This window comes from Micromys minutus, assembly GCF_963924665.1.
Source record: "Micromys minutus genome assembly, chromosome: 26".
Lineage (NCBI taxonomy): Eukaryota > Metazoa > Chordata > Mammalia > Rodentia > Muridae > Micromys > Micromys minutus.
The window spans coordinates 36,132,104-36,243,323 of NC_137961.1; the positions used below are offsets into that span (position 1 = coordinate 36,132,104).

At 41.7% G+C, this 111,220-nt stretch overlaps 4 protein-coding genes across 4 annotated transcripts; all 4 read right to left on the reverse strand.

Moving 5' to 3' along the window:
* Positions 1–212: 212 nt before the first annotated feature.
* Positions 213–20,993, reverse strand: SLC35A1 (solute carrier family 35 member A1). The gene is made up of 8 exons (XM_080938544.1): positions 20,842–20,993; positions 16,890–17,067; positions 11,605–11,764; positions 11,151–11,303; positions 8,046–8,112; positions 5,859–6,035; positions 5,307–5,441; positions 213–1,498 (listed from the first exon to the last, which is right to left on the reverse strand). The coding sequence occupies exons 1-8, from the start codon at positions 20,855–20,857 to the stop codon at positions 1,374–1,376; spliced, it is 1,011 nt and encodes a 336-aa protein (XP_080794670.1). The 5' UTR covers positions 20,858–20,993; the 3' UTR covers positions 213–1,373.
* Positions 20,994–27,054: 6,061 nt separating this feature from the next.
* CFAP206 (cilia and flagella associated protein 206) lies at positions 27,055–64,702 on the reverse strand (the record flags this gene model as incomplete). The annotated part of the gene is made up of 12 exons (XM_080938771.1): positions 27,055–27,285; positions 30,889–31,032; positions 50,161–50,354; positions 52,180–52,320; positions 54,725–54,923; positions 56,678–56,797; positions 57,158–57,366; positions 58,924–59,082; positions 61,226–61,414; positions 63,153–63,243; positions 63,973–64,056; positions 64,595–64,702. 12 exons carry the CDS (start codon positions 64,700–64,702, stop codon positions 27,055–27,057), a joined length of 1,869 nt encoding a protein of 622 aa, XP_080794897.1.
* A 3,707-nt stretch (positions 64,703–68,409) lies between these two features.
* On the reverse strand, positions 68,410–78,558 carry LOC308437559 (uncharacterized protein C6orf163 homolog; the record flags this gene model as incomplete). Its single annotated transcript, XM_080938645.1, has 5 exons — positions 68,410–68,842; positions 70,934–71,136; positions 72,651–72,758; positions 75,084–75,178; positions 78,411–78,558. 5 exons carry the CDS (start codon positions 78,556–78,558, stop codon positions 68,410–68,412), a joined length of 987 nt encoding a protein of 328 aa, XP_080794771.1.
* Positions 78,559–87,732: 9,174 nt separating this feature from the next.
* Positions 87,733–94,357, reverse strand: SMIM8 (small integral membrane protein 8). Its single transcript, XM_080938694.1, has 3 exons — positions 94,083–94,357; positions 89,927–90,083; positions 87,733–88,125 (listed from the first exon to the last, which is right to left on the reverse strand). The coding sequence occupies exons 2-3, from the start codon at positions 90,059–90,061 to the stop codon at positions 87,967–87,969; spliced, it is 294 nt and encodes a 97-aa protein (XP_080794820.1). The 5' UTR covers positions 90,062–90,083; positions 94,083–94,357; the 3' UTR covers positions 87,733–87,966.
* Between the last annotated feature and the right edge of the window lie 16,863 nt (positions 94,358–111,220).

Here is a 111,220-nt window from a genome sequence, read left to right on the forward strand (position 1 = left end):
TCCCAGAAAGGACTTGTTATGCTGTAACTCTTCCCAAAAAGTTATTTTTTTTTTCCTCAAGGCTTTTAAAAAATGAGATTTTAGTTTACTTGCAAATAAAATCCTTATCTGATATAATTCTGTACAGAAAAGGCCATGTTAATGCTTCTGCATTGCCATAATGATCATGACCATAAACCAAAGTAACTACACAAAAGTGGTATAAATAAGTTTATTGCTGGATTTCCCCATTAACATTATAGAAATATTTTAAAATCACTGAAAGTCACAAATTGAGAGCCCAACAGGTAACCATACTTTATAAAAAAGAAAGTATAAAAGCAGCTTATAAAATTTTCTGAAAAGTTATCAGCTGACAGTAAAGAAATAGGAACCAGACAGTCAATGGCACAGGTGCATCACTGAAGGTCTCAGTCGTCACCCAGAAGCAGTGTCTGAGCCGTGAAGCACATCCTGCTGCATACGTTACAGTTGTGTCCCCAGCTGTCTTACTCCTTCCTCGCTTTGACAAGAGAACTTCCTCTCCCAGTCCTCAACAATAGAACAGTGTGTACAGAAATGGCTTTGGCACTTCAACCCTCAGACCCTCTTTTAAACCTTGTTGCTTGAATATTGTAGTTTCACCTGATGCTCTCTGGTCCTGCATTGTTGCCTCCATGCTCTGTGTACATCACACACACACACACACACACACACACACACACACACTGATACCATGTCACCTCTGCTGTGTACATCTTACACACACACACACACACAGAAGATACCATGTCACCTCTGTACTCTGTGTACATCACACACACACACACACACACACACACACACACACACACACAGAAGATACCATGTCACCTCTGTACTCTGTGTACATCACACACACACACACACACACACACACACACAGAAGATACCATGTCACCTCTGTACTCTGTGTACATCACACACACACACACACACACACACACACACACACACACTGATACCATGTCACCTCTGTGCTCTGTGTACATCACACACACACACACACACACACACACACACACACACACTGATACCATGTCACCTCTGTGCTCTGTGTACATCACACACACACACACACACACACACACACACACTGATACCATGTCACCTCTGTGCTCTGTGTACAAGATCTCTCTCTTTCTTTCATATGAAGTCCTTCATTCTGAAATAATATAACTTGACACCAAACACACCCAAATTAAATGTGTTGTAGCATTTCATTCAGTTTTCTTCTTGATTCTTATGCCATACAGTTAATTTGTTGACATTGTTTAAGCTACCATCCGGGGTTGACTTAAGGCTCTAATTTATTATCAACAGTTTAGTCCTGTAGGAATCTCTTGAGATTCAAATCACACACCAATGATTCTCTCTTTTGAAGTTGCTTCTTGCTGAATGGATGTAGTGTCTTGTCTGGGTAACCCATAGAGATATATGGAAACACATACAAGAAGAGCTCCCAGTGCAAATGAAAGTGCTGAAAAGAGAAGAAGAAAAACATAAAAAATGGTGGATTTGTGTAGGGCGCGCGCACACACACACACACACACACACACACACACACACATACACACAAAACCCTGGCTATCATCCTTAAGAATGCTACCTCTCTCGTTTTAGGCAGGGTCTCAGTAGCCTGTGGCCCACCAATTAGGTCAGACTGGGTAGCCAACAAACCCCAGGGACCCGAGTTTCCATCTCCCCAGAACCAGCACTGCAAGCATGAACCACCACATGGGGCATCTATCTGTATGGAAGTTTTAGAGACCCTCAGGTCCTCATCCCTGCCCTGCAAGCACTTGACTGATAAGGTGTCTCCCCGGTCTGAACATCTTTGTCACTGTGGGTTGGTACTACCCAGTTGCATGAGTGCTGTTTTATGAAAGATTATCTGTTTTAGGGCAAACAATAAATATCAAGGGAATGGTAACATACTTTTCAAAAATATAATTAAGCCTGTCTTGGACTGATACAACAAAGGGGTATATTAGTTCCTCATACAATTTACAACTAAAGGAAATAGGTAAATGTAATATAAATATATATGAATAGAAAAATAAAATACCATATAATGTGGTTTAGTTATGATCCCAGAAAACTTAGTATAAAGGACTGTCACACAAATCAGCTTTCAAAAACCAGTGATTCAAACGACTGAAACTTTCTGGATAGGTGATAAGGTGACCATTACATTTCCTGCTACACTTGACTCTTTTCCATGTTACTCCTCAAAATTAGGACACACAAAATGTGTGTGAAGACTAGTGTCTGCTGCACAAAATTGAGTCCCAGCACTCGTATAAAAGAGGCCAGTGATACACAGCTGCAGGGAGCAAGGACAGCTAGTCTAGCCATCAGTGTGGGCCTGCTTAGAAAAGAAGGGAGTGACTGACCAGGACACCCAGCATTAACCCACGAGTACCCACACACCAAAAAGAAACAAAAACAAAAGACTAATAATCTTTGACCCTTCTATGAACTAAACATGTCAGCAGGGTGTAAATGACTCCTAATGCCTCAGCTCTACCTTTGACTTAGACCAGACCACATTCTATGTATGTGAAGTGCTGACAATGGCCGAGCATCAACAGCTTTAAACACAGACAGCAAGGCACAGTGCAGCACGCCTGCAGTCCCCAGGCAGGCGGTTCAGGGGTTCAAGGTAACTAGCTACACAGTGTGAGACCAGTCTGAGCTACATGAGATCGCTAGCCCCCACCCCTAAAGAGATGTAAGGAAACAGCATCGAGCTACTGTTTTAGTCCACCTATTAAAAAAGACCCGCTTTCACTTCAGGTCCCTTGAAGTCAAGGGTAGGAGTTGAGGGGATGGAAATGCTACTTGAAAAAACTCATCCCAGTACTCACTGTAACTGTGACCACCATAATAAACCCCTCCCTATTTCCAACTGCAATCCTGATCCAAAAACAAGTTGAAAAAATAGCCATGATAATACAAAGGCTGGAGAGACAGGAGACATAGAAAGCAGAAGAATAGGAAGTGCTGGGGTTTGAACATATGGTGCCGAGTGAAACTGAGGATCAAGACAGACAGCCCATTGACTCTGGGTAAGAAGCCTAGTTTTCAGGCTTGGAGCTGGGCATGGAGTTGGAATGCCTAAATGTCTAGTTTATGTGTGTTTCTGTAAAGATCTAACTGTACCTTGATAAACAGAAAGGGGAATTAGACTAGCCAAAAGACATGGGATTGTAGAAAAGAACTGCTGAATTAGATTAACCTGTGTATTTTAAAGATGTTTTAACATCAGCATGGAAGTCAGGGAATGTATTAAAACTCCAAGTACACGGAAAGACAGCAGTGAGACCATGCCGAAAGCTGATCCTCCATGCATGAGGACAGTTAAACTGTCTGAAGGACAGACTGCTGCTCAAGACTGGCAGACCGAAAAACCTTAATGCTGAAACGGACTGTTGCTAGGGAGATCATCGAATCAACAGATGCTCATAGGGACGTTCGGACTTTCAGGTTTGTGTGATTGATAATGGTTTCTGTTGTAACAGTTGTACTGTCTGATTAAAGTTTTTCCTTCTTATTTAGACATTTGATCACACTGTGAACCCCAAGTTGTATTGTTTACTGGAAAAACCTGTTTCAGTTGTGGTGCGGTTTAACTTCTATACACACCTTTAATATCAAACAATGAAGGTAAAGTTAGTTTGTAGAAGGAAGCACCCATGTTTGAAAGTGATATCTAATTGAGTGGTAGACAAAGTGATGGATCAGAAAGACTTGATAGAACAGGATCAGTCCAGCTCTCCCAAGAAGACAGAGGAAAAGGAAGCTACTTAAGTGGCCGCACGGAGGTGGGAGAAGTTTTACCAGGAGAGTTTTACAGAGACAGGTTGAAGAGAGAAAAGGCTAGAAACAACTGAAGAGAGAATAAGAAGCCAGAAGATTAGAACAGATTGACAGAGTTAGTTTGAGGCCAAGCACAGAAAAAGTCAGAGGCTATCCAGAGAGAATCCAGATTGAGTCAGTCAGCTTGGGGAGGAGTTTGAGCCAGAACAGCTGAGTTGAACCAGCCAGCCAGAGTTCAGAAAGAGCAAGAAAGGGTGAGCTTCTTCAGCAGTAAGTCTCAGAGGCTGAAAATATTCTAGCCTAGCTTCCAGGACTAGGCCTAAGTTAGCAGTAAGCCTCAGAGACAACAATTACATCAGGTGAATAAACGATACTTTTACAAAAGAGGAGAGGAAAGGAAGCTTCAAAATAGGCCTACATAACATTAGCGCTAGTACTAGAAGAATTATTTCTGAGTACCTAATCATCCACAGTGCTCCCTGAGGGTCCACAGGGATTGCTTCTAGCACTCCCCTCTGACACTGAAATCTTCACAAGTGAGACTTCAACATGGAAGTCCACAAAGACCAGCTAGATCCAGGTGGGATCGATTGGCATTAAATAGCTATAAACATTAAGGATTTTATAGGTCTAATATATAGAAAGGCAGTTTGTATCTTTGTCTATTTGATACAATCTTGTTGTGTAGAGGGTTTGTGGATTGAGAATCGAACACATAAACCTGTATGAAAAGCTATTGGGCTGTAGATTATGTTTGTATGTGTTTTGGGGTGAACCCAGGACGGAGGCAGAAAACAGGCGGTGGAAAACCGCCAAGGGAGGGGAGTTGAGCAGACAAAGTTAGGCCTCGGGGATGGCTCGGACCAGGCATCAGAGATGTGTGCAGCTCCATACTAAAACCCGGCCTGAGGAGTGAGACCTCGGGACCGATAGAGAGATAAACCCTTTTTTATTTTTTAATATTTACTGCAACAAATACATATAACCTACTCATGCATACCTTCCCCTATAAGTCATTCACAGGTCACTTAAAATAGCTACTATAATGTATATACTATATAATTATTTATATACCTAAGGAATTATGACAAGTATACCTGTACTCAGGCATATAGTTTCTACCTAATATTTTCTAATCATGATTGTATCCACAGATGCAGAAGCCATAGTTATATGGAAGCAAATGTACAACCTGATCCACCCAGGGCATCCTGTATCTTAATACTTAAGGGGAAGATGGCCATAGCTGTTAAACAGCAACAGAGTGGCCCTCTAAACAATGCTTAGAACCAGCAGCATTCAGAGTTAAACTCTAGGGCACTGAAGTGCTGGCTAATCACCTTCCCACAGCTGCCAACTCGGGAGTAAACTGTAACAAACTTAAGGTTACTTTTAATGAGAACTGAAAGAGACCATGAAGTGAGAGGTTCTTCCATGCTAACAACTTAATCCAGACGGTGACATACTTATCTGTAATCCAAACAGTATGACCGAAGCAACGGTGGAGAGAACAATGGCCGCGGCTGCAGAGAAGCCTTTCATGATGTTGTCTGTGTACTTCACCACAACAGACGTGTAGAGGCCTCCCACGCTAGCAAGGACTTAGGACACAGAAAACATAGACTTAGCACTGAAATCACTAAAGCATTCTACAGTGTTGAGACAGTTTTCCTTCCCAGAGAGGACACACTCATTTCCCTTCAGACACCTAAGAAGCTGTACTAAAGCTGAGTAGTTCCTATACAACACTATTTCTCAGAGGCTGAGGAGACTGTGTGCACACCACTAAATTACTTAATAACATTGCTAATGCATTAATTAGACTCTTCACTGTGAAGGTAAAAATTTTGGGGGGAGGATAGCATGTCAATAAAACAAAGTTACATATTCTAAACTGGTATTTAGGTATCTGAGGTATAATTCCAAAATGCTGTAAATGCTTAGGGTAGATCCCTAACTTAAAAATTAAAATAAAAACCAAAACAATATACTGAGACCTTTCATTCCTGGATACTTACAGATAACAAACCAGACATAACATGTGTAGCCATAGAAAAATCCTTTTTCTTTAATTTCAGCTCCATCTGACAAGTAGGTCCCTACTAATGTCACAGCGATCCCTGACAGGTACATCTGAATGTTTCTCACCCAGAGGGAAGTGTCTGAACTCTTTAAAACTTTTTCAAAATAAACTCCTGGAAAAAAAAGAAGAAATAGACAAGGAAATATTAAATGAACTAATAATCTTCTGTTTAGAACGTGCCCTAGTGATGATTGGGGGAATCTTAATATTAGTTAAATACACATTCATTATATAGTTTATGACAGGATGTATTGAAAATGACGTTTGCTTTTAGGAAGCATAGAGATTAATAACTGAGAGGAGAGTCCATGCGCTACATCTGACAAAGGTTGGAGACAGTAAAGAACAGTTGCTTCCCTGTACCAAATCTCTCCTCCTTAATGCCACTAAAAGGGTGGCTGTGACCATCTGTGAGTGACACTAGTCCAGCGAATGGTCCTACACACACCCCTTTAATGTAGCGATGGGTGTGCAAACTGCACAGTGGCTGTGTGATCACTCAGACGGTGTCTGAGTAAAGCTGTTGTCCGCTGAAGCATGTGCATAGACAACATCACATGTGTGCACGTGTGTATTTTTTCCTGGGGCTGGGAGGGGCACAAATTGTTTTTTCTTGGAGAAAAAGGATAAAAGCCTTTTTTGACCCTAAAAAGTCACATACCACTATTTCAGGTTTTAAGTCTGATGAAGGCATGTTACACAGGTACACTGGAGAGTTTATTTGAAGACATTTTATCAGCTAGAGGCGTGGGAGCTGTTATTGGCCAACTAAGAGGTATAATTAAAAGTAAGATTTCTATATTAATCCTAATTTTGAGACATGACCTCACTGTGTGGCCCTGGCTGGCCCTGAATCTGCCTGCCTGTACCTCCCAGGCCTGCGTCCGTCAATGTTAGTGAGACTACGTTGGAAACGGTAGGAACAGACATAATTTCCACTTAGACCTTCTGTCTGGAAACAGCATGTAACTCACCTGTTACTTACGTACAGAACTATTAAACCACCTGTTGTTTCCTCTGTTGTAAACTGAGACCAGACTGAACAGAATGTTGGGTATAAGCAATTAACTGCTCAAAAGTATTTCTGAACATCAAAAGATTGTTTTTTTCAGTAATTAGAACTTTTGTTTCTAATCTGTTCATTTCTAAGAATAAAAGTTATCCTTATACTATGGTTAATTAAGTGTATTTCTAAAGTTAGCATTTTCTTTTCTCCTATAAAACATCTTATTTCAAACAGTATTTTATTTCTATAGCCTTCCTACTTTCCTAGTGGAAAAGAAAAAGTCACTCTTAAAATAGGTAGAAATAAAGAGATACACAAATGTCACTAATATAGTCTTTACTAAAAAAAGCTCTTGAGTTTCATACCTGCTGGAGCTATTTCTGCAACACATTATATTCTTCCATAAAGATTCATAGATTCCTTATCTTTTCTTAACTCATTAGAGGAATGACTGTCCCTAAATGACTCCATACTTGGCTGTTCTTCTGGATATTGTGCTGGCTAAGGTACACCTCACCCACCTCCTCTACTCCACAGTCCTAGTCTGTTGCAGCAAAGGAAGAACTTGAGGTAAAAGACACTGAGCTGGTGTAGTAAGAAGCAGACAAGCTTGAAGCAGTGAACTCTGGGAAGTACGTGTGACCTTCCTGAAGGTCAATTTCCTTCAAAGTCAGAATCTATTAACTTAGTTCTTGCCTAAACTAAGATGATCAAGAATGCCAGGGCTGTATTAAATAATTGCAGTTCTGAGGTCTGTGAACTAAGTTAAATAAGGTCACATATTTACTGGGGGAAAACGGCTGACACCAAACAAAATAAGAAAGACGTTAAAACCTTAGTGGGATTAACTGTTGGGATAAAGCAGCTGGGTGGTAATGGAGCACACCTTTAACCTCAGCACTCAGGAAGATCTCCATGAGTTCAAGGCCATCCTAGTCTACAGAGTGAGTTCCAGGACAGCCAGAGCTACACAGAGAAATCCTGTCTTGAAAAAAAGAAACCAAAAACAAAACCAAATAAAAAAGTATTAGGATAAACCAAGGAAATGAGATCCAGTTTTTATAGTTCAATCCTTTTTAAGAGAAGTTACATGATAAAGCATGCTCCTTAGCTTACCTGCAAATCCAGAGCACAGCACAGCAATAGCGATAGCGCCAAAGCCTAATAATGGGTTCTGCGCTACCTGCAATTGGAAGTGTTTCAAAGTTACCGTTAGTAACTGCAAACTGAATTAATCCCATAATCCACACACATGACTACAAATATGCATGATGCCTGGCTGGTGATACATACCTATAATCCCAGCACTCAGGAAGAAGGCCAGCCAGGGGTAGGTATATTAAGACTTTGTCTTAACAGCAACAAAAACCCCACATTATACTCCTACTAAAAGTCCATTCCATATCAGATGGAACTATTATATAAGAATGATACAAGAGCAAACAATGGAAAGACCAACTTTCAAATTAACCAAAGCATTTAAGTTGAAAGCATTTCTTGAACACAGTTTTTACACAGTTGACCTACTTGTTCATTTTAATCTCTGCTTCTCCCCTGAACCAAGGCGTTAGTCTGGACTGGAGAGGCCAAGACTCCAGTAGTTGCTCAATGCGACCAGCTGACTCAACAGCTTTGATGTGCTGCTGAGATCCTGGACAGAAAATCAGTTTCCTTTTCCCTTGTATCTGTGTCGTAACCAGAAGGTAGCAATCCATACTTAGTTAGGGTCATCTCAACTGAAATAATCTGATTTTTAAAATTCCATCCTAGCTAAATAGACAACTGAGCCTAACCAACAGACACCATACAGATTCTAGAGCTTAGGCACATCCGCTGACTACAGCATTAGCTCAAACTAGAACCGTCTAATGAAGAGACCCTCAATACTTGACCCATAAAAACTTAAAACCAAATGCTTCAGTGAGCAAGAGAAAGAGAAAACTAAACTAAGAGAGGTCGAAAGATGGCATAGCCCACAGACTCCATGCCCAAACACCCAACAGTCAAGACAGCTAGCTCTGGATAAGTAGTGGGAAAAAGAATCAAGGGCCGAACAGGAACCATTCTAAAGTCATGTTTTTAAGCCCCTAGACCAGTTTAGTTTGTTTTACTCTCCCACATTCAAAGAAATGTAGTCTGAAAAAAAATTTAAAAACCAACTGAACAAAACTGGATTCCAAACCCTTTACTTCCTGCAGCCTCATAAAAAGCTCCCCTTTTACCAGGGTAAGTGGTGAGTCAGCCTTGCAGATACACAAATGTTAGAGGGAGAGACAGAGAAAAAGACCCAAGAGAAGGAGTCTTCCACAATGAATAGCAAAATATCCTGGCAAAGCTAACAGTAGACAAATCAGTTACTTAATTCACCTATCACATCATTGTTGAAAATTGAACATTTCACTGTCAGGACTCTTAAGGGTTTGATGATGCTCTGTAATTCCTGATTTTTGACTATTGCTCAAGTTACAGCCTTTAATCTCAGCATAACAAGAAAAATAGAAAAGAAACTGAAATTTGGAAAAGCAGGCCTAAGAGTCTGAGCTCCAGCTTTGCAAGTCTTAAAATATTCGTAATGTAATTCTTACCCCAAAAGGTAACCCAGTGTTGCAGGGTGGCAGGGAATGAATGTGTGCCGATTCCCATCCTCTAAAGACAACTTTCTCATCTGACAAATGGCTTTAAACGCAAAGGCTGGTTTAGTATAAACTAGCTACACTACAAGTTCAAACAAGTTGAACTTACATAATCAACTGACTCTAACCACAAATGGATCTCATGCTGAGTTATCAGTTAACATACCTAATAACAGTATTAAAAACAAAGGAGTGACACTAAGTTATGTCCAATATGATCCAGACAGGATCTGGAAACAGAATCAAGTTTTAGGGCTACTGTGGAACAACGACTGAACAATACATCTGGAATAAAATACTGGGCAGTGCTAAGCCAAGGCTCAGCCTCTCCCTAGAAATCAGACCATGGAAATAAACATGTTTAATTGGGGAGAGAGGACACCTGAAGAGGACATTGTGACATTACCCTCCAACATTCACAGGTCCACCCTATGAAATTAATATTTTCACTGTTACATGAAGAACAATGAGGATTATAGCACTCAAAAAATGAATTAAGTACCTTAATTAATTAATTAATTAGAGTCAGCACTGAAACCTGTACACCCTTTTCCTGTCCGTGTAAGAACACTGCCCGCTTCCATCCCCATCACTGACAGTGGGCATCCTGCCAGACACTGCAGGTTGAAGGAGAATGAACACTGGATGGAGAAACCCGACCTAGCATTTCCAAAAGATGACTTAAAACATCTATAAACCCCCATGACATCATGAGAAACCTGCATTTTTAGTCACAGGTTACTATCTTTGGACAAGTTACCTCAGCTGATTGGACTTAATTTCTGTGGTGGTGTAAATGAACCCCCCCCCCCCCATGGGCTCAGATGTTGGAATCCTGTTAGAGGCCATACTTGGGTAGACTTAGGAAATGAGGCTTTGCCCTGGAAAGTATGTCAGTCAAGTTGAAGCTTCTCCAGCCACACAACTGTTGCCTACAGTCCCCCATCATGGACTCAAAGCCTCCAAACCATGAATCTGAACAAATGCTTCCATAAGTCGCCTTGTCATGGTGTTTTATCACAGCAAGAGAACAGCTGCTCATACAATTCTTGTTACTCTTAAAAAGCAGGAGGCATATACTGAGGGTATCTTCTGTCATTAATGTATTCTAGCACTTTCCTCTGAGAAACAGAAGGCCAATCATACCAGCTGCTTTTCTTTTGCTGTGACAAACCATCATGACCAAGGCATAATCGAAGAGTGGGTTTCCTTTAGGCTTCAGCAGTTTCAAAGGGTAGGAGTCCATAACCATCACAGTGGAGAAGGCAGTGGGGAGGCATGACAGCAGAACATCTGAGAGCTCACACCTTGAGCAAAAGCACTGAACACTACAGAGAGAACTGAGCTGGGGATGGTGCCTGGTTCTTAAAACCTCAAAGCCTGCTCCCAAGAGCATACTTCCTCCAGCCAGACCACATCTCCTAAGCCTTTCTCAACAGCTGATGGGAGGCATGCATTTAAACCGCCACATTATGATCCTTAGTAACTATGAAATGCTGAGAGGGAGAGCCCAACTATAAAGCAAAGCACATTTTAAGTCAAAAGCAATGCTCCACGTGTCCATTTCACCTGTGATTCTGTCTCTTACCACGACTTTTGTAGCTTGGGCTGGTTTCCACTGTACGAGTGTGACCCCACCACAAAGCATGAAAACTGAAAACCACTGTAACTTGCTGAGTGTTCGATTTAACATTAAGACAGTACATAACGCAGTGCAGGGAATCTTCAGTTGATAGGTGACCTACAAACAAAGCAACGGATAATAAATTCATCTCACGACAGTCCTTTACAGACATATGTCTCATGTCATTAACAGAATTAAGAGGATACTTGTGAACGTAGTAAAGAGTTAATTAAAAATTTTTTCTCCGTTTAAAACAATTTAAATCCCAGGTTCTTAGTTCTTGTATTTTTTTCTTTTGAGACAAGGTCTCGCAATGTAGTCATGGCTAGCATTAAACTCCCAGAAATATGGAGTGCTGGGACCAAAGGCATGCACTCCCATGTCCCACTAAACATTTTATATCATAAGCTCAGCTTACCTGGTACACTGCTGCATCCAGATTACTGAGCGCTAGGAAAGCCATGTTGTTCTGCACGGCATACACCAGAGATGGCACACTTAACTTCACCAGTTCCTTAGGGCTCCCCAAGACGTTTTCACTTAATGAGGCTTTAAATCTACCCAAACTGCCAGTTTCTCTTCAGAAACAAAAGGGGAGATGAAGGAATGGTGAGGCAGAAAGCTAAGCAGCCTTTCCCTACCCAGTGCCAGGTACTGAAGCCGGTCTTGTGCACGCTAAGCAAGCACTCCACTGAGCTACATCAACCTTTTGTTTTAGAGGCAGGGTCTTACTCTAAGACCCTCCACCTTCACCCACCACGTGCCAGGAGCACAAGCATTCACCAGCATGTCTGCAGTACTCTGATAATGAGAGTCCTTCACACGCAGTTAACTTTCCGATGTGATTCAGAGTGCACGCTCAAGAATTATGCCCAACTAGGTTTAGATTCATTAATAGAAATAGACCCATTTTATTATTAATAGAAATTTATTCCCATTTTAAAAAACAAATTTCTACTTAGAAAAAAAGTATAACAATTAAGTAGGATTATCACCAAAATCCTCTGGTCAGAGTTCCATGAATTTTTGTCCATTAAGTGAAGACTATCAGGAGCCAGACCTGCTGGCAAAGTATTACCTAAAGTCTAACCCTCTACCACTTCAACTGTGCTGGGTCCAGGGTACCTCACTGGCTTTCTACCTGATCAGGGAGATACCGCATCTTCTTATTTATAGATTTACTCAGTGCTGATTAAATGGGTAAAAAAAACTTTATATAAACATACTCTCAAAATATGTCAAATCTGTGTAGTTCTGTAATAGTATAAATAACCACTTAACCTCAACAAAAAGTAAGCTATATCTGTAATGTGAAAACAAGCCTATGCATGGTCTTAAGATATCTGCAGAGGGCATTCGTTCCATGCGTGCTCCCTCGTTGGAGGTTCAGTGTCTATGAGCTCCTGTGGGCAGGTTAGCTGACTCTGCATGTTTTCTTGTGATGGCCTTGACCTCTCTGGCCCCTTCTATCCTACTTCCTTCTCTTCCACAAGATTCTTCAAACTCCATCAAATGTTTCAGTCCAGAAAATCTTAATCTACTACCTATTTCAAGACTAACCAAATTGGCAGATGTCCTGAGGATAACAGAAACTAGCAGAGAAATGGGCATCTGTGAGTGTGTGTGTGTGTGTGTGTGTGTGTGTGTGTGTGTATACAGAGGTGTACCTCTTAGTTCTGTGTGCTCAAAGATCCTAGCTCAGTGGTTCTCAACTTTCCCAATGCTGCAACCCTTTAATATAGTTCCTCACGTTCTGTGACCCCAACCATAAAATTATTTCATTGTTTTTTCATAACTGTAATTTTGCTACTGTTATGAATTACTATGTAAGTATCTGATATGCAGGATATCTGATATTCTATCCCTGTGAAAGGGTCTTTGACTCCCACAGGGGTCTCAGTCCACAGGTTGAGAACCACTGACCTAGACAAACTAGTGTAGCAGCAACATCTGTAACATCCACATTCCTGTATGAACGGGGTGAGAGGAGGATGTTTACAAAGGAACAAGGGATCCTTTAGAACAGCAATTGTAAATTCAGGTTAGTCAGTCTCCTTTGTGCTACGTTTATCATATTCTAATGCTGATTCAAAATGGCCCCCAATACAGTCAGTGTTAAAATGAAAAGAGCCCGCTGTTCTAGGAGTCTGAAGGCCAATCGATATCAAGAAAATGCATACAGTAAATAGGCTTCATTCACACAAGGGCCATAGGAAGCCATGAGTTCAATAACAATTAATCAGCATTTCATAAAAGCATCAGCTTCTCCTTACTGTAACAAAGTCACCTCTAGAAAGTGAGGGTTTGTTTTGGATCAAAGTTTGGAGGCTTCAGTTAGCTCCACCGCTCTGGGCTAGACAGCTCATTAGCTGAGGATCACAGTACCCCAAGACTGTTCACCTCATGACCAAGAAGTAAGAGAGAGAAAAGTCCAGACCCATAGTTACTAGAACCAAGCTGGGATGAGACTTTTAATAGACCAAAGCATAAGCCTTTAGTGAACACTGAGGAGATAAACTTTAGCATTAAGTACTTTTTAAACTGAAACACACATAAAACAGGTTATGTACTGATCCATTCTGCAGTACCTCGTCATAAAGGGCAGACAAAAAAAAGCTATCCCTTCATATTTTTCTCATTTAAATAGTAGTTTCAAACATCTCAATAATTATCTCCAAAGATAAAATATTATTACTACTTTGAACACCAAGAAAAAGATTGCTTTTTTACATCTGAAAAAATATTTTAGCATTGTGGCAACAAAATTTTTAAAGTGAATTCAAAATGTGAATCAGCTTTGAGGTTTTTTTGTTTGTTTGTTTGTTTGTTTGTTTGTTTGTTTTTTGAGAAACTATCTGAGAAAGCTTCCAAGGAGCAAATGTTTTCTGATTTCTGATTTTACCCATCACGGTAAGGCACTGTTGTGTCGGCGTGCTGCCTGTATGATGTCTGTGCATCACTGTGCTCGGTACCATGGAGACCATCAGCTGGAGGTGTACTGACAGTGGTAAGCTGCAGTGTGGGTGTTCAGAACTGAATCTAGGGCCTCTGCAAGAGCAGTCATCACTCTAGCCCCGAGACCGGTCTAGTTTATGTCTGTGTGTGTGAACGCCACCCGTGAGTGTTCCCACAGGTGCCAGGGGAGGGCGTCAGGTACAGATCAGCAGCTGGGGCAATAGAACCGTGAGCTGCCCAACGTGGGTGCTGGGAACTGAAGCTGGCCCTGGGGAAAGCAGTCTCGTACACTGAACAACTGACACGCCTCCCCAGGCCGATTCTCCTACAGCCACGGTTGGTTCAAAGCTTGTGCTTCTTCTTGTTGTTACTTAGTTTTGGATTTTGTGCTTTTCTTTTTTGTTTTTATTGTTGTTTGTTTTGAGGAAGAGCTTCATTATGTAGTCCTAGCTATCCTAAAACTCTAGATATAGACCAGGCTAGCCTGGATCCCAAGTGCTGGGAACGGAAGAGTTGTGTGCCATTATGCCTAGCCCAGACCATGCTTTTTTAAGTACTGAAGTAACTTTTTTAAAAATTATTTTACATTTATTTATTTATTTATTTATTTATTTATTTATTTATTCATTTAGTGTGTGCATGTGTGTGTGTGTGTGTGCGCGCGCGCGCGCGCGCACGCATGCATGTGTCATCCCCTATGGGTCCCAGAGATCAAACTCAGATTGTCAGGTTTAGCAGCAACTGGACCATCTCACCAAGCACTTTAGAAAGTACTGGTTTTCATATGTATACAAAGAAATGGCAGCACTGAGAGTATCTGGAAATTTTTAATATTTTTTTCAAAATCTGGACTACTAAACCTAAATATTTTTTGGTTTCAAAATAGTTAACATAAAATAAGCTTTAGATATGGGATGTATGTGGGTAAGTTTCAGAAAACAAGACAGATCTGCTAAGTTGTAACAAAGGCTGGCTGATCTTTGGTTTCTAAAATGTGTAACACTTACAAAACAGCAGCTGCCTGTTATTTCAGCACTGGGCAGCCAGAGGCAAGAGAACTGTGAGCTGTAGAGAGTTCAAAGCCAGCCCAGGAAACACAAAAGTGGTAATAAATATAAAACAGTCTATATTCGAATCCTGAGTTAAATTTTCTTTCCCGTAAGTCAGTGAACCCTGTATTTTTCCAAAAGGAAGCCCAGTTTTAAGACTGTAGAGCTACTGTGTGGGGAGTGCTCTGGAAGCTCAGACACCAACTTTTGTCCATGAATTGTGCCAAGGCACAGGAAGAACCCCGCTGGTGGCATCAGATGAAGAACGACAATAAAAGATACACTTCCAGGAAAACAAACCTTATTACATGATGGCTTAGGACTTACTACTCTAGTGCATGAGTGCCTCTGCCGTAAGATCATCTGCAGTGCAGATATTTAAGCCCTTCTCACCATCCACATCAAGTTCTTTTTCCTGTTCTCTTCTCCCTCCCCAGACCACGGCCAGTGTATCCTTCTTCACCTGATCTTTGGAAATCATTTGTCTTATTTTATTTTACTTCTCTGTCTCTCCCACTAAATCTGTTTCAAGAAGACAGGGGCCAATCAATTTCATTCCTGTACTTCCACCACCCAGAAACTGCTAAGCAAAGGTTCATGTGATGAGTTTAGAAATGTTTAAATGTAATTTGCCTGTTTTTGCCTAAAAGCCATTACTATTGTTTCCCATTCTCACCTGCATGCATGACACTTACATGAACTCTCGCCTGCATACATGACACTTACATGAACTCTCACCTGCATACATGACACTTACATAAACTCTCACCTGCATGCATGACACTTACATGAACTCTCACCTGCATACATGACACTTACATGAACTCTCACCTGCATGTATGACACTTACATGAACTCTCACCAGCATGTATGACACTTACATGAACTCTCACCTGCATGCATGACACTTACATGAACTCTCACCTGCTCCAGTGGTTGAAATAGTTAGACCCTCACCCCATAAACCCCAAATCATTTATGAGCAGGGTTTTATGTGATTTTAACTCTCAGCACCCTGTATTACCTCCTCTAGTGAAAAGATGGGAAAAGTAAACCTCAAGGAAGAAACAAGCGCAGAAAGCGGGGTGCACCCGGCTCTGCCTGTGTGGAACCCTGTTGCCCTCCTTCTTACTGCACCTTCTGCTAAACTGATGCCTCAATGCTGTTACTGTCAAAGCACAGTGCTGTCACGTCAGCCGGCACTGTGTACGCTCCAGTGATAAAACATACTATGTAAAACTGTTTAAAAATTAAATAGTTACCGCAAAGCACCTGGCACTTAACACAGGAAAGTCCCACAAAATGGTTATGACGATCATTATAACCCTCTAAATCTTCTTCCTTGTGAGGGTCAAAAATATAGTTCCTTTTACAGAAAACAAAACAGAAACCACAGGGAACAAAGTGCATTTGGGCTACAAATCACCATCTGCCAACCCCAGTTTAAAGTTAGTACTGAAAGAGATTTCTTCAACCCCGACATCACCAGCACTGGGCCGGACAGACCTGTGTCTATCCACCAGACGCCAGTACATGCCTATTATGACAACCAAAACTATACCTCCTGCGGGGGCAAAACCCATCCCTAGTAGCAAAGTCCTGCTCCAGAACAATCTAATACGTAAAGATGTAACGTGAATTTTCAATGCTTTAGCTGGAAGAAAAAAGGTTTTAACTTTCTACAAGTAGTTTTACTTACTTGGCTAAAAGTGCAACACTTATGAGTAACTTGATAACTTCTGTGATACACACGGCTGTGGTTGAGAAATAGAGTTCTTCATCCGCTGTCCTGGTGTATCTTAAAGCTACGGTGTAAGCTGCAGCCACCAGAGTCATCACTGTCAAGCAGTACAGCTTGAAGAATAAACTGACATTTTCTGGAAAATACATGCAACAAAAATATTATTTAGTGTGCGCATAAATACATATATACATACATGAGTGTGTATAATGCTAGTTAGTCCTTAATACTTTCCAATTGCTAACACCATTTTTTAAACACGACATATAAAACTCAATTTCCAAATAATACTTTTCGATTATATGAACATAAAATACTGCTGATTTTAAAACTCCATACAGATTAGGCAAAGATATTGTTTAATGTCCCCAACGACACAAAGACATGGCATACCAATCTTAGTTTGTTATTTTTAAACAACTGTATGTATACATATATATGCACATATAGAACTATGATTACAAACCTATGAAAACAAAGTCTCAAAGCAACTATAATACATTCTAAATCTCAAGACATTAGAAATCGGACTTGAGACCTGTCTGGCTACATTCCAATGACCGACTAGGTTGATTTGGTATCTGTTTGTCTAGGTTGTTCCGGCCTGCCTTCCTCACCACCTCACACACTTAATTCCTCTTAACACACTGGCTCTAGTCTCAGTTAGAAAGGACACACTTCCCAGGTGGAAGAGGGCCACTCCTCATGTGCACAAGGGCTCCTGGACGGTAAGAATGGAAAAGTATTGCTCTCTGACAGTCTAATCCATAAAGATGCCACTTGATAACCAGGCTTGAACCATATCCTAAGAACCTGTCTCACCAAACACACATACACACACACACCACAGGTATGTGATATTTAACATAGAATTAAATTAAAATACAGAACAAATTTATTCCAACCTCTTGTTTTATGCATTGCCTGAAAGTGAGTTGGTTAACACAGAGTACTTAGAAAAACCTCTATAAAACTTGAAATGGAGGATATAGCAGCAGCCCTCACTCAGGACAAAGACAGCCCAACACCTTTGGTAAATTTACAATCATTGGGGAATCCGGTTTCCCCTTCCTGCTTCCTGCTCTGAAACTGCCAACACCCAAGGTGCAAACTATTTCTGCTTTCTTTTGATGACAAGATTTAGAGTATCATATAAGACTTATCTGAGAAATCCAATTCCCACAATTGTGTTTTTACTAATTATGAATGAGCCTAATCCTTGTTGCTGAGATCTACTGAGAACGGAGTTATATTTCATCTACTTCTGTTCAGAGTTAGTGTTTGGTCACATTAGTAACAAGTGTCGTCTGCGAACACTGTTCTTAGCTTGGGTTATACATAAATAAGCAGGGTTAAGTTGGATCCTACTGTGCCAGTCACAGTTGAAGAAGCCTAAGGGTGACTCCAGGAAGCCGTTTTTTTAACTGACGTCTTATGTGCTAAACATGCGTTTGTTCACTCCTTTGGAAGCCTAATCATAGGTGATCATACCTAATCACAGGTAAATAAAATAGGTGTTTCAAACAGATACTTTAAAACATGATTATACAAGAACTTAAGGAAGTGTCTTCATGTAAATATTTCCTCCTTGGTAAATTAAAGCATATTGTAAGTTGTAGGCAAATTCTTCAAATTAAGCCAAAGAAGTAGTGCAATAAAGAAGAAGAAATATGTCGTATAACTATCGATCTTTCCTTCTATGTGAAGGGCAGTGAAGGAAGCCCTATAATACTTCCATTGTTCTGAAACGTTCCTAGGAAACAGCTCATGACTCCACAAACATGGAGCAATTACATTTAATCAGTCAGTACAGAGAAAGCATGTTTTTATAAGACAGTTCAGAATGGCTTTATGTTTTCAAGTGAATGGTTGGAAAAATGTTTAAGTCCCATCTCAAGACACATGAAAATCATAAGTTTAAAACTGTGGTGCGCATAAATACAGCAGTATCAGAAGATAGCTATGCTCATCTGCCTAAATTACCCTGCCTACAGTTGTAGGGTGCCGCAGCTATGACGGAGCGTAACAGCTCTCTACACAAAGACTGCCCATCCAGGACTTAAAGTTATCAATATTCTCATAACTAAGAAATGAAAACTCAAATCACTTTGGGAGGGGGGAAGCTATGTTATAGGTTCCTGGTTCAAAAATAGCATGATAGTTTAAATACTGAATACGTTTAACTCCAGAAAACATATATTTTTAAACTATTTATTTATTTTATGTATGAGTGCTCTATCTGCATGTACACCTGCATGCCAGAAAAGGATATCAGACCCCGTTACAGATGGTTGTGAGCCACCATGAGGTTGCTGGGACTTGAACTCAGGACTTGAACTTTGGAAGCACAGCCAGTGCTCCTAACCACTGAGCCATCTCTCCAACCCATATTATCTTTTTTCTTTCTTTCTTTGAATCGCTCTGGCTGGCCTGGAACTTGCTATGAAGAACAAGGTGGCATCAAACTCCTATAGTTCTGCAAGTCTCTGCCTCCTACGTGCTGGGATTAATAGGCATAAGCCATATTGAATAGGCAACACCCATAATGAAAAAGTCTGCGAATGTAATTCTTAAAAATAATCAGTAATCAAAGTAAAAGAGTGTAAGGTTAGATACGATAAAACATACAGGGCTTTGGTATGTAATACCACTTTAAAAGCATATTTCAAAGCCTTGTAACCATGATTTTCACTTACATTTCAGTTTACCATTAGATCAAAACATTTCTTCTACAATCCCTCCTTTTCTGGTATGAAATGTAATAAGAATTTTAACGTTTTCAGGGTAATATAAAAATTCATGGTACGTAACTAGTTTAAGAATTCAAATCATACCATGCCATTAACCAGAAACCTGGCCCATTAATCATCCAACACCCTCCTTGCCAAGAACCTGTTACCTCTGAGGTATTTGTTCCCAGGTAGGAAATATCCCCCAAGAGTTAGTCTGGGGTCAGACTTTTGTTCTCCAGTTACATTTTATGGGGACCATTATTGTCATCCCTGAAAGCTTAAACATTTCAGGAAGCAGCAGGTAAATAATCTTTAAGATGACTCTAAGGAGGTCCAGAAACTGTATTTCATTAGGATAAAAAGTTTAACACACCCAAATGCAACAAAGAATGTACTGGCAAGAAGTCTAAATCTGTAAACTGTTAACAACACTTGATTTGCCTCCTTCATCTTTTAAGTGTTCATTTGTCAGTTGCCCTACTTTTCCTATTACTCCCTTCCTGGATGCTACAGGCCTTATCTGAAATGGGATAATCCACCACCACTCAAAACGTATGTGGTGCCGGATGTTAAATGTCAATTCCCTCCAAAGAAATAATTTCACATCCACACAAAAGGATATTATTTAAATGCTTGTCCAACATTTATTTAGACTTAAAGCCAGTGCTCACTGGGGAAATGGTGGGGGAAAAAAATAGTGATGTCGTCGCTGGGCATGAGGTCACAGACCACTAATCCCAGCGCTTGGAAAACTGAGGCAGGAAGATCTCCCCTAGACTGGAGCCAACGCGGGCTACAGAATGAGACCATGTCGTGTTGGTTTCTGCTTTAAAGATAAATACAAAAATGCTACCGCCTCTTGACCCGTCCTAGCCACAGCGCTGCAGAACAGAACGTCAGCCTTGGGGCCAGCTTACATAAAACTTGAAAGGGCAGTCACCACAGCACCGGCGAGGGGGCCGGCACCGGCGGGAGCAGCGCGCGCCCCTCCAACCCAGAGCTGCGAACCACAGCCTCGCTCCAGACAGGGACCTGGCCGGCGCCCGGGCGGCTCACTGCACCGGTGTGCGGATGCAGCCCGCAGCCGCTTCCCGCAGGGAGGACGCGGCCCCTTAGCCGGCCCGGCCCGCAAACCCCGGGCCGCCGTTCCCTAGCGACCGCCCGCAGCCCGGCCTCACCTCTCGCCGGAGCCATGGTGCCGAGAGAGCCTGCGGAACTGACGCCCCTGCGGCCATAGAGACGCGCCGGCCTAGAGAGCCCGCCACACCAGACCCGCGAGGAGGAAGCGGGGGCTACGGCGGAAGCCGCGCGGCGTGCGGAGCGACAAGTCTGGGAAACTCGGTCCCGCCGGGGCTCCGAAAACCGCAGCTTCCGGTCGGCTGAGGGGGCGGAGTCAAGGTGGCCGAGCGTTTCCTTCTGGGGATTGCTGACCGTCCCAAGAGAAAGAGGCCCCCAAAAGGATTTTGAAATGCTCTTGGTTATTTGTTTGTGTGAAAGCCGTTTACAGAGGTTCCGAGAACTCGAGCTTTTGTAACTTTCATCTCCATCACGGCCTTCCATGGTTACCTCTTGGATAAATTCAGTATATATTACATACTGCTCGGAAGTTTTGTGTCCGTCTTCATCATCCTTACTGTCTAACCCGTCTTGGTAACTACATGATCTTCGGAAAGCAAAGGCACTCCAACCACTTTTAACGGGCACTGTGACTAGAGGATGTTAATTATTAGAAAATAATCGGGATGAAATAGCTCATGTTCAAAATATCCATAATGATGGGGGTGGGTGATACATGCACGTAATCCCCACATGTGAGAGGCTCAGACTGAAAAACGTTGTGATTGGGCAGTCTGGGCCACTTAGTGAGACGCTGTCAAGCACACAGCAAAAGATACTGATTTTTAAACCTACACACATAGCATCAGCCCTGAGAGTAACAGGGTTCTGAAATAACCTAATAGCTTCCACCTTTAGTAGCATTGTCTTTTTGGAAAAAAAAATAGTCTCTTTGGAGAATTTTGGGGTGCATGTTATAAACTATTCTATAGATATTGGATGTATATACAAATACATCTCCCCTCTTAACATGACTGGAAAACTTCCTTATCATCATATATTAATATGATGTAGAAGATGCCTCCAGCTTGATTTTTTTAAGGAGTTAGACCTCTCACATACTAGGCATACAGGCTGGAACTAAGCTACAATCTCTGCCCCAGAGTTAACTCTGAAGAGTTTGACATTGATTTATTTCATCTGGGAATAGTATTATTTCCAATAATGTTTGTCTGTATGTGAGCTCACTAATGCTAATCAATTTTTCCTGTGGTTGGTATAGTTCATGCATGTGGAATTATTCAGTTTCTTATTCAGCGTGTGTTTGAGCACACAAATAGAAAACTCAAGATTTGAACTTTGAAGATTAAAATATTCTTATATACTAATTGTTTTACAACTACTGCTTCGAATAGATTTTATCTTCCCACTTTCGAGTATCATTGTGTTCTTAGTATGTTTAAGAGACAACTGGCTTTAATAAGATCACATTGCTATTTGGTTGTGTAGATCTCAAAGCAAAGCAGACTGGTTTATGTAAAATTCTAAACAAGCTTGTATTGGTTTACCACAAACTTTTGATGTATTTGCACTAATCACTAGCATTCCTTTAAAAATCTGTTTCAGGAGCCTGAAGGTGGCCTGTATGTGTGTCTTCTCCTCCAGTTAGCTTCACGGTCTGGGATTTCAGTGTTTGCTTCTGTACATTCTGAATGTTCTGAATAACCACAACAGATTTGCTGGTTTCAAAAGTATAATTGATAATCTTCTCACTTTGAGTTTTTCTCTATTTACTGACATCTTATGAAAAGTCTATCATATGGCCAGAAAGGTGTAGGAAGAAGGAACATCAAACCAGAGGCAAAAAGACTTCTGCTGTCCTCTCACCTGAAGCAACTAACAAACCAGAAGCACCCGTAACAATGATCTTCGGGATATCAGCCATTAGTGGCAATGGTGCTAAAAGTGAGGTCAGGCCACTCATCCCCTGGTGACGTTTCTGGGCTGTTATCACAGGAACCAGCCTGAGCTCAGCCTAAACTCTCTGCAAGCTAAGGGTACAGAGCTACCAGCCCCAAGTAGGGATGCCAGTGGAGCTGGAGCTTGAGAGCAAGAGCATCCCTGAGCTATAGGATGACGCGAGTGAGGAGTGAAGAGTGGCTGATGACCATAGAGCAGCAGCTGGCTTCTTCACCAGCACAGATGATGAAATCCCCGTGTTCACATACTCAAGACTTACTGATTCTCTTAACATTCCCCAGCCTCTAGCATCTCTCCAGACCAACAAGTGCAATTAGGGCAGAGAATAACTTGCATTACTTAGTCTGTCGATGATATTCAAACTGTACAATTATGCTCATTGTAAGCCTTCATCCTCTTCAAAGTCTATATAAGCTTTGTGAAGAATTTGTTTCCAACAAAAAAGTATCAAACAAATATTGAGTGTGTCTTTGGGTTTTGTTCCCTGTACTAATCAACAAATACTTAAAGGAACCTTGACATAATGTAAACAGCACTATGAACACAAATACACACAAACACGCACGCACGCACACACACTCATACTGGTCACAACATAATGAATAAAATACTATTGATCAGGCCATTTTTGTTGCACTTTTTGGTTCACAGATTATACTATTGAGTCGCATCATATTCATTGCCCAAAATATATACTACCCCATTTACATAAACCTTATATCTCTGTCCTAACTCATTTAGCCCAAGACCATTGTGGGAAAGCCTGCCAAACCGTAGTCTAACAAGTCTAGCTTATTGACCCATGCTAATGTGAAAGAAATGAACGCAAGATGTCTCTAGAAGCAAAAGGCATACTTACAGAATTTTAAGGAAGAATAAACTTAGGTGGCATTCACGGTATTCTTAATGGAGTGTGAACATGGTTGTGGGTAAAGAATGTTGTGTTAGCAGTTTCCTTTAAGTCAAAACATTGGGATGAAGGAGTGTTTTCATGACATTCGGGAGGTAAACAAAAGGTCACAAATCTGGGAGATTCTCTAGGATTCCGCCTCAGACAATAAGGAGTAAACAGGCTGGGGTAGGAGACTCTGACCAGCCCAATGGCAGGAAGAAGAAGCCCCTGTAAGCTGGGAAAATATCTCCAGAGATGCAGCTCTTGAGTAAGAGCTTTGCAGTGATGTGATGCAGCTGTTTTTGAGTTGTCTTTGTTCCTTGTGAGTCTCAGTCATGTTCTTATTAGCAACCACTCCTCCCCCACATTCACTGGTTCACCAAGTAGGAGCCTGGTGCAACTGTTTCTACAGTTTGCCATGGATTTTCTTCCTGGGGTTAGTAGACGAGGGGTGTGTATCTCCAGGACGCATCTGTCATACAAGTCCTACTAATTATTACAGATGTAGAATGCTGTGTCCAGGGGCCCCATAAATGAAGCCCTCATTACTCTGTTGGAAGTTGTTCTTCTGTACCAATGTGATTGCATCCTCATGTAAAGAATAGTGTGCCTCACACTTACTGTGTGACTTAAGCATCAACGGTAACTGTAAACAATGTTTTCAGTGCGTTAGAAGATTCTCAGACATGGTTGTTACTACACTTTCCAGTCCTATCCTATCCTTGACAACTATTTGCTAACTTTTTACCTAAAGTATTTGTGTCTTTTATACCAATCAAATTAGCACTAAAGTAGACACAGTCTATGAGTTATTTTTACTTTTTCATTCTGTATTATTCGAAGACTTAGTGGAAAATATTCATTTAGTATATTTTACATACGCGTGGCTTTGCTCACACTCCTGTAAGAAGCAGCGGTCTTTAAAATGTGAAGCACAAGGTCACATTTACTAATGTCTGTTCAAGGCGTCAAGCGCTATACTCTCACCTAAGATGCTAATGACATGCCTCATTGTACCCAGTGAACTCTTGTATTTTCCTTCCTCCTGCTTATTTCTACTTCTGTCCAAGCATGAGTCATTGTGAAGTTTACAAACGGAAGCTCAGCAGAACCAAAATATAGTGGATATTATATCTACTATGGATACATTACAATATTATTAAAAATTATATAGTTTATGTTTATTGGCAATACAAGTGTGAACTTAAAGGAAAAATAATATGTAAAAATCAAATAGCTAAAAGTTTAAGGAGCTATTAAGTTCAAATATGGCAAGTATATGATAACTTGTTAAATATTATGTTTAAAATATAGTATACAGTTGGTATAGAGAATGAATATATATATTCATTCAACAAAGGTTGGCAATATGGATCAGTGGTAAAAGGCATTTGCTATACAAAGCTGGCAACCTGAATTTGGTCCCCAGGAGGACCTACATAAAAATAGAAGGTGTAACCAACTCCACAAAACACGTCCTCTGACCTTCACTGCTGGTAAACAAACTCAGGTCACGGACTAGGGTAGTACTAGCTCTTAAATGATGAGCCTTCTCTCCACCCTAGCCCTGGGTGAGTTTTTGATACTAAGAGTTTGGTTTTTCAAGTTGTATTTGGTATTTTTATTCATTATTCTATTCTAACCCTATTTCTAAGATAACTCGGTTTCTAAGATAATGGTGGCTTGTGTTTATGGATCTGGAAGAAGACCGATTGAAAATAACAAAAATCACAATCCTGAATTTCTAAAGTTTAGTTAGTCCCATGGTTCCATCCCACCCTTCCCTCTGGGTCTCGTCTTAACAGCCAGCCTGTTATTAAGATTACTTTTCAACTTTAGATATGAAAATCATGACCTTTATGTAATACCTGTGGAAAAGAGATTTCAATGCATAACACGTTAAAATGATGTTTAACCTAACCAGAAAGGAAATTACACCAATAGACTTCTGTTGTTTTTCCTTTGAAGACTGGTCAATTCTCCGCTCACTTCCTCTGGTTCTCACCTCATCCTCCGGCATCTTCATTATAATCTGAGAGGCACAGGCAACCTGCGCTGTCTTTTCACAACCTCCCTTTAGATACACACGGTGTTCTCAGACAACTGGGTGTTGGGGAAATGTTGTCCAAAAGAAAGTAGATGTGTTGGCTTTCTTCAAGGGTAATATGTCAGGAACTTCGCCTCTGTAGGCCATAAAGGAAATGTGGTGCAAGGGAACAGAGAAATGGATCCAAACAAGTCAAAGTGGACATGACTGGCGAGTGTCACCACTGCCTTTCACACAAGAGCACGACTAAAGGCACAGTCCCAGAGACCAGCACCAAAGACAAAGACTAGGACCTTTGGGGTTTCTTGATTGTTTGGTTTTTTGGGGGGTTGTTTGTCTATTTGTTTGTTTGTTAGAGACACAGTTCCATTTTTCTAGGTTGGCCACATGTTTATTCTATTTCCAATGACAACCCTGAATTTGTGCTCTTCCTCCCTCCACTGTCCAAATGCTAAGATTATATCCGTGTACCACCATGTGTGACACGCATTCTTGGGAACTGAATCCAAGGCCTCAAGTATGCTAGACAAGTATTCTGCCAACTGAGCCACATCCCTGCCCCATCCAATACACACACACACACACACACACACACACACACACACATACTGACTAGAACTGACTGTTTGCCCTGATTCTTCTGCTGGTTCCTCTCACATGGGCACGTCCTCATCAATTAACTGGTATTAGAAGCATCTGAGTAATAAATCCATACCTTTAAAGAGTATTCACAGGAGCCCAAACCCAGCTTGTGGGCTGAATACAGCCACAGGGTGTGAAGAAGAAGAGGTCCCAGACAGACAACAGAGAGCTCAAGCGGACCAAGCTGGATGCAGCCAGTGTTAGCAGACATTCTAAATTTTTCTCAAAGAGCCTGAAATTTAGATATAAATATTAATTCTCCAGCTTTAAAAAAGCCATCATATGGATGTTGGCTTCAATTGTTTCAGACAGTAAGGTAATGATGTAGAAATCTGTGTCATCACTGAATAGCAAATGGAGCAGAAAGTGGTGTTTCCGAATCAGTGTCAGTGTCAGTTTGTAGCTTTAGAAGCAGCCTCTTCTCCAGTGATAGCATACTGCTGTCTAGCTGGCATGGTAATTCAATCTTAATGCTGTTAACTTTGTCAAAAATACAAAACAAACGGGCAGAGTTTTACTTGTCAATTTTAATAGAAGGAAAAAGATGTGCTACAGAAACTGCTTTTAGATTTGTATGACAGGCAGGCAGGATATGGGGCCCTAGTACACATTCACCGATAGCTGTGCCAGCCCCGCAAATTAATGTTACACATGTACAATACTTTCCATAAAACCAAGACTGTGCCAGCCCTGCAAATTAACGTTACACATACAGTACTTTAAACTCTTTTTCATACATCATATTAAGAAGCAGCTTCTTGTAAAAGTCCATCTCTAGGTTTCATCCACTGCTCTGGTTAAGTTTACCTTTACCCCATAGGTTGTTCTGCTCTGTCCCCCACGAAGACCAGCTATGAAAATCTGGGGCCTGGGCACTCGGGTGCTGCCTTCTCTCTTGGACTGAGTGCCAACCTCTTTCGAAGGATACACCTGTGAGCTGTTATCTCTTCTCATGTGACTAAGGTCAGTTTGGACAGAGTGAGTCATTTTCTGGCGCAAATTAGCCTAGATAGAAAGAGAAAGTAGGAAATAATATTTTTCTAAAAAATAAATAATGTAAAAATTCAGGCATTTTGTTAATAATCACCAATTGTTTTCCCATTTCACAAATAAACAATATATTTTCTATGATGGGAAGGAGGAGAATGGGGAGGAGGAAGAGGATGGAAAGGAGGAGGGTGGGAGGAGGAGGGAGAGGATGATGGTGTGGAGGAGGATGGGGAGGAGAATGATGAAGAGGAAAATGATAGGGAGGGTGAGGATGAGGAGGATGGGGAGGATGATAATGTGAAGGAAGAGGGTGAGGAGGAAGAAGGGTGAGGAGGAGGAAGGGGGAGGAGTGGGATGTGAAGGAGGAGGAAAGGGAGGCTGAGGATGGGGAGGATGATAATGTGAAAGAGGAGGATGGAGAGAAGGAAGAGGGTGGGGAGGAGGAAGAGGGGGAGGAGGAGGAAGGGGGAGGAGTGGGATGTGGAGGAGGAGGAAAGGGAGGCTGAGGATGGGGAGGATGCATATGGTATGACTGTAGGCGCGTGTATGCTGTAGTGTGCATGTAGAAGAAAGAAAGAGGAAACTCCTGGTCCTAATTCGCTCCTCCTCTGGTAGGTTCTGGGGATTAAATTTATCAGCTTGCATGGCAACTTTCTCAATTATCCAGATGGGCCAAATACCTCAGTTTTCTATAAAATGTTAAAACATTAAAATAAATCAAGAACAGAGTAGGAACTTCAGAATGCTTTACGAAGGGGGAAAACCTGTGACATGCTGACATGAGCCTACAGAGACTGAGTTGCAACGGTTGAATATGGGAAATTTCAGATTTACAGTGGGTTTTAAATGAGCTTCACTCCATGTTGCTCATATGGAAATGTGTTTTCAGCCTACCCATTTTTCATCTTGCGTACTTTAGTTATGGATAACTAGTAAACACAGTTTAGACAGATTGCACAGGCTAGTAACCATGGAGGATGAGGACTAGAACCTGTAACTCAGTGGTCTTGAGGTTGACTCGCTCATGAAAAGTCTTAATTTGATCCACAGCCCCACAAAGAAAGTAGAAGAGGATAAGAAATAAGAAGAATTTGGAAGAACTGGAGAGATGGCTCAGCGGTTAGAGCACTGGCCGCTCTTCCAGAGGTCCTGAGTTTAAATCCCAGCAACCACATGGTGGCTCACAACCATCTGTAATGGGATCTGATGCCCTCTTCTGGTGTGTCTGAAGATAGCAACTGTGTACTTATATAATAAATAAATCTTTTAAAAAATAAAAAAAATAAAGAAATTGGAAAAGGGTGAGAAAAATTATCGGTGGGAACTACAGCATATAAGTTGAGAACAACCCTAAATATTTCAGAATTTGAACCATCAAGAATCCAAATCTCTTCCTACACATGTCCTGCATGCAGTTTATATAAGTAAGATTATGTCATCTCATTATTTTTGGTTGCATGGTTTTACTATTCCAAAGAGACTTGTTACATAAATACCTTTGTGCTGGGGTTCGAACTCAGGGCCTCACAAGGCTATGTAAGTGCTTCGCCACTGACTTGTACCCCAGCCAAGACCAAGCAAGTTATTAGATTGTCCGCTATGGAGCATTCTGAAAGACGCGTTCACTTGGCAGCAGTACCAGTGAACAGCGAGAGTGCTAAGATTCCGTGTTTGCCTTCAAACCTTCAAATCACCTTGCTGTCCCCAGCAGGGCTGGCGCTTTTCTGTCCAGTCTTATTTAAATACCTGTCTTCTTTCAGTTTAACCCACTGGGATTAAAAGACCTGCCTTTACACACTTCAGATTCTTAACACATTATAAATATACCATTCCCCCTCTGAGTCAAAGGCAAAGGCTGGTTGAGGTGAAGTTCTCCATGTATGTCTTTGCTACTGCATAAACACAGCCAACTTCCAGAAAGTCTCATGGCTCCTCCCACCTCCTGTAGGCACACTGGGCTGGCAGCTCTGTGTGCCACTGAGTTCAGCCCTTATGTTTTCATGTAGGCTTGCAGCACCCAAACTCTTCGGGCTTTCGTAGCAAGAACCTTCCCCTACTAGGCAGGCCTTCACAGTTCCCCTGTGTGCAATCTTTCTGTCCTTAGTGGGCGATGTTCTTTGATTTCACACACACACACACACACACACACACACACACACACACTATAAGCCCTCCCTCCTTTGTGTTTGTTGGGTATTCTGTGGCTGCTATGAAAAAAGTAACTAACTGGGTAACTTATTTATCCCCATACCCTGTTATTCAGCAAGAGCCCATGGTATAGTGAATGATACCAATACAATAAGCACTTGTTCTCTTTGACGATAAGATGTTTTGAAGGAGGCACATCGGAAACACAAGGACAGGCTTTAGAAGTAGGAAGGGAAAGCAGGGTCTAACAGAATGTGGGCAGGCATGGGCTACATAATTGCAACCCTAACACTCAGGAGGCTGAGGTTAAGGCAGGGGCCAGCCTGGGCTATGTAATAAGCCCATCCTAAAGGGAGTGGGTACACTACAGTTTCTGTGATTTCCCGGGAGGAAGGCTGCGCTGTGGCTGTTGTGTTGTTTTCTGTTACAGTGCTTTAGTTTAACTCAGGGCTGCAAGGCTAGTAGTGCTCCACCACTCAGCTATGTTTGTATAATACACAACACACACACACACAAAACATACTCACATACATATCACACACACAACACACACATCTCACACAATACACACACAACACATATACAAAACACACATACACACCTAAACTACATACACACACATACACATACAACACATATATTCACATACCACCACTCACCACACACACATATACAACCATACCCACACCCTCCCACACATACACATACAACACACACACATACATACAACACACATCACTCGAATACACACATCACACACATACAACTCACACATACAACACACATAAACATGTGACCACCCACATGAATACACACAATTCACACACGCACACATATACACACACAATATCTTTGACATAGGTTCTTGCTAAGTTATGCAGGCTGCCCATAAACTTGCCCTTTAACCTAAGCAGGTCTCAGACTTCCAAGTAGCTGAAAGAACATGCTTGTACCTGGAGCTGGAAAAAAGGTTTTCTTTTATGTACAAGATTTATTCCAGTTTTTAGTTAGGTGTATGCATCTGTGTACTTGTGTTTGGGGGCTTGCGGTGGCCAGCTGAGAGTGTCATATTCACTGGAGCTGGAAACTCGAGCTGCCCAAGTGTACGCCTGGAATTGAACCTAGGAATCTGCAAAAGCAGCAATGCTCTTAACCACTTAGCCATCTCTCCAGCCCGGAAAATGCGTTTAAAACTGTGAAGGAAAGAGCGAGCACCGCTGTTTAGTACCTGGAGGGTGTGAGTCTAGAGAGGGTTCACTCGTCCATACTTCTATACAGGTTTATAATTAGAAGACAACCTCACTATACAGGATGCTGGCAACTTATAAATCGTGCTAATTCCTTCTGGTCAGCAGGGAACTGTGTAGAACTTATTTCTTTTATATAAACAATTAACTTACCAATTCTATGGGTAACAACATCAACCCCCACCCCCAGCTTGTGAACAATTTAGGAAACGCTGTTACAAACCAGTTTTATAGCTTTTCTTCTTAACTCCCATTCATTCCATTCATATGCCCTCATGATCGTGGGCGGCAATATGTGTGTGTCTGTCTGTGTGCCGTTTTCACACTTTGTAATTGGCTTTATATGATGCTTGTCAACATCTCTCATCTGAAGAACACAAGTTTGTAATTAGCAGGTATAAAAAGTAAACATTATGTACAGATAACTAAAATTATCCAGCTGAAACTGCCAAGAGACCGGCGAAGTACTTTTGGAACCTGGAATGTGCTTGTGAACGCCTGCAAGGAAGAGCCTATGGCCAGCAAGCCCAGTGTGACTGTGTCCTGCAGAGTCTGGTTTTGTACATGGCTTTGTGAACTTACTGTGGGAGGGTATTTTAGAAGGGAAAGCATCATCCATTATCAAACTTTCAAATGTCCTTTTCTGCTCTTAAAATTCGTAGTGTGAGCAGAAATAGAAAGTAAAACTAGTTATTACATATCAGGCATAAGTCACATATATTTAGCCCTCCTTAGGATGTGTTTTGAACTTCAACATCCATACGAGACCATCCAAAGTTTTCTGGGTTTTGTCTTTATTTGAATATACCGATTTTCTCCAAGGACACCTGATATTAAGGATTAGTCATTCTGTTGTGCTCGGTGACACGCGAGACAGTTAGGGAAAAACTGGTGGTAGTGAGGAGGAAAGGACAGTAACTTCCCATAAGAGCTAAGGTGACCAGTGTCCCTGAGTCTAGGCTGTCATCCCTCATGCTATGGTGGAGTAGATAGAAGCATAATAAAAAGACAGTTAGCACTATTGCTACAATAGACGCAAATGGTAATTAGATAAGACAGTAGGGAGTCTATGGGAGACGGAGGGAGAGATCCTACTTCCATGGGTTTCTGAAGGTCACCGAAGGTCAGCTATGGATTGAAGAGGCACAAAAGAGAGGGAGCCCAATTCCCCGGTGCTCTGAAATGACGAGGATCCCAGTCCCACAACACCCAGAGGAAGCTCAACCCCCAGGCGCTCTAATGTGCTCGGGATCACAGGGATACAGAAATCCCCGCCCAGCCGGAGGCATGGGTTCCTTCCGGTGTGAACCTGCACCTAGAGCATACCTGGGGTGCTGGCTCTGCACGCACTCCTACAACACCCAGAGGAAACCTGACTCCCAGAGGCTCTGACACACACCTAGGACCACATATGCCCCAACACCCGGAGTAACTGGGATCCCCACAGGATCCAGGAAAACACAAACCCCCACCCAACCAGAGGAACGGGTTCATTCCAGCTTGCACCTGTGCTCAGAGCAGACCCAGGGCTCTGGCTCCCCACCCACTCCTGCAACACCCATAGAAAGCCTGATTCCCAGAAGCTGTGACAGACACATCAGGATCTCAGGAGCTTGGTCACACAAGGATTTCAGGATCCCAGAGGCAGCTTGACTACCAGGAGCTCTGACACACCCAGGATCTCAGGATCACTGGATCCCAGATTCACAGAATCACAGAGACAGCTGGATTCTGAGGAGTTCTGACACAGCCAGGATCACAGGAGGGACAGGCTCCAGTCAGAGAGAGCAAGTGCAGGTATCACTAGAGATAACCAGATAGCGAGAGGCAAGTTCAAGAACATAAGAAACAGAAACCAGAAAGGCTACTTGGCTTCATCAGAACCCAGTTGTCCCACTACAGCAAGGTGGGTTGTCCAACACACCAGATTCGGGTTTAAAATCACATCTTATGACGATAATAGAGAACTTTAAGAAGGACGTTAATTTATCCCTTAAAGAAATATAGGAGAACACAGGTAAGCAGGTAGAAGCCCCTTAAGAGGAAACACAAAAGTACCTTAAAGAATTATAGGAAAACACAACCAAATAGGTGAAGGAATTCCACAAAACCATCCAGGATCTAAAAATGGGAATAAATATAATAAAGAAATCACAAAGGGAGACAAGACAACCCTGGAGGTAGAAAACATAGGAAGGAGACCAGGAGTCATAGACCCAAGCATCACCAACAGAATACAAGATACGGAAGAGAAAATCTCAGGAGCAGAAGACTCACTAGAAAACACTGACACAACAGTCAAAAAAAATGCAAACTGTAAAAAGCTCCTAACCCAAAACATTCAGGAAATCCAGGACACAATGAAAAGATCACATCTAAGGATAATAGGTATAGAAGAGAGCAAAGATTCCCAACTTAAAGAAACAATAAATATCTTTTTTTTAAAGTATAAAAGAAAACTTCCCTAATCTAAAGAAAGAGATGACCATGAACATACAAGAAGCCTACAGAACTCCTAATAGACTGGACCAGAAAAGAAATGCCTCTCATCACACAATAATCAAAACACCAATTGCACACAACAAAGAAAGAATATTAAAAGCAGTAATGGAAAAAGGTTAAGTAACATATAAAGGCAGACCTATCAGAATTACACCAGACTTCTCACTAGAGACTCTAAAAGCCAGAAGATCCTGGGCAGATGTCATACAGACCCTAAGAGAACACAAACACCAGCCCAGGTTATTATACCCAGCAAATCTCTCAGTTATCATAGAGAGATGACAAATTTACACAGTATCTGTCCATAAATCCAGTCTTACAAAGGATAATAGATGGAAAAATCCAACACAAGGAGGGAAACTACACCCTAGAAAAAGCATGAAAGTAATCTTTCAACAAACCCAAAAGAAGATAGCCACACAAACATAATTCCACCTCTAACAACAAAAATAACCTGAAGCAACAATCACTTTTCCTTAATATCTCTTAATATCAATGGACTCAATTCTCCAATAAAAAGGCATAGACTATCGGACTGAATATGTAAACAGGACCCAGCATTTTGCTGCATACAGGAAACGCACCTCAATGACAGACACTACCTCAGAGTAAAAGGCTGGAAAAAAAACCCAAGCAAATTGTCCCAAGAAACAAGCTGGATTGGCCATTCTAATATCTATTAAAATCAACTTTCAACTAAAAGTTACCTAAAAGAAATGTAAGGAAAGACACTTCATACTCATCAAAAGAAAAATCTACCAAGATGAACTCTCAATTCTGAACAAGTGCTTGCTGACAGTTGCCTGATATAGCTGTCTCCTGAGAAGCTCTACCAGAGCCTAACAAATACAGAGGCATATGCTCGCAGCCAACCATGGGACTGAGAACAGGGACCCTAATGTAGGAACTAGAAAGAACTGAAGGAGCTGTTTGTAACCTCATAGGAAGAATCACAATATCAACCAACCAGACCCCCTTAGAGCTCCCTGGATCTAAACCACCAACCAAAGAGTATACATGGATGGACCCATGGCTCCAGCCACATATGTAGCAGAGGATGGCCTTGTTGGGCATCAATGGGAGGAGACACCTTTGGTCCTGTGAAGGCTTGATGCCTTGTAAAAGAATGCCAAGGCAGGGGAGGCAGAAGTGGGTGGGCGGGTCAGGGAGCATCCTCATAGAAGCAGGAGGAGGGGGAATGAGATGGGGGGCTTCAGAGGGGAAACTGAGAAGGGGAATAACATTTTAAATGTAAATCAATATCCAATTAAAAGTATAAAATTTTTAAAAAGGACAAAGGAGAAAGACCTAGGTTCACAGAAGAAAACTGTTTTAATAGAAAACTATGCACTATTTCCAGAGCATACACCTCTGGTTACCTAAGTCTAACCTTTCACTATCCTTAGCTGTCTTTCTGGGAGTGGCAACTGATAGATAGTAAGGCCAAACAATTTTTGTCCACACACATGTAAAATCTGAAAATCTGCACCTTTTTTCCTGTGGGAAAACCAATACATTTGTATTTATTTGCCCACTGTTTTGGACATTTTTTGAATACATAAATGTATCTATTAAGACTCTTCCTCTTTTTGTTGAGGAGGGGTTTGACACAAGGTCACATCCTGTAACCAGGCTGGCTACAAATTTGCTATCCTCCAGCTTTGCCCCCTAATCCCCTGAGTTCTGGGACTCAAGGAATGCAGCACCACCTTGAGCTTCAGAAGTTCTTTTAGACTGCAGGTGACTGTTCATGACTGACTCTTTAGACTGCTAGTAAGGGTTCGTGACTGACTCAAGACTTGAATATACTCTTTCATACATGCTCATTCTTATTTCTGCACAAGAGTCATAATTTTATCCATTAAAAGTATCTTTTAAGGGCTGGAGAGATGGCTCAGTGGTTAAGAGCACTGACTGCTCTTCCAGAGGCCCTGAGTTCAATTCCCAGAAACCACATGGTGGCTCACGACCATCTGTAATGGGATCTGATGCCCTCTTCTGGTGTCTGAAGACAGATACAGTGTATTTACAAACATAAAATAAATCTTTTAAAAAAACCCACAAAACTCACATGAAAGCTCAAGGAAAAAATAGATTATGAATAATAAATTTTTGGAGCTAAAAGTAAAATTTGTCCTATGCGAGCCAGCCAACAACTTTATGCTAAGTAAAGATGCTAAGTGAGTTAGATATGGAGAACTCAACTGTGAAGAGAATGTGTTACAAGCTTGTGGTTTATAGTCAAATCAGCTAAGGCATGAAAACCAGTGAGAAAGCTCTTACTGAAGGGAGGCGGGAAGCGAGTGGAATAAAATAGATGAAGTCTGTGGGGGACGTGGTAATGGACCAGATGTGGGGCGGGGCCGACAGATCAATCACTGGTGCTCTCGGAAAGAACGAGAGAACTGTGCAATGAAAATAAAAGAAATAGTAAATACGACAAAACAAGACAGGACCCGGGCAAGAAGAGTCAAGACAGAGAGGAAAACGCTGAAGTAAGCAACAGAGGATTGTGGGTTCAAGGCAAACACAGGCTCCATAAGAGCATGGGACATAAAAAAAGAGCAGACATGTTCTCATCTACCACAGGAGGATACTTCTCTCATGATGGCTGAGCATGGCATAGTTGAGCAGAATGTCATTACGAGTCAGTTTACACACACACACACACACACACACACACACACACACACACGGAAAGGGCACACTTGGTTGCACACACCTAAACCTGAGCACCTGGAGACAGAGTTCAAGGCCAGCCTGCTTTACACAGCAAGCTCCAGGCAGGACCGGGCTCCCAAGTGAGACCCTGTCTCAAAAACAAAAACAACTAAAAGGGTTGGGGACAATTGTTCATGTAGAGATTGAACCACTTATGAAACACTCTCATAAAATCTTCATGAGAATAATTTGAATAAATTCCTAGGAAAATAGAAGCCACTAAATAAGAATAAGCAGAATTCTGTACCTGAAAAACATCCTATAATATTAAATTGGTTGTAGGAATATATAATAAGTATAATAGAACTGGGCAAAGTCATCTCGATCTCAAAGTTGTTTTAATTTTATAATTAAGATGTAGTAATTTACAACATGGGCAGACTACAGGGCAATCTGTGAATCATCTCTCAATAGATGAAAAAACAATTTGATATCATCTCGGCAATGATATAATGGGGGGCTTTTAGCTAAAATCCATGGGGGCAGGGGTGGAGATCCTACAACAGACCACGTCATGAAATGAGAACATATCCTAAGATAGTGACACCATTTTAGCCACTTCTTGGTACTGCAAAGGCTGCTTGTCAATGTAGTAAGAAGACGTGTGTGGTGTAAATACAGTTCACTCAGCAAGACCCACAGCACAACCCGGCGCCTGCTCCACTTCTTATCCAGGTAATAAAGTGCATCCTTTGACTTTGCTTTCCTTGTTTCCAGTCCAGTTTTTACCTCCTCCAAAAAATGTTTGGACATTTTATTAAGTCTTAATTTTAAAATGAGTGAAGATCATCTGCTGAGCTAACATCAGGCCAGGACAACGCACTGGCCACATGACGTTTGCAGAGTTTTGCTGTCACACTCCAACAGGAATCTCCATGGCCAGATGTCATGCTTCACATTTATCTTCTGGGGAGAGGTCCAGTTAGTCACATAAAAATGTACTGGCTGGTTTTGTGTCAACTTGACACAAGCTGGAGTTACCACAGAGAAAGGAGTCTCAGTTGAGGAAATGCCTCCATGAGATCCAGCTGTAAGGCATTTTCTCAACTAGTGATCAGCAGGGAGGGCCCAGCCCAGTGTGGGTGGAGCCATCCCTGGGCTGGTAGACCTGGGTTCTATAAGAAAGCAGGCTGAGCAAGCCAGGGGAAGCGAGCCAGTAAGTAACATCCCTCCATGGCCTCTGCATCAGCTCCTGCTTCCTGACTTGCTTGAGTTCCAGTCCTGACTTCCTCTGGTGATGAACAGCAATGTGGAAGTGTGAGCTGAATAAACCCTTTCCTCCCCAACTTGCTTCTTGGTCCTGATGTTTGTGCAGGAATAGAAACCCTGACTAAGACAGTCCAGTAGGGAAACAGCAGTAGCAGACTGGGGTCTTATGCTCCATGAGAAACACTACCGTATGGCTAAGATTAGAGACTGCACGCTGCTTCCCAAGTAAGCCGAGTCCTTTGCTGTTCTTCATTTTGGCTAAGCTTTTGATCTCTTCAACCCCAGTCTTTCACAGAGGAAACAACAGATAAGACTCATTAAGAAAAAAAAAATGTATACATAGGAAATTGTGATGGTTAGTTTTAATTGTGATTGTAGAATAGCTCAGCAGAGGGAGCTGGGCTGGGTCAGCTTCCACCTCTGCGACGTTCTGAGGAAGGGGCTGTCTTCCATAACTTCTGAAGTCATAAAAGATAAATTTAAGCTCTGTATGTCCTCACTGTATGAGAGGTTTGAAAAGCAGCTGTTGTGCGTCCTCGTTTTTAAGCTCTACACTGGACAGAAGCATTTCTGATCCACGGGTCTCTAGAACACACAGAGAGAAAACAGCCACCTGAGGGCACATACTGACAAAATCCTGGATACTGGGCTGTATGGGACAGGTGTGTGTTGTCTACTCCAAGGTAAGAGACAGAGCAGCACTGGCCAGTCTAGGAAGGGAGCCAGATTCCAGATTAACACTGGGCCAATTAGATGATGCCCAATCCAAGGAACAAGAGAGACAGAGAGACAGAAACAGACAGAGACAGACAGACAGAGACACAGAGGCTTTGTTTCTTTCTCATCTCTTGTTTACATGCTTGCTGGTGACGAGATCCTTCCAGTAGAACAAGATGGCCTCATAGAGATCCACCTGCCTCTGCTTCCCAAGTGCTAGAATTAAAGGTATGTGCCACCATTCATGGCCAAAAATCAAAATAACAAAAAACCCAATGTTTTCATCAGAACTACATATTCTCTATGCTATTTAACAAAAGTACTTCTACGGGAAACACTTTGCTAAAGCTTTCTCACATTCTAAAGGGGTAAGAAAGGAACATAAATGTTCTTTTTTTGCCAGACACACCTGAGTTCCTGTAATTGTGTCATATGTGCTAAGTAATGTTTTCATGCATTGCATCCAAAAGGATTAATAACAAACTGTGCTCACGTGCTATGTCTTCATTCATTTTTTATGAAGTGCTGACATTATTTTTATTTTTGCCATGCCCTATCAAAGTGCACATGTAGGGATTTATAAGCATATTTTGGTAATATAGCAAAAAGCCTGAGATATATGCTGCCCTATACACTTAGAAATGTCCCCCAGAGGCCCTGCATTTGAACACTAGTCTCCTATTGTCAGTGCTGTTTGGGGTTGTGGAAGCTCTGAGAGGTGCGGCCTCTCTGGGAGGCGCAGGCTTTAGGGGTTATATATCCCCACCTTGTCCAGTTCACGGTCTCTGCTTCCTCTGTGCCAACACATCACCAGCCAGATTCCTTCTCCCACAGCTTGCTGCCATGTCTCTCCTACTCTAGCCCCCTGGAAGCAGAAGCCAAATTAGCTCCTTCTTTATAAGTTGTTTTGGTTATGGGGTTTTATTACTGAAACAGAAGAGTAACAGATACACATGGGTACACTAAAATGCTGCAAAACATAGTTCAGCCATGACTTTGGGTCTATTTCCTTCATAAAACCTTAAAATACTATTTGTTTATATAAACAGCATTCACTGGATATGATAAAGTTTTCATTAGGCTATAAAATGTTAGTATCATAAAAATGTTTTGATATTTTCATAAGTATTTTTCCCAAACAGGTTCTAACTAAAAATATATATTCTATAAAATTTTATTTCATTTTTGAAATAGTCATAAAAATGGTTTCATTTCCAGAAGTAGTATTTTTATGTGTCTGTGTGAATGTGGGAGTGCCTGTGGAGGCCAGAAGAGGGCATCTGAGCCCCCGGAACTGGAGTTGTAGAGAGCTGTGAGCCAGTACGGAAGTGCTCTGAGCCCACCCAGGTCCTCGGCAGATCTGCCTGAGCTCCTCATGGCTGAGCCCTCTCTGCCCACATTTGTCCTGTTTAGTTATGACTGCGTACTTGAAGGCCTCCTTAAATCTAGTTTTCATGTTTAAAGGACTCAAATGTTTCCACAGTCTTTGTAGATAAAAGAAATCTAGTTCTTAAATTGATAAGATTTTATTTTAAATCTTTCAAAAGAAGCACCATTTGGGGGTAGTTATATTTTAAATATAAATTCATCCAAGATGAATAAACCTTTTCCTATTAAGAAAAAGAATAATATATTAACTGGGTCTAACCAAGTAGGTTGTTTCCCTTAGGGTTACAGAAGTTGATAGGGTTGACAAGGAAACAGTGAAGGCCCTGTGGTGTCCGTGGATGGCTAACAAACACTTTAGCTTCTACTCCATCTACTCCAGCTAAAATGCCCAAAGATTTGGGTTACTTTTTCTAATCCAAATTGTATAAAAACATCAATTTCTAATGACAACATTTACAGTTTCATACTTTACATGCTGATGACTGTTCACTAAATGGATATTCAAAGTATCCTATAATACAATTGGCCAGAATTTCACATTTTAAATATCTGTGTTCTGCGAATAAGGAAATGAATAATTAATACTAACATGAGTCCTATTTCTATTTCCTTTTTTAAAAGAGTATCTATCACTCTATTCACATTTTTTGTGGTTCTTAAAAGGTTTATTTTATTTTTATTTATGTGTGTATCTGTGTGCCTGTGTCCATGTCCCTCGGTGGTCAGAGAAGGGTGTGGCCCCGGGAGCTGGAGTCACAGGTGGTTGTGAGCAGTCTGCTATGTGCTCAGATTCTCTGTGCTCCTGAGTATTAGCCATCGCCCCGGTCCTCAATTTCACACTAAAATACAAAGAAGCATTTGGTTGTGCTTGTGAGACCTAAACTACTCTGACTTCTAACAAACGGACTCCATCACTGTTATATTGGTTGCATGAAAAGATAATCTTGTTAACAGAAATACTATACTGTTATACTAATAATTGGCTCTACAGTTCCCTTTCCCAGTTAAATGCAGTGTAATAACAAAATACTAGGACCCATCAACTTAGTATCTACAGGTCAGAGGTTAGATAATTTAGACACAAGACCCATTCTTCCTAAGAACTAGAACTAGAGCTTAGGAAAATGTGGCCATTCCACATGAGGTTACAAGTCAAGCTGGCAAAAATAAGATCTAAAGTTAAAAGACAAGACTTGTTTAAATACTGAAAATATAAGTAAAATTATTCTGGAATACAAGTAACTTTAAGAGTCAATTTTTTTAGTTTTTAAGGAGTTACTTAAAATGTGTTTCTTTCATTCCATTTGACCAGACAATATTATTATTTTAATGCTGGGCATATTATTCTTAGTATTTTTTTCAAATATAGATTGGGAGTTATAACTAGAGTAAGAATGACTAGTTGACTGTAATGCTATACATGGTCCTGGAGTTTCCATCCTTAGTGGCTTTACCAGCTTTCTCTTCAGGTCTACTCTCCTACCTATTCAGCCTTTCCACCAGATCCTACTATATACGTGCACACACACACACACACACACACACACACACACACACACACACACACAATGTGATGCTCTATCAACAGGAGGAACTTCAGAGAGTATCTGGAAAGAAGCCACATCACCAGCTGAACCTTCTGCTGATTAACTGATTACTTGAATGACTGGGAAGTTACAAGTCTAGCAAGAAGAGGAAGTCTCTGCTCTAGGCTCCAGAGCTGTCTGATGACGCTCAGCCTTTTGGGTTACCGATAGCTAGGTATCTGTGCATTCCACAGGCCTCACATAGTCAAAGGTCACAAAGCTGTTACAAATAAGGGAGAGCCCTGTATTGGCACTTAGAGGGCTAACGATGGCCCCAGATCATTTGGGTCTGGACTTGACTTTCTTTGTCCTGTAGCTATAACAGCTTGGTGAAGCTGGTTCTGTGTTGGAACACAGAATTTGTGATAACATGGCCACTCACATAAACTTCACCCTTTGAGGTGGGAGTTGTGATTCATATCAGCATACTTCCTTCTCACGCCTTTAACAGTGAGTATGAATGTGCTGGCTGCTCTAAGTTCCTGAAGCCTTAGCTTCTCTGTAATGACAGACCGTAACCTGGCTCTGTGAGGTAAAGTAAACCTGCTCTGCTGATGTGAAGGTTTTACAGAAACAAACTAGGAGCCTGGTAGGTACTTTCTATAGATGCTAAAAGGCCACACCTTCCATGGCCAATACTTTGTAGTTATAGGAATCCCTAAATACATAAAAACATCCCCAGTACCAAAGAGCTGGCCATCTCTGTGAGTGCTTCTTGTGTTTAAGTACTCTCTGCCACCCTGTTGTAAAACTAGAATACTTGTAGGAAATCTCCATATGATACTTTACAACGTATGTGAAACCATTTTAGTTAGTTTCATTACAATATGGCATTTATCCAGGTGCCGTCCAATTTTCTCTACATTTTTTTTTGTTCTCATTAGGTGCAGCCTCAGACTAATTAGCTAGTTTAAAATCCCTTCTCCCGTGTTTTCATGGTCCTCTAATTGATTCTTTTCTTTCTCACAAGGTTCCCTATCTACTCGAACTCCCTGTGAATTAAGCAGTAATTTATTTTGTAAAAAGCATAAAGATTAGAGAAAGTAATTAAGACTTTTTGAAAACAGTATAATAGCCCACAGACAGATCCAAATTTAACAAGGGAGTTTAATAAGGATTCTGAATATGAAGTTGATACATAAAATTAAACCAACTTCCATATGTAAGAAAAAATTTTAAATATTCACAGTATCTAAAGACAACAACAACCAAAACACAAAGTCCCTGAAAATAAATTTAACAAAATATTTGATGCATTCATACAAGTCATTTCTAGGAAAAGTTATAAAAAGTACATTCAAGTTTGGGGTATAGAATTAAGATCATAATACTATTCTCTCATTTATATACACAGGGCAGATTCAACCAGAACTCCTTTTAGGTTCCTACTTGATAATGTTCACCTTAATTTTATATGAGATTAAAGAACCAAGTATAGTGAAGGGTTTTTTTCTTTTCTTTTTTTTAATAGGGAAAAAAACTGACACATTCCAATTTACCAAGTCAAATAAAGTTATCACTAGGTTATCATTATCACCATAGGGACTGTTTTAAAGCTGAATGACTAAGCAGAGTAAAGAGTCCCTAAATTAACCTACATTTTCTTAGATCATGAACCAGGGCTGAGAGAGAGACGGCTCTGTGGCTAAGTGCACTTGTCGCTCTTGCAGGGCCCAGGTTCAGGTTCAGTTCCCAGCCTCACTGAGTGGCTCACAATCCCCTATAACTCCTGTGCTAGAGGATCTGCCCCCTTTCCCTGGCTTCAGTGAGCAACTGGACTCATGTGCAGATACCCACACAGAGACATGCATATGCGTAATTAAAATATTTCTAAATTAAAACTGAATGTAAAATCCCCCAAGGTCCAGTCCTAGTAACTCACTTCCTCCAGTGAGGCTCTACCTCCCAGGCTTCTAGAACCTTCCAAAGCAGTGCCACTCTAGTGTTCAGACCACATCACACTCAAACCATAAATCCGAGAGAGAGAATCTGGCAAAAGCCAGTTGTTTCAGAAATATGCTGTTTATTAATGCATGCATAAATGCTGAGAGAATGAAGAAGATGGAGACAAGATAAGCACATGTGGACAGCTGTGAAAGTTGTTAATGTTTGTTTTCTTACTGTTCGTGCTGAGTAACAGCTGTTTACCTATTGTACTTTAATGTGATAAAAAACTGTGTATTCCCTTTAACATGGATTTTCCAGCAAAAAGAAAAAGCTAGTTATAGCTGAGAGGTGTCTCAGTGGCTAAGCTTGTACTGCTCTTGCAGAAGACTCAAGTTTGGTTCCCAGATGGTGTCAGACGTCTCACACTACATATAATTTCAGCTCTGGGGGACCTGATGATCCTGGACTCTGTGCATACCTGCACACACATGCAAACACATACAATTAACAAATGAAACCTTAAAACGTTAGCTATTAGGATGATTTTAAATGGCTAACTTCACTGTGTGTTCTTTGCATTTCAAGGTTCTTTGAAATTAATTTTTAATTAAAAATAAGTGAGATGTCTTTGTCTTTGTATAACTTTTTCTTTTTAGCCTTCTGGCACAGCTGAAGAGACTAATCATTTTTAAGCCTATATCTACCACAGTAAGTTCTCTCTGATGACCACCTGTCTCCACCACAGTTTTAGAAAATAAACTGTCTCTAAAGGTCACAAATTTGAGTAGGATATGATTAATGGAATAACTACAGGGGGAAAACTTGATACAATAAATAAATTCCCCTAAAATATGTCTTTAGGTTCATGCAATTCCGACTTAAAAATAAACAAACAGACAAACAAAAACTCCAAACAACAATAACACCAACAAAAAGCTTTTGGGGCTCTTTGACAAATGAATAAACTTACATTGAGTTTTGAAAAATTAAGGCAGACGACAAAACATACATCTCTGTAGAATCTGTACCTGTGGATTCAATCAACCAGCTGAGGAGCAAAGCTACTTGGGAAAAACCACTTTTGTGCTGATATGCAGCCATTTCCTCCAAACTGAGATATTTCCTTTGGGAGAGAAACTCATTAAGACTCAGGAAGCGAATTACACTTTCGGGGCTTGGGAAGCCCATAGAATTAAAAGATTTACAGGATGCCCCAGCCCAGTAAGTAAATAATTGCCAAGGCTAAGCATGCAGTCCTCTGGGGTCAGCACCCAGGCAGAAATGGGCTTTTCGGCAATGCACCTGCTTTTGGAATCAGACACGGATGTAATCGTTTGCTGTCTTTTGTCAGTGCCCTATGTAGAATAAACAGACGTCTCCCCAAGAAAAGCCATAGAACATAACTGGTGCCTGAATACAGACACCAGTAAAGGTGAGTGGGTGGAAAAGCACTGGAGCCATGCCCCCCCATGGGTGGAGGGACACGGAATGGAGGGAAGAAATCCAGAGAGAACCCCAATGATTACAGTTCTCCAGATAGCATGAGACAGTGTGCCCCCTTGCTGTGGTCCAATTGCAGGCTCTCTACAACATAACCCATAACCAAGCTGAGCTCTCTCACAGTAGAGCATCCTTATGGAGAACTCTGAGGTAGCCATCTTTCTGTGCATGGTATCGATCAACATGCTTCTTTAATGAACTACTCCACCCCATCCATGCCAGTAGGAAGATGCACCCAATATAGCTGATGGACCAGAAAATGAATATATTATAATCCCCAAGAGTACATAGTTTTTAATGTGCATATTAAGACATGCACCTAAAACTTTGTTGTTTAGTTAGAAAGTACATGCCAGTGTAAGGGAGGACTTACAGTGGGAAATGTCAAGGGTGAGGTGGATGCTGACTTTCATTCTCATAGCTGGCAGGGTGCGAGGTGAGGACAGACAAGTGAAATACGTTACTGACTTACACTATCCCACTTCAGGCTATAAAAGCAGTCACCGACTGGGAGGAGCTCAGCTGTGCATCTCAAGGGACGGTGCTCTTGTGAGTTGTCACCCATGTGGGGTGGACTTCTCAGTGACTCCACTCTAAACAACCCCTCACCCACATGCATGCAAGCAGTGCCAATGAGCTCGATGGCTCCCCACTCTAGATATAAGCAGAATCAACTGGCCGGGAGGGATCTGTTGCTGATACTTTATTGGAAATGAAGGGTTTTTTGACTTGCACATTTCAAGGGAAACTTGCATGAGAGCTGAGTAGATACAAAGTTTTTGGCCTTGTAATTATTTTCAGAGCAGTACAGGATAGCACAATTTACATAGTAGTCACATTGCAATAGGTAATTTAAATAATCTAGGGGAGATAGATAGATAGATTAGATAGATAGGTATGTAGTTGGTAGGTAGATAGATAGATGGTTGATAGATAATAGATAGATAGATAGATAGATAGATGATAGGTAGGTAGGTAGGTAGATAGATAGATAGATAGATAGATAGATAGATAGATAGATAGATAGATGATAGATAGATAGATAGATGATAGGTAGGTAGGTAGGTAGGTAGGTAGATAGATAGATAGATAGATAGATAGATGGAGAGATAGATAGATAGATAGATAGATAGATACAGAGAGGGGGTGGGTGGGAAGGGAATATATATTATAAAGAAGGTATCCAAGAGACTTCAGATTCTGATATTCAAAAATGTATATGGAAATAAAATCTTTCATAATAATCTCAAATAATATAAAACATCTTGGGGTAACTCTGTCCAACAAGTGAAAGACTTGTATGAAAAACTTCAAGATATTGAAGAAAGAAATCAAAGAAGATCTCAGAAGATGCTCCTGGATCAGTAGGATTAGCACAGTAAAGATGGCCAGCCTATAGATTCAATGCAATTTCACCAAAATTCCAACACAAGTTGAAAGGGTAATTTTCAACTTCAGGACAGGTAAAACAATCCTGAATAAAAATTCTATGAGAGGGACTACTATCTCTGATTTCACGTTGTACTACAGAGATACAGTAATAAAACAACATGGTATTGGCACAGACATGTTGATTAATGGGATCAAATTGAACATGGAGACATAAATCTACACACATGGGGACTCATTATTTTTATAAAGAATTCAGAAGCACACACTAGATAAGAGAAATAATCTTCATTAACTACTGGGCTAACTGTATGGCTGCATTTAGAAGAATGCAAATAGATCCATACTTAACTTATCACCCAAAACTTATCTCCAAATGGATCAAAAACCTTGACATAAAACCAGACACACTGATCCTGACAGAAGGTGAAGTGAGAAATACCCTTGAACTCACTCCACAGAAGACTCTCTGAGTATAACACTGTTAGCACAGGAACAAAGATCAGCAATTAATAAATGGGGCCTCATGAAACTAAGAACACTTCGCAGCACAGGATACCATCATTCAGACAAAGCAGCAGCCTGCACAATAGGAAAGTATTTTCATGAACTATGTGTATCCAATACGGGGCTAATGATCCAAAGTGTATAAAAATTTCAAAACACTAGATCTCAATAAAACAAGTCATTCGATTAAAAATGGGGTACAAACCTAAACAGAGAATTCTCAAGAGTAAACTCATACATCGAGAAACACTTAAAGAAATGCTGAACATGCATACCCATCAGGGAAATGCAAATCAAAATTACTTTGAGATCTCTTCTTACACCTGTCAGAATGGTCGAGATCAGTAACACAAAGGACAGCTCATGCAAATGAGGATGTGGGGTAAAGGGAACATCCATCCATTGCTGATGGCAGTACAAACATGAACAGCCACGGTGGGAATCAGTGAGGGGTTCCTCTATGGAAATAGATCTACCTCAAGGTCCAGCTATAGCACCCTTTACGGTAGCATGAAGTCAGTGGAAATGACTAATATCTGGTCCGAGCACACACCCAGAGGACACTTCATCCTTCCACAGACACACTTGCTTAGCCATGGTCACCGATGCTCTGTTGATAATAGCCAGAAACTGGAAATAACTTAGATGTTTCCCAACAGAAGAATGGACAAAGAAAATGCCATGAATTTACACAATGGAATATTACTCAGCCACTAAAAAAATAACATCCTGAAACTTGCAGGCAAATAGATGGAACTAGAAAAAAATCATCCTAGTGAAGTATCCCACACCTCAAAAGACAAATATGGTATGGTTCGCTTATAAGTTAATAGTAGCTTTTGAGTCAATGGTAACCAAGATACAGTCTGTAGAGCCACTGAGGTCAGCTCAAGACCACTGGGATATCAACAGAACTCATTAGAAAAGGGAAATGGGGTAGTTATAGACGGATGGGAGAGCTGGGAGAGGGGAATGGGGAGAGGTGAGAATGAGAGATGAAAGAGAATAATGGAGAGACAGCTAAAACTAAGGCCATTTGAGTGGTAAGATACAAACCAGATACAGTATCAGCTTTCTAAACTATGCATAAGTGAAGGTGATCTAAATAAAACCGCCAAATAATGGGGAAACCGAGTCCAAACTGGCCATGTCTTCTCATCAAATGAAGCTTCCAGGACTAGGATGAGATTACATCTAGGTAAGCTGCTGGCCAGTGGGGTTCCATGAAAATCCCCATAGGACCCAGGGTGTTGCTAAGACTACAGGTTGCTCTTCTCAAACTGGCAGCGAGGCCCCACTGCTGAAGACAGCACCTCAGTGAACATGGGAGGCCAAGCTGGAGCCTCCACAGAACCTTAACCCCCATGTTCCAGTGTCTCTGGTTTGGAAAGGTGTGTGGTAGGTATGTGGGCTACCAGAAGAATAATATAAATAGCAACCCCGCACCCTTGATCTACAATGCAGTTCTGACTGCAAAATATGTTACAGCAATGGCGGCACAAAGCTTGTAGAAGTAGCCCACCAATATATGATGGGTTTAAGACCCCAGCGCGAGATGGAACCCATGCCCAACATTGCTTGGGGGACCACAAACCAGAATCTAGACAGTCCAGGGAACTAGTGCAGAACCAAATGCTACTGTTCTTTTAAAAAAATGGTAACAATGGAATGACTCCCAATGACATTCTGCTGTGCTCACAGACCAGTGCCCTGCTCAGCCGTCGTCAGAGAAGCTTCCTCCTGCCGCAGATGGGAGTAAATGCAGAGACCCACAGCCAGACACTATGCAAGAAGAACACTCAGCCCATTTGTGTCATCCATCAAATGACACCCACCCCCAGGCTCATGGAACCCTGTGGAACTGAAGACAGAGACAGTGTAAGAGCCGTCTAACAAAAGATCAACATGCACATGAGCTCACGGAGCCCGAGACAACACGCAGAGCCTGCCTGGGTAATGTCATGGGATCCCGAGTGTTCAGATAACTGGGCCTCTGACTCTGCCTTCTCTTGGTTTCTTTAACTTCTGTTTATTTGTCTTGTCCAACTCTGATGTGTTGTTTTTTAAATCTTATTATATTTTATTATTATCCCTCAGAAGCCTGTTGGTTTTCTAATGAGACAGAAGTGGATCCTGATGGGAGGGACGGTAGGGAGAAACTGGGGGGAGGGGGTTTGGGAGATACTGAGGCAGTAGAGGGAGGGGAAACGGTAATCAGGATATATTTTGTGAGAAAAATTATTTTCAATAAAAGAAAAACTAAACAAAATTGAAAGCCTCAAAACAAACCTGTTACAAACACAAATTGTAAATATAACACAAATGCATAATATTTATTAAAATTATATATCATTTACCTAGTAAATTGTATTAGGAAATTGGTCTCACTATATGAAGAAAAATAAAATTAGAAGTGTTTAGAATGTTGAAATAGATTAAACTCTAAAATACAAAAAGTAAACTAAAACAGTGAAAGTATAAAAGAATAATCTTAGAATAAAGAAGGGCTTCTGAAACAATCTCTCAAAACCAGCACAAGCCTTAAAGGGAAATTAACAGACGTGACTACCTTCAAGTGTGTGGTTTAAGCTGGGCAGTGGTGGTGTGCACCTTTCATCCCAGCACTTGGGAGGCAGAGGGTGGGTCTTTGTGAGTTCGAGGCCAGTCTGGCTTAGAGTGAGTTCCAGGACAGCCAGGGCTATGTAGAAAAGCCTTGTCTTGAAAATGAGAGAGAGAGAGAGAGAGAGAGAGAGAGATACAGAGACAGACAGAGAGAGAGAGAGAGAGAGAGAGAGAGAGAGAGAGAGAGAGAGAGAGAGAGAACAGACTTCCAGGTCTATTTTTTTATTCTTTTAGGCAGCTATGAGGCTTACTGATTGCCTGCCCTGATTTTTCCTTTCAAGCACAAATAAATGGCCCTGAGTTTCCATTTGACTTTTCTTTCCTTTAAAAACATATACACCTATTTATTGTACGTGTGCACACATGTAGATCGTATGGTGCACACACGGAGGTCTGAGGACAACTTGCAGTAATCAGTTCTCTTCTTCCCTTATGTAATTCTGAGGGATGGAACTCACATTTCCAGGCTTGGTGGCAGAAGCCTTTACCTAGTGAGCCATCTCACCAGCCTAAAGAATTTTTTTGGTTTTGCCTGCATGTATGTGTGTGCGTGTATAACTGGTTCCAACAGAAGCCAGAGAGGTCACTAGATTCTCTTGAACTGGGTGCTGGGAACCAAATCCAAGTCCTCTGAAAGCAGAGAGTACACTTAACCACTGAGCCATCTTCTCGGCTCCTTGCAACCATATGTATAGTATATTTATGTTTATGTATATTGTATTTGGGCTTGGTTTTTTTTGTTGTTGTTGTTTTTTGGGTTTTTTTGTTTTGTTTTGTTTTTGTTGTTTTTTGTTTTTGCTTGTTTGTTGAAGTTGGTGCCATAGCTTGATTAGTCTAGAACTCAATAGGTAGATCACGCTAGCTTTGAACTCACAGAGATCCTCCTTGTTCTGCCTCCTGAGTACCTGGATTAAAGGGATGTGCCACCATATTCAGCCTTAATTCTGTTATTAATGAAACCAAAAGCCTCACAAGTAGACCTTGATTTTCCAGGTATAATATGATGTCTCTGCTGGGACTCCCCAAGATTTCTGGTAATAATTTTTTCCTATCTTTCTTTACTTAGCAGAGAAAATGACCTCGTTTTTGCACCCTTAAAAGGTGCCAAGTGGGTGAAAGCAAGTAGACCTGAGTTCAAATTCCCAGCACCTACATAAAAGCTAGGCATGGCCATACATGGCCATACACGTCAGAATCCCAACATTTGCTGGGACAGACTGGTAGATGCTAAGAGCTTAGTGGACAGCCTCGAGGAAACAGTGACCTTTCAGTTCAAAGAGCCACCCTCTCAAAAGTCAGGTCAAAGGTGAGGAAGGAAAACCCAACACCCTCTCTTGCCTCTGCATGTCCTGAACTTCACTGTCAGAAAAAAAAAAAAAAAAACCACAATAAGCAATACTGAGATGCCACTTTAATTGAGTCAGGAATTACAAGCCCAGGTATTTTCAAGAGTTTACCATGGTTACCTGCGAATATGGTATGAGAGTTTCAAACTGCTGATGAAGTTCTAGTAGCTGAATTAACTCTGCATTCTTTTTGGCTTTCTCTTTAATCAAATTAATGTAATGATCTGGATTTTCTGCGAATGAACACGCAGCATCTCTGGTGTTGAAAGTGTAATACTTTTCTTTATATTTCAAAATTCCAATTGCTGGATTTCCTGTGAAAATTTTAAAAGATAATTTAATTAGGCATGAACCAAGCAATTTTGTTTTTGTGATAAGCCATAGGACCAACGTTTCTAGGGATATATATGTATGTGCACACACATACATCTGGTTAACAATATGACCCAGAGCCTTCCACATGCTAACCAAGTCCTGTATCATGAAGAACCATGTCTCTCCCACATTCTCAGTTCTACTTCTGTTTTGCTAAAACATTATTAAATAATAAAAATGTGTGATTTTTATTAAATGATATAAGTTTAACTTTAAACATGTTTTGTGTGGCTAAAGAAATAGCTTACCAATGAAAATTAAATAGGGCTCTTACACAGGACCCAAAGTCAGTTCCTAGCACCTCTCTCTAGTGCTAAATCTTGAGTTTCCCTGGCAGCCTACAAGCCTTACCTACTCTGTCTCTGTGCCCCAGCCCTATGCAAAGGCTATAGGACTGTGCACAGCCGAACTTAGCCGTTTAATGTAAGTGTCTGATCTAGGGTCTTTCCTCAGCTTACCACTAAGCCAGGACCACAGCTCCTGATGGATTATTTTTAAAATAACTCTGTTAAGAACTAGAAAACAAAGACATTGTTTCCAAGATACAGAGTTGCATGTCTTTCACTATAAAAAGATTCTACAAAGACTGTGGGTTATTAAATATCCACGTCTTGTGGAAATTAAATACGAAGTGTTAATACTGTCTTATTTATTTCCCTAACAAATAATTGTTGAGCTTATTTTTGGTATAGAGCAATACAGGAGGAAAACAGGGGTCTACTACCAACAAATCACAGATATATTATAGGTCAAAGAGTAACCATTGCTATGGGAATAACAAACAAACTAAAAAAAGTCATGTAAGCAAGTTAGATGCATAATAAAACAAAGGAATGTGAGATTGGTGTTTTAATATTTTAATAAAAATTGAATAGGGAAGATGTAGTAAAATGAATGGCTAGAACATGAGTTGTAGAATTCCAAAATCAGAAACCATATGAGTTCCTTCACGACCCCACAAGCAGAAATTCATGTGATAAGTCACAGTAAAAATGTGGTGTACTAAATGTTCTCTTAGTACGTGGTGCATCAAATGTCTATGAAACATCAACAGCTTTGTGTTTAAACTTAGTACCTAGCCCTTAATAATCTCATACTCTCCCAAACCCACAATTAGAAACATATCAACCAACCAGACCCCCCCCCCGAGCTCTCAGAGACTAAACCACCAGCCAAAGAGTACACATGGAGGGGCCCATGGCTCCAGCAGCATATTAACAGAGGATGGCCTTGTCTGCCATCAATGGGAGGAGAGGCCCTTGGTCCTGTGAAAGCTCAATGCCCCAGTGTAGGGGAATGACAAGACAGAGAGATGGGAAGGAGTGGGTGGGTGAGGGAAGAGTCTCTTAGAGGAAGGGGGAGGAGATAGGGGAATTCCAGATGGGAAACCTGGAAAGGGGATAACATTTGAAATGTAAGTAAAGAAAATATCCAATAAAAAAGAAAAATAAAAAGAAACATTTCTGGCCTGAAGCATTTTAGACCAGGGACAACCAACTTGTTACACCTCTCAGCCCTCATTCCTTACAGTCTCCTGTCGAATCTATCATACTGCCCTTGAAGCAACTTCAGGTGGGGACAGTGTCAGGCCATCTCAACATCTCCTCTGAGTTCACCATCCAAGTCCATACAACGTTAGAGATGGCACCGTACAGAAAATGAGCAAACACTACAGAACAGGCGCCGGGAGGGCACTGTACAGAAAATGAGCAAGCACTACAGAACAGGCACCGGGAGGGCAGACTCGCATCTCTAACAGTATACCTGGGAGGAGGAGGCCATCGGCTGCAGCAATTGTGTAGCCACAAAATCCACGGTACTGAATTAACAGTTTATTGAAGTTTGCTGTTGTTTCTGGGAAAAGCCATTCCTGTGTTCTGAAATCAGCCACCTTCACTCTTTCTTCTAAAATGAAGGAGAACAGAAAATGGTTTTCATCCCTTGAGAAGACACAACTTCTGAAATAAATCAGCAGTACATCATCCTAAACACTAACTTCTTATCATCTGAACCTTCTCAAATTGACAAAGGTTCCCCTGATGTACACAAAATCCGACTCATTGGGGGTGATGTTCATGTGAAGAATGGTGAAGGCCTCCCTTGGTGACTGTCCAGTCAGGAACTTGCTGAAGCAGAGGTAGGAGCAGAACCGTGCTCAGACTGAGCACTGAGACACCTTCCAGAAAAGCCTGTTCTGTACTTCTGCCAGGGTGTGTGGTCTTGCCGCCACACAGTAAAGGACCCAAGGAGATGAGCAGAAAGAAATGTTATGTGGCCAAGAGGATCTCCTTCATTTAAGATGGCACAGGTCTTGATACAGTACTACATGGAGACACTTTGAACACAGCGCTTCTTTCTATACCTAGACTGTGTCTCAAAGCTGTAAAGATTGTCCCAGATAGAAGAAGATGCCCTTTACTAGCTTGATTTTAGTGAAAAGGTGTACAATGTTTGTCCTTTAGACTTCTTTCTTAAATAGTTGTGTTTATGTTATGTGTATATGTGAGTAGCTACATATGTATGTGTGTGCACTGCACACCTGTCTGGTGCTCCAGAGCCAAAGGTGTTGGGTTTCCCTGGTGCTGCAGCTGCAGCTGTTACTTCTGAATCCTCTGCAAGAGCAGGAACTGCTCTTACCCAGGGAACATCTTTCCAGCCTGATCTTTTGATCTTTAAGGATACTTCCTCATACCGGTTGCTTTACTTACATCGATAACTAAAATCAATACATTAGATATAAATCATACATTAATAAAATTGTTTCTCAAGACTTTTAGATGTTATAATCACACACATATTTTTAATATTCCTGATTCTAGACCCAAACTGCCAACATCCTGTTTATCTAGGCCTTGCATCTACAACTAAACATAAAGCCTAACTTGGAGAAATAAATATGTTCTATCCTGAAATACCCCAGATCTCTTGGAGTAATTAATAAGCAGGTACAAATTTCTTTCAGAATAATATGACTCTTCTAGTTCACAAGAGAAATAACTTGATAAAATATTCTAATGAAGAAAACGTTCTGACTCTGGTAGGAAGGACATCTCCAAATCTAAGAAGTTGCAGCTCAGCTGAACAATCACAACTGAACTTCGTTCTACCTTTCAATTTCCTTTCATATCTGCTGTGACATACTGTTTTAATTTCCTTTCATATCTGCTGTGACATACTGTTTTAATTTCCTTTCATATCTGCTGTGACATACTGTTTTAATGAGGTTAAACAGGTAGTCAGACATGCACTCAGAGGAGCTGGGGCATCCTATTCGCTTTCAGCTTTTGTACATTCTAATCATTTAGGACGCTAGCCTGCTGCTATACTTTTATTTTCTAGTTTTTACCAAAACAGAATCTGTAAAAGAAATTAGAAAGTTATCTAACTTTATTTTTCTGGAAGAAGTTTGAGAGTTAAGTTCTAGGCTATTCTTTGATACTTCTCATGAATTTTAGGTAGTCCTTAGCTAGTATACAAAAAAGTAAAAGGCTGATAAAATGATTAAAAGTTGACTGATCATGCCAACCTTTCCATAAAAATCAATACATCAGCCAGGCAGTGGTGGTGTGCTCCCAGAACTCTCAGGAGGCAGCAACAGGCCGAATTCTGTGAGCCTGGGGCCAGCCTGGTCTACAGAGTGAGTTTCAGGACAGCCAAGGCTACCCAGATAAACCCTTGTCTGGGGGGGTAGGGAGGGAGAGTGAAAGAAAGAGGGAGAGAGAGAGGGAGGATATCAATATATCATTAAAAAGCCTAAGATTAGCTAAATTTGTTCACAAATTTCAACTTGGCACTAAGAAGATGTATAGCACGTGTCAGTCTTTAAAAGGGAACTTTTATCTGCCAAAAAAAAAAAAAAATTGCAAGGAGTTTCCTCAGTATATAATTACAAAACCAGCATTCCTGCAATATAGATGCATCAACACAGAAAACCAGGACATGAAGGACTTGAATAAAAATTAACTTCTGGAAAGTAAGATACTCAGTTTCCATTCATTATCTGTTATTTTTTACACTCCTTTTTTTTTTTTTTTTTTTTTTTTTTTTTTTTTTTTTTTTTGATACAGGGTCTCCTGTAGCCCAGGCTGGCCTTGAGCTCTCGATCCTCCTTTCCTCTACCATGTACACACTGAAAACTAAAGTTGTGTGTTATAACGTCTAGAGTTTCCCCCCATGTTTCCTGTAATGAACATCAGTCTTTCATAGCTAAGATGTTCAGTATTTCATCAGAAAGCTAGGGCATGACAATTTGAAACCAACAGCGAGTGACTTGAAGCCGACGGTAACGTTAGTGACTAGTGCGCCTCACCCATGTGATCCTCTATTCTCGTCAAATCCGTCTTCACGACGATGTCATCAAGAAGACCTTGTATCACTTTCTCGGGGAAGAGCAGCTCATGGGTGCCCAGGAACAGCTCCAGGTTGGTGGTCAGGTTGCTGAGGACACTGATTAGAACCGTCTCATCCTGGAAGCTCATCCACAGGCTTGCCAGCGCGATGAAGATGGGCTATAGGGGGGTGGGGCACGGGGGTGGGGCACGGGGGGTGGGGCACGGGGGTGGGGCACGGGGGGGCACGGGGGTGGGGCACGGGTAGAGTACACGCCCAAGTTTTGTCAAACTAGAAAAGACTCTCAAGTCAGAGAAGGAAAACCAGTGTTTCCTTCCGAAGTTTTTTACTTGGCATAACTGTTATCAGTTTATTCAAGAAGTAGCCACATTTGATCTCCTAAGAAATGGTATTACTTTACAACAAAAGACCAAGGAGGAAAATATCCTTGGAAACTTTTGTTCAAGAACTATATAACTCACCGTAGTAGATTTATCTGGCCCTGTCCTGAATTAGAAGACCCTGGGAAACATGGAAGCATGTCTTCTGGCATGTCAAGGGGGCTGCAAGCTAAATCTTCAGGTCAGTGAAATAAAAGATCTTTATTTTACAACAGAAATTAACCAGGCCTCACATAAAAGTTCTTGCTTTATAAAACCAATGTTGAGAATGCTTGCAGAAAGTTATCGTGGTTTCAAATGGTCTACATACATGTAAAATGCACGTACGTTTTACAACTACCTTGTCCAGATTAGGGTTGCAACGTTTTTCTATAAAGCAGGACTGTTGGTCAGAAAGTCACTGCATGGTAAATAAAGAGGTTCTCTTCCTTTCACATAAGCCGTACATTGTATCACATCCGTACCAGGCTGGATTTCTGACAGCACTAAGAACACATTCTCATTCCCTTCCTTTCTCTCTCCCTCCCCATCCCTCTCCCTGCCCGCTGCCTCTCTCCCCCACCCCACGTGTGTGAAAGCGTATTCACTTTTTACCCCATTTCTTAAGTCAGAATCTCTCTCTGAACCTGGAGCTCACTGATTGGCCGATATAAGTGCCAGCCATCCCCCTGGCTCTGTTACAGGGGTGCTTGTATGACTGTGTGGAAGGCCCTTGCCCACCTTCTCAGCTCTGTAAGCACACCTCCACCGCTAGTGGGCTGCTTCTGTGGCCAGGGATACTATGGTAGCCGGTACTGGACATTATGATTTCCTTCATCAAACAAACAGCACATTGTCACTAGTTCTGATCTGGTGTACAGTACTCAGAAGGAGGCTCAGCCTTAAGAAGTTGCACTGGCTTGGTGACACTTGCCTGCATTCCAGCCCCCAGGATGTGGGCACAGGAGGCGCTACACTCCGCGACAGCTTGGGATACCTACAGCACCCCGCCATGTAGTGAGGGATGGCTCAAAACAAGCAAGACCAAACAGACTATATGTCGGGGAAGTGGCTCAGCCGTGGAGCACTGGCCTGGTTTGTGTACAGCTAGCTGGGTTTGATCACGGGCAAAGAAAGGTGGCTTAGTGGGGTGAAAACGCTCACAAGCCTAATCACCAGGCTTGAATCCAGGATCCCACAGAGAAAGTAAAGAACCGATTCCTGAATGTTGCTCTCTGGCTCCACATGTGCCGTGTGACATTCCCCCTCACCATAATAAAACAAAAAACGCATCTTAAAGAGTCAAAGTCACTGAGCGTGGTGGTGCACACCTCCTCCCTCCCTCCTCCCTCCTCCGTCCGTTCCTCCTCCCTCACTCCTCCCTCCCTTCCCCCCTCCCTCCCCTCGTCCCTCCCTTCCAGCACTCAGGAATAGAGGTAGGTGAATCTTCGTGATTTGAAGCCATCCTGGTCGCCTGGTCTCCAGGCCAGGTAAAGCGACAACCGTGAGGCTGGCCTATAAAAGCCAGGTGGAAGGAGATGCCGCGTACTCACAAAGACTTGTGATGTTGGGACCGCCGTCTTGGATTTTACTGTCATTTTCAGCTGTTCCAGTTGAGCTGCTAATTGTTTTATCATCAGCTCTACTTCCTCAGCACACGTAATTATATCTGACTGAAGACAATGTGATTCATATTCACAGTTTAGAATTTACTGTAGACCACGTGTCAAGCCCTGCCTGCCCCCAGCTTCCCCATGACAGGAACCCTCTGTGCCGGCTCCCTGCCAACCACGTAGAGCATGTGCTCTCCTTTACAAATGTGACAAATGCATGTAATTTTTAATAATCAGACTAACAGGCACAACAAGAATCTACAACCGTAAACTGGGTTCTACCAACACACTTTCACTCCAATCAAACCTGACTTTGCTGTTTCTGTTTTAAGCCCCGGCCTTACCAAGGCAATGCCAACTTCCTGAGGTTGCCTCCCTCGTGAGTCATGGAAAAGGCCAGATTCTGTGACATTAGCTCACCAAAACAGTCTGCAGGAAGACCTCATACTGCCGAACGTTGTACAGCGCTTCCTTTAACATATACGGCTGCAGCTCTTTGGCCATGAGCGGGTTGTTAGCTGCTTTCTCAAGAATGGCCGTGTAGCGAAATGCCTGGTCTTGGGCGATCTGGAGCTGGGAGTCGATATGCTGCGTGGTGTCTGGGATCGCTTCATGGAGAATGGCTGGCACTGCGTGTCGGGGTGAGAGCACAGTGAGAGGGAAAGGTGCACTTTAAACAGTGACTTGACTCAGAGTTTTGTGGCCAAATTCATAATAAAGGCATGTCCTTTGTGGTCCCACCCCATGCAGAGAACAACCAGTCAAAAGCCAGAGTCAGGTCCACTCTTGTCACCGATTATAGAAAGTGTAGGTGAACTGCGCTGCCATGCCCTGTGGCCATGCCCTGCGTTTGCCATGTTCCTGCCGCCTTTTGCAAAAGCAGATTTAAAACGTTTGGATGAACTTTATCTGGACTCAAAAAATAAACAGCGCAGTCTAGCAAGGGAAGGCCCTCCCTGACTGGTGGAAAATTAATTTATGTATGATTTTACATTTATTTAATGTGTATGAATGCTTTCTTTACATATATATTTTATATGCTATATTTACATATATTTATATATTACATACTTATATAATATTTTATATTTATAATAAATAATAAATTACATTTATATATTATATTTACATGTATATATTAGATCTGTGCAGCCTGTGTGTGCAATGCACATAGAGGCCAGAAGAGGGTGCTGGATCCCACATTCCAGTGCCACGGACTGGCTATGAGCCACCATGTGGGTTTCATTAAAGAATGAAACCTTTAATCCACTATAAGAGCAGTAAATACACAGCCAGCTCTCCAACCCTGGAATTTGAATTTTTATAACAACTCTAAAAATAAAAACAAACAAACAAAACCCTTGCAGCTTTCCCAGCCCCCAAGCGTTAGGAAGGCAGGAGAGAAGACAGGTAGGGTGTATGGCTTGGCTTACCCTGCTGCTAGTGTTCACCTAGTGATCTAGGTAAAAGGCAGTAAGGCCTTCTCAACAGGCCTGCGGAAGTATAACATTCAAATGAAATTACTTCTACCATTAGGCCCTTTATTACATACTTTGTGCTTTCAAGCTTACAAATCAAAGATGTACTGTGGGCCTGGCTGTGGAGGGACATGCCTTTCACCCCAGCATTTGGAAGGCCGAGTCAGGTGGATCTCTATGAATCTGAAACAAGCCTGGTCTACACAGCAAGGTTCTGGCTGCTCAAAGGTATACAGTGAGATCCCGCCGAGAAAGCTAAAAATGAATAGCAAAGCATTGTGTATGTAGCAACATAGGTGTTGTTCCTGACTTTGCAGATCTTGGCATAGCTTCTCTTCCATCTTTTCATCCCAATAAATACACCAGCACCATTTTCTTTTCAAGGTGATTTTTTCTTTTAAATCAGTTTCCCTCCCCTGGCTAGCACAGAGCAAATACCACACTCCACAGAGTTCAGAGGGTGGGTTCTGGGCTGCTCCCTCATTCCAGTGATCGACGGAGTCCCCAAACTAGCTCCTGGTACAGAAAGTGTAAATCTAGGCCTCAGCAAGGTGAGGGCTACTGCACAGTCCGAAGGGCAGTTGTTTCTAGGGAACAGAACCATCTGTCCTAAAGTGTAGTGTCGGTGGCGTGGTGTGGGGCCTGCTCCACTGTGAAGTTTAGCCCTAAGCATGCAGAACCGTAAGAACAGTCTAAAGGCACACTTACAGTCATCGATGCCTTCCCCTCCTTTCCCACAGTCTCTGTTAAATAACCGAATTCCAGTAACGATCATGGTGAGCTCTTTCAACTGGCGTTCTTTGTCCTTCTTACTGAGAGTCAGAAATGTGGCGAGCTCAGACTGAGGGAAAACACTCTGCAGGGCAGCTGAAACAGACCACAGGAGAGTCACCATAATGGACAGAGATGCCCTGGTGGGCAAGAGCTGACAGGCCTTCGACTCAAGGCTTCCTCTGTCTGTACATGGTTGAGGGATGATGTGTCTGTCCCATCTAACCTACACAATTTGTTTAAACTTATGATACCTGCCACATCACGAACAGCAAAGGTTACCAAATTCCTGGTCTAGGCTACCGAAAATAATATTACTACCCCGTGTCTCTGTCCTTATTGATTGACCAATTGGTAAAAATAATCTTTCTAACTGAGGCTTTGAGTAGAAAAGTCTATACTTAAAATAATAATGGGAAATGCGATAGAAAGGCTGGGTACCTGGCTTAGTCCTCCACTATATGTTGGTTTTGTTTCGTGAGGTAGGGGGTCCTGTGTAATCAGGCTGCCCTCAAACTCAGAACATAGCTGAGGGTGGCCTTGAACCTGACCTTCCTGTGTCCTACGTCCCAAGTTCTGGGGTGTACAGAGGCCACCACTGTGCCCAGCTCTGTCCCCATTGTTAAGTATTAATGGGACATATGTTTCCTGAGAATACAAAGATTTCCTCTGTCAAGATCCTAACCAGATGACAGATTGCATGCTTCCCTCCTGTATGGAGCGCTGCTTTCCGGCTGGCCCGGTCGCCTTAGCAACGCTGCTAATGTCCCACCTAACAGGTCACTGCTTTACGCAGCCTCCAAGAAAACCGACACCATTTCACCATCAAGAAGTGCTGCTTGAAGTTCCCAACTGAAACACAGTGTAAAAGGTATCTGGGAGTTTGTTTTAGATTTAATTTTATTTATGTCGTGAGTGTATACCACGAGTGTTCCAGTGTATTTGGGGGCCAGAGTTGGTGTTAGAGCCTCTGAAACTGGGGCGGTTTATGAACTGCCTGACATGGGTGTTAGCAACTGAACTCCGGTCCTCCGGAAGAGCAGCAAACATTCTTAAATACTGAACTATCTCTCCAGCCTATGAGGGTTTATTTTTAAGTTGTTTTTAAAAAATTACCACCAGCAGCAGCAGGAGCATCACCACCATCACCATCACCATCACTGTCACTACCAACACCACCACCACTGTTACCACCAAGACCAACACCACCACCACTGTTACCACCAAAACCAACACCACCATCACCACCATCACCAACATCCCCACCACCACCATCACCAACACCACCACCACCATCACCACCAAGACCAACACCACCACCACTGTTACCACCAAGACCAACACCACCACCACTGTTACCACCAAGACCAAGACCACCACCACTGTTACCACCAAGACCAACACCACCACCACCACCATCACCAACACCACCATCACCAACATCCCCACTACTACCATCACCATCACCACCAACATCACCACCATCATTTAGCACAGAAAACAATGGGTTTCACCATGACATTTTTGGATTGTATTCTTGTACTTTGGTCATATTTACCATTCTCCAATTACCTTCCCCTACCCTCCTCTCTATTCCTGCCCCAGTCTAGCCCCCATTCTGATCCCATATATGAGAGAAAACATGGACTATTCTGTGCTCCTCTGACCCCTGGTACCCTCTTCCCCTTAGGTTCTCCCTCCCTCCCCACGGTGTCCCTCTACTTCCCAGTCCTTCATACTCAAATAGTTCTAGGAGGCTAGATGACTTCAAACTACTTATGCGTGCTGATTTCCGTTCAACCTTTAACAATTTTATAAAATGCAATGGTAGGAACCAAGGCGATAGCTCCATGGGTAAAGGGTTTGCTTCCTACACAAGCATGATGACCAGAGTTCACATCCCCAGGACCCATATAAACCAACACTGAGCAGGTGTGATGCCTTCCTATGAAATTTTAGCATTACAAAGGGAAGACTTGAGATCCTGGGGCAAGCTGTCCAGCTAGACCGACCACAACTGGAATGGAGAGTTCTGGGTTCAGTAAGGGACCCTGACTTGGTAAATGAAGTAGACGCTCGGAGGAAGATAACTCAGTGCTAACCCTTGGCCTCTACATAGACACACATGTGCACACAAGCCACCAACCACGCGAAGGTACGAGCACACATCTGCATACTGTACACATGGATACAATGGGCTTATAGGTTTGCTTATGGGACGGAAATCACTTCTATTTACCTGTTGCCTCTCTGACAATCTTGATGTCTGTCGGGGAGCCAAGCCCAGACCGCAGTAACACGTAGCTGACAATCTTTCTGTACAGATTTTCCAGCTCTTCTCTAGCGCATGCTCTGTTGTCTGTGATCTCTCTGCTAACAATGCCTAGTCTGGACTCTAAGACCCGGTGATGTTCTTCAAGAAAGTCCTCTAAAACGAGCAAATAACGACATTCAGCTTAGATATGGGCTCAAGAAAAACTGGTTTGCGTAAGTCAATTTTATGAAAACAAAACTCCCTGCCCCCACTTCAGTGCTGGGACTGAGCCCCACTGATCTAAGTCCTAAACCCTGACTTCTTAAGGTATAATGATGAGTGAAAACAGGCTAGCAACAAGCCTAAATGCAGAAATCTAGTAGGAAACGTTGCAGAAATTCAATATTCACTAGAAACAGAAATTCTGTCAAAACACACATGTAAATGCAATATTATACTAGTTTTAGTAAATGTACTCTGAGAAGTATTACTGATTATACAATACTGCATTGCCTCAGTAAGGGTTTCTATAAACACTGGTTATGAAAAAGCAACTTAGGAAGAAAGGATTATTCAGCTTACACTGCCTCAGTTTACCTATGAGGGAAGTCAGGGCAGGAACCTAGCCACAGGAATCAAGCAGAGGACATAGTGGAATGTTGCTTGCTGGCATGCTTCCCTGGGTTTGCAAAGCCCAACTGTGGTACTACCTGCTACAATAGACTAGGCCCTCCCTCATGAGTCGGTAATCACGAAACCGTCCGACAGACTTGCCAATGGGACAACATGATGGAGTCATTTTCTCAAATGAGGTCCCCTCTCTCCAAGGACCCTAGCTTATGTTAGGCTGTCAAAAAAGAAAGAAAGAATGGAAGGAAGGAAGGAGGGAGGGAGGGAGGGAGGAAGGAAGGAAGAAATCAAGTTCCTTTAATTTTATGTCTCCCCCTTTGGGATTTTATTGTTATTAAGCAAAAAGGTAAGAGATATTATTTTACATATTTTATACACTGAATGTCTACAGCATAGAAAGAAAAAAATAAAGTCACCAAATGGTTAATAATGATTGCATTACATAAAATAGTTCATTTCTAACATGTCTTTTATATATACACTAAATATAATATGAAATAGAAATAGTAAATATAATTAAATATGTTCTGAACTTAAATTTCCACATTACTTTGGAGTAGTTGCATAACTTAAATATTATGAGACAATATTAAAAACCCAAAAGTAAAATCTAAAAATTAAGAATTTTAACTTCAGTGGTTTAGTCTTGAGCTGTTATATATTCATTCCATACATGTTAAAAACGGAAGTTGGAAGTAAGCATGCCATTTCAAATTGACTTTTAGCATTCGTAAAGGCAATTGGCATCTTCCTCATTCGGTTTCCCCACATCGTTATGTTTTGTAATGTAGTGAACTATTCCTCAGACACTGTGCTCACTCAGGCCCGGTGACCATCCCATGCTATTCTGTACTGTACACCGTACAGCGGAGCCTGAGAGGTGGAATCCACCCAAGGAGGTTGGGTCACTGGAGGTGACCCTTTGAGGAACTGCCTACATCATCTTCTCATTTGCATCCCAGTCATGAGGTCAGAGACTCTTCTCAGACCCGTCCTGCCAAGATCCACCTCCATGGGCTCAAAAGCAACAAGGCCAACAGAGCATGGGCTAAAACTAAAACCAGACCCAACAGACTTGTTCTTTGTATAAACTGATCATCTCAGGCCTATGAATAACAGAAGGCTGCCTAACAGAGCAAAGACATAAAAAAATCAAAAGACAGACAAAAATTAACATCATTAAACAATTAAGCCTGCTATCAACCAAATTTGGCATTTCTCACTTAAACTGCAATGTTTGAAGAAAACTTTTAAAGTGTATGAAAATAGGTATCTACGTTACCTCGTCTCGTGTAATTCATATCAAAATAGACCTGCATCTTAATGGTGTCCAGGGATGGATTTTTATTGTCCAATAGCCGTGCCACACAAAGCTGGAAGAGAACATTGCGTGAACGCTTCTACTATGTTTTTCTGCAACATTCAAGTGGTTTCTTTGAGTTTTGAATTTTGAGACAAGATCTTATGTAGCTCAGGTTAGCCTCATATAGCCTGGGCTATATCTTCCCTATGTAACAGAGGATGAACTTATAATCCTCCTGTCCCCACCTCCGCATTGCTCAGTTTACCACATCTGACTTTATACAGCGAGCAGTCTGCCAGCGGAGGCATACTCATCTAAGTTATTTTCAAAAACGAAAGAAAACGGGCAGAGCAGAACGGCATACTGCAAACCCTGCATCTCAACATTCACAAAACAGAGGCAGAAGGACCCACACAAATTTTAGGCCAGTGAGAACTACAAAACTAAACCCCTGTCACAAAGAGAGAGACAGAGGTGGGGACACTGTGGCAGACGTTAGCCCGGACTCCAGGATTGTCTGTCAGTGACAGTTGTCACGTTCTGAGAGGATCTGACTGGGCCGGACTATTTGTCCCTCTGTCTTTCCCCTTCTTCCATCAGGGGTGTGACACTTACTCTGACATGGAGGAAAGCCAAGGGCGGGAGCCCAGGAACAACCTAAGCACCTCCAGACTGTTAGGAAAGAACCCCTCATGTATTCACACCAGCATCTGTGCTCCATAGCATGGCTAAAGACAGGCTGGAGAACACGGAGTTCTTAGGCAGAGAATCTCAAACATGAGGATGGTCAAACACTCACCCTAACAAGTTTCTGCACGTCAGTCTTGATGAGGGTCCTATCCATGTTAAAGCCATTGCTGGGGTCTAAGACGACAGCTTTCACCTACAAACACAACACGAAGTGACTTTACTCATGATGAAATTAATGCATTTCTGCTTTCTAACGAATTCCCTTATGTTCTGCAGGTTTTCTTATCACTCGTTCTTTAGTGCTTTCATTATGGGGTGGAGACAGAAAACAACAGACATTAAACTTGAATACATAGCAAAGAGGCTGAAATTAAGTTACTGTTTTAGGGTAGGAAACTGTATCCCGTGTTCTAAGTGTGTGTTGTTAAGAGCACAGACGCCGAAGCAAAGAGTAACTTTTACAACATTCATTTGGACAAAACTACGTGTTAAAACTTCACAGCAGAATATCATTGAGGTTTCTAAGCTTCACAGATCTCCTAAATCTGTCCCTGTAAAGATGTTTTGCAGGCTTGGAAAAGATGCCTTCCACTAAGTCATCCAAGGAGCTCAATTTTTTCAACTGAAAAGCATCAGGAAAGCCCCTGAGAACTTTAAAGGGGAAACAAAATCACTTTTACAGTTTAAAATTTGTTTATAAGGCAACGACTTGCTAAATTAATCCATCTTACCATAAAAGCAACCACCGTTTCAGAAGCGATCTCTCCATGGGCTGCACATTCTTGTCCTATTTCTCGTATGATATTCTTTATAACACTTTCAGCTTGCGTGGGAGGCATTGTGGCTAAATAAGGCAATAATTTTCATTTAGTAATTTCGTTTATGCACTTTTCTGGTTAGATTCCATTATTAGATTTGGAGTATGCACATTGTCTACTGAGTTATCACTGTCCAATTATAATCTAGTTTCTTCCTGGTTTTCATTTTCCCATTTTAAATGACTTTAATGACATAGGGTAATCGGGATTGTCCCCAAATTTTAATTATGCTCCCGTCAGAAATATATATCGTGACATTATAAAAAAATTAGCTAGAGATGTGTTAAAGCCCAGCACTTGGAAGGTGGATGCAGACAGATCTCTAAGAGTCTAACCTGGTCTACACAGTGAGCCAGGGCTATGTAAATTTGGGTGAAAAAAAGAGAAACAAAACAAATAAAAAGCAAGCCCCTGTGTAGGCAGCAAGAATACAGCTTGTAAAAGAAAGTGTTTATCAATACATTCACTAACGGATCTTTCACAACTGTAGCACAATTTAATAACTAAGAAAGTTTTTTCACGGATCATTCCATCGTTGGGATGTGGACTCTAACAAAAACATAAAAAGCAAATAATGAAAACGCAAGAATTATGAACCTCTAAAAGAATAACTAGCTATTAGTTTCATCTATTATAAACTAGGGAAGAGTGGTAATTTTGAGTCAGGGCTCCTGATTTTCCTGAGTATCAGTAACAATGCAGGGGAATGTGCATGTAAAAGGAGCAAAGCCAGGAGTGCTCTGAGGGATGGGAAATGCAGGACTGGACCATCGAAGGTCCAACTGCATCTTCACAAGAGATGAGAACCTCGCCTCCTTGGAAGCCAGTTTGCTCATCTGAAAAAGATGAGTGCTGTTATCACCTTCTCCTGAACTTATGTCTACTATGGTTAGAAAAGTTCGCGGCTTGCCACAGGTACACAAGCAGTGCCAGCCATCAGCCCACCAGCGAGCATATCTGTGGGGACGTCAGACCTGCAGGTTACACAGCCAGGCTGAGCCTGCTCCTTCCTGTGCACTTGTGCAGAGCCGGATGCCTGCCTGCCCACCCACCCTGTTGGTTACCAACTACCAGCACTAGCTCTGCAGCCGTCCGACGTCCGTCTTCTCGCCGGTGCACCTGCGGTTTAACGGCCCGGAGCTCCCTGGGCGCTGGGCTGGGCCCGAACGCCCCGGCCGCGGCTCTCCAGGCAGAGCCCAAGCCGCAGACTGGTAACCGTGGAGACAGAGCAGGACGCCAGAAGCTGGGGGCGGGGCCTGACTATGGGGGTGGAGCCAGAGGGCGGGCCCGGCTGGGATGGGCCCCTGGGATGGCGACTTGAGTAGAGGGGGTGTTCTCCCTGGTCTCCCAGGAGACAAAGCAGAAGAACTCAAGTCCCAGGCGACAAAGGCGCTTTTGCTACTCCTCAGTTTTAAGGCAATGAAATATGAGTTCTAAAACAAAGGTTGAATGTACAGACGCTGTTCCTGTTAACTTGCTAGCGTGGAAAAATGGAAAATATATCCATTGAAGAGAATGAAAACGCCTTGGAATTATCAATGGTTATAGTTTTCCAAAGAATGCTTTCATGTTCACTTTCTCAAAGGAAGTCTACGTCCGCTTGTTCCAAAATGCCACAGTAAAACTTTTCATTCAGGAAGTATTTTCACATTAGGTATGGTAATTAGGCTCACAGTCCCAGCCCTTGAGATGCTGAGATGGGAAAGCGCAGTTTTAAGACACCATACACTGTATAGTAAGACTCCACCCCCACCACCCATAAGATGCCAGTAAGGAAACCTGTGCATTTGTTTTCTTGAGAGAGGGTCTTACTGTGATCCCAGCATCTAAGAGACACGGACAGGAGGATCCAGGCTTTATAGGAAAATCCTGCCACATCTGCTACTGATGCGAAAAGGAAGATGGGAATGCAGTTCTTAGTACAGTGTCTGTAAATAAAATCATCACTGTTATGACTGACTGGGCTTCCAGCCTTTCTGGAACTCAGCTTTCCTGTTCTAACATGGCACCAATTTAAAAAGAAACATGGAGGATCTAGAATTGATAAAAAATAATGGTAAAAAAATCTTACCGGGAAAAATTAGATGTTACACACACACACACACACAAATGACTGGATTTAATGTTTCAGAAGACCAGATTAGAAATCGACATACATTGATGTATTTAACTTAAAAAAAAAGTAAGTAGGGCTGACGAATTTTGAATAACTACTGCTCAATCAGAATTTTTTATGCCCAGCTAAAGGACTGAGAAAAATGGAACCGCACCCAGACACGATCTGCCAGGGTATCTCAGAAACATGTCATGGAAAGCCGAGCAAAGCCAGGGAGGTTCGATATAACTGGATTACAGTTAAATAGACCAAGAAACTTTACAAAGCAGGAAACAAAGCCCTCTTAGACACAGAGGTCTAGTTTGGGGAGCTTCCCACATTCCGTGAGACTGACACAAAGGCAGACTATGGGAACCAGAGATGCTAAGAAAACTGGCCCTAGGATTTCAGTTAGAGACATCCTGAGGAGTAGAAAAAAAGGAGGTACCTTTTATAACAGCAGCACAGGAAACACTAGGGAAGCCCTCTCTTTTTAGTGCTATATTTGACAGGGCAAGTGTGTGCCACTGTTTCAAAAAGACCCCTACACGGGGCTGGAGAGATGGCTCAGTGGTTAAGAGCACTGACTGCTCTTCCAGAGGTCCTGAGTTTAAATCCCAGCAACCACATGGTGGCTCACAACCATCTGTAATGAGATCTGATGCCCTCTTCTGGTATGTATGAGGACAGCGATAGTGTGCTAACATACATAAAATAAATAAATCTCAAAACAAAACAAAAAAGAAAAGAAAAGAAAAATGGTTAAGGCTTGAGGCTTAATAGTGATGTTTTGGGTATCAAGTTGACAAGGGGTCCATTGTAATGGCTGGTTTTGTGTCAACTTGACACAAGCTGGAGTTATCACAGAGAAAGGAGCCTCAGTTGAGGAAATTCCTCCATGAGATCCAGCTGTAAGGCATTTTCTCAACTACTGATCAAGTGGGGAAGGGCCCAGCCCATTGTGGGTGGTGTCATCCCTGGGCTGTTAGACCTGGGTTCTATAAGCAGGCTGAGCAAGCCAGGGGGAGCAAGCCAGTAAGTAACATCCCTCCATGGCCTCTGCATCAGCTCCTGCTTCCTGACCTGCTTGAGTTCCAGTCCTGACTTCCTTTGGTAATGAACAGCAATGTGGAAATTGTAAGCTGGGTAAACCCTTTCCTCCCCAACCTGCTTCTTGGTCCTGATGTTTGTGCAGAAATAGAAACCCTGACTAAGACTTTAATAAGCTTTGGAATATTTTAGATTTCCGTGAAAACATTCACATCACAGAAGAGAGAGAGAGAGAGAGAGAGAGAGAGAGAGAGAGAGAGAGAGAGACAGACAGACAGAGAGAGAGAGACAGAGAGACAGACAGAGGGAGGGAGGGAGGGAGGGAGGGAGGGAGAAAAAACAGGGCAAAGAACATCAGGGTACTAGAACATGTTTGAAAATGTCATACAAGATTTCATTACTTTGAGAAAGAGAGGGAGAAAGAAGAAAAGAAGGTATCTGTAACTGTTGTGATAATTTCAAAAGGCAGTTGAAAATTCATACAACCCAACAGCTCCCTGACCACATATCAACAACTGGTTTGGAGTACATTTATTTAGTTTTGGAACGCTGTCTTTTGTGGTGATTTTTCAGCCAAAGACCTCTAATCAGTACTCTTGTCATTGTCCTTAGTAAGAGCGGAAGGCGTTTTCTTTCTTTCGGGCAGAATGAAGTCGGCGTGTCCGGGGTAGAGCTTGGGGAAGGTGTAATTGATATAATTCTGAAATGCAGCTCTGGTTTCCTGTAGTTCCTCCTCCAGAAAATCTTTCCAGTTTGTCATGATTCCTAGTTGCTTTGCCACAGACAGCAGCTCCCCCTGGGTATTAGCCAGTTTGCCCATCACGTTGTCAAGGGTGGCCTGGTGTGTTTTTTCTGCCTCCTGAAGCACCTCCTGAGCTTCTTCTTGCTTCTGCCTCTGGGCCATGCCGTAGTAGACATTCATCTCGTGTTCCTTTGCTTTTATCAGCTGGCCCAAGCTCGCCTTCTGGTCTTTAATAGCTGTCACACCAGTATTCACAAGTTCCTCCAGGGCCTTGCTACAAAAGATCATATGAATTTGCCAATTAGATCGATTGGCCACTAAGAAACAGTGATTTACCATGAATCACAGAAGCGTCGTTAACCTGAGAGGTCGCCTGGTGTAGATGAGCTTTCAGACTATATTAGCTATCAATAATCAATCTCAAAATAGCTCTCAGAGGCTGCCCATGAGCTTCTGGGGCAAAACCGCTAGTGTGATGTCTAATGGTAGCATGGGGAATCTGAGTTCACTCTGGCCATTGTACTTACAAAACGTTTGAAGGTTGAGGTTAGAGCCCTAAACCCATAACCAAGAGCCTGATATCAATTCAGCTGATTTTTATTTCTTTGAGACAGTGTCATTCATGTTTGGTTTCCGTCACTTTGAGTAGACTTGAACCAATTATGTAACTTAGGCTGACCTCCAACTCTTTTCTATTTTTGAGATTATAATATAATTACATCATCCCTCCCTTTTCCTTCCTTTGAATCCCCCCCACTACTCCTTACTCATTCAAATTATGTTCTTTTCATTAATTGTTGTTACATGCATATGTGTGTTATACATATGCATATAAATGTATATTCCTGAATAGAACCTACTCAATATGTAAAATGTTACTTGTATGTGTGTTTCGGCTGACCACTTGGTATTGGGTAACTGTGTTCTGTAGTCCTCCCTGGGGAGGACTCTTTCTCCTGCTCCCAGCATCCCTTGGTTGCCTGTAGTTCTGAAAGGAGAAGTGGAGCTTCATGGGTTTTCTCCTGTCGACTTTGAATACCTGGTGTTGCTCTTGTTTGGCTCATGTTAGGCAGCCATGTAGGCAGGCTTTGTGAGTGTAGCTTCTGACATTATTGGAAACAAAATCTCACAGCAAACTCCCTGATCCTTACCTCAAACTCTCGATCCACCTAAGTGCTGGGTGCTGAGATTATAGGCCAAAGCCACAAAACCCTAGTTCCTCATCTTTAGGATAAAAGGAAGCAATCTTTATACTCATAGGCTAGCTTAACGTTTCATCTTGACTTAACCTGAGCTATATTTAATTTAAACTATCCCTAACTTTCTGATCACAAAACCCAAATCCTTTAATAATCAAAATTACTAAGAAATAAAAAAAAACACAATTTATATAAGTTTTATCTATTGACATTAACAGGATTGGGGGCTAAAAGACAAACAATTAAAAAACACATTTATCAATCAATGTTAAATAACAATAAATTAGTTACACTTTAACACAAATACTTTGATGTAAAACATTTTCCCAAATAAAATATATTTGGTGAAGACTGACATAGGTTTGCATTCATTTGAAAAATTCTTTTATGTATGGCTTCAAACAAAGCAGTTTTCATATTATTTTAGCTACTGTGACACCTTATGTATTAAAACTCTTAGAACTATAACATTCTTCAGGGAAAGAGGAACAAAAGAAATAACATCATCTTCTTGTCAAAGAGTGAGTTCGTTTCTGGACACACACACACACACACACACACACACACACACACATATATATATATCTCAAGGACATAGTCATTGTTGTGTGAAGTGTGTTTGGGGAGACAAAGAATGTACAAGAGGCAGTGGAAAGGGACTTGTATGTTTCCATCCACACATTTCCGTAGAGTGGATACTTTAATGTCCTCATCTATTCGTTTACAAGGCACATGCACAACAGTGTGTGAACAGGCTGGAAACAATGATCCTTGCATGTTTATGGAAACATGTTTATTGATTCTTCTCAGCCTTTCAATACTGGAGATAGAAGATGGGAAGCTGATATTGAGAAGCATTGCTTACTAGAAGGGGATGGAGCATGGCTGGGAATAAGATAAGGAGCTTTCCAGAAGCATTGGTAGCTTTCAACCCCTTAAGGTGTGTGAGATACTTACACACTTATGCGATCATTTTTCCTAAATCAACCTTTCTCCCTCCTCCCCACTCCCTCCCCACTTCGTTTGTGAATATTGGTATTTGATATATCCCACAATAAAACCAGCAAATGCTGGGCAGTTCAGTTATACGCCTTGGCCTTGTTTCTTTCTCTAGGTGGGTTTCAGCAGAGTCAGATGCTACTTTGCAGACGTGTTCTCCAGAGTACCTTTTCTGCTCCCCAAGAATTTTCTGGGCAATCTCTCTCTCTTCCTCCCTGGCTCTCTCCACAGCCTCCATCTTCTCCCGGTGACATTCCATCATCACCCTCTGGATCCGATGGACCATACGCTGTTCTGCAGCTGTGTGCTCTCTCTTCAACTCATTATCCATCTGTTGGATCATCTCCACCTTGGTTTTAGCTTCTACAGCCTTAAAGAAAGGGTTGGAGAACTGGACTTAGATATTACAAGTCTGCTGTCTTAAAATGAAGACTCCTAGTCGAGAACCATGATTAACTCAATATAATGAATACCTATTAAACAGGTGATTTAAAAGTAGTTGTGAATCAATCAGTTAAGCAAAATATTCAGACTCTCCCCCCTCTGTGGTGTGTGCTTGTGTGTGTGTGTGTGTGTGTGTGTTATGCATAGCTGCTCCCTTTTCCCAGTTGGTCCTAGGACAAGGACAGTTCATTTAACCTTATTTGGCACACAATTAGTATATGCTAGGTGCTCTTTGTTGAAACATGAATGTTTCATTCACAAGCCTGTAGTTTGCTAAGCTACTTATCCGTCTTGTTGTTGGGATATCTGCCACTTTCCTGTAGCCTCTGGCCATGTATCTAGCCCTCGGTCTATCTCTTAGAGATAGTTCTGTACAAATTTGATGATAGTTCTGTACTCTGGTCCTTTGAACAGGTTTTATGACAGAGATATCGAATAAAGCAGTGAATCTCTTTACTTGCAATGTTGACCAGTTTGCAAGTTACCAAGTTCCTCTTAGCCAGCCTTTGTCTCTAACCACAGAGGGATGGATAATGGAAATGTGGTATGTATCCACAGTGGATTTTGTTGTTGTTGATTTCAGGGAAATTGATGCAACTAGAGATAATTATGAATTAATCTGATCTCAGAAAGGGACCCCATTCCCCACAGTAGCTGCCTTAGCCAGCTGCACATAACACCCTGAGCCCTGGGCTACCTTTGTTGCTTTAGAGAATATTAAAGGCAGGGAAACTATAATGTATGTGCATATGCATAAGCATATATTCCTGGCATGTGTGGTTCCTAGATATTACATTGATATATAAAACCACGTATGGATACATGATATAAAAGTAAAAGAAAACTGTCCAGAGAAACAAAGAAAACCATTAGGAGGGGTGAGAATGAGGAGAGAGGGCTTAGAGGTAGCATTCTCTACATACGAAATATACTTACAGATACATGTATATACATGTGACTGGTCAAAGTTTCCTAAGAACCCAGGCATGGACTTGGCTAATATTTAATTAAAGCTGGCTTCAAATTTGGCTCAGAAAAGATGCAAATTTAGAAAAAATTTTGGAACCAAAAGCCCAGCAGGGAGAAGACAGGTTGATGTATTGATTCAATGTTTTGAGTCCCTGCCTTGTCAAGGCACAGTACTGGACAGAGCTAACATAGTGACAGGACAGAGTGCCCTGTGGAGGCTGTGGTCACATCAGCGAGCCAGACACTAAACAACCGATCCTATCCTCCATCAGTGTCAGCGATGCCACAAGAGCACTACTACAGGTGATGATAGCCCAGCTTCCCTCACAACTTCCATGAAAACACTAATGACTACCCTGCCCATTCTTCCCGAGTCAACTAACAGAAGTCCTTTCGCTTTACTTAAACACTTAAAAAAAAAAAAAAAAAAAAAAAAAAGGCAATGGATAGGTAGGTCCTTCTATAAAGAACCTTTAAGTCTTTTTGATGCTGTTCTTCCAGAATCCGAATTTCAAATTTGTGTCTAGCATCTGCATCTTCAAGTGCTTGGTCCACTGCTTGTTTCTTGAGCTCTTCAGCCTTAGAAAGAAAAGGTTCACGTGTCCATTAATGTTTCCGGGTAAGCATAGAGAAGCAGCTGGTCACCACTGAGGAAGCCGGTAAGTTACGTGTTCACGCTTCGTGGAAACTAGCACCCACCGTGGAGTGCTGCGGTTCCCACCCCACTCCCCACAGTAGCTGCCTTAGGGGCACATAACACCCTGAGCCCTGGGCTACCTTCGCTGCTTTAGGGATTATTAAAGGCAGGGAAACTATAATGTGTGTGCATATGCATAAGTTTATGTATGCAGCTGAGTGTGTTAATCTAGAACTAGAGAAGGGGACAGACAAGGAGCTAAGGAGGGAGCGTAAATACTCCTGAGGTCCACCAGGCTTTCAGAGAAGAATTTATATTAGATGATTTAAAGAAAATACTCAGGCCCAGGGTCAGCTTAGACTCAAATGGTATACGATTAATAAAATGGATTGGGATATTTAAGTATCTTGATGGCTCTTACCATCGGATTTTTATTGCTATTAGAGTTTTAGGAATCATGCCTTATCTTGTCCAAAAGAGCTTTAATTCTCTTTAGATGGTCGTTTATTTCAACCCATCTGTGACTGGGAAAACTGGGGGCATGGGTCAGAGGCTTTACTCAGTGGCTACTATGAGCAAAGCTGTAGCTACATCCTCCAGTCTTCAAACTGCCCCTGGCTCTCAATAGCCATGGATCCAGGAGCCGGGATTTTGTTTTATTAGCTTGTTTCTTTCACATGGGTCCCTTCTTAGATTGCACAGGTTAGTCTTGGTCTTGCCAGTATTGTCCTGTCCCAGCCTCCCTCTGCCCCAGCCTCTCCCTGCCTCAGCCTCTCCCTGCCCCAGCCTCCCCCTGCCCCAGCCTCCCCCTGCCCCAGCCTCCCCCTGCCCCAGCCTCTCCCTGCCCCAGCCTCTCCCTGCCTCAGCCTCCTCTGTAGCTGGGCCTGTAGGAATGCACCATGGTGAATTCAAGGACTTTAAAGACAGTAAATAAGGAAGATAAGGCATTTGGAGAAATAGGCATTTAGTTCAGAAGTATTTATTATGTAGTGCACATATTGCTAGTCCTTAATGAATATAAAAGCCCTTAATAAACAATTTACAACAAAGATCACCCCTTTTAAGTTTCAGTCAAATGGGAATAAAGTGGCCAGACTCATTTATGCAGAGAGAAACTTAGAAGGAAGAAGGTTCTTGACAGGACCTGCTCCTTACTAAGTTTCACTTGCGTCAAGTGAATTCCTCCCCACAGTGCTGTGAGAAGGGAGTTACTACTACCCTTCCTTACAGGTAAAAAAGCCAAGAATCCAGAGGGCAAAGAACATGCCCAAGACTGAGTTTGTCAGGACGCTGTGGTCTATCCATCCTGCTTTCTGAATGTACAGGCTTAGATAACGACGGCGTGAGGAACGGTGGCATGGAAACCGTGGCGTGGGAACCGTGAGGAACTGTGGCGTGGGGGCCGTGAGGAACTTTGGCGTGGGGGCCGTGAGGAACTGTGGCGTGGGGGCCGTGAGGAACTGTGGCGTGGGGGCCATGGTGTGGGAACCGTGAGGAACTGTGGCGTGGGGGCCATTGTGTAGGGACCGTGAGGAACTGTGGCGTGGGGGCCGTGAGGAACTGTGGCGTGGGGGCCGTGGTGTAGGGACCGTGAGGAACTGTGGCGTGGGGGCCGTGAGGAACTGTGGCGTGGGGGCCGTGAGGAACTGTGGCGTGGGGGCCGTGAGGAACTGTGGCGTGGGGGCCGTGAGGAACTGTGGCGTGGGGGCCGTGGCGTGGGAACCGTGAGGAACTGTGGCGTGGGGGCCGTGAGGAACTGTGGCGTGGGGGCCGTGGTGTAGGGACCGTGAGGAACTGTGGCGTGGGGGCCATTGTGTAGGGACCGTGAGGAACTGTGGCGTGGGGGCCATGGTGTGGGAACCGTGAGGAACTGTGGCGTGGGGGCCGTGGTGTAGGGACCGTGAGGAACTGTGGCGTGGGGGCCGTGAGGAACTGTGGCGTGGGGGCCATTGTGTAGGGACCGTGAGGAACTGTGGCGTGGGGGCCGTGAGGAACTGTGGCGTGGGGGCCGTGGTGTAGGGACCGTGAGGAACTGTGGCGTGGGGGCCGTGGCGTGGGAACCGTGAGGAACTGTGGCGTGGGAACCGTGAGGAACTGTGGCGTGGGGGCCGTGGCGTGGGAACCGTGAGGAACTGTGGCGTGGGGGCCGTGAGGAACTGTGGCGTGGGGGCCGTGGCGTGGGAACCGTGAGGAACTGTGGCGTGGGGGCCGTGGCGTGGGGGCCGTGGCGTAGGGACCGTGGCGCATGGTCATCTCTGAACCCTTACCTTTTCCCACACTTTGGCTTCTGCTTTTTTAATGTTTTCCTTGAGCACTGCCTCTTGCACCTGCTCTTCTTGGTGCAGAATACTAGCCCCAATATCTGTGTATTTGGAGAGAAATGATTACAGGCCCCTGAGGATTGTTTTCTGACTCGCCTTTCTATCACTAGCAAAATTATTTGTGCGGGCTGTCTACGAAGCATGTCTTTTTAGGTGATAGTGAATTATTCTCATTATTTTTGGCACAAGGAATTAGGACTATCGTGCTAAGCATGCGCCTTTCCTCCACCACCCTGCCTGCAACCTCTTCTTTAAAGACACTTGTTGGAAGGGGAGCCTTCACTAACCGATTCAGATGGAACCCACCACACAGGCCTGCATGGAGTCCAGTACCTTTCTTCACACCCAGTCCAAACAGCAGGCAAGAAAACGTCCTGCACACTGTGGTTCACTCAACGCAGAACACGGATTCACACGCTTTGTAGAGCCTCAGTCCCTTCCCCTTCCCTGCTCTGTCAGATGCGTTCTTTAATACATCACGTACATGCCTTTCACTAACCTGCTGGGCTTCTGTCTGTCAGCTGTGGGGTGCACTAGTTTCTAGTTGATCATTACTCTGTCAGTGGCCTAACTTGACTTCCATATTATAACATCGCTGATTACCATCTTCCCTCAAAGTGTGACTCTAGAGGAGGTAGACGCGAAGCCTGATAAGCAGGGACAGATCTGGACCTGGAGCTAAGGACTGAGCCCTTTGATCTCAGCACTGCACAAGTTCTCACCTGACATGGCCTAACATTCTTATAGGACCTAGTCTGAAAATCCTTACAGTAGGATGCTGTGCATCTGTGTGCTGCTCAACGTATCCTGCGGTGGTAACAGGTCTTTTCTTAACAACTCCCTCACTTGATTGTCATAGTAAGAATGCTAATAGCATCATCTCCCTCCCTCCCTCTCTTCCTCCCTTACTCCTTTTCCCCTCCCCCTTCCTCCCCCCTCTTTCCTTCCTTCCTCCTTCCCCTTCCTCCCTCCCTTCCTCCCTCCTCTTCCTTCCCCCTTCCTCCCTGCTTCCTCCCTCCCTCCCTTACTCTCCCTCCCTTCTTCCCTCCCTACTTCCCCCTCCCTCCTCCCTTCCTCCCTCTGTACTTCCCCCTCCCTTCACCCTCCCTCCTCCCTCCCTTCCTTCCTTCTATAAACTCGTCTGGAATCAGGCACCTATTCAAGCTATACTCTTCCCTAATATTTTACACAGAGGACATAAAGAGAAAATAGCTTCTTTTCCTCTGGGATTTCTAAGCTGGGGTAAGAGATGTTAGAACCATTTGTGTTCATTTTCTAGACACTGGAGTGGGCCTGACTCAGTACCAGCCCAGCAATTGACTGACTGTGAGCAGTAGATTGGAATCTCGGTGACCTGGAGTTCTTGTTAAAAGGAAGAAGACACTCCTTCACAGCCTTTTGTGTTTTGTTCTAGGTTGTTTCCATCATCTACAGCTGAAAGATATACTCTGTGGAATTAGACACTGCCACTAGATCGCTAACGACCATTTTACTTATAGGATTTATTGTCATTTATTTTAAACTGCATGAAGGACTGTCTGTCTGTCTGTCTGTATAGGCACTCTCAGGGGCCAGAGACTCCCTGGCGCTGTAGTTACAAACAGATGCTGTGGGTGCTGGGACTGAAGGTGGGTTCTCTGCAAAAGCAGCAAGTGCTCTTAACTGCTGACCTCCAGTGCCCCTGCCACACGGGTGAGTCTTAAAACATAAAGCAGGAGACACCGTTCTAGAAAGGATGCAGATTGTATTATAAAATCTCAGCCCTGTGTACATCAGCACATTCATAAAATGTAATGCAGATGTAGGGTGCTGTTATCCTTTCACTGTTTAATATCACACCTGCTGTTCTCAGCCTTAGCTGCAGAGAAGCCTTAACTTGACTTGTAAGGGGAAAGAGATTTGTGAGTGTTGTGTGCCAGACTTGGAGATCATTCTTGTTGCACAGATTCCCCGGGTTGACAGTGTACCAAAATTATAAGAAATTGGTTTGAAAAGTTGGGGTCTGTGGGAACTCTATGACCCCTTTTTTGAAACCTATGAATCAAACTGTTCCAAAACAAAGAGTGTTTTAAAGGTGTAAGAAAACAGATGTAGGTGGTAGAGCCTGACCCTGGAGGTTGTGACTGGAAACAAAGAAACATTGTCCTGTGAAATTCTCTTGGATGCATTTCAATGTGATTTTATTTATAAAAACGCAGAACTTTCACTCTTTTGACTTATAATTAATGATAAATACAGACAGGCAAATATAAAATACTGATTTCTACATACATTTGTCTGTTCATATATCCTATGAAGTATAAGGAATCATTGAAGTATATCAAAGACTGCAGATAGCATTGTCTTGGGTCTAAAAATTATTTTAGAGATTACAGTTAATAATCCATACCAAAAATTTACTGAAATTTCAATTCAGTTGGAACCAATGTCTTAAAAGATGATTATAATTCTATTTCCCTTGTCTTTTAGTTCAGATTTGTAACTTCTCTTGGTAAATTAGGCATGAAACCAAGTAACCATGAGTTTGCCACATACTTGGGAAAGAAAACGGGAAAAATATTTTAAAGAGTCCTTTAAAAATATACATAAAATCTAGGATCAGATTGAAATTTTTCTGGGTGTAAATGAAGAATGGAAAATTTGAATTTTAACTTGTTTGCTTATATACTATATACCTGTGTAATAAATACTCCTATTTTATTTGTCTGTATCTGCTTTTGTCACTAGCTACAAAGTAACGGCTAAGTGTCTTCCACTCATTAATTGGGGTATTTAGATATTCTCTGTCTTGAAAGTCCCCAAGTATAGGCAAAGAACGCATATTTACTATGATGTTCCAGGTGTTAAATAGGTACAATATTTCATTAAAGCTTCAAAACAACTTAAAAGATACATATTAATGTTCTTATTTATAACAAGAAACAGTGAGAGGCTGAAAACTCTACCCCTTTCAAGACACTGTGAAGTAGAGCAGCCACATTCCAACTTGTTACCGTTTCATGATGGATTCCTACAGAGACCAGCAACCTCAGACAGAGAACCCTGACACCCAGCTATTCTACTTTAGAACAAAGGAAAAGAATAAAATTACTGCTGAGCATGTTGGCACACACACCTTCAACACCAGCACTCCAGAGACAGAGGCAGGTGGATCTCTGTGAGCTAAAGGCTGGCCTGGTCCACAGGGTGTGTTCCAGGATAGCCCAACCTATGCAGAGAGACCCTGTCTCAAAGGATTCCACCACCACCCTGCCAAAGAGTAAAATCACTTACCCAGGATATCTTTGTGAGTATAGAAGCGTGTCTTAAATGGCTTGTATTCGTGGATCCGTTTGAAGGTTTCACCGAAAGGGGCTGGTGGAATTATTTTATTGCAAACCGCACAGCAAACAAAATTAGTATAATCTGGATTTCTGATCATAGTTAAATTTCTGGTATTTTTTACTACTTACAGGTAAAATAATATTGGGATCAGAAAAAAAGGTGGTGGTTTCAAGAGAAGCTAGAAGTCTACAATAGATGGAGGTGGGGACAGGGATTCAAGATTCTTCTAGAGTCTGGCAAGGACTAACCAATTCATCGTGGTTAGGCGGTGGCTGTATGTCTAAAGAATGGAGCTACCAGCCTCTGCCTTTCAAGGTTGAGCACTGGGTTGGGGAGAGATCCGGAGTTTCTCCCTCCCAGTGTCTAGCATTAAGTTGTCAACTTACTCAACAACTGTTGCTAGGTAAGACAAGCTTTGCTCATAAAAGCAACCTGAAATAATGTCAAGTGAGAGCTAGTCATTCCCCTGAGTTTCCTCTTGCTGCTGTAAGTGAACACAGTCTTCATGACTCATCTACAACACAATTTATCCTACTGAATTTCGGGAAGCCAGAATCCAAAATGATTTTATTTAGGGTTAAAACCAAAATACCGAGAGGCTGGCTCCCTTAGACCAGTGACAGCTCTCAACCGGTCGCTTGTGGCCCCTTTGGCAAATCTGTCATTAACTATTTACATTACAGTTCAAAACAGGAACAAAATTACAGCTTTGAAGTAGCAATGAAAATGATTTTATGGTTGCGGGTGACAGCAGTGTGAGGAACTGTATTAAAGGGCTGCAACATTAGGAAAGTTTAGAACCAGTGCTGTAGAGGCTTTGGGAGAATTTGTTTCTTGTCTTTTCCAGCTTCAAACAGCCATACATTTTCCTAAGATTCATGTTCTCGGCTACTGTGGAGGAATCGCTCCCTTCCTCTGACCCTATGCCTCCCACTGTGAACCTTTGTGTCTACACCCAGATACTCATGAGCCAGGCTGAGTCTGCCATCTCAAATCCTACACGTGATCAGAGAGGCAAGGTCCTTTTTACGGTATACTCACAGGGGCCATAGGAGAGAACATTAGGTTGACCACATCTTAAGTGTGCTTTTGTTAAATAGTTAATCAATGTATTAATGGACAGCGGAGGCAGTCTCTGAATCATTTTCAGGTGATTATGAATGTGCTTTGGAGGCACGGCAGTAAACTGGGAAATGTAGTAGTATTCTAACAGGAAAACTACTGTCATTTAAAGTCGGTATTCACAGCCAAGTCTGATTTTCAGATTGGGATGGGCAACTTGGTCATGTTTCTATTCCTGGAATAAAATGTCATGAACAATGATAAGAAGCGTTCAGTTGGCTTATGGTTTCAGAGGGTTGAGTCTGTGATGCTGGAGCAGAGAAGTGGTGGTAGAGCAGCTGGAGAACATCTTGAACTCAAAACAGTCAGTCCTGTTACTTTGTAATTACAGGCACAATTTACTACACCAGCTTATCATGTATGATGGTTTGTATATCCCTGGCCCAGGGTGTAGCAACCATTAGGAGGTGTGGCCCTGTTGGGGGAAGTGTGTCACTGTGAGCATGGGCTTTCAGACCCTCATCATAGCTGCCTTGAGAATCAGTCTTCTCCTAGAGGCCTTTAGATCAAGTTGTACAACTCTCAGCTCTTCCTGCACCATGCCTGCCTGGATGCCGCCATGCTTTCTGCCTTGATGATAATGGACTGAACCTGTAAGCCAGCCCCAATTAAATATTGTCCTTATCAGGGCTGCCTTGGTCACCATGTCTGTTCACAGCAGTAACACCCTAACTCAGACATATGTGTTTGAAACATCATAAGTATTTTGTTCTTATCATTTTAGAGAGAAAGGGTCTATTTTCATTCTTTTGCATGCTGAGTGCCAGTTGGACCAGCACCATTTGTTGAATAGGCTGTCCTTTTTCCATTGAATGTTTACAGCTCCTTTGTCAAAAATCAGGTGACCATATACGTGAGGGCTCATTTCTGGATCTTCTATTCTATTCCATTGATCCACGTGCCTATTTCTGTACCAGTACCATGCAGTTTTCAGCACAATTGCCTTGTAATATATCTTGAGATCAGGGATAGTGATTCCCGCAGATGTTTTCTTGTTGTTGAGGATGGATTTCGCTATTCTAGGTCTTTTGTTATTCCAGATGAAATTGCACATTGATTTTTCCAACTCAATGAAGAACTGGGTTGGAATTTTGATGGAAATTGCATTGAATCTGTAGATTGCTTTTGGTAAGATGGCCATTTTTAAAATGTTGATCCTTCCAATCCATGAGCATGGGAAATCTTTCCATTTTCTGAGATCTTCCTTGATTTCCTTCTTTAGAGGTTTGAAGTTCTTGTCATACAGGTCCTTCACTTGCTTAGAGTCACACCAAGGTATTTCATAGTTTTTGTGACTATTGTGAGTGGTATCTTTTTCCTAATTTCTTTCTCCACATTTGTCCTTTGAATATAGGAAGGCTACTGATTTGTTTGAGTTAATTTTATATCCAGCCATTTTGCTGAACTTGTTTATCAGCTGTAGGAGTTCTCTGGTGGAATTTGTGGGGTCGCTTAAGTACACTATCATGTCATCTGCAAATAGTGATGTTTTTACTTCTTCCTTTCCAATTTGTATACCTTTGATTTTCTTTTGCTGTCTAATTGCTCCAGCCAGGACTTCCAGTACTATGTTGAATAGGTAGGGGGAGAGTGGGCAGCCTTGTCGAGTCCCTAATTTTAGTGGGATTGCATCAAGTTTCCCACCGTTAAGTTTGAAACTGAAAACGACTCTGACAGCCTGAGTTCAATTCCTAAAGCCCACATGGCTGACCAGAACTGACATCTACAAGTTATCATTTAACTTCTACATGTATACTGTGGAATGTATACCCATACCCAATAAACAAATACATTTTTGAAAAGAATTTATTTTCATTCTTTAAAAGACAGGTCTTATCATATAGCCTTGAGTTTCTGACTGATCTGAAATTCCCAGAGATTCACTGTCTCCCTGTTTTCCATGAGCTGATGTTAAAGGCATCTGCCACACTCTAGTCCAAATTAATTTCCTCGGTGCCTGCGAGCCTCTGCCCCTTCCACAGTTGCATGCCGATTGGTGCTATCACTGTTCATGTCTTGCTTAGGTAGCCATATTGTTACAGTATCATGGGTGAAACTTTCCTGTCATTTTCTGGACCTGTGGCTTTTACAATCTTTCTGCCTCCTCTTTCTTGACGCTCCCTCAGCAAGTGTTCCTTTGTGTGCAGGGGCTGTGTTGTAGATGTAACCATTGGTGGTGGCCCCCATCAGTTCTTTGCATTTGACCTGCTGTGCAGTTCTGTAATAGTCTCTGGTTAGTGCCAACTTCCTGGATGAGGAATGGCAGTACACCTCCCTGTGACTATTATATTGATTTAGTAAAGTGACTGTAGTAGATTAATCTCTAAGATCCATCACTTTACAAGCCCTGTTAGGTGAACTTAAGACAATGTTTATTAATTTTATTCATTATCTTATATTGATCAATTCCTGAAGTTTCCCGGGTACTAAAGGAGTTCTTGTAATATAGAGTTGGAAAAAAAACCAGGTTTTTTACTTTTCCAGATAAATTTAAGAATTGCTCTTTCCATGTCTTTGAAGAACTGTGTTGGGATGTCAATGGGGATTGTGTTGAATCTGTAGATCACTTTTGGTAGGATGGCCATTTTTACAATGTTAATTCTGCCAATCCATGAGCATGGGAGATCTCTCCATTTTCTGAGATCTTCAACTTTTTTCTTGAGAGTCTTGAAGTTCTTATAATACAGATCTTTCACTTGTTTGGTTAGTGTTACCCTCAAGATATTTTATATTATTTGTGACTATTGTGAAGGTATTCCCTAATTTCTTTCTTAGCCTGTTTATCATTTGTATAAAGCAAGGCTGCTGATTTGTTTGAGTTAATTTTATATCTGGCCACTTTGCTGACGTTGTTCCCGAGCTGTAGAAGTTCTCTGGTAGAATATTTGGAGTAGTATATGCACACTATCATATCATCTGCAAATAGTGATACCTTGACTTTTTCTTGTTGTCCATTTGTATACATTTGACTTCTTTTTGTTGTCTTATAGTTTTAGCTAGCACTTTGAGTACTACATTGAATATATATGGGAAGAGTGGGCATCTTGTCCCTGATTTTAATGGGATTTCTTTAAGTATATCTCCATTTAATTTGATATTGGCTGTTGGTTTGCTGTAAATTGCTTTTACTATGTTTAGGTATGGGCCTTGAATTCCTGATCTCTACAATATTGTTAACTTGAAGGGGTGTTGTATTTTGTCAAATACTTTCTCAGTATCTAATGAGATTATCATGTGACTTTTTTTCTTTGAGTTTGTTTATATAGTGGATTATGTTAATGGATTTTCATATATTGAACTAACCTTGCATTCCTGGAATGAAACCTACTTGATCATGGTGAATAATGGTTTTGGAGTGTTCTTGGATACAGTTTGCAAGAATTTTATTGAGTATTTTCACATCAATATTCACAAGTGAGATTGGTCTGAAGCTCTCTTTTTTGATTGGGTCTTTGTGTGGTTTAGGTTTCAGAGTAATTGTGACTTCATAAAATGAATTAAGTGGTCTTCCTTCTGTTTCTATTTTATTGAGAATTTTGAGGATTATTAGTATTAGGTCTTCTTTGAAGGTGTGGTAGAATCTGCACTAAAGCCATGTGGTCCTGGGCTTTCATTGGTGGGGAGGTTTTTATGACTTCTACTTCCTTAGGGAATATGGGCCTGTTTAGATAGTATCAGCCTTGATTTAACTTTCATATGTGGTATCTGTTTATAAAATCTTTTATTTCATCTAGATTTTCAGATTTTGTTGAGTATAGACTTTTGTAGTAGGATCTGATGATTTTTTAAAGTTTACTCAGTTTTTGTTATCTCCCTTTTCATTTCTGATTTTGTTAATTTGAATACTGTCTCTGGGCCCTTTAATTAGTTTAGCTAGGGGTTTATCTATTTTGTTGATTCGATCAAAGAATCAGCTTTTTTTTTTTTTTTTTTTTTTTTTTTTTGCTGATTCTTTGTATAGTTCTCTTTGTTTCTATTTGGTTGATTTCAGCCCTGAGTTTGACAATTTCCTGCCATCTACTCCTCTTGGATGTTTGCTTCTTTTTGTTCTAGAGCTCTCAGGTGTGCTGTTAAATTGCTAATTTAGGATCTCTCCAATTTCTTTACCAGGGCACATAGTGTTATCAGTTTTCTTCTTAGCACTGCTTTCCTTGTGTCCCATAAGTTTGGGAATGCTGTGTCCTCATTTTCATTGAATTCCAGGAAGTCTTTCATTTAATTTCTTTCTTTATTTCTTCCCTTACCAAGTTATCATTGAGTAGAGTATTGTTCAGTTTCCATGTGTATGTGGATTTTCTTTTGTTTTTGTCCTTATTGAAGCATTAGGCCGTGGAGATCTGATAGGATGCATGGGATTATTTCAAACTTAAAAAAAAAAAGATTTATTTATTTATTTTATAAGTACACTGTAGCTGTCTTCAGATACACCAGAAGAGGCATCAGATTCCCATTACAGATGGCTGTGAGCCACCATATGGTTGCTGGGAATTGAACTCAGAACCTCTGGAAGAGCAGTCAGTGCTCTTAACCACTGAGCCATCATTCCAGCCATTATTTCAAATTTCTTGTAATGTTTGAGGCTTGCATTGTGACTGACTATATAATGGTCAATTTTGAAGAAGGTACCATGAGGTGCTGAGAAGAAGGTGCATTTTTTTTTTGTTTTAGGATAAAATGGTCTGTAGATATCTGTTAAATCCATTTGGTTCATAATCTCTATTAGTTTCACTTTGTTTAGTTTCTGTTTCAATGACCTGTCCATTAGTGAGAGTGTGGTGTTGAAGTCTCCCACTATTATTGTGTGGAACTCAATGTGTGTTTTGAGCTTTAGTAAAATTTCTTTTATGAATGTGAGTGCCCTTGCATTTGGGGCATAGATGTTCACCATTGAGACTCTCTTGGATTTTTTTTCTTTGATGACTATGAAGTATCCTTTATCATCTTGCTTGATACCTTTTGGTTGAAAGTCTATTTTATTGAATATTAGGTTGGCAACTCCAGCTTGTTTCTTGGGGCCATTTGCTTAGAAGACTTTTTTCCAGCCTTTCACACTGAGGTAGTATCTGTCTTTGTTATTGAGGTGTGCTTCTTGAATGCAGCAAAATGCTGGATCTTGTTTGCATAGCCAGTCTGTTAGCTTATGTCTTTTTATAGATGAGTTGAGTCCATTGAAAGATGTTAAAGACAGATAAGTGTTAGTTCCTATCATTATTATTATTTATTATTTTGTAGATAGCATTTTGTGCATGTGGTTTTCTCTTTTTAGCTTTGTTTTGAGATAATTAATATCTTGTTTTTTCCTTGGTGTAGCTACCCTCTTTTTGTTGGAGTTTTCCTTCTAGAATCTTCTGTAGGGCTAGGTTCATGGATAGATACTGTTTGAATTTAGTTTTGTCCTGGAATATTTTGGTTTCTCGATCTATGTTGATTTAGAGTTTTGCTGGGTAAAGTAGCCTGGGCTAGCATTTGTGTTGTCTGTATGTCTTGTGTCTAGGCTCTTCTGGCTTTTAGTGTCTCTATTGAGAAGTCTGGTATAATTCTGATAGGTCTGCCTTTATACATTACTTGGCCCTTTTCACTTACAGATTTTAATATTTTTTCTTTATTCTGTGCATTTAGTGTTTAAGTTATTATGTGACAAAAAGATTTTTTTATTGAATATTCTCTGTATTTACATTTCAGATGTTATCCCCTTTCCCCCAGTCCCATCCTTCCTCCCTCTCCCATTGCCTCCATAAAGATGCTCCCTCTCCCAACCACCTTCTCCCCCCTCAGCTTCTTGGCATTCCCCTACACTGGGAAAACGAGCCTTTACTGGACCAAAGTCGTCCCCTCCCATTGTTGCCAGAGAATGCTATTCTCTGCTGCATATGCACCTGGAGCCATGGGTCTCTCTCCATGAGAACTCATTAGTTGGTGTTTTAGTCTCTGGGAGTTTTGGTGGGCTTGGTTAGTTGGTAATTTTATTCTTCCCATGGGGTTGCAGACCCTTTCAGCTCCCTTAGTCCTTTCTCTAGCTCCTTCATTGGGGTCCCCGTGTTCAGCCTGATGGTTAACTGCAAGCATCCTCTTCAGTATCCGTATGACTCTGGCAGAGCCTCTAAGGAGGCATCCATATCAGGTTCTTGCCAGTAAGCACTACTTGGCAGCAGCAATAGTGGGTGGGTTTAGTGGCTCTATATGGGATGGATCCCCAGGTGAGGCAGTCTCTGGATGATCTGTTCTCCAATCCCTGCTCCTCTATTTGTCCCTTTATTCTCTCCCATGACTGTTTTGTTCTCCCTTCTAAGAACTCAGGCACCCACCTCCTGGCTTTCCTTTTCTTTGAGCTTCATAATTTCTGTGAATTGTTTTGTTACCTTACTCAGGAGGATAGCTTCAAGTTCCATCCATTTGCCTAGGAATTTCATGAAGTCATTGTTTTTAATAGCTAAGTAGAACTCCATTGTGTAAATGTACAATTTCTGTATCCATTCCTCTGTTGAAGAACATCTGGGTTCTTTCTAGCTTCTGGCTATTATAAATAGAAGATATTCTTTTCTGGTCCAATTTATTTGGTGTTCTATAGGCTTCTTGTACATTTATGACCATCTTTTTTGGGTGGTGGTGGGGGGGGTTTCTTCTATGATTACCTTGAAGACATTTTTGGGGTTCTTTGAGCTGGGAATCATTACTCTCTTCTATTATTATTCTTAGATTTGGTCTTTTCTGTTGTGTCCTGGATTTCCTGGGTGTTTTGGATTGGAAGTTTCTTACGTTTTGAATTTTCTTTGACAGTTGTGTCAAGATTTTCTAAGGTAACTTCTACACCTGAGATTCTGTTTTTCTATCTCTTGTATTCTGTTGGTGATGCTTATATTTATAATTCCTGACCTCTTTTCTGGGTTTTCCATTTCCAAGTTTGCCTCCATTTGTGTTTTCTTTATTGTTTCTACTTCCACTTTTAGGTCTTGGTCCGTTTTGTTCAATTCCTTCACCTGTTTGTGTTTTCCTGTATTTCTTTAAGGAATTTATTTGTTTCCTCTTCAAGGGCTTCTATCTGTTAACCTGTGTTTTCTTGAAGAACCAAATCCTAATGTCTCCTTTCGTCAGTTTTGAGTACAACGGTCAAGGTCTCCAGAGTTTCCTCCTTAGAGTAGGGGTCTATCTCAAAGTGGTTTATTAGCTCCTGGAACTATTCATAGGTGAACTCAGAGTTTCCATCCCAGCAGGACACACTCAGAATTATCTCCATTTCAGTTACTTCTATCTTGGCTGCAGATAACTTGACTTCAGTTCTTCAGTCTCATGATGTCATTTTTTAAGCTGAGAAATAACTTCTCTATTGTGTGTATGTACCACATTTTCCTTAACTATTCTTCTGTTGAAGGACATACAGGTCGCTTCCAATGTCTGGCTATTATGAATAGAGCTGCAATGAACATGGTTGAGCAAGTGCCTCTGTAGTAGAATGTAGTCTTTTGGGTATACACCCAAGAGTGGTTTACCTGAACCTTGAGGTAGATGTGTTCCTATCTTTCTGTGGAACCACCCTACTTATTTCTATAGTGGCTATACAAGTTTGCACTCCCCCTACAATGGATGAGTGTTCCTCTTATTCCATATCCTTAGCAGCATGAGCTATCAACTTAACCATTTGAGAGGTATAAGATGGAATCTCAAAGCAGTTTTGATTTCCATTTCCCTAGTGCCTAAGGGTGCTGAACATTTAAATGTTCTTCGGCCTCTATTGAGAATTCTGTTTAAAGTTGTACCACTTTTAATTGGATATTTGGGTTCTCTTGAGTTCTTTTTTATACTTTGCATATTAGTCCTCTATTGGATGTGGACTTGGTAAAAAGTCTTTTCCCATTCTGTAGGCTGCTGCTTTGTCTGAATGACAGTGCCCTTCACCTTATAGAAGTTTTTCAGTTTCAGAAGATCCCATTTATTAATAATTATCTATGTAGTGCCTGCACTAATGCTATTCTGTTCAGAAAGTCTTCTTCTGTGCCAGTGTGTTCAAGGATACTCCCCACTTGCTCTTCTACTGGATTCAGTATAACATTGTTTCAAAAGAAAAACTCAAACTACTTTGTTTTATTCTTTCATTTAATCATGACTTCAGTAGCTGAAGCTGCTATCTTCTCTACTAAACAGTAAAGCATTGTTACAAAGGTGCGATTCACATTAGAAACTCCATGCAAATTTAGCACTACTTTTATTATGCAAACTTTAATAACTTCAGCTGTAATGAGAATAAACTTACCACAGTGGACTGCTTTTAATTGTAGATTCTCCCTTGTTAACATATCATGGAACAAGAAACAATTCCATGCACTAATAGTCTTTCCTTTAAAGGTGTCAGAGCCTGTAATAAAGGCCCACCCGAAGGAAGCAGCATTTAGTCCCACTTGGATGTTTTTCTCCTCATGTATCGATGTCCTTCACTATCAATGGCTTCATAGAGGTCCTTTTTGTTCTCTTGTGTTGCATGCAGATAACCAATGTAAGCCACACAGAGTGAAAGGGCCACCAACCCAAAAGCCATCACAGGTTTGTTCTGCCAAAGAAAGAAAAGTGTAAAGTGTCAGTGAGACTAGTGACTTAAGGAGAGCACTTCCCTCTTGGCATGTCATGATCACCACCCCAGTATTCTAGTGGTGGCATTTTCAATCATTTGATTTGTTACACTCATTTACCAAATCAGCTTAACTGTTGAGTATTTACAAGTGGTATACAACTCTTACTTCTTCCCTCCAGCCTCTCTCTGTGGCCTGGACAGCTTAGGCTTCCACTCTAGGAAGGTGAGGAGCCACTGAGGCAGGAGGCGTGGAGCTGTTCTGGAGCTGTCATCTCTAGGTTTACTTTATTAGAACTTGAGGAATGTCGTACACATGCTATTTCTCTTGCCTGGCCCATGGACAACTGTCACAGAAACCTTTCATAACTTATGTAATGCTCAGCAATGAAAATATATACCCTCTGCTTTGGGAACATACACTATTCAAGAGATTTAGCAATTGAAACAGATACTATGATGTTTTAGTTACCTTGCAGTATTTCTGGAAGAGTCAAGACTCCTAAAATCTAAGTGATATGGTATAGAGAGCTCTTGGTGCCGCTTCAAGGATACTGGCAGGAATATTTGCATTGGGATAGGATAAGGAAGTAGGTTCAGGCAAGAATTTGACATTGGGCCTCAGCACTTGCCAGAGTCATGTTACAATGTTGTGTAATTGCCCTTTTTTTCTTTAACCCTCATCCCCTCCCTTGAGACCCTGTTGACTGACAGAGCTGCCTTAGTCAATATAGCTTTGAATTAAAGGGATGGAAAGTTTCCAGAGAAGTACTTGTCTATCTTTGCAATCCCTGTAAGTATATAAACCAGACATGCCTATGTTTGTACATGTTATCCCATTAAATTGGTTTTTCCTCAGATGGTGCAAAAATACAAACAGTATAACAGCTTTTGCCTGCACGGCTTCTATATTAATCCCCCTTGTCCATGGAGGATACAGTCTAAGAACCTCAGTAAATACCTAAAACCATAGATGGTACCAGACCCTTATACAGTAGGTACTATGGTTTTTTTGTAAAACTTGTCTGTGATAAAGTTTGATTTATAAACTAAACACAATGCACAATCAACAATTATATATTCTTTTCCTCTTTAGTCAAAACAAATATTAATTTGGGGAGGTCATGGTTGATAGAGAACCTGAAAAGAAAAGCACAACAGGAAACTATTGTCTATTTATTTTTTTCAAAGCTTAGTCTCAAAATTAGTGTCAATGTTTTCATCTGGATAAACATCTAAGAAAGGCTACAAGATCAGAGCAGTTTAAATTTGCCACTGTGAAATGTCTCCAACAACTGAAATTACATGACAGCCTGGGATTTTAAAGTATTTTAATGACTTAAGTTATTTAGTCTTCAAACAATTTGTAGTCACCACTATTATTAAGATTCATATCATGTATGAAATAATTCAATATTTATATTTAAATTTTTATTTCACTTATTTTTACAAGTAGAATTTAAATTTAAAAATAATATTCACTAGTTTGCAACACCAATATAAATAATTTACCTACCTACATAACAGTATATAAATTCATGTTTTGGAGTTTTCTATGTGAAAGAGCATTTAGAATTTCCCTTTACCTTCTAAGACAGGGTCTCAGGTTATAGCCCCAGGATGGCCTCGAACCCTGATTATCCTCCTGCCTTTCTCTCAAGCGCTGGGATTACAGGTATGAGCCACCATGACCAGCTTAGGGGTCTTCTTAGTCATATAAAATTTTCTCCCTATAAACAGATACTACAGGGAAGTGAACAAGTCTTCTGGATGTATTTCTTACAGGTTTAATGAAGAGCTCAGGATTCACAGCTCGAAATAAAGTTGTTGTATGTGTCCCTCGGAGGCCTGGGTTTTCAAAGTTTCTCTCTTTTGGTGGTTCTTTTTTAACTGTTGGAGGATCAGGTGCTGAAGTCATCTTGACTACTGAAGATTATTACCTAAAAACAACATGCATATTTTTTCTTTGTGCTTATTTTTTAATAAACTTTTCTTTTGTTTATTTGAGACAAAGTCTTGCTATGCAGCCCTGGCTGGCCTGGAACTCCCTACTAGACAATGTAAGCCTTGAACTCACAGACCTGCAGAGGGAACAAGCCCCAGTGGTTGTTCTTGCTTGTTATTGGTTCTTCTTGAGGCAGAGGAGGGGGAAGAGCTTCAGCAGGGATAAGACTTGGACCTACAAGATTTTTAGGGTTGCTGTACAAAAATAAAGGACTTAACCTGCCTTAAGTCTAAGTCACTTTGCTGTTGTGGCTGACCTGTTTGTCTGAGTTCCTCTGAGGCCAGAAACTGTTTAGCACCTCATCATAAAACAGCAGGGGATTAAGTGAAAAGTTTTATTGCTGGTGTTCCTTTCTCTGGTACATCAGCCAGAAAGCTCTCTGGATAAGCTGGTTAGCTCTTTGTGAACCAGAAAAGAAGGAAAGAAAAAGAATTAAGATGCTGTATACAGGCAAATATGCACAGATACATATACATTCAAACATTCACACACTCACACTCTGGATGGGCCTGACTGCCACAATCAACTCCACAAATACTTATGTATGCTTACCCATATACACATATACTCTATAAACAAACATACATGTTTGGATGGAGGATGGATGGATGGATGGATGGATGGATGGATGGATGGATGGAGAGATGGATGGGGCAAAACTTCCCAAGCCAAACCAACCAACAACTTTATTTCTCTTCCTGGTCTTTTTATACCTTCTTAGACAAAAAGTTCTTTAGAAAATTACCTCAGAAATGAAATGTTACATAAAATGGGGTTACAGAAGGAAGTTGATATTAAATTTGAAGCAGTATTTCATTCTAATATACTCATTAAAAGTTCAAAGCAACAGTTTTTAATCTGTGATTTTTCTCCTTGGACCTAAGTGTTTTTCTTTAAACATTAAATTTTCCCAAACCTATTTCTCTTATTAGTGTGATTATGAAAGTTCATTGTATTTCTTGTTATGCACCCTTTACTTAGTATATGAGGAGTGGGTACATTCTAGTCTTGAATCTAACTGTTACATTTTCTAACAACTAAGACCATCTCTAAGAAACCTTCTTCCTAAAATTACCTGAATCAAATCAGGAACTCTATAGAATTTTTGTCTATTTGTCTATACGGTATCTCTACAAGACAGTACATCTTCATTGCTGCAGAGATCTGCTCACAAGGATGAGCCAGTATCTAGTGGTTGTTACACATGTTTAATAATAACAGGAAAAGCATGCTAATAGCAGGAATCTTTCCTAAAATAAATTTCTTGGGGGAGCCTTGCCTGCAGGAGCAAATCCGTCATGGACTTTAATTCAAGGCAAATTCCTCTCGGGAAGGCCGCCTGCTTGTTATTAGCCTCTCCTATGATGGCTCCTGACAGAAACCTGCCTCCTCTGAGTCCCAAGTAATCAGATTAAATGTGTGCTCCATCATGATGGACCCAAAGCTCTTAAAACAATGAAAAACAAACAAACACTCTTTAATCCTAGCTGTGCTCCATAAATGATGGCCACTTGATTTGTTGTAAATGGTGCTGTAGGCCCCTACTGGGTAAGGTGCAAGTGTAGTTACACTGTAGCCAGGGTTAAGGCAGGGAACAGTGTAACCAGCCATTCCTTCCTCCTTTCTGCCATTTTTACTTCCCCCTCACACCACCCCCTCCACAGCCTGAGGGAAGACTGCCATTTCTTAGTATCTTCTCCAACCATTTCAGCCCCGCTCACACTCCTCCCAGCCTCTCAGCCTTCCTTCATGACCCCAAAGCCCTCCCCTGTCCAAACAGTAAGAATGAGAAGCCATTTCTACCTGTTCTCAGCCCGGCTGGCACCCTCCAATAGGGACAGGATCTGCCACCTCCTTAATCTAAATACCTCTTCTCTATCTATTAAACCCAAATGTGTCTCTTTCATCTTCTGCTGATTTCTTCTTCCAGGTGTAATTCCTGCCACATAGTGCAGGGTAGTAGAGAAAGCAATGTCCCACAGACACAAGTAAATGATATGAGAAAGGATGCAACTTCATGTGCAGTAAATGTTATGAAGATTTAAACATTCATACTTGGGTACTGGTGCTTTGTGCAAGCATTCTTGGTCATTAATGTTTCACAGAAACAAAAAGCATAAAAATATTTTTGCAACTTTACAGTTCTGGAGAAAACTATGTGCTCAGTTTTTAAAAGATACTTTAACTGAAACAATTACTGAATATTCAACACCAGCACTTAACTGGGTTAATAACATGCTGGGAACATCAGCTTACAAGGAAAGAATTTCCCATTTTCTACGTCTGTCAAGTAAGGTTGTTCCCTTGTTGTTTTTCCACTGTCAAGTCCTCTTCACCCACAATTCCAGACTTTCTGATTCCCCCTGAAAACAGTGTAGGATTCAGTAACTCTTAAGAGTTAAATTGTTCCCTGTAGCCAGTCTTTGAACCAGCAGGTTTCAACCTGTGAGTCATAACCCCTTGGGGTTAAATAACTCTTTCACAGAGGTCTTTGAGACCACTGGAAAGCACAGACATTTATATTATGATTCACAACCGTAGCAAAGTTACAGTTATGAAGTAGCAACAAAAGTAATTTTATGGCCGAGGGTCACCACAACACGAGGAATTTGTTTTAAAGGGACGTGTGAGAACTACCACTTTAGACCCTTAACTTGGAGCACCAGTGATGTTGGATGAGGGCAGAACCTATTCAAATACCTCACTGACTGTAGTCTTCCTGTAGGTGAACCTTGAAGCTCTCACAGGAACTATCCCTGCTTTCTACCACGTCATATATAGACTTTTTAGACCACTGGATCTTAGCACCCATGTGAATGGTTGTGTAAGCACTCATTTTTTTTTTTCCTCCTCTAAAATTTGTTTTCCCATACCTAGTTTGAAAAGTAAAGTTTCATTGTGTGAACTAAACTTTGACTTGAAGTCTACTATTAAAAGAAAAAAAAGAGAGAGAGAAGTGGTTAAGAGCACTGACTGCTCTTCCAGAGGTCCTAAGTTCAATTCCCAGCAACCACATGGTGGCTCACAACCATCTGTAATGAGATCTGATGCCCTCTTCTGGTGTGTCTGAAGACAGCTACAGTGTACTCATATAATAAATACATAAATCTTTTAATCTGTAATCAGTGAGTCTAGAACTAAACCTAAGTTCCATTCTAAAAAGCTGCAGAACTAACCACAAGTTCAAGGCACAGCGAGCAATAGCTTACCTCAACATTACCACTCGAATGAACTGTTCCTTGTAGCTAAACTTCCATCTGAACATCCTAAATCTTCCCATTGTCCTCTTCAGCTTCTGCCCTTTGGTTGTTGCTGTTTGTCACTGAAGTACTTGCTCTTATTTATTTGCATATATAGTTAACCGACCTCTACTTAAACTTTCTTGTGTTAAAAGACACACACACACACACACACACACACACACACGAGGGGGTAAATGGGGTCTGTTAGGGGTCCAATGGGTAGATATGTGGGCAATGAAGAAGAAAACACTAAAGCGTGTTATATAAATACTTGGTAACTGTCAATGATATATTTTTAATCACCAGTGGCCCTGCATCAATCCCCAGTATGCACAACCCAGGCAAATGAGATCGATTAGATTTTTTAAATGAATTCTATCCGTTTTTACTGTAAGATCTAACTTTTGAAAGGAAAAACACCACCACCACCACCACCACCACAACAAAACCTTTCTATTTGGTAATTAACCCCATTCGTGGATTGGAGAAAGGGTGTCAGTGTAAAGGCTGTAACGTTTTGTAGACCTGGTCGTATACAGAGCTCAATATAAATCTTTATAAACAAGTATGAAAACTTCTGTGGTCTACGCCGCAGAACACGGTGGAGAGCTCACTACAACCCAAGGGCCTTCGAAGCCTCCGTAAATAGCTCAGGTCAATGAAGTCTGACTATCCGACTGTCCGCAACCTACCTTAGCATCTCCTGCAAACCACAGCCCACCTCTGCGAGAGCCGGCGGAGCCTGACTTTGGGCAATAGCAAAGATAGGGAAGCTCCAGAGCGGACGCCGCGAGGCCCAGACTCCCGGCGTCCTGTGCGAACGCCCGCAGCGGCGCTCTTCTTCCGGTTCGCCCGGTGCGCGCCCCCGCGGGTGCGCTCCCATCAGCGCGCGTCCCCTGTGCGCGCCCCCGCAGGTGCGCTCCCATCAGCGCGTGTCCCCTGTGCGCGCCCCCGCAGGTGCGCTCCCATCAGCGCGTGTCCCCTGTGCGCGCCCCCGCGGGTGCGCTCCCATCAGCGCGCGTCCCCTGTGCGCGCCCCCGCAGGTGCGCTCCTGTTAAGTGCGTTCTCTCTGCACGGCGGGCCACAGGCTTCGGGAAAGCGCCACCTATGCTCCGGAGGCCGCAGAGCAGGGGTCCGGACCACCCAGACCTCTGCAGGAGCCCTGGCTTTGGAACCCAAATGAGCATCTGCTTTGCTCTCTTTGAGGCCCCTGACTTTTCAGCCTCTCACATTCAAATAAACTTTCGTTTCGTGTATTTCATGTATTTTTATGTAAAGAGAGATTCGTGTATTTTTATATAAAGAGAGATTCATGTATTTTTATATAAAGAGAGATCTAAAAATGGTACTTAATGGCACTTAATGGAAATTAAGTGCTTAATGGAAGATTCAGCCTAGAATTTCCAGGTGTCTCCAAGACAAGGAAATGCAGCACTACCAAAGAAGTCTGGGCTAGAAGGTGCTTTTAGTTAAGCGGGGGTGTGGCCGGAGAGCTTTAAGAGCGAGGGAACTGGAATTAGCAGTTTTAGGGGTGGTGGTGAAGGGTTCTTGGCCTTTAGAACCCGGACAGCCTAGCAGTTCTGAGAGAGACCCGCTACCCAACTCCTGTGTAAAAAACACATTTCAATCGATTAGAGATAACTAATCAGAGGTTCCTATGTCAGATCTCCAGGGGTCAAAGAGAGACTTGTCACAGGATCTCCGATAGCACTGGTCATTTTGGTTTTCACAAGGGTATAAGTAGCTCACGTATGTTTAATTTTCCTTATAGTGTACACTGGCTAGACAGACTAATACTCCTCACTATTACGGTTTAATACATACTGAATTTCTTCCCAGTCACTTATTTTAAGATATAAGCTGGTGATGTACAATTTCAGCCTCTATCTTGCTGTATAAGTTACTTCTCTCGTTGATTTTGTGTATTAGCTGCTTGTCTTGTCTTCCTTCTTTCCTTCTTCCTTCCCCCCCCCCCTCTCTCTCTCTCTCTCCACTTCACACCTCAATCGTGGTCCCTCTGTCCCCCACCACAGTAGTCCCATCCCTCTTCCTCTTCACCTCCGAGAGAGTGGAAGCTCCCACCCCCATTCCTCCACCCTGGAACATCAAGTCTCTTGGGCCATGCTTCTCCCACGGAGGCCTGAGAAGACATCAGTTAGGGAACCGGATTTCACAGACAGGAAACAGCTTTTGTTGTCTCTCCCCGCCCCAGTGGTCTCGTTTCTATGACAAAATCAATTTAGGGAAGTAAGGGTTTGCTTTATCCCACAGTTTGAGACTGCAATCAACAGTGGGAAAATCCATTTAGCAGGAGCTTGAAGGACCTGGTCACTTCGTAGAGAAAATGACGATACTCTTGTCACTTTCTTCCTGTACAAAGTCAGCAGACCCCTGACCATAGGATGGTGTTACCCACATTTAGGGTAGGTTTTCGATCTCAATTTACTTTATCTATTTGTATTTAGTTAGGGTTCTCTAGAGTCACAGAATTTATGGGTAGTCTCTATATAATAAGGGATTTGTTGGTGACTTACAGTCTGTAGTCTAACACCCCAAAAACAGTTGGCAACAGCTGTGAAATCTAAGGATCTAGCAGTTGCTCAGTCCCACAAGGCAAGCAAGTGGTGAGAGCAAGCCTTCCTTCCTCCAATGTCCTCCTGTAGGTCTCCAACAGAAGGTGTGTCTTAGATTAAAGGTATGTGCCACCATCTGGGCACTTGCTTTGCCCCAGATGACCTTGAGCTCAGAGATCTCCTTGCCTTAGTGTCCTAAGATTCTTAGCCTCTGTGCCTCAAGATCAGGAGCAAACGTGGGCTTCCTAATTCTGGGTTGTGGTTCATTCCAGATAGAGTCAAGCTGACAACCAGGAATAGCCACTACAATCCACCTGTTGTCAACTTGACACAAATAATATCTCGTGTCCACACGAAACAATAAAAAAGTCATGAATACACCTAACATGACATAACTATTCTTCACACAGTCACAAATGCATTTGTAAATTACAATGGGGCAATGTCCCTTGGGAACATTCTTTTAGTGTCTCAACTTAAATACTAATTGATGTTACAAATGTGTTCTTAACAAAATAAAACAGGAGCATTCATATTACTTAATAATCCTCTTTTCTGCAGCTGGTTATGAGGCCTTAGCTGGTATTTATAAAGACCTCCCTCTACAACCCATTCTGTATTTCCTCCACCCTCTGCAAGCACCTCAGAGGTCTTGGCTCTTTTCCTGGAGGAGTGACCATACCTTCATTCCTGATGGGTCTGTGTCCTTTGTCATCCTGCTTGGGTCAGACTGCTGTAGTTGCCCATTGACTTTAATCACAGGACATGGTAGTACTAAGAGGCGCCCTAAGGGATCTCCTGCACGCCAGACATGGTCCTTCTTACCTCCATTGTGGAGGGGTGGTCATTTTCACAATACTGATCCTTCCAATACATGAGCATGAAGGTTTTCAACCTTCTGATGTCTTCCTATAAATAAACAAATAAGTTATGATACATGTGTCTCACTTCCTTAGAGTTATTCCAACGCATTTTTGAGACTATTATGAAAGACACTGTTTCCCTGATGTCTGTCTTGGTGTGTTGTTGTCTTCCTTAGTGTGCAGTTTCCTCCGAGAAGACAACTTCCCATCTTGGAGGGAACTTCGTGGAATGGGATGTTTACAGGGACGGAAACAACAGGCTGTCCCAGGGGAAGTGAAATACAGCAGGGCCACTCATTAAGATGGAAATGAACTGCCCCTTGAGGCATGTGGCGGCTGTCACGCATGTGCGTCAGTAGGTAGCAGAGAGGAGAGGCTGTCTTTGCTCAGCGTTCTGACTTGTGAACATCTGAATGATTAGTAGCCTAACACTCCACGAAAAACTCGGGCCTAAGGCGACCACTGGTGTGGAGATAGCGTGTGAGGACCACAAGTCTAGCATCGCACAGGCCTGGACAAGCTTCAAGAGCAGGGAATGAGCGGAGACTAAAAAACCCCACCCGGGACTGGGGACCTCAACTGGAGTTAGACTAAGACTATGTCTGAATGAGGCCATAGGCAGGCCCTGGCGTAGAGCAAGCCCAACACAACCACCCAGACAGGGAGCTAGTCTGGGATGACCACCAGTCTGGCGTTTCGCAGGCCTTTGGGGCACAAACTGTGTCTGAGATGCTGCCTGCGTGGTGCCAAAATGCACAGGTGGAGCATAGAACCCCTGAGACCACCCCTGAGACCCCTGACACCACTAGGAGGAGAGAGTAAGTTAGTGGGGAAACCGAAGAGAAAGAAACAGAAGGCTGCATTACAATGAAGGGGGGCAGAGCTGGAGGCCCGAGGGTAGTGAGGCACAGCCTGGCCTGAGAAGAGCTGATGACAAGGACCATGGTGGGGTCCTGGCCTGTGCTGCCACTGGGGGCAACATCTGGTTCTTTGACTCTGCAGCAGCAGGGTTCTGTTACCACCAAAGGCCACATGGATGCTCTGGGCTGGGCTGCCACCAGGGGACAAGTTGGTGTCTGAGAGTTGTGAAGAACCTGCCCCACCCATCTCCTGAGCATCATGTGAGAACTGGTCCTATGGGCATGAGTTCAGGAGAGCTGGGCCTGCCACTCATCCCCCTGCATCGGCATAGGCTGGGGATTGCGCCCCACTCGGCCCTTGCCACCTGTGCATCCAAGAGACCTGGGGAGATCGGGAGAGCTGCCCCTGACCTTCAGTAGCTGCAACGCTCAGGAGAGCTGGCTCTGCACTTTGCCTGAGCAGCGAGCTGGCCCTGATGGCGAGGGCCAGAGGGCACGAGTATGAGAGAGCTGGCCCTGAAATGTGTCTGCTGCCCTGTGACATTGGTGAGGAACCCTGCCCCTTGTCACCTACAGCAGCAGGGACAGCTGGACCTGAGGTCATCGAAGCAGGAGAGCCGGCCCAGATTGCTGGAATGTTTTTGTGTACAGTGTAAAGATTATCTCTGTATTACACCAATGCTAATTTCTAAGCTGGCAGAGACTTGATTATAGGCAGGGTTTGGGTATTTATTGTTAAGCATCTCCTGCTGGGTTATGTTGTAAACAAGGCAGAGTAATAAGGTGGAACTTCCAGAGACAGTGAAGGAGAGAGACAGACAGACAGACACAGAGACAGACAGAATGGCAGAGAGAGACACAGAGAGACAGACACAGAGACACTGACAGAGAGGGCAGGGGTGGGGGAGAGAGACTGAGAGAGAGAGAACCTCTGTGTAGGAACCATGCAGCAGAGACTCAGCCAGCCCGCCACAGAGGAAGAAGCAGGGTGGGAAGGAAGGAGAGGTAACTAACCAGCCCTGTGGCAGAACTTAGACGCGTGTAAACGGGATGTTTGAGTTATGAGCTAGTGAGAAACGATGCCTTGCAATAAGGCCAAAATGTTATAAATAAACATAGTCTTTGTGTCAATTTTTCAAAACTGGGGAGAGGGCATATGTCTTAGTTAGGGTTTTACTGCTGTGAACAGACGCCATGACAGACCAAGGACATTTGATTGGGGCTGGCTTACAGGTTCAGAGGTTCAGTTCGTGATCATCAAGGTGAGACTTGATGCAACATCCAGTGCAGGCAGAGCTGAGAGATTCACGTCTTCATCTGAAGCTGGCTTAGTGGAAGACTCGCTTCCAGGCAGCAAGGACTTAAAGCCCACGTCCACAGTGACACACCTGCTCCAACAAGGCCACTCCTTGGGCCAAGCATACACAAACCACCACAACATACATAGAAAGGCCCATAGTTATACTTGGCATGGGCTCTGCCACCTGCTGGTGATGTCACTGGACGGGCTTCCCACCTCATAGCTAAAGCTATTCTGCCATTCATGAGTGCCTTTCGACATAGTTGTATGTATTCAATGGGCACTGCCTTCTGTTCCTATACGGCATGTCAGTGTTGGTAACTGAGGTTACAGTGACACACATCAAACGAGAAACGAAGAACTGGCATCATTGGCGTCATTATCACTGCTTTACATTTTTTATTTACAGTTCTAAATATATTTTGATCATATTATTTTCCCTCTCCCAGCCCCTTCTACATCCTTCCTCCCCTGCACAACCCAACTTCATATATTTTCCTAAGAAAATGAGAGGGATAATCCTCAAAAAGAAACAAACAAAAGATCAATGTAAACAGAAAAATTAAGAAAGGAAGGAAGGAAACTGTGTGGTAATCTGAATGTAATTGGCCCCTCATAGGGGATGGCACTATTAGGAGGTGTGGCCTTGTTTAAGGAAGTGTGTCTCTATGGGGGCAGGATTTCAGGTCTGATATTTGCTTACATCTGGCCAGTTTAAGACAGTCTGTCCTTCTGCTGCCTTCAGATCACGATGTAGAACTTCCAGCTCCTTCTCCAGCACCATGTCTGCCTGGACACTACCATTCTTCCTGCTGTGATGATAATGGACTGAGCCTCTGAAACTGAAAGCCAGCCCCAATGGAACGTCCTTTATAAGAGTTGCCTTGGTCACGGTGTCTCTGTACAGCAGTGGAAACCTCAACTAAGACACACTGATATTCCTTTTCCCAGCAGGTATCAATCGCAAATAGTTTCTTGGTCAAGTGTGTGGTTTTGTGTTCACTTCCCTTTCTTAGTGCTCAGGATTTTTTATCTGGTTTGAACCTGTTCAGACTTTGTGTGTACAGTCACAGTTTGTGAGTTTGTGTGTTTATCCACTCTGTCTGGAAAACACTCTTTCCTTGGAGTCACTACCTCTAGTAGTGACTGCCTCTAGCTTTACAGCCCCTCTGCCCCCGCTTTTGTACAGAACCCTGAATGTTGGGGACATATATAAGATAGTCCACTGGGGCTGAGTGCTCCAAAGGCTCTCACTTTCAGCACATTGCCCATCTACGTGCAGTTCCTGTGATAATTACCATCTACTGCGGATGAGGTCTTTCTGATGAAGGTCAAGTGATGCTCTGCCCTCTGTGAATAACAATATATTAGGAGTCACTGTCTTGTTATGTTCCTTTAGAAGAATAGAAGTATGTTTTCACCTAAGCCTATGTTCTATCTGGTTTCAGGTTCTTCAGAACCTTAAGTGTTAGGTATGGATTCCATTTCAGGGAGTGTGCGTTACATCCAATCAAAACTAGTGGGTGACTCATAGATATTTGTACCAAATATTCTCCAGTATAACATGTAGTCGGGTCTTTGTTGTCAGTCAGGGGTGTTTTTGTATCTGGGTAAAACTGGTGAAGACTTTTCTCTTCTAGTGATGTGCAAAATACCTTCCTACATCATGAACACTGTTGTGCAGGGGTGGAACTTTTAGTTGGGAACCAGTTAAACTTCTCTGTGTTAAATAACAAAAGTAAATTGTGTCTTTAGTAACAGAGAATTAGCATCAAGTAATAGAAAGTAACTAATAGTCTTTACAATGAGTAGCCTGCAAAGTTAAGGGGGCTGGTCTTTGGGACCCTCTTGGCCAATCACTCAACAAGATATAACCCACTCCTGGCATCAGAGGTTTACTTGGTGGTATCAGATGTCTAGTTGGGGAATTCTCTCCCCCATTATATGGCCACTTCATTTAAATTCCTTTTATATATGTATATATTTTTGAAAACTTCAGAATTACTAAGTTTTTCAAAACCTTTAATATTAATTGTCCCTCCCTATATTCTATCCTCATACTGGTTGGTTTTGTGTGTCAAATTGACACAAGCTAAAGTCATCAGAGAAAGGACCTTCAGTTGAGAAAATGCCTCTGTGGTGGCCCAGGGAGTGGCACTATTCGGATGTGTGGCCTTGTTGAGAAAAGTGAGCCACTACGGATGTGACCTTTAAGACCCTCATCCTAGCTGTCTAGAAGCCAGTCTTCTCCTAGCAGCTCATAGCCTTCAGATCAAGTTGTAGAACTTTCTGCTCCTCTTGAACCATGCCTGCCTAAATGCTGCCATGCTCCTTTTTTGTTAATACTGGACTGAACCTCTGAAATTGTAAGCCAGCCCCAATTAAATTTTGTCCTTTGTAAGAGTTGCTTTTGTCGGTTCACTAAGGCAACCTCCACAAGCTCCGGTTGTGAGGCATTTTCTCAATTAGTGATCAATGGGGGAGGGCCCAGCCCATTGTGGGTAGTGCCATCCATGGGCTTGTGGTTCTGTGTTCTACAATAAAGCAGGCTGAGCAAACCATGAGGTAACAAGCCTGTAAGCAGCATCCTGCATGGCCTCTGAGTCGGCTCCTGCCTCCAGATACCAGCCCTGCTTGAGTCCCTGTCTTGACTTTCTCCAGTGACGAACTATGATGGAATAGTATAAGCCACCAAATAAAGCCCTTCCTCCCCAGCTTGCTTTTGGTCATGGTGTTCTGTTGCACCAATTGAAATACTGACTAAGACATTTCTTTACCCTACCCCACATTTATATGTACACATCATACTCTAATTTTTTTAACATCTGAATAATATACTAATATGTACATTACCACATTTTCATTATCAATTTATCAGTTGATGGACATCTTGACTATTTCCAATTACTATTGTGATTACTAGATGCCATGAATATAGGTGAGCAGATATCCTGAACCTGAAAGATCAAGTAGAAAAAAACCTAATAACTGGCACAGGAAAGGGCTTCCTGAAAAGACACTGAGATCCACAGTTAATGAATGGGAACTCGTGGAGCTAAAAGCACAATGTCATTCAAGCAAAGTAGCATCCTAAAGAATGGGAAATATATTTGCCAGTTATAAATGCGTTGTATTAATTATTATTCTGGCATTTGTTATAGTCCCTTGTTTCTTTAAGTATCTATTAGGGGTTTCTACCCCATTTCAGACCATATTTTTCCTATAAAAGACGCAGAAACCTTTACATTTATAATAAGCTTAAAAACATTAGAGCGGGGCAGACATCAGTCCTCTACGAAGTTTTGTCTACTTCCCTGCAGTGATCCCCAAGATATGACTTTTATGCTCTGCCTGGGCACTCCTACTCTATCAGGCCAGCCCTCGGCCCTCATGGTCATGTGCTCATAATCCAAGCTACCCCGTAGCAATGTTCTTTCTTCCTTCTTTCTCATGGTCCCTCCCTCAGATCCCAAGCCTGGGAACCTTTGCTCTACTCCCCTTTATCCTGCCCAACCAAGGCTGTAGGCATCTTTACTAACAAATCGGAGATAACTTGGGGGGAGGCAAAGTTTGCACAACAAAAGCTGGTATACTTGAGAATTCACTTGTCTTGGGGCAACCAGATCTCGGAGGACATTAATTAGCATTTGAATACATAGCAGCACCAGACCAACCCCAACACCAATCTGATAAAGGGCTAGTATATAGAATATATAAAGAACTTAAAAAAAAAAAAAAACCTGAACACCAAGAAAAAAATTCATCAAGAAAAAAATGTGATATAACTAAACAGAGTTCCACAAAGATGAAATACTAATGGCCAAAAAAAAAAAAAAAAAAAAAAAAAAAAAAAAAAAAAAAACCACTTTTAAAATGTTCAAAATCCTTAGTTATCATGCAATTACAAATTAAAGCTACTTTGAGATTTTTCTCAAATCTGTATCAAGAGCATCAGAGCCAAAAAAAAAATATATATATATATATATATATATTGTCTGTTTGAACAACACAGTCTTTCTCAGAGAAATGGAGTTCTAGAAACTCAATGGCCACCAAAGCTTCCCTGAGCAGTTTGGGGTTTCTTGTCTCCCAAATGTAAAGAATGAAATTCATAATGGGTTTATTATTAATTCATAGTTAGGAGAATAAGAGGGAGAAGGAAAGAGCAGCTCCTATGGAATTAAAATTTTTACATGGTATCTGTTCTAGACAATGCTATATTTTCTTTAAAGACTTTTTAAATTCAAATTTCTGAGACAGAACAGTGTGGTGGTTTGAATATTCTTGGCCCATGGGAAGTAGCATTATTAAGAGGGATGACTTTATTGGAATTGGTGTGGTCTTGTTGGAGGAAGGTTGTCACTGTATAACAGGCTTTGAGGGCTCCTACTACTTAGGCTTTGTCAAGTGTGGAAGAGAGTCAGTCTCCTGGTTGTCTTCAGATCAAAACTTAGAACTTTCTTCTCTTCCAGCACCATGTCTGCCTAGACAATGCTATACATCCCACCATGATGATAACGGAGTGAAACTGTAAATGTCTGAATTAAATGTTTGTACTTATGAGTTGCCTTGGTCATGGTGCCCTAAGACAGAAGTTGATACCAGTAGTAGGGCATTGTTATGACAGACTTGACCATGATTTTGATTGGAGGAATGTGGATTTTGGAACTTTGGATTTAGAAATCCTGTGTATGCTAAAAGAGGAGGGCACTTGGCTGAACTAAATGAGTCAGAACCATTTCAGGTGATTTTAAAACTGTACCACAAAAAGAATAAGGAAGAGGAGGGGAAAGAAAGAGGGAAGAAGAAGCAAAGAAGGAAGGTTGGTTCTCTTAGTTCTCTGAGGCTTATGAAGTAAACCCAATTTAGCAGTTGAAGCTGCTTTTTTATTCTCTAGACCAATTATCCTTCTTTATTTATTTTTTACTTTTTATTTTTGTCCTTTATCCCTGTCTGCTTTGGACTAGACTATCCAGATTTACAGCTTTGATTAACTATAATTGAGTCAATTTTATGTTGTGGATCTAAGCAATCTCCTGTCAAATTCCGAAGTACAAAATCATCATTCAGAAACTCCTTTGGTCCTCATAGGTAATAGTCTTTCTTTAAACTTTCACCTACACATCTCCATGGCTTTATAGTTATAGAACCTTCACTAGGGAACCAAGAGCAGATTGATTTTTACTGGAAGAACTTTTCTAAATGTATAAGCAATATTTTACAAGAACTAGAATGTAAAAGCAAACCAAGCATCTAAAAGGGAAAAAAGTGCTCTTTGGTTCCGAGTTTTATTCTTTGTTAGTCTGCCTCTTTGTCTCCTTAAAATAAATAAATAAATAAATAAATAAATAAATAAATAAATAAATAAATTTTTGTTCTATTTGCTTACTTATTTTTAGGTGATCCTCAAGTCTGACTCTTTTACTCTATACATCCACTTCACCCGTACTCATGATTGATGGTTTTGATGCCACTGGACCCAAACCAGGAGTAACGGGGATCCCAACCATTGAAGTATTCCGTACGGTGACTGGGGATGAGCAATAAAGAGGATAAGAAATAAAGAATACAAAAACAATACCTGGGACAAAGACACCTTAAGTAAGCTAATGACTTATGCCAACAAGTTTATTAAGAAACGCAGCATCTTATAATAATATTTGATGGAGGGTTTTGGCCAAGGTCAATAGAGAAGAGTAAAATAGATAATGTTGGCAAAGAAAACACAGGACAACGGACGGATAACCACAGCACAGAGGAACGAGTCATGTGGAAGCCACAATTTTGACTCTTTCGAGACACAGCTCCAGCCCAAGACCGATTGGCTTTGCCAACTCCACCCCTGAACGGACCTAAAGTCCTATTTGTCCTTTCAACAGGGCTTCTGAGAAAGTCTTGGGTTGACCTGGCTCCCCACAGCATTACACCAAACTAAAGTAATTGCCATTTCTTAACAGTCCAGAGGATCACGCTCCCCAGATATTAGATTTAATATGAGATGTAATTCAGACTGATTTTTTTTCCTTGATAATAAAATTTTGTCTAGATATATAACTTGACTTCACATCTTGGCTCAACTTAACACTTCAATTATCTAGCTGCAGCTGACAAATGTCTCCTCCCTGTCCCTTTCTAGAAGCCACCTGAGAGAAACTCTAGGCAAGAATTTCCTTTCCTTCCTACATCTGACATAGTCTTTTAGAGAACCTTCTAGAGTGCTATCCCCGAATCACCACACATAATACCCCAGACTCAGATGGAGGAAGACAAAGAGCTCATGTGTGTGATGGTCCTGACATGTCTGGAAACCACTGTTTTGTGGCAGTTCTCTACCAATAGCTCTTACAATCTTTCTTTTCCTCTTCTCTGATGATCCCTCCCTGAATAACAGAAAATTATTTCCTAGAGCCTACCCAGCAACAGATTCTTAGCCCAATTAAAATCCAGACATGATCTCTGGCTTATGAAGTGTGTGTTATATCCAATCAACAAATGGTTTGTTACACCAACACATTTATGTTACCCTTGCACAGTGGGATTATCTTGCTAGGTTGGTCAGGGGGATAGCTCCCAGGGTTTTGTATCTGAGTAAGACTATTAATAATTTTCTGCTGTAGAGTGTGCCTAGAAACATGAAAGCTAGTGGTAGGCTTCCAGGTCAGTGCCAGCTTGACTTTTCCACATCCCATGACTGAAATACATGGTGTCTTCAGTAACAGGCTCTTATCTTCAGGTTCTACTGTTTGTTAAAATTTGGGTAGCTAAGCATGCTTACAGTTTTCCTTATAAATGATGAATACAGTCAACTGTGCACAGAGCCTGTTTAGTAACATTCACACCCAGTTAGCATTTCTGAGCCACAACCTGAATCATAGAGACCAGTTGGCATCTTTGGCTATATATATTTATATTGAGTTTTCTAATACTGTATATTCCAAAAGCCATAGAATGTATATGATGATGGCTTCATATATATATATGATTTTGTCTGTTTTTTGACAAAAATAGGGAGAATTGCAGTCTATTTCGGTGGATTCATGAGGGAGGAGAGAAGCAGAAACAGGTATGCCTTTATTCAACCCCAACTAAAAAAGTTAAAGGAAGGCCTTACAAAGAGAAGGAGTCAGAAGATGCAATATTGAGTTTCTTTTTTTTTTTAATTTAAGATTTATTTATTTATTATATATGAGCACACTATAGCTGTCTTCAGATACACCAGAAGAGGGCATCAGATCCCATTACAGATGGTTGTGAGCCACCATGTGGCTGCTGGGATTTGAACTCAGGACCTCTGGAAGAGCTGTCAGTGCTCTTAACCACTGAGCCATCTCTCCAGCCTGAATACCAGGTTTCTAAGAAAAAAAATTAGACCAAATAAGTAAGAAACATGGAACAAACAAAACAACAACAAAAACCACTGGAAATTTGGGTCACCATGAAAAACATACAAACAAATCTTTGATTACATTCATGGATAAGAGAAAGGAACCTCAAGTCAATGCATTGAGCACATCCTCAAATAAGACATATGCATACAAACACAAGAAACCACAATGCATATACAACATCACCAAAAAAAGACCACACAGCATATTGTACTGAAAACACAAGTATTCACAACAAGGAGAGCACATTGAAGACTGGAAGAAAAAATGCAAGTCATATATAAAGGAAAACTCAGAACAATAGCTTGTCTGCAATGGAGACTTTGGAAAACTCAGAACAATAGCTGTGTCTGCAGTGGAGACTTTGGAAGCCTGAAGGGCCTAGGGTAAATGTATTTCATGTCCTAAAAGATTATAATGACCAACCTAGAGAAACAGACCCGCATAACTGTCTGCCAGGATTGAAGAAGAAAGAAGAATTTTCATGGCATTAAAAGCCCAGGGTGGGGAGTGTATACTCAACAGCCCAGACATAAGGAAAATGCAGGAAACATTATTCCAACTGAAAGCAGGGGTGAGTATAGCAAGGACTGTGGCAAGAAATACAAAGCTCTAATTATTAAAACAGAAAATACCACCGACAGCACAAACAACACCATACAACCAACAGCACAATGAGCACAATTAACACGTCTCAATAATAACTTTAAATATCAATGGTTTCAATTCCCCAGTCAAAAGACACAACTAACTGAATGGCTCAAGGAACAAAATCCACCTGTCTGTTGCCTACAAGAAAGACAGCTTAGTTTTAAAGATAGGCACCGCCCTTGAACAAAATACTCCAATCAAATGGGACCAGGTGTGAGCACCATGGCGTTCTGGTATCTGATGACACAGACTTTAAACTAAACCCAATCAGAACAGGTGAACAGAGACACTGTTTTCTAATCAAGAGAACAGTTCACCAAGAAGACATTAATATCCTAAATACATATGTACCAAACTGTGGGGCACAAAAACTTTTACTGGATTTAAAGAAATATATTATGCCATTAATAGTAGGTGATTTCAATATCCCACTTTCTCCAATAGACAGGTCATCTGGCAAATAATAATAATAATAATAATAATAATAATAATAATAATAATAATAATAATAATGACTTCATATATTGAATGGACTTAACAAATATTTGAGAGTATTCTACTCAAACACCAAGGAATACAATTTCTACTCAGAAGCTGTTCTAAAATAGACTTCATCCTGAGACAGAAAACAAATCTTTTCAAATTAAAATGAAAGATTGAAATTAGCCCTTGAATCCTATCTGACCACAATAAAAATTTTTAAATTGATAGCAAAGGAGCTCTAGTAAACACATACACTCATAGAAACGAAACAACGTGTTACTGGCAGATGAATGGATCAGAGAAGAAATTCAGGAAGACATAAAAACCAGCATCTCAATAAAAATGAAAACATAACACCTTAAAACCTCTGGGACATATTGAGAGCTCTAAGTTCCCACATTGAATAATTGCAAAGAGCACAAACAAATGACTTAATGATACAACTCAAAAAAATTGGGAAAGTGAGAACATACCAAATCCAGAGCCAACTGCTTGGAGGACATGATAAAAATCAGAACAGAAATCAATGAAATAGTAAGAAAACAATACAAAGAACCACCAAGTCCAAGAGCTGGCTCCTTGAGAAGATAGAGTTGACAGACCTCTTGCCCAATTTATAAGGAAATAAAGTACAGATCCAAATGAACAGAAATGGGCAGGAAAGATTACAATAGACACCTAAGAAATTTAGAATGTTATAAGGGGATATTTAAAGTACTCCATTAAAAGCTAAAATAAATTGATACATCTCTAGATTCAGTAAAACCATCAAAATTATAGCAAGAGGAAGTTGGCTTAAATCGGTGTCCTTCTCTGGTGGATACCACATGACAGTATTAGAAGCCACACACATAAAGTGTCAATACGACAGCCCAAGTGTGGGCTGAACAGGGATGGCAGCAATGGACATCCCAAACTGGCTGGAGAAAGGTCCGTGACCGTCAAACCTACACAAAGAACTGTAGATAACCAAGAAAGGCTGGAGCAAAGGTGTTGGCCCTTCCTAGGGAAGACCACAACAATTGGTTGTCCAATGCCAAACAGTCATCCCTGAAGACACAGGTAGCATTATTTAACTTAAGGTTTTCTCTCTCTCTCTCTCTCTCTCTCTCTCCCCTGCTTTCTCTCCTTTTTTCTTCTTCTATGATTCTAATTAGTGCTGCCCAAATGAGCACTGTTGTAGACTATTAAACTGGAGCACAGGCAACAAGCTCTACATTGCCATGAAAACAAATGTCTCTCACGCTTGCTCCAACAGCTTTCAGCTGACAGTGTATCCTCAAGGGGATCCTTCCGCCATGCTGGACAGTAGACTGGCTTGATCTTGTACAGGTATTCACAGCCATTGTGAGTTCATGTGCGCAGTGGCCCCATATGATGTCCAGAAAGCAGGCCTTTACAGTGCTGCAGCCCAACCTCCGGCTCCTGCTGTTCCTTCTTTAGTAACTCTCTCTGAGCCGTGGGAGGAGACTCACATCTTCCCCTCCACAGTCACTCATTCTCAGCACCTGAACAGCCGTGATCTTTGCACTGACTGCTCCCCACTATCCAAAAGCCTCTCTGACTACAACTGAGGGCAGCACTTATCTTTGGATTTACACATAAATACTCAAAAGGCACTTTGGTTACATGTTCATTTAGGAAAGTAACAGTAGCAGGTAACCTTCTAAGGCCTATGATCTGTAAGAGGTCTTTTATTTATATTAATAAGTAAGACATTTCCTTCTGTGGATCAGGCTGCTGGTCTTCAGTGAAATTGGGCCTAGCTTGTGGTTTTGAAACTTCAGAGCAGCTCCAACATACAACAAAGACACATGCACCACAATGTTCATAGCAGCCCTATTTATAATAGCCAGAAGCTGGAAAGAACCCAGATGTCCTTCAGTAGATGAATGGATACAAAAATTGTGGTACATTTACACAATGGAATACTACTCAGCTATCAGAAACAATGACTTTATGAAATTCCTAAGAAAATGTATGAATCTAGAGAATATCATCCTGAGTGAGATAACCCAGTCACAAAAGAACAGACATAATATGCAGTCACTGATAATTGGATACTAACCACAAAAAAATCTGAACACCCCAGAAACAACTCACAGACTATATAAAGTTCAAGAAAAAAAAAAAGAAAGAAAATGAAAAAAAAAAAAACATTATGCTTAATCTTTACACACCAAGAAAACTCTGACTAATTCCAGGGTACAACTTGTTTTACATGTACTTTATGCTCATTGTAACTAGTAAGATCTTAATGCACACTATCAAACCTTAAAAAAAAAAAAGTACTGACAAAAATGTATTCATATACTTTTTTGCAAAAATGCTTATAATCTGTACATTTATCTTTGTTTTTTAAAGTAAAGTTGTTCAATTAAAAAAAAAAAGAAATACTGTTGTGAACCTGAAGAAGAAGAAAAAAAAGAAACTTCAGAGCCAATCGCCAGTGACACACTTCTTCCACACCTCTTCCAACAAAGCCACACCCGAATCCTTTCAAATAGTGCCACTCCCTGATGACTAAGCAATCAAATACATGAGCCCATGGGGCTGCTCTTACTCCAGCCCCCACACCCCTCATACTCTTTCTCCTGATTCTAGCCCTCATCCCGACATTCATTTAACATGTTGCTTACTTATTGATGTAAACTTCTAGTTTACACTAATTTTTTTCTAAATATTTTAATACTGTACGGAGAACAAAAGACAAGGGCATACTCAAGCTTTAAAAAAAGTGAAGAAAAATGAGAGTTGTCAAAACATGTAGGAGAGAGCAGGAAGACTTTATTCTAACCAAAGCCCAAGGCAGGTTTTCCTTGGGATAGGCTTGCCAGAAATTTCCTCTCCAAAGTAACTTTGGGCCTTTTCCTTCAGGTATAAAGGACATTGAAAGTGTGGAGAGCTCTAAGAATTTTCCTAAAATCTGCCTTATTTGAACTGTGTCAAATAAACTTTTCTTCTTTAAAACAATATTGTGTTCATACATTGTCCAGCCGGAATTCGAATGAATTCTAAACGTTAGTTACAGATTAACATTGACATCCATGTAAGATGGGGGATCTGGGGCTGGAGAGAGGGCTCAGGGGTAAGGGAGCCTGCTGCCTTTTCAGAGGACATGAGTTAGTTTCCTGCCAGCCATATTTAGTGGCTCACAACTATGAGTAACAGCAGCTCCAGGGAAACGGCTACACGTTTCTGCACTCTGTGTACATCTGCATATGACTTACATATATATGAACACACACTCCAACCTACACATACACATGCTCCAACACCAAACAAAATACACAAAGGTAAAGTATCAGACACTTCCTCAGAAAGATACATATAATATATATTTACAAGTAAATATCTGGAGAAGAGTAATAGATTTACAATTTCCACTAACATTTTAAAATCATTTTTCAGATTTATCTCCTGTTAAAGATACAGGTAACAGGGCTGGAGAAGTGGCTCAGTGGTTAAGAGCACTGACTGCTCTTCCAGACATCCTGAGTTCAAATCCCAGCAACCAGATGATGGCTCACAACCATCTGTAATGGAATTTGACACTCTTCTGCTATGTCTTAAGACAATGACAGTGTTCAGAGTACAAAATAAAGATACACGTAATTGGTGTGAATCTAGGAATAAGTCTACAGAATAACAAATTGATGCTATAGACTCCAGATTCCTAATGTTTTAGGAATGTTCACCATTAAATCCTTTGTTG

Bases quoted from the DNA above. Each gene is read 5' to 3' on its own strand.
- SLC35A1 (XM_080938544.1), bottom strand. The intron at 11,765-16,889 runs GTAAGTAAAACT...TTGTTTCTGAAG, and splicing joins AGTGTTGCACTTTTAGCCAA to AGAAACTGGCAGTTTGGGTA. The intron at 8,113-11,150 runs GTAAGAGACAGA...TTCCAATTGCAG, and splicing joins CCCAAGCTACAAAAGTCGTG to GTAGCGCAGAACCCATTATT.
- SMIM8 (XM_080938694.1), bottom strand. From the start codon at position 90,061: ATGACTTCAGCACCTGATCCTCCAACAGTTAAAAAAGAACCACCAAAA. The intron at 88,126-89,926 runs GTAAGAAATACA...TTTCTTTGGCAG, and splicing joins CTGAGCTCTTCATTAAACCT to AACAAACCTGTGATGGCTTT.